The sequence below is a fragment of the Salvelinus sp. IW2-2015 genome, linkage group LG18, assembly GCF_002910315.2.
Source record: "Salvelinus sp. IW2-2015 linkage group LG18, ASM291031v2, whole genome shotgun sequence".
Classification (NCBI taxonomy): domain Eukaryota; kingdom Metazoa; phylum Chordata; class Actinopteri; order Salmoniformes; family Salmonidae; genus Salvelinus; species Salvelinus sp. IW2-2015.
The window spans coordinates 49,480,005-49,624,183 of NC_036858.1; the positions used below are offsets into that span (position 1 = coordinate 49,480,005).

General features: G+C 42.9%; 4 protein-coding genes across 8 annotated transcripts in view; 3 read left to right on the plus strand and 1 right to left on the minus strand.

Moving 5' to 3' along the window:
* Nucleotides 1-11,675: 11,675 nt before the first annotated feature.
* anxa11a (annexin A11a) lies at nt 11,676-37,732 on the minus strand. The gene is made up of 15 exons (XM_024008327.2): nt 37,580-37,732; nt 23,218-23,480; nt 22,598-22,686; nt 21,820-22,035; nt 21,455-21,542; nt 18,384-18,478; nt 17,747-17,860; nt 17,455-17,545; nt 17,246-17,325; nt 15,364-15,420; nt 15,075-15,168; nt 14,225-14,320; nt 12,711-12,769; nt 12,358-12,480; nt 11,676-12,209 (listed from the first exon to the last, which is right to left on the minus strand). The coding sequence occupies exons 2-15, from the start codon at nt 23,468-23,470 to the stop codon at nt 12,150-12,152; spliced, it is 1,515 nt and encodes a 504-aa protein (XP_023864095.1). The 5' UTR covers nt 23,471-23,480; nt 37,580-37,732; the 3' UTR covers nt 11,676-12,149.
* Nucleotides 37,733-52,868: 15,136 nt separating this feature from the next.
* On the plus strand, nt 52,869-85,472 carry washc2c (WASH complex subunit 2C). 3 transcript variants are annotated; one of them, XM_024007356.2, is made up of 32 exons: nt 52,869-53,008; nt 53,633-53,770; nt 54,044-54,208; nt 54,810-54,878; nt 54,995-55,168; nt 57,688-57,781; nt 63,036-63,097; nt 63,252-63,305; nt 63,612-63,704; nt 63,926-64,028; nt 65,445-65,510; nt 66,150-66,271; nt 66,458-66,530; nt 66,836-66,889; nt 67,173-67,364; nt 73,091-73,269; nt 73,509-73,610; nt 73,768-73,860; nt 74,063-74,164; nt 74,256-74,357; nt 76,352-76,521; nt 76,608-76,725; nt 77,099-77,344; nt 77,685-77,870; nt 77,959-78,090; nt 78,296-78,394; nt 78,504-78,587; nt 82,112-82,168; nt 82,721-82,936; nt 83,110-83,862; nt 84,144-84,306; nt 84,681-85,472. In XM_024007356.2, the coding sequence occupies exons 2-32, from the start codon at nt 53,633-53,635 to the stop codon at nt 84,827-84,829; spliced, it is 4,410 nt and encodes a 1,469-aa protein (XP_023863124.1). In that variant the 5' UTR covers nt 52,869-53,008; the 3' UTR covers nt 84,830-85,472. The 3 variants fall into 3 exon arrangements, with proteins under 3 accessions (XP_023863124.1, XP_023863129.1, XP_070304665.1); XM_024007361.2 differs by having other exon boundaries at nt 63,944-64,028; XM_070448564.1 differs by having other exon boundaries at nt 77,688-77,870; nt 78,507-78,587; nt 84,681-85,419.
* Nucleotides 85,473-86,058: 586 nt separating this feature from the next.
* On the plus strand, nt 86,059-111,307 carry zfand4 (zinc finger, AN1-type domain 4). 3 transcript variants are annotated; one of them, XM_024008178.2, is made up of 11 exons: nt 86,062-86,129; nt 86,502-86,600; nt 87,856-88,173; nt 95,998-96,073; nt 97,006-97,073; nt 97,336-97,525; nt 99,124-99,274; nt 99,598-100,866; nt 101,374-101,425; nt 106,920-107,037; nt 108,697-111,307. In XM_024008178.2, exons 3-11 carry the CDS (start codon nt 87,990-87,992, stop codon nt 108,830-108,832), a joined length of 2,244 nt encoding a protein of 747 aa, XP_023863946.1. In that variant the 5' UTR covers nt 86,062-86,129; nt 86,502-86,600; nt 87,856-87,989; the 3' UTR covers nt 108,833-111,307. The 3 variants fall into 3 exon arrangements, with proteins under 3 accessions (XP_023863947.1, XP_023863946.1, XP_023863945.1); XM_024008177.2 differs by lacking the exon at nt 86,062-86,129 and adding an exon at nt 86,136-86,319; XM_024008179.2 differs by lacking the exon at nt 86,502-86,600 and having other exon boundaries at nt 86,059-86,129.
* Nucleotides 111,308-134,009: 22,702 nt separating this feature from the next.
* marchf8 (membrane-associated ring finger (C3HC4) 8) overlaps nt 134,010-144,179 on the plus strand; it is a 137,408-nt gene continuing 127,238 nt past the window's right edge. Inside the window, 1 exon segment of the mRNA XM_070448565.1 lies at nt 134,010-134,372. The gene's annotated coding sequence lies outside the window, so the exon portion shown is untranslated.

Below are 144,179 nucleotides of genomic sequence, written 5' to 3' on the forward strand. Positions count from 1 at the left end.
TATTTCACTTATAATTCACTGTATCACAATTCCAGTGGGTCAGAAGTTTGCATACACTAAGTTGACTGTGCCTTTATACAGCTTGGAAAATTCCAGAAAATGATGTCATGGCTTTAGAAGCTTCTGATAGGCTAATTGACATAATTTCAGTCAATTGGAGGTGTACCTGTGGATGTATTTCAAGGCCTACCTTCAAACTCAGTGCCTCTTTGCTTGACATCATGGGAAAATCAAAAGAAATCAGCCAAGACTTCAGAAAAATAATTGTAGACCTCCACAAATCTGGTTCATCCTCGGGAGCAATTTCCAAATGCCTGAAGGTACACGTTCATTCTGTACCAACAATAGTACGCAAGTATAAACACCATGGGACCACGAGCCGATCATACCACTCAGGAAGGAGACGCCTTCTGTCTCCTAGAGTATGAACGTACTTTGGTGTGAAAAGTGTAATCAATCCCAGAACAACAGCAAAGGACCTGTGAAGATGCTGGAGGAAACAGGTACAAAAGTATCTATATCCACAGTAAAAGAGTCCTATATCGACTATAACCTGAAAAGGCCAATCAGCAAGAGAGAAGCACTGCTCCAAAACCGCCATAAAAAGCCAGACTACGGTTTGCAACTGCACATGGGACCAAGATTTTACTTTTGAGAAATGTCTTCTGGTCTGATGAAAGAAAAATATAACTGTTTTGGCCATAATGACCATGGTTATGTTTGGAGGAAAAAGGGGGTAGCTTGCAAGCCGAAGAACACATAACCAACCGTGAAGCACGGGGGTGGCAGCATCATGTTGTGGGGGTGCTTTGCTGCAGAGGGACTGGTGCACTTCACAAAAGCAAATAGCATCATGAGGCAGGAAAATGTGGATATATTGAAGCAATATCTCAAGACATCAGTCAGGAAGTTAAAGCTTGTTGCAAATGGGTTTTCCAAATGGACAATGACCTCATGCATACTTCCAAAGTTGTGGCAAAATGGCTTAAGGACAACAAAGTCAAGGTATTGGAGTGGCCATCACAAAGCCCTGACCTCAATCCTATAGAAAATTTGTTGGCAGAACTGAAAAAGCGTGTGCGAGCAAGGAGGCCTACAAACCTGACAGTTACACCAGCTCTGTCAAGAGGAATGGGCCAAAATTCACCCAACTTATTGTGGGAAGCTTGTGGAAGGCAACCTGTAACGTTTGACCAAAGTTAAACATTTTAAAAGCAATGCTACCAAATACTAATTGAGTGTATGTAAACTTCAGACCCACTGGGAATGTGATGAAAGAAATAAAAGCTGAAATAAATCATTCTCTCTACTATTATTTGGACATTTCACTTTCTTAAAATAAAGTGGTGATCGTAACTGACCTAACACAGGGAATTTTTACTCGGATTAAATGTCAGGAATTGTGAAAACTTAGTTTAAATGTATCTGGCTAAGGTGTATGTAAACTTCCGACTTCAACTGCAGATACAATTAGTATTGTTTAAAAAAAATWWAAAWAAAGTTTTGTGAAGGGAACAAACCTAAACTAAGCAAAAAAGAAACATCCTCTCACTGTCAACTGTGTTTATTTTCAGCAAACTTAACGTGTAAATATTTGTATGAACATAAGATTCAACAACTGAGACACAAACTAAACAAGTTCCACAGACATGTGACTAACAGAAATGAAATAATGTGTCCCTGAACAAAGGGGGGGTCAAAATCAAAAGTAACAGTCAGTATCTGTTGTGGCCACCAGCTGCATTAAGTACTGCAGTGCATTTCCTGCTCATGGACCACACCAGATTTGCCAGTTCTTGCTGTGAGATGTTACCCCACTCTTCCACCAAGGCACCTGCAAGTTCCCAGATATTTCTGGGGGGAATGACCCTAGCCCTCACTCTTCAATCAAACAGGTCCCAGACATGCTCAATGGAATTTAGATCCGGGCTCTTTGCTGGCCATGGCAGAACACTGATATTCATTTCTTGCAGGAAATCACGCACAGAACGAGCAGTATGGCTGGTGGAATTGTCATGCTGGACAGGGTCATGTCAGGATGAGCCTGCAGGAAGGGTACCACATGAGGGAGGAGGATGTCTTCCCTGTAACGCACAGCGTTGAGATTGCCTGCAATGACAACAAGCTCAGTCTGATGATGCTGTGACACACCGCCCCAGACCATGACGGACCCTCCACCTCCAAATCGATCCTGCTCCAGAGTACAGGCCTCGGTGTAACGATCATTCCTTCGACGATAAACGCGAATCCGACCATCACCCTTGCGACGGTGGGTTTGTGACCATAGGCGACGTTGTTGCCGGTGATGTATGGTGAGGACCTGCCTTACAACAGGCCTACAAGCCCTCAGTACAGCCTCTCTCAGCATATTGTGGACAGTCTGAGCACTGATGGAGGGATTGTGCGTTTCTGGTGTAACTCGGGCAGTTGTTGTTGCCATCCTGTACCTGTCCCGCAGGTGTGACGTTCAGATGTACCGATCCTATGCAGGTGTTGTTACACGTGGTCTGCCACTGCGAGGACGATCAGCTGTCCGTCCTGTCTCCCTGTAGCGCTGTCTTAGGCGTCTCACAGTTCCAACATTGCAATTTTTTGCCCTGGCCACATCTGCAGTCCTCATGCCTCCTTGCAGCATGCCTAAGGCACATTCACGCAGGTGAGCAGGGACCCTGGGCATCTTTCTTTTGGTGTTTTTCAGAGTCAGTAGAAAGGCCACTTTAGTGTCTTAAGTTTCATAACTGTGACCTTAATTGCCTACCGTCTGTAAGCTGTTAGTGTCTTAACGACCGTTCCACAGGTGCATGTTCATTAATTGTTTATGGTTCATTGAACAAAGCATGGAAACAGGGTTTAAACCCTTACAATGAAGATCTGTGAAGTTATTTGGATTTTACGAATTATCTTTGAAAGACAGGGCCCTGAAAAAGGGACATTTCTTTTTTTGCTGAGTTTATATTTTCTCAATTCCTGATGTAACACCAACCCTTGTTTATTGCTTTGTATTCAGCTAAAGTCTTCAGAAATGGTCTAAAATACATTTTTGCGCAGCAATATGTCTTTCCTTGCACTTCCAACACAGCTTATCCATTTATTTATCGCCCTCCAGGTTCCCTTGGAGAGTTCATCAATGAGCTTGACGCCCTGATAAGTTCCTTTCCTGAGATGGCTCACCTCTCACAGTTCTGGGTGACTTAACCTCCCCACGTCTACCTTTGACTCATTCCTCTCTGCCTCCTTCTTTCCACTCCTCTCCTCTTTTGACCTCACCCTCTCACCTTCCCCCCCTACTCACAAGGCAGGCAATACGCTTGACCTCATCTTTACTAGATGCTGTTCTTCCACTAATCTCATTGCAACTCCCCTCCAAGTCTCCGACCACTACCTTGTATCCTTTTCCCTCTCGCTCTCACCAACACTCCCACACTGCCCCTACTCGGATGGTATCGCGCCGTCCCAACCTTCGCTCTCTTCTCCCCCGCTACTCTCTCCTCTTCCATCCTACATCTCTTCCCTCTGCTCAAACCTTCCCAACCTATCTCCTGATTCTGCCTCCTCAACCCTCCTCTCCTCCCTTTCTGCATCCTTTGACTCTCTATGTCCCCTATCCTCCAGGCCGGCTCGGTCCTCCCCTCTGCTCCGTGGCTCGACGACTCATTGCGAGCTCACAGAACAGGGCTCGGGCAGCCGAGCGGAAATGGAGGAAAACTCGCCTCCCTGCGGACCTGGCATCCTTTCACTCCCTCCTCTCTACATTCTCCTCTTCTGTCTCTGCTGCTAAAGCCAATTTCTACCACTCTAAATTCCAAGCATCTGCCTCTAACCCTAGGAAGCTCTTTGCCACCTTCTCCTCCCTCCTGAATCCTCCTCCCCCTCCTCCCCCCTCCTCCCCTCTCTGCTGATGACTTCGTCAACCATTTTGAAAAGAAGGTCGACGACATCCGATCCTCGTTTGCTAAGTCAAACGACCCGCTGGTTCTGCTCACACTGCCCTACCCTGTGCTTGACCTCTTTCTCCCCTCTCTCTCCAGATGAAATCTCGCGTCTTGTGACGGCGGCCGCCCAACAACCTGCCCGCTTGACCCTATCCCCTCCTCTCTTCTCCAGACCATTCCGGAGACCTTCTCCCTTACCTCACCTCGCTCATCAACTCATCCTTGACCGCTGGCTACGTCCCTTCCGTCTTCAAGAGAGCGAGAGTTGCACCCCTTCTGAAAAAACCTACACTCGATCCCTCCGATGTCAACAACTACAGACCAGTATCCCTTCTTTCTTTTCTCTCCAAAACTCTTGAACGTGCCGTCCTTGGCCAGCTCTCCTGCTATCTCTCTCAGAATGACCTTCTTGATCCAAATCAGTCAGGTTTCAAGACTAGTCATTCAACTGAGACTGCTCTTCTCTGTGTCACGGGGCGCTCCGCACTGCTAAAGCTAACTCTCTCTCCTCTGCTCTCATCCTTCTAGACCTATCGGCTGCCTTTGATACTGTGAACCATCAGATCCTCCTCTCCACCCTCTCCGAGCTGGGCATCTCCGGCGCGGCCCACGCTTGGATTGCGTCCTACCTGACAGTCGCTCCTACCAGGTGGCGTTGCGAGAATCTGTCTCCGCACCACGTGCTCTCACCACTGGTGTCCCCCAGGGCTCTGTTCTAGGCCCTCTCCTATTCTCGCTATACACCAAGTCACTTGGCTCTGTCATATCCTCACATGGTCTCTCCTATCATTGCTATGCAGACGACACACAATTAATCTTCTCCTTTCCCCCTCTGATAACCAGGTGGTGAATCGCATCTCTGCATGTCTGGCAGACATATCAGTGTGGATGACGGATCACCACCTCAAGCTGAACCTCGGCAAGACGGAGCTGCTCTTCCTCCCGGGGAAGGACTGCCCGTTCCATGATCTCGCCATCACGGTTGACAACTCCATTGTGTCCTCCTCCCAGAGTGCTAAGAACCTTGGCGTGATCCTGGACAACACCCTGTCGTTCTCAACTAACATCAAGGCGGTGACCCGTTCCTGTAGGTTCATGCTCTACAACATTCGCAGAGTACGACCCTGCCTCACGCAGGAAGCGGCGCAGGTCCTAATCCAGGCACTTGTCATCTCCCGTCTGGATTACTGCAACTCGCTGTTGGCTGGGCTCCCTGCCTGTGCCATTAAACCCCTACAACTCATCCAGAACGCCGCAGCCCGTCTGGTGTTCAACTTTCCCAAGTTCTCTCACGTCACCCCGCTCCTCCGCTCTCTCCACTGGCTTCCAGTTGAAGCTCGCATCCGTTACAAGACCATGGTGCTTGCCTACGGAGCTGTGAGGGGAACGGCACCTCCGTACCTTCAGGCTCTGATCAGGCCCTACACCCAAACAGGGCACTGCGTTCATCCACCTCTGGCCTGCTCGCCTCCCTACCTCTGAGGAAGTACAGTTCCCGCTCAGCCCAGTCAAAACTGTTCGCTGCTCTGGCACCCCAATGGTGGAACAAACTCCCTCACGACGCCAGGTCAGCGGAGTCAATCACCACCTTCCGGAGACACCTGAAACCCCACCTCTTTAAGGAATACCTAGGATAGGATAAAGTAATCCTTCTAAACCCCCCCCCCCCCCCCCTTAAAAGAGTTAGATGCACTATTGTAAAGTGGTTGTTCCACTGGATATCATAAGGTGAATGCACCAATTTGTAAGTCGCTCTGGATAAGAGCGTCTGCTAAATGACTTAAATGTAAATGTAAATGTAAATGTAATGTAAATGTATTTTGTGACCATATTACTTGCAACACTACAATAAGAGTTGAGAGGTTGGCTACTTTTTCCATTCACTTCACATCACATCCTCTACTTCTGAGGCACTCCAACGGAGAAGCATATGAGTGTCTTCCATTCCCTAATGCTATGAATAACTTCTGTATCATGGCCATCAGATACATCTTAGGTTTTAAGAATTCAGAGAATCCCTAGAATGCCCTGGAAGTCAAATAAATAGAAGATTCTAAGAACTCTGTGGATTTGTAAGAAATTCTAGAATGGATGCCCTGGCTTTCTCCTTGCCATGTATGGATTGTTGCTGGGCTGATGGTGTCTGTGTATGGAAGGTCATGTTAGCCTTCATTGACTGCACACTTTTACAGATATTCCGCAGGGCTGAAAATATTCAGCTAAGACCCTGGCTACTCAATCTAAATATATCACCAGATTTCCCTGTATAAGTTTCTAAAAAATGCTTAAAATCTGTTTCTCAGTAAGTGGTTTTAGGAATAATGCTGCACTACTCACACACAAATTCTGATTGCAGTAGAAAATATCAGTCTGTAAAAATAGACAGGATTAGTTATGAACAGATGCCTGAGGTTCTTTTCCAGCTACAGGGACAAAAAATCATCCCAAAACAATCAACTTCACAGGGATAATGCTTTTGTGACTGGCTGTGTGACTAATACCTATATATTTACATGGTAGTTAGTGTATATAGGAAGATAAAGTGTACGTACAATGTAGTTACACATTTTGGCTTTTTATCAACCGCTAATACAAACATGGTCTCTCAGTGAGCACGGTCTGTGAACTGCACTGAGCTACAAGGCATTATTGCCATCTAGGGGCCAGAATGAAAATAACATGTATGGCAGGTAAATATTGTATCATAAACATAATTCTAATCATATATGCACCAAATTAACATTGATCACATGTATTAACTATTGGCCTCTTGATTATGCCTGAACTCCAGTCCCAGTGTCTTCTGTATTGGAGCAGAGTTTATTGACCAGTGTGAAGAAAAGGGTCAAGGGAAATGTCATTTTTTAAATTCACATTTATCATATCAAGCACCACCAACACATGTGAAAAGGGCAGTGTTTCCGATGACATCCGGTGTATCATATGATTTTAATCAACTAAGACCTTTGGCTACTTTTGTCTACTCATAGTTGATTAATAAAATCATGTGATGCACACCAGATGATGGCATCGTAAACACTTCTCCTCATTGATCTTTTTGACTACAAAAGAGAGGAACATGCCTTTTTCAAATATATTGATGTTGGGGTGCTCCTGGAGATGATGAATATGAATTTGAAAAATCATGTAATGTCCCTTCAAATGTGTGGGGTGAGTCATCCCTGAACAGGAGAATGATTTATCATGTGGAAGATAGTCAGTGGTAACGTCTGCAGGACCAGACCCCAGCCCAGTGGATAGAACCCTCATTAATAAAAACATACTCAGGTACAGCCTATGGATGAATTATGTGATGGCTTATGTGACCCCCCCCCTCCCCCCCTCTGCTACTTGGAACCCTACTAATCCACGACTGGTCTATCGACGTCACCGCATGAGGAGGCAAAAACAGTCTTTCCTCCATCGCGACGTCCCTCTAAGGCCCTTCTGCTAGCTTGCTAGCCCCGGCCTGCTAACTGCTAGCTTGCTAGCCCCGGCCTGCTAACTGTCTGAATCGCCGTGTCCCCAGCCAGCCCAACCACTCACTGGACCCATACGATCACTTGGCTACGCATGCCTCTCCCTAACATCAATATGCCTTGTCCATTACTGTCCTGGTTAGTGATTACTGTCTTATTTCACTGTAGAGCCTCTAGCCCTGCTCAATATGCCTTAAACAACAATGTTGTTCCACCTCCCACATATGCGATGACATCACCTGGTTTAAACATCTCTAGAGACTATATCTCTCTCATCATTACTCAATGCCTAGGTTTACCTCCAATGCACTCTCTTTCTACCATTCCTTTGTCTGTACATTATGCCTTGAATCTATGCTATCGTGCCCAGAAATCTGCTCCTTTTACTATCTGTTCCGAACGTGCTAGACGGCCAGTTCGTATAGCATTTAGCCGTACCCTTATCCTACTTCTCCTCTGTTCCTCTGGTGATGTAGAGGTTAATCCAGGACCTGCAGTGCCTAGCTCCACTCCTACTCCCCAGGTGCTCTCATTTGTTGACTTCTGTAACTGTAAAAGCCTTGGTTTCATGCATGTTAACATTAGAAGCCTACTCCCTAAGTTTGCTTTATTCACTGCTTTAGCACACTCTGCCAACCCGGATGTCTTAGCCGTGTCTGAATCCTGGCTTAGGAAAACCACCAAAACCCCTAAAATTTCCATCCCTAACTATAACATTTTCTGCCAAGATAGAACTGCCAAAGGGGGCGGTGTTGCAATCTACTTCAGAGATAGAGCTCTGCAGGCTGTCTTACTATCCAGGTCTGTACCCAAACAATTCGAGCTTCTACTTCTAAAAATGCAACTTTCCAGAAACAAGTCTCTCACCACTGCTGCTTGCTATAGACCACCCACTGCCCCCAGCTGTGCCCTGGACACCATATGTGAATTGATTGCCCCCCATCTATCTTCTGAGCTCGTGCTGCTAGGTGACCTAAACTGTGACATGCTTAACACCCCGGCCATCCTACAATCTAAGCTTGATGCTCTCAACCTCACACAAATTATCAATGAACCTACCAGGTACAACCCCAAATCCGTAAACATGGGCACCCTCATAGATATTATCCAAACCAACTCACCCTCCAAATACACCTCTGCTGTTTTCAACCAAGATCTCAGTGATCACTGCCTCATTGCCTGCATCCGTAATGGGTCTGCGGTCAAATGATCACCCCTCATCACTGTCAAACGCGCCCTAAAACACTTCAGCGAACAGGCCATTCTAATCGACCTGGCCGGGGTATCCTGGAATGACATTGACCTCATCCCGTCAGTAGAGGATGCCTGGTTATTCTTTAAAAGTGCCTTCCTCACCATCTTAAATAAGCATGCTCCATTCAAAAAATGTAGAACCAGGAATAGATATAGCCCTTGGTTCACTCCAGACCTGTCTGCCCTTGACCAGCACAAAAACATTGTGTGGCGTTCTGCATTAGCATTGAATAGCCCCCGTGATATGCAACTTTTCAGGGAAGTTAGGAACCAATATACACAGGCAGTTAGGAAAGCTAAGGCTAGCTTTTTCAAACAGAAATGTGCATCCTGTAGTACTAACTCAAAAAAGTTCTGGGACACTGTAAAGTCCATGGAGAATAAGAGCACCTCCTCCCAGCTGCCCACTGCACTGAGGCTAGGAAACACTGTCACCACCGATAAATCCACGATAATTGAGCATTTCAATAAGCATTTTTCTACAGCTGGCCATGCTTTCCAACTGGCTACCCATACCCCGGTCAACAGCCCTGCACCCCCCACAGCAACCCGCCCAATCCCCCACCATTTCTCCTTCACCCAAATTCAGATAGCTGATGTTCTGAAAGAGCTGCAAAATCTGGACCCCTACAAATCAGCCAGGCTAGACAATCTGGACCCTCTCTTTCTAAAATTATCTGCCGAAATTGTTGCAACCCCTATTACTAGCCTGTTCAACCTCTCTTTCGTATCGTCTGAGATTCCCAAAGATTGGAAAGCTGCCGCGGTCATCCCCCTCTTCAAAGGGGGAGACACTCTAGACCCAAACTGCTACAGACCTATATCTATCCTACCCTGCCTTTCTAAGGTCTTCGAAAGCCAAGTTAACAAACAGATTACCGACCATTTCGAATCCCACCGTACCTTCTCCGCTATGCAATCTGGTTTCATAGCTGGTCATGGGTGCACCTCAGCCACGCTCAAGGTCCTAAATGATATCATAACTGCCATCAATAAGAGACATTACTGTGCAGCCGTATTCATCGACCTGGCCAAGGCTTTCGACTCCGTCAATCACCACATTCTTATCGGCAGACTCAACAGCCTTGGTTTCTCAAATGACTGCCTTGCCTGATTCACCAACTACTTCTCTGACAGAGTTCAGTGTGTCAAATCGGAGGGCCTGTTGTCCGGACCTCTGGCAGTCTCTATGAGGGTGCCACAGGGTTCAATTTTCGGGCCGACTCTCTTCTCTGTATACATCAATGATGTCGCTCTTGCTGCTGGTGATTCTCTGATCCACCTCTACGCAGACGACACCATTCTGTATACTCCTGGCCCTTCTTTGGACACTGTGCTAACTAACCTCCAGACGAGCTTCAATGCATACAACTCTCCTTCCGCGGCCTCCAACTGCTCTTAAATGCAAGTAAAACTAAATGCATGCTCTTCAACCGATCACTGCCCACACCTGCTCGCCCGCCCAGCATCACTACTCTGGACGGTTCTGACTTAGAATATGGGACAACTACAAATACCTAGGTGTCTGGTTAGACTGTAAACTCTCCTTCCAGACTCACATTAAGCATCTCCAATCCAAAATTAAATCTAGAATCGGCTTCCTATTTCGCAACAAAGCATCCTTCACTCATGCTGCCAAATATACCCTCGTAAAACTGACCATCCTACCGATCCTCGACTTCGGCGATGTCATTTACAAAATAGCCCCCAACACTCTACTCAACAAATTGGATGCAGTCCATCACAGTGCCATCCGTTTTGTCACCAAAGCCCCATATACTACCCACCACTGCGACCTGTACTCTCTCGTTGGCTGGCCCTCACTTCATACTCGTCGCCAAACCCACTGGCTCCAGGTCATCTACAAATCTCTGATAGGTAAGGCCCCGCCTTATCTCAGCTCACTGGTCACCATAGCAGCACCCACCCGTAGCACGCGCTCCAGCAGATATATCTCTCTAGTAACCCCGAAAGCCAATTCCTCCTTTGGCCGCCTTTCCTTCCAGTTCTCTGCTGCCAATGACTGGAACGAATTGCAAAAATCACTGAAGCTGGAGACTCATATCTCCCTCACTAGCTTTAGGCACCAGCTGTCTGAGCAGCTCACAGATCACTGCACCTGTACATAGCCCATCTGAAAATAGCCCATCCAACTACCTCATCCCCAAACTCATTTATTTATTTATCTTGCTCCTTTGCACCCCTGTATCTCTACTTGCAAATTCATCTTCTGCACATCAATCACTCTAGGGTCTAATTGGTATATTGTAATTACTTCGCCACCATGGACTATTTATTGTCTTACCTCCCTTTTCTTACCTCATTTACACACACTGTATATAGATTTTCTTCAACTGTATTATTGACTGTATGTTTTGTTTATTCCATGTGTAACTGTGTTGTTGTATGTGTCGAACTGCTTTGCTTTATTCTTGGCCAGGTCACAGTTGTAAATGAGAACTTGTTCTCAACTTGCCTACCTGGCTAAATAAAGGTGAAATATATATTTTTTTAAATAAATATGACTTGTCTACAAAATCATATTGCTGTGACTGCTTTCAAATAAAGGTTATTGCAACTGGCACGGTTTTCTCCTTTGCTCACTGACTCCACAAATAACAGGCCAAGAACATCAGCCATTTGTTGAAAATGTCAGGGGCCTTGGGTCAGAAACAGGAAATAGTGCTCTTCCTTACCTCAAGACTAAAACACAGTATGATGCAACACAACATTAGCATGGATGAAATCCTCAGTAGGGGAAACAACAGCGGTTTTTCTCAACATTTATTTTCAGATGTAATATTAAATCAGAGCACCGTTACTGAAATGTGATGCAATGAGATTTTAGTTAGAAGTTAGATTGACAGATATGCTCAAAGAGATTGTAGCAAACAGCAGACAAAAAAACACAATGATAGTGTACACACACACCATATAAACACAAATATAAACTGAACATTTTGGTACTTTAGCTGCTAAGTATTCTGACTTCAGAGTCATGTATTTAACATTTTTCAACTAAACCAATTACTACTTAGTTAACTTTTACAATTACATATGCATAATATTGGCACAGGCTTGTTAAAATAAAATATATTGATTTAAATTCCAATTCTAATCTAATCAAAGTTGCACGTTGCACCTTTAGGGCATTTTTACCCTGACTAAGTTATAATATCCAGCACTGATATTACACTTATGGAAAAACATGTACTTTCTTGCTCATACAAAATATAGAAAAGGAACAGCTTTTATGATTGGAGGTTCTCATATCATAACATGTGCTAAAAGTTGCATTGAAGAAAATGGATGGCATGGCATGCTGTATTGCTGACTGTGGTGCATGCATAGATAGATAGATAGGAATATATATATATATATATATATATATTACTATTATAGGCTAGTCAGTAAATGGGTATATATGTAAACATTGGAGATATAGTGTGGGGGACGTCCTGTAAAGAAAGCTGACATGGTTCCTCTAGTCGCTCCCTCCACACAGCTTTAACAGCAGTTTCTTATAGTCCCCTGAAGTGTCTCCCTGTCATAGACAACAACAAACACATCAACAAACTAGTCCAGAACATCATACTAGAATGCCTAACCTGCTCTATAGCAGTAGCATTACTGGAGGTACTGGTGTGTGTATGTGTGTTTGAATTTGTGTAGTGATGAGGAGAGATACTTACAGAGATGTCTGTGTAGAGCGACTTGCCATATGTCTTGGCGTATTCCTGACGGATATCCAACATGTCCACCTCAGAACGGGTCACCATTATCCGAATCAGGGTTTTGTCCTTGGTCCCGGCCCCCTGAGAAAACACGCACACGCTGGACCTTAGCACTTATTTAAAGAGTACAGTTATCAGAAGCAATTACTGTAATAACAATGTAATTTCATTGGTACTGGGAAAGTGAAAATGTAGTGAGTGTAAACAGTGTTCACTTATCAGTCGTGGACAGTTTTGTTGTTCTGTATGTCCAGTATGTTGTAATCAGTCCAGACAGACAGACATACAGACAGAAACGAGGCGTGTCTTACCTTCATGGCCTTGTAAAGTCTCTCTGCAAAGTAAGCGGGTGTGTTCTTAATACACTTGACTGGAACACGGAGAGAGCAGAGGGTTAGAATTAACATTAGTAGGCGGGCGCTAGTCTTCGGAGGGAGAGACTGATAACATGGCCCAGTCTGTTTGTGCTACAATGCCAACTCCTAGTCAGTCATTGTCATGCCAAATGTTTAGCTTGAAAATGAAAGCTATTGAGTTTGCAAGAGCACAAACAGACTTGAGACACGGTGACTGATACCGTGTGTTGAAGGAAACTCTCAAAAACAAACAAAGCTAACGGTTAAAAATAATATGAAGGGATAAAAGTGAAAAGATTGTCAAGTCATATCTGAAACTGGAACTTGAAAATACTCTGAGTGTACAAAACATAACAAATATTGAGTTGCACCATCCCCTTTTGCCCGCAGAACAGTCTCAATTCGTCAGGGCATGGACTCTACAAGGTGTCGAAAGTGTTCCACTGGGCTGCTGGCCCATGTTGACACCAATGTTTCCAACAGTTGTGTCAAATTGGTTGGATGGCCTTTGGGTGGTGGACTATTCTTGATACACACGGGAAACTGTTAAGCGTGAAAAACCCAGCAGTGTTGCAGTTCTTGACACAAATTGATGTGCCTGGCACCTACTACCATACCCCTTTCAAAAGCCCTTAAATATTCCATCTTGGACATTTACCCTCTGAAGGGCACACATACACAATCCATGTCTCAATTGTCTCAAGGCCTAAAAATCCTTCTTTAACCTGTCTCCTCCCCTTCATCAAAACTGATTGAAGTGGATTTAACAGGAGACATCAATAAGGGATCACAGCTTTYACCTGGATTCACCTGGTCAGTCTATATCATGGAAAGAGTACATAATGTTTTGTATACTCAGTGTATATGAAAATATACGAATGTAGTTTGATAAACACAGTCAGAAGCGTGAAATACATTTTTAAACATCACATCAACATGACTTCTGTACGGACAAACATCATGCATAATGGAACAAGCAAACAACACATCATTACTATGAAGTGTGTATGGAGAGTGAGCATCTCTTGATACAAGGTCAGAGAACAACAACGATGTCATCCAGTCAAAATAATCTAAAAGCATGTTACTGTACCATTAACCGGAGCAACGATAGCCAAGTGAAGGAAAACAACAACAATTACTCATTCAGACAGCAACAGTGTGACAACTCACATATTGTTATAGCATCTTCTATAACATATTTTCACAATAAGAATGAGTAAGCTATGGGTGTTAACACATTCGGCTTAAAAAGAAATTCCCAGCTACTGTTAAGTCAAACCCCATACAGTAATTGGGTGGAACAATTGTTCAAGGTTTTATTGGGTAATCCCCTACACATACATCTGGGTATTCCACTCTGTGTGTGTGTTGTTATGGGTGTGACATAGAGTGTTAGTATGTGTTTGCGTAGAGACGTGTAGGTGTGACCTGCATGGGTGTGTGTTCACCAAAAGGTGTCCTCTTACCCACGGCCACCATTCCACTCTCCAGGTCTCCAGACATTTCTCTGTCGATGCTCTTCTCTAGATCTCTGCCACACATCTGCTGATACTCATGGAACACTGCACATATGCACGCACACGGGCACACACACACACACACACACACACACGGATAAGGTAGTGGCAAAAGCTATGAATCAAGATGAGTGGACAGCACCAGACGACTGATATTTCATATACACTCAGTGGCCATCTAGTACCGGGTCAGACCACTTTTGCCTCCAGAACAGCCTGAATTCCTTTTTTGTAGCTGATAGGAACGCAGTGTGGTCGTCTGCTGCAATAGCCCATCCGTGACAGGGATTGACGAGTTGTGCGTTCTGCACACCACTGTTGTACTGCACCGTTATTTGCCTGTTTGTGGCCAGCGTGCTAGCTTGCACGATTCTTGACATTCTCCTTCGACCTCTCATCAACAAGCTGTTTTCGCCCACAGGACTTCCGCTGACTGGATGTTTTTTGTTTGTCGCACAGTTCTCTGTCAACCCTAGACACTGTCGTGCGTGAAAAGCCCAGGAGGGCAGCCGTTTCTGAGATACTGGAACCGGTGCGCCTGACACTGAAGACCATACTACGCTCAAAGTCGTTTAGGTCACTAGTTATGCCCATTCTACCGTAGATTCGAACAGTAACTGAATGCTTCGATGCCTGTCTGCCTGCTTGCTTTATATAGCAAGCCACGGCCACGTTACTCACCGTCTGAAGGAGTGAACCATATTCGTGAACGGGTGGTGTACCTAATAAACTGGCAGTGTACATTTAATTGATATTTGACTTCTGTTGTCACAGTACCATTGCTCTACCCTGTAGTTACCTGCTCTGAGGTGGGGTTTGCTCCTGGCGCACAGGATGGCATTGAACTTGGACTCATCTGTTCCCACCTTGTTCTCTCCAGCAGCATACAGGGCCTGGACAGAGGGCACACAATACACACAGGCATCTTTCAATGAGTAGGTAGAGATTTAAAATATGCCGTGTAGGGTCCTGAGTTTTTCCTGCTCAAATTTAATGAAAAACACCTGTCCCTAAGTATGTTGAAGACACAATACAGTATGTAAATTAGACAACACAAGGTTCATTATAGATAAGAAATGGCAATTTACCTGGGCATCTTGTTTGGCTACAGAGATGTCCACTGTCTCTCTTTCATCTCGATTACCCTGAGAGCACAAACACAACACATAATCAGGGCCGGCTGCAGGCATAGGCAACATAAGCGAACGCTTAGGGACCCCGACTGGAACTGCTGAGAGTTAGAATGGTAGAATACTCAACGTGCAAGTTAGACATTTGGTTGTGCATCAGCAGTTTTTCTCTTGTTTTTTCAGTCACAGACAGTCACTCAATTAACCATGTCAGCTAAAAATGAGGTTAGTAAATTAGTCCAGCCAGTTATCTAAACCTTGTAGTGTTAATGGCTGAATACTGATCGAGCACGCAGGCCCCTGACCTCCAGGGGGCCCCATTGATTTTGTTAGTCACTCTCACTCAGATATCACTAACATGGCATAAGTTATGGCAAAATGTGTAGAATTGCAGGAAATTTGCTTTAAAACTTCAAAAAGGTATCTCTGCCTCATGGCACAATGAGTAGAATTGTATGGAATTTGTTACAAAACCGCACAAATGTATCTCTGAATTGCATGAGTAGAATTGCATGAAATGTGTTATAAAATTGCAAAAAGACCTCTCCGCCCCATGGCAAAATATGTATAACCTGAGAAAGCTTGCATTAAAACTGCAACATTTTCTCTACACCCCATGGCAAAATGTTTAGAGTTGCAGGAAATGTACTTTAAAATAGCATTTTTCTCTCTGCCGTCAAGAGAGGGGCACTCAATTATTTTGCCCGCTTGGTGGGGGGCCCCACAAGGAGACACGTTCTGTCTCCTAGAGATGAACGTACCTTGGTGCGAAAAGTGCAAATCAATCCCAGAACAACAGCAAAGGACCTTGTGAAGATGCTGGAGGAAACAGGTACAAAAATATCTATATCCACAGTACAACGAGTCCTATATCGACATATCCTGAAAGGCTGCTCAGCAAGGAAGAAGCCACTGCTCCAAAACCGCCATAAAAATTCCAGACTACAGTTTGCAACTGCACTTTGGGACAAAGATCTTACTTTTTGGAGAAATCTCCTCTGGTCTGATGAAATAAAAATAGAACTGTTTGCCATAATGACCATGGTTATGTTTGGAGGATTAAGGGGGAGGCTTGCAAGCCGAAGTACAGCATCATGTTGTGGGGGTGCTTTGCTGCAGGAGGGACTGGTGCACTTCACAAAACAGATAGCATCATGAGGTAGGAAAATTATGTGGATATATTGAAGCAACATCTCAAGACATCAGTCAGGAAGTTAAAGCTTGGTCGCAAATGGGTCTTCCAAATGGACAATGACCCCAAGCATACTTCCAAAGTTGTGGAAAATGGTTTAAGGACAACAAAGTCAAGGTATTGGAGTGGCCATCACAAAGCCCTGACCTCATCCTATAGAAAATTTGTGGGCAGAACTGAAAAAGCGTGTGCGAGCAAGAAGGCCTACAAACCTGACTCAGTTACACCAGCTCTGTCAGGAGGAATGGGCCAAAATTCACCCAACTTATTGTGGGAAGCTTGTGGAAGGCTACCCGAAACATTTGACCCAAGTTAAACAATTTAAAGGCAATGCTACCAAATACTAATTGAGTGTATGTAAACTTCTGACCCACTGGGAATGTGATGAAAGAAATAAAAGCTGAAATAAATAACTCTACTATTTTCATTTCACATTCTCATTTCACATTCTTAAAATAAAAGTGGTGATCCTAACTGACCTAAGACAGGGAATTTTTTACTAGGATTCAATGTCAGGAATTGTGAAAAACTGAGTTTAAAAGTATTTGGCTAAGGTGTATGTAAACCTCTGACTTCAACTGTATGTACTGTATGTATATGTATTTCTAATGTATACATTATTCTACATCTATGGGACATAGGCTGTACCTGGGCCAGAGAGATGAGGAGTCTACGGAAGTGTCCTGAGGTGTCCCCACTAATGGCATCTTCCAGTGACTTCTTATTCTCTGAAATAACACACACAGCTTTCTTACACAGCACAGTACAGAGCAGTACACTTCTCATATTTATTTCAAAGGTTTTTACCTCAACGCTATCTGTAGTCCCTGTAGTGTGTGTCTACCTGAGGAACTTACCTGTTTTGTAGACCATGCTGATCTCTCTGATCTCCGCGTTGGAGCGAGAGGACAGGATCTCTATCAGACAAGCCTCGTCTGTCCCTGCACCCTGTCAGAACATACAGTAGAGAACAGTTGGTAGGTTTACGACATGAGTATTACTATTTCTCTGTTCATTAAACTAGTTTAGCTAGTTGTGTCAAACACAAAACAAAAACATTCCACTTGTTTGCACGTACGAACGCAAACACACACACACACGCTAAGAGAGAATATCCATGTCAGTGATTATAAAAACCCTTTCACAAACCTTAATGGCATCTTTGAGTTCGTATGCATCAAGCTGGGCTGGGGTCTTCAACATGGCCAGCACCAGCTTCTCAAAGTTCCCTGACAGCTCTGACTTCAGATCCTTAACCAGATCCTAGGAAGGTAAGGGGATACAAGCTTGGTATAATTCAATGCTAACCAAGTAATTCTTGAGTTGGGCTGGTGCTCAGCGGTGCAGAGAACAAGCACTTTCACTGTTCTATAACTTGAATATCGGCACCGTCATTTTCTGTACTGCTTGAGTACTGGCACCTCTTTTAGAATATTGGCTGTAAAATATGATAAGTAACGGCAAATATATAGAAAGAGTACCGGCACCCAAAATGAGTGGCGGGACCTACTTCAGTCCACTTCAAGCATTAATGCTATCTGTGTTCAACTGCTGTGCCATGTGTGTTCCGGGTACTGCTATAATGGGGTCTGAGGGAATCAAGTCCTCCAGCTACGTCGTTTACTGGCAGAACCATCAGCTGCTGTTAGATATACCCTCTGACCCTCCCTGAGCCTCACTTATACAGATCATTGTATGATGCTGTAACACTCATTATATTCATTTGTTCCATAATAACTCAACTTAGATAAATAAGGTATCACGTTTTTAAATGTAACTGTATTACCTTTCCGTAGGAAGTTTTGAAGGCCGCGAGCATGGGAACACGCTGTATGTTTGAGCGACTCCCTAGCAGGTCTATGATGGCCTGTTCATCAGTACCTGTAGAACAAGTTCCCTGTCAGAACACATATTCAAAACTGCCCATCCATTTCCCTTCATGAGTTTATACATTATTTTTTTTACTAGTATAGCTCAGCAAATATCATTACCAGGTCTTCATACATAATTAAGTCATTCAAAGATTGAGGCTCAATGATAGAARGCAATGTAATTGCTAGTGTTGAATTTACCTATCCTTTCCTTTCAGATCTACACAAGTGCGTATTGTATAAGGTTACTGACAAGGGGTTGTTTCTGGACAGGGCCTATTCTCTCGTGACATCTGGCCATTAAGCATGTAATATTTGTTTCTGGTTCCAAGATTAGATAGGGCTTAATGTATGCTCGGCCCTTATTTATGTGCTCTGACACCTGGAGTTGTTAGACAGGAGACAATGCCAGAGGACTAGTCAGCCCTTCCCCCCTCCGAGGGGCCAAAATGTTTCTCTCTGTTACAGTATTCAGAAGACTGACTATTGAATGTGATTGAATAATACTATAGTATCCATGTTTGGTATATATCTGAAACGTGTTCACTGAGGATAACTCTGATGCTAATTATGTGCATGTATGATCTCTGTGGTTATTTGTATCTGTACAGGGAGAAATCTGAATTACTATATGGAAAAAGGTTTTATGGTCCTCTCAGGAATTCTGTCATATTTACACTGGTCTCATCCCCCACAGAAGCATTTAAATGCTGTGACACCCTGCGGAGATTGGGCCTTGGTGGTCAGGTTACACTGTAAACTATGTATCGTTTGATTGATCAAAGGTGATTGGTTCTGGGTTGAAAGGAAACACCTTCAGATGTTATAAATGAAATTAAATGCCTTTGTTCTGTCTCTTATCCTGTATCCAGTCCATGGAGGAAGGTTGTATGATCAATTCTCATTTCCTCAGCTTCTAGGCCTCTGGCTAGTAAGCATCTCCTTGTCCATGCTTTGCCTTGTAAGTTAACCTTAGAATCTACACTACCGGTCAAAAGTTTTAGAACACCTACTCATTCAAGGGCTTTTATTTATTTTTAATATTTTCTACATTGTAGAATAATAGTGAAGACATCAAAACTATGAAATAACACATATGGAATCATGTAGTAACCGAAAGTGTTAAACAAATCAAAATATATTTTATATTTGAGATTTTTCAAATAGCCACCCTTTGCCTTGATGACAGTTTGCACGCTCTTGGCATTCTCTCAATCAGCTTCATGAGATAGTCACCTGGAATGCTTTTCAATTAACAGGTGTGCCTCCTTAAAAGTTAATTTGTGGAATTTCTTTTCTTTTTAATGCGTTTGAGCCAATCAGTTGTGTTGTGACAAGGTAGGGGGGTATACAGAAAATAGCCCTGGTAATAATAAAAGACCAAGTCCATATTATGGCAAGAACAGGTCAAATAAGCAAAGAGAAACAACAGTCCATCATTACTTTAAAACACGAAGGTCAGTCAACACGGAAAACTTAAAGAACTTTGAAAGTTCCTTCAAGTGCAGTCGTATAAACCATCAAGCGCTATGATGTCTCTCATGAGGACCGCCACAGGAATGGAAGACCCAGAGTTATCTCTGCTGCAGAGTATCATTTCATTAGAGTTACCTGCCTCAGAAATTGCAGCCCAAATAAATGCTTCACAGAGTTCAAGTAACAGACATCTCAACATCAACTGTTCAGAGGAGACTGCGTGAATCAGGCCTTCATGGTCGAATTGCTTCAAAGAAACCACTACTAAAGGACACCAATATGAAGAAGAGACTTGCTTGGGCCAAGAAATACGAGCAATGGACATTAGACCAGCGGAAATGTGTCCTTTGGTCTGGAGTCCAAATTGGAGATTTTTGGTTCCAACCGCTGTGTCTTTGTGAGACGCGGTGTGGGTGAACGGATGATCTCTGCATGTGTATTTCCCACCGTAAAGCATGAAGGAGGAGGTGATATGGTGTGGGGGTGCTTTTCTGGTGACACTGTCTGTGATTTATTTAGAATTCAAGGCATACTTAACCAGCATGGCTACCACAGCATTCTGCAGCGATACGCCATCCCATCTGGTTTGGGCTTAGTGGGACTATCATTTGTTTTTCAACAGGACAATAACCCAACACACTGTGGGCTGTGTTAGAGCTATTTTACCAAGAAGGAGAGTGATGGAGTGCTGCATCAGATGACCTGGCCTCCACAATCCCCCGACCTCAACCAAATTTAGATGGTTTGGGATGAGTTGGACCTCAGAGTGAAGGAAAAGCAGCCAACAAGTGCTCAGCATATGTGGGAACTCCTTCAAGACTGTTGGAAAAGCATTCCAGGTGAAGCTGGTTGAGAGAATCCCAAGATTGTGCAAAGCTGTCAAGGCAAAGGGTGGCTATTTAAAAAAAATTGAATAGAAAATATATTTTGATTTGCTTAACACTGTTTTAGTTACTACATGATTCCATATGTGTTATTTCATAGTTTTGATGTCTTCACTATTATTCTACAATGTAGTAAATAGTAAAAAATAAAGAAAAACCTTTGAATGAGTAGCTTCCCATGACCATTCCTTAGTCAGCTAAACGCATTATACTCGATTGCACATGGTTTAACTATAGTATTTTGCATATGGCTAATTATCTTTATGATTCAGATAAACATTTTATTGGCCAATTGCTTAGTCTTATTACGAGTCGCATGTGAGGTATTTATAATATCATACACACTGTATATACAAATGTCAAATATTGCTGGCCAGTACACTAACTCAATCACTGGACCAATGTATAAAAGGTTAGGGGCTGTTTCTGGACAGGGTCTAACTCACTCACTAGACTCCAGTATAAGGGGCTAGGGGTTGTTTCTGGACAGGGTCTAACTCACTCACTAGACTCCAGNCAGTATAAGGGGCTAGGGGTTGTTTCTGGACAGGGTCTAACTCACTCACTAGACTCCAGTATAAAGGGCTAGGGGTTGTTTCTGGACAGGGTCTATTTAACCAACTCACCAAAGCCCTTCATGGCTTTCCTCAGAACCTCCACATCTCTCAGTGGGTCTGCTCCCGGATGATCCTTGATGCTTCCCCGGAATCCTCTCTGAAAGAAAAGGGAATTAATCCGGAATGTAACCTGATTGCTTTACACTGTCAGTGTTATTTACCAGTAAAAATCCTGGCAAAATCTCTTATAATTGACATCTCAAGAAGAGTAAGAAAAAAATAGAAGCCCAATCAATATTAGTGCAGAACATTTAGGTATTCAGTTTAAACCCTTGGATAAAGTATGGACCCTTAACCAGATGTATGCCTGTCCTAAAATGGTATTTTGAAGGACTATTGTCACAATAGGGTTAAATCTTCCCAGTGTATCTTACATTGATGGCAGGAGAGACTGGAATGGCTCCACCTCCAGGCATGGACGGGTTGGGCGACGGGGCTTGAGGGTACACTGGCATGGGCTGATTAGGTGCTGGTCCTCCTCCGTAACCAGGCATGGAGGGGTTGGGTGAGGGTGCCCGTGGGTAGCCAGGCATGGGCTGGCCTGGATAGCCCATGCCTGGGCCTTGAGGCTGGGGCATCTGTCCTCCTGGCTGGGGGTACATACCATAGGGCTGTTGGTTAGGGGGCTGGGGGGCAGGGTGGGGGTATCCACCAGAGGTGAACATGGCTGCGGAGATCGGGTTGGCATGTGATTGGAGCAGAAGTGGGCATCCAATAAAATGTGCAGGAAGCTGATTGGTTTCAATTAATCTGCAACCAAAGCTGTTATACATCAATTATGTATTATAGATGTTGATTAAACATCTGCTTTTGTTTTTTTAATAAAGAGAAAATAAAAGGCAATGCAAAAAAGAAATGATACAAAACATGGAGTTTTGAAGGATTACAACAGTGAAAGAGAAGGTTGCAGCAAATTATTATGTTTTTGAAGCACTATCTGAGCTAACAAACATACGCTACATTATTTTAGTCATGCGAGAGAGACTATTAAGGAAGGTTAACAAGAAAGCTGCAACATAGATAGATATGAGAAAAAGATGACCTGGGTAAAAAGTCTTATCGGTCAATAATTGGGTTGTGATTTCCATTATTGGCTGTGCAATTAATGGGGGGGGGGGGGGGGGTTGTACTGTATTTTCATGCCAGACTTACCATGGCTGGGAGATTGCCTGCGTTGAATCCAGGGTTGGACAGATTATCAAGACCAAAGGTGGGGAAACCAGCACCACCTCCCCAACTATCTGTAACAGATGACATAGATGGGCATGCCACTAAACTGTTTATGGCAAATCACTGACAAATTGCTATGTACTATTACTACTGTTTTACAACAGTTTGGACAGTTTTGCTTTGATGTTGTGGTTGTATATGATTGTAGTCAACCAATCAAGTAATTGATTAATCAATCAATCAATACATCCTTCAATCAGCTGTTACCAGAAACCAAAGGATAATTGTTCTGTTTTAAATAGAAATAGAAAGTGCTTAAACTTCATACTAGAGAAGTTTTAACAAATATCTGGTATTGCTGCTAGGGCAGAGAGGTAAAGAAATGGGTCAGTATTAAATTGGCTTTGGACTAGCAATAAACACACTTGCCAATTCTAGTCAGCAGAGTGATACTCAGGGCACACAGAATGGGAGTACTATGTCAGTCACAAGTTGGTCTGTGAGTGTTGTCTCAGCACAGCGGAGGTTGTTAGGAGAATAAAACATATAAAACATGCTGCATGTGCATATATTAGGCATGATCTGTTGTCCTGAGGCCTTACCTGCTGGGGGTATGGCTGGGTACCCTCCAGCTCCAGGCTGTGGTGGATAGCCACCTGCTTGAGGGGGATAGCCACCTGCCTGGGGTGGGTAACCTCCTGCCTGGGGTGGATAACCTCCTGCCTGGGGTGGATARCCWCCTGCYTGGGGTGGATAACCTCCGGCTTGGGGTGGGTAACCTCCGGCTTGGGGTGGGTAACCTCCTRCCTGGGGTGGATAGCCTCCGGCTTGAGCGGGGTATCCTGGATAACTCATGGTTTATGGTCTGAAATAAGGAAAAATATCTAAATATAAGGCCTATTTTTTATATGTAAATGCATTCTGTTTGGAGTTTTTCTGTTCCGGGTTAGGTTATGATGACAGGAAAATGCAGTGGGCCACTCCCCTCTCCATGGAGTTTAGCTGGGGAGAAGAAACATGGCTAAATTCCTCAGGATGACCCATTAAGCAGGAACGAATCGTGGTTTCCTTGGCTGCGCTTGTGTTTGAATTTGCCACAAACATAATGCTTTGTATTCAGGACTTAAAGTAAATTTCTTTGCCACATATTTGCAGTTTTACTTTAGTTCCTTATTGCAAACAGGATACATGTTTTGGTATATTTTTTATTCTGTACAGGCTTCCTTCTTTTCACTCTGTCATTTAGGTTAGTATTGTGAGTAATTACAATGTTGTAAAAAAAAAAAATGTTTATCCCCTTTTCTCCCCAATTTTCGTGGTATCCAATCGCTAGTAATTACTATCTTGTCTCATCGCTACAACTCCGTACGGGCTCGGGAGAGACAAAGGTCGAAAGCCACGCGTCCTCCGAAGCGCAACCCAACCAAGCCGCACTGCTTCTTAACACAGGGCGCCTCCAACCCGAAGCCAGCCGCACCAATGTGTCGGAAGAAACACCGTGCACCTGGCCCGCTTGGTTAGCGCGCACTGCGCCCGGCCCGCCACAGGAGTCGCTGGAGCGCGATGAGACAAGGATATCCCTACGGCCAAACCCTCCCTAACCCGGACGACGCTAGCCCAATTGTGCGTCGCCCCACGGACCTCCCGGTCGCGGCCGGCTGCGACAGAGCCTGGGCGCGAACCCAGAGACTCTGGTGGCGCAGCTAGCACTAGAACCACTGCGCCACCCGGGAGGCTCAATGTTGTTAATTTGTCCTCAGTTTTCTCCTATCACAGCCATTGAACTCTGCAACTGTTTTAAAGTCACCATTGGCCTCATGGTGAAATTCCTGAGCGGTTTCCTTCGTCTCCAGCAACTGAGTTAGGATGGACGCCTGTATCTTTGTAGTGACTGGGTGTATTGACACACCATCCAAAGTGTAATTATTAACTTCATGCTCAAAGGGATATTCAATGTCTGCTTTTTTTTTGTTTTTACCCATCTACCAATAGGTGCCCTTCTTTGAGAGGCATTGGAAACCCTCCCTCATCTTTGTGGTTAAATCTGTGTTTGAAATTCACTGCTCGACTGAGGGACCTTACAGATAATTGTAAGGGGGGGTGGTCTGGGGGATTTACCCCAGAATATTTTAGATACATTTTTCCTACAATTCTACACTGTTTAACAGTGGGAATCCATTTTTATGAAGAGAACACAACAATTTAAATAAATTACACTATATATACAGGGTATGTGGACACCCCTTCAAATGAGTGGATTCGGCTATTTCAGTCACACCCGTTGCTGACAGGTGTTTAAAATCGAGCACACAGCCATGCAATCTCCATAGACAAACATTGGCAGTAAAATGGCCTTACTGAAGAGCTCAGTGACTTCCCACCTTTCCAACAAGTCAGTTCGTAAAATGTGTGCCCTGCTAGAGCTGCCCCAGTCAACTGTAAGTGCTGTTATCATGAAGTGGAAACGTCTAGGAGCAACAACAGCTCAGCTGCAAAGTGGTAGGCCACACAAGCTTGGTTGTTGAAGCGTTGGTTATACATTTATTGCATCTGAGCTCCTAGAATGTGCGGCTCTCCTTTTCTTTTTCAAGTGTTCTACTCCGCTAGCCAGCACCTCGCATAAACTGGTGTGCATTTCTTTCGTCTCCAGGACACACRAGCTCACAGAACGGGACAGTCGAGTGCTGAAGCGTCTGTCCTCAGTTGCAACACTCACTACAGAGTTCCAAACAGACTCTGGAAACAACATCAGCACAAGAACTGTTCATCGGGAGCTTCATAAAATTGGTTGCCATGGCTGAGCAGCCATGGCAAGAGTCAGCTGGAGGGGTGTAAAGCTCGCTGACATTGGACTCTGGAGCAGTGGAAACACCTTCTCTGGAGTGATGAATCRCGCTTCACCATCTGGCAGTCCGACGGACAAATCTGGGTTTGGAGGATGCCAGTAGAACGCTACCTGCCCCARTGCATAGTGCCAACTGTGAAGTTTGGTGGAGGAGGAATAATGGTCTGGGGCTWTTTTTCATGGTTCAGGCTAGGCCCCTAAGTTCCAGTGAAGGGAAATCTTAACACTACAGCATACAATAACATTCTGGACGATTCTGTGCTTCCAACTTTGTAGCAACAGTTTGGGTTAGGCCCTTTCCCATTTCAGCATGACAATGTCCCCATGCACAATGCAAGGTCCATACAAAAATTATTTGTCAACAATTGGCTCAGCTTCTTCTGGGTTAGGGKAGGGTTTGGCCCSCCGGGATGTCCTTGTCCCATCGCGCTTCAGCAACTCCTTGTGGCATGCCGGGCGCATATAAGCTGACTTCCGTCGCCAGCTGTACGGTATTTCCTCTGACAYATTGGTGCGGCTGACTTCTGGGTTAAGCGAGCAGTGTGTCAAGAAGCAGTGCGGTTTGGCAGGGTCGTGTTTCGGAGGATGCATGGCTCTCGACCTTCGCCTTTCCCGAGTCCGTACGGCAGTCGCAGCGATGGGACGAGACTGTAACTACCAATTGGATATCACAACAACAACAAAWAATAATTAATAAATGATTTGTTGAGATTACTGTGGAAGAACTTGACTGGCCTGTACAGAGCCCGGACCTCAACCCTGGCTGAATGTAACAAAGTCCCGCGAGCAATGTTACAATATCTAGAGGAAAGCCTTCCCAGAAGTGTGGAGGCTGTTATAGCAGCAAGGGGGGACCAACTCCACATTAATGCCCATGTTTTTGGAATGAGATGTTCAACAAGAAGGTGTCCACATACTTTTGGTCATGTTGAAAACGTGTTTTGATGATGAGATGACTAATCTATTCCCTTCCCTGAAAATCCCACCCCCATTAATTAATTGACAGGTCTAAAACCYTACCAACCCTGTCACAAACATACCACCCCGTTCCCTGAAAATCCCACCCATCGTGATCAATTGACCAGTCTGAAACCCTRCTGACTCTGTGACTCTCACAAATATCCTGCCCTTGCCCTGACAGTCCCACCAACAGTGATCAATTGACAGGCCAAACTGTTAAGAATGTGGCCAGGATAACGCATGACAATGAGGAAATTAAATTGGAAATGTGAGGAATAATATTGTTTTACCCAATAAGGATTTGAATTGTGTACTTGGTAGGTTAAAAAGCATTGTTAAATTGCACATTAAGTTTTCATATTCTTTCTATCACAAATAATGCTATCACAATTACAAATGTGAACTTTGATAGTGGTTCACACCAGTTACAAATGTGAACTGTCAACTTGAAAATGCAAACTGRAGCATTWAAATTTGGTCTTTGATTATGTTCACATAAAAATAATATAATGTATTATTATKATTATTGCACATGCTCTGCGGTTTTGAGGCCGGTTGAACGTACTGCCAAATTCTCTAAAATGACATTGAACGCGGCTTATGGTGGATAAATGAACATTAAATTCTCTGGCAACAGCTCTGGCGGACAATCCTGCAGTCAGCATGCCCATTTAACTAAGTCAGTTAAGAACAAATTCTTATTTACAATGACGGCCTACAGGGGAACAGTGGGTTAATTGCCTTGTTCAGGGGCAGAACGACATATTTTTTACCTTGTCAGCTCGGGGATTCAATCCAACAACCTTCCAGTTACTGGCCCAACGCTCTAACCACTAGGATACCTGCCGCCCCAGATTGCATGCTCCCTCAAAACTTGAGACATCTGTGGCATTGTGACAAAACTGCACATTTTGAGTGGCCTTTTATTGTCCCCAGCACAAGGGGCACCTGTGTAATGATAATGTTTAATCAGCTTCTTGATATGTCACACCTGACAGGTGGATGGATTATTTTGGCAAAGAAGATGTAACGATTGTCGTCTGGMGAAGGAGAGGAGGACCAAGGTGCAGCGTGGTAAGTGGTCATATTTTTTWATAAAATACGAAAACACTTGACAAACAACAAAAAYGACAAATGAACAGTCCTGAAAGGTTAAACAAAACACTAAACAGGAAATAACCACCCACAAACAAAAGTGGGAAAACAGGCKACCTAAATATGGCTCCCAATCAGAGACAACGATAGACAGCTGCCTCTGATTGGGAACCACACCAGGCCAAACACACARAAACAGAAAACCTAGACCTACAACATAGAATACCCAGACATAGAATACCCACMCACATCACACCCTGACCAAACTAAAAATAGAAACATACAAAGCAATCTACGATCAGGGCATGACAGAAGAAATGCTCAATAACAGAGATGTTAACAAACTTGTGCACAAAATTTGAGAGACATTTCTGAGATCTTTTATTTCAGCTCATGAAACATGGGACCAACACTTTACATGTTGCCTTTAGATTTTTGTTCAGTGTATATTGCCAAGTTATCATTAGCCTACTCATTGTGTAACTATTACTACTTGTATTAACGTAATTTTACTTTTCTATAATTCTCTATTTCTTTCTCCCTGCATTGTTGGGAACGGACGAAAGTAAGCATTTCACTGTTAGTCCACACCTGTTGTTTACAAAGCATAAACAGGAATACAATTTGATTTGTAACCGCGATTCGGCCATGGTGCACTGCTGAGCTCGCATATGGGGCTCAGCCAGGACCATTACCTTTGTAACTGCATAAAAACATTTTACCAATGTGATTTAACCGATTGAAGTTGGAAAATAGACGGCAAGAAATGCCGTATGGTGTTAAATGCCTGTAAACCGCTTGTGGAGGAAAATTACACTTTTATACTTTTTAAATATACCACAACGTTGTTGAATAGTAGTTTCTGATTGGCTAGAAGGGAATTCAATAATGGACATTAAAACCAGATAACGGGACAGTTGGAAAAGTTATCGGGACACCTTGCAATCATGAAGCAATATGCGCCTACACATACATGCAGACCTTACTTGCACATACATGCATACCTTACTTGCTACAACGTTATAGAAAGCTAAACCAACAACTACACAAGCTGAAATTATATACATTGTAAACGCCGGTCCAACGAGGAACAAAAACGTATCGATTTGTTTTTGCAGAGACCATCGATTGATGACCTAACGTGGTGAGTGATGAACATGAATGTCTCTGGTCCCTCAAGTGATGAACATGAATGTCTCTGGTCCCTCAAGTGATGAACATGAATGTCTCTGGTCCCTCAAGTGGCTCTATGCTGTCAAATCCTTCCACATGTTTCTAGTTTGACCAGCTGTTTTCAGGAACGGGCGTCCTCCATTATTTCCAAGGCAATGTACAGAACGTCGGCGTTTATGCCTTACATTTCATATTGCTTCTAGGCTAGCATTTGATTTCCAACAGTGATGGTTTGTATAAACTTTGCTCTCTGCCTGTCTGACCTCGGAAACAATATTTCACTTTTGAAATTCGATCTCGCCCCAGTAACGTTACAGAGAATGCTGTGCCCGAACGAGATAAACTTTTCTGATTCAGGTGAAATCATGCAACAATATTATCATATATGCAATTGAATGTAAATAAAAACCWATGAAAACAGACAAAAATTGAGCGTTTACTGCCTTTCCAGCTGTAGAGTTTGTAACTTTAGTTGGCTAAGTGAGAAGACGTTAGCCAGCCTGCTGCATAGCAACCAGTGATTTTGCACAGATTAAAGTATTATTATATTTTTGTCCACAGATGGAAGGATGAAATAGTATAGATTTGCAGCCAACATTGCATAACGCATTACAGGCATCACAAGCATAGCTATGTAAATTATGTGACAGTGGAGCTTTTGTGATTGGACAGTAAGCATTCTGGCGATTGACAGAAAGCAGGACGCACTACAGGCATTACAAGCATAGTTATGTAAATTAAGWGACTTTTGCATTCTAGGCATTGTTCTTGACCCTGATTCAAACGGGCTATTTTGGCACAGTGTTTCAGAGGCTATAAGTCGGTGCTACCCCTGCTCCGGAGCTGGGCCAGCTAACCCTGGGTTGGTGCTAGCCCACTTTAGAATGTGCAAGTGTGAACACTCGCTTAACCCCGGGCTAAAATMTCCCTTTGGCAATGGAGGCTCTTAGCCCTTGGCTGGTAAAGTGTGAACACGCCTTGAATTTGCTCGTGGTGCACACAGTTCAAATTATATGTAACACCAYTGGACCAACACCATAGGACATGAAACAATTATAMAMATTTAACAGCAGCACAACAAAATAYATAATTGTATTTTGCAGTTGCCGTTTCAATTTAAACACCAGTGGTGCATCTAGTGATTTCTAACTGCACTGAACCAAATCAGTGGTGCACTGGAGCAAAGCAAAACTTTGAGTGGGCAAAAACATTAATCTTGAGGTGACTGGGGAGTGGGTGCAAAATACAATCTGTTGATTGTTATATCATATATAAAATTCACATATCTATTTTAATACAGACTAGCTCAAAACATTGCTAATAATTGAAAATGACAAATTACCCAATGGAYCATGATCATTTTCTGGTAAAAAATGTGGAATGCCAGAAMATACGTTTGCACCCCTATTTTGAAAGTGKGGTGTTTGCTGCATTGCTCAGACACCTACAGTGGCAATAAAAAGTATGTGAACCCTTTGGAATTATCTGGATTTCTGCATAAATTGGTCATAAAATTAGATCTGTTCTTCATCTAAGTCACAACAACTGACAAACACAGTCTGTTAGAACTAATAGACGGACGAACGCAAATTGATGAGGTTGAAGAGGTGAGCATAAAGTGTGTCAGGACATTCGCGTGGTGGGTGGAAAATAGCTATGTGAACCCCAAGCTAATGACTTTCCAAAGATAATTTGGAGTCAGGAGTCGAGCTACCTGGAGTACAACATTGTTAGACGAGAATTGGAGATGTTTGGTTAGAGCTGCTCTGCCCTATAAAGGACCTCGACAAAAGTGGTGGAGTTGTGTCTTCTATGTCAGGAAAAGGCGATGGTGCCTCAGTGGTGCACGATGCGTGAACTGAATATAGTTGCCAGAAGACCGCAAGATCGAGAGGTTGTTGATTGTCATAAATGCTGGAAAGGTTACACAGTATCTCTTAAAGCCTTGATGTTCATCATCCATCAGTAAGACAATATGTCTATAAATGAGAAGTTCACGCCACTGTTGTTATCTGTCCTTACGGAGGGCTTTCCTGCAGAAGCACTGCAAGAAACAGAAGAATGCTCAAATGAGGTTATAAGAACTCCTAGAGTGCAGCTAAAGACTACAAAAGTCCCTTGGAACAGTGCTAAACATCTCTGTACGAGTCTATGATACGTAAAACCTAAACAAGAATGTGGTTGCCAGTGGAGGAAACCAGACGAAAGAAGCCACTGCTGGTCGCAAAAAAAAACATTGCTCACGTGTTAGAGTTCGCAAAATGACATTCCTAAGCATGTTCCCGACAGCGTAGCTGGGCAAATATTCTGTGACGAAGATTGAAACTAAGGTTGGTTTTGTTTGGAAGAGAACAAACAAAAGCGTGTGAGGAAAAAAAGCACACACACCACAACCTACAAAGACTATCCAACTGTAAAAGTTACTGGTGAAGAGGGGCTCATGGTTGGGCTGCTTTGCTGCCAAGGGCCTGAAGCTTGCTATCATCTGACAGAAAACGATATTCCCCAAGTTTTTATCAAGACATTTTGCAGGAGAATGTGTATTAGTAGTATGGTGTCACTAATTGAAGCTCAAGAAGTTGGGTATGAACAGGGACATGACCCAAGAACAACAGAATTAAATGAACAACAGAATGTGTTACACAGAAGAAAATATGCCTTGCTGGGTGGGCCCAATCAGAGTCTGAACTCAACCCGATTGGCAGCATGCTGGGCCATAGACCTCAAGGATAAGTGGTTCACACCAGCATCCAGAATATTGCTGAAGCGGTGAAAAGTTCTGTGGAATGGTTTCACGAATTCCCCTTCCTAAGAAGGGCTTTATAAATACATTTGATTTGATTTAAAGTTATAGAATGTTCAGAYAGTCATATCTGTACTACACCATACATTTATGTCTGTCAGATAGAATARGGAATCATGTCAGCTCTATTCATTCTATTTCATGTCACTGACTACACCCAAGGTGTGCCAACATAAAAAGCACAWTCAGTACAAAGTTCAGCAGGGGTGTCAAACTAATTTTATAGTATAATATTTATGGATTTAAGGACTACATAACTGTTATTACACCGTCACCCATTTMATCTACATTCTTAGAAAAAAAGTGCTATCTATAACAAAAAGGGTATTTTGGCTGTTCCCATAGGAGAACCTTTTAATTAACCCCTTTTGGGTTCCATGTAGAACCCTTTCCACAGAGGGTTCTACATGAAACCCAAAAGAGTTCAACTTGGACCCAAAAAGGGTTCTACCAGGAACCAAAAAGGGTTCTCCTATGGGGACAGTCACAGAACCATTTTTGTCTAGGAGTGTACCGTACACACACAAGTCTTAGACCACAGCCTAAAATGAAACTAAGAGAGAAAGCCAAAGTCCAAACACCAAAGACTCAAGAAATCAACCATACTTCTCATTTATCTAACCTATCTACAACTAATACTAATTTCAACACATTAATACTAATTTCAATGCATTTCTCTTTCTCCTATCAGTGGCCTGAGGCCTATAGATTTCAAGTAAACAAGCACCAGTGTAATACAGGAGTGAAATTGTGACACAAAGACATCAACATAAGAAACCAAAGCATTTGACCAGGACACAAGCTCAGCATACTCACCAAAGCCCATAGGCTATTAACATCCTGTATAATAATCAAACCACAAATCAATATGGCAAATACAGCCTAAATTAAGAAACAGGCTACCAACTGGAACACAATCGCTCTGATACATTAGAATGAAATGTGGCACCTTTCTATTGATCAAACGTAAGGAACGTTACACAWGTATACAGATCGGTGTATAAATAGAAGTAGCCATATGGGATCCATATGTGTAAGGCCCTGTAAAGCACACAAATGTTTGCTGGACGAATGGGAGTAGGTCTTGTGCTGAAGTGTGTGGGCATATTCCTCATGTTCAATATAGAGGTTGACCGATTTAAATCRGCATGGCCGATTTAATTAGGGCCGATTTCAAGTTTTCATAACAAATCGGTAATCGGCCTTTTTGGATGCCGATTACATTGCAATCCACGAGGAGACTGCGTGACAGGCTGACCACCTGTTACGCGAGTGCAGCATCAAAAGGGCCTTGTGGCTGCAAGGAGCCAAGGTAAGTTGCTCGCTAGCATTAAACTTATCTTATAAAAAAACGATCAATCTAAACATAATAACTACACATGGTTGATGATAYTACTAGGTTAACTWGCTTGTTCTGCGTTGCATATAATCAATGCGTTGCCTTTTAATTTATCATCGAATCACAGCCTACTTCAAGTTGATGATCAAAAGCGCATTTGCAAAAAAAGCACAATCGTTGCAAACAAGTACCTAACCATAAACATCAATACCTTTCTTAAAATCAATTCACAAGGATATTTTTTTTAAACCCTTATATGTAGTTAAAATTAATTCATGTTAGCAGGCAATATTAACTCGGGAAATTGTGTCACTTCTCTTGCGTTCAGTGCAAGCAGAGTCAGGGTATATGCAGGAGTTTGGGCCGCCTGGCTCGTTGCGAAATGTTGAAAGTCMATTTATTCCTAACAAAGACCGTAATGAATTTGCCAGAATTTAACATAATTATGACATAACATTGAAGGTTGTGCAATGTAACAGCAATATTTAGACTTAGGGTTTCCACCCGTTCTATAAAATACGGAACGGTTCTGTATTTCACTGAAAGAATAAACTTTGTGTTTTCGAAATTATAGTTTCCGGATTTGACCATATTAATGACCAAAGGCTCGTATTTCTGTGTGTTTATTATAATTAAGTATATGATTTGATATTTGATAGAGCAAGTCCTGGACTGGAGCGGTGAGGCAGCAGCAGGCTCGTAAGCATTCATTCAAACAGCAGCTCTTAGCAATGCTGGGATGCACAGCGCTTTTTTATGACTTCAAGCCTATCAATCCGAGATTAGGCGGCAATACTAAAGTGCCGATAAATAACATCCAATAGTCAAAGGTATATGAATACAAATGGTTAGAGATAAAATTCCTATACTTCCTATATACTACACCTAAAACTTCTTCAACTGGATATTGAAGACTCATGTTAAAGTAACACCAGCTTTCATATGGCCAGCTTTCCACCTGGCTACCTACCCGGTCAACAGCACTGCACCCCCACAGCAACTCGCCCAAGCTTCCCATTTCTTTTCCCCAAATCCAGTCAGCTGATTTTTGAAGAGCTGAAAATTCTGGACCCTACAAATCAGCGGCTAGACATCGTGACCTTTCTTTAAAATTATCTGCCGAATTGTTGCAACCCCTGCTTACTAGCTGTTCAATCCCTCTTTCGGTGTCGTCTGAGATTCCCAAGATTGGAAGCAGCTCAGTCATCCCCCTCCAAGGGTTTACACTTTGACCCAAACTGCTAAGACCTATATCTAATCTACCTGCCTTTCTGATGATCTTCGAAAGCCAATGTCACAAACAGATTACCGCACCATTTCGAATCACGTCCTTCTCCGCTATGCATTGGTTTCAGAGCTGGTCTGGCTGCCTCAGCCACGTCAAGGTCCTAAGATATCCTACACCGCCTATCATAAGAAACAATATCTGTGCAGCCGTATTCATTGACTGGCCAAGGCTTTCGACTCTGTCAATCACTTCACACTCTATCGGCAGACTCAACAGCCTTGGTTTTTCAAATGATCGCCTCGCGTGGTTCACGCAACTACTTCTCTGATAGAGTTCAGTGTTATCAAATCGGAGGGCCTGTTGTCCGGGCCTCTGGCAGTCTCTATGGGGGTGCCACAGGGTTCAATTCTTGGACCGATCTCTTCTCTGTAATACATCAATGATGTCGCTCTGCGTGGCTGAGTCTCTGAATCCCACTCTAAGACGCGACGAGCACTTCTGTATACTTCGGCCCTTCTTTGACACTGTGTTAACTAACCTCCAGACGAGCTTCAATGCATACAACTACCTTCCGGGCCTCAATTGCTCTTAAATACAAGTAAAACTAAATGCATGCTCTTCACCGATCCGCTGCCTGCACCTGCCGCCCGTCCAACCATACTATCTGGACGGTTCTTGACAGCTTGAATAGTTGTCACTACTACTTAAGTCCTGGTTAGACTGTAAACTCTCTTCCAGACTCACATCAAACATCTCCAATCCAAAGTTAACTCTGAATCGCTTCCTATTCGCAACAAGCATCCTTCACTATGTGCCAACATACCTTGTAAATGACATCTACCGATCCTCAACTTCGGCGATGTCATTTTACAAATATAGCTCCAATACCCCTACTCAACAGATTGCATGCGTCTATCCGTGCCATCCGTTTTGTCACCAAAGCCCCATATACTACCCACACTGCACCGTGTACGCTCTCGTTGGCTGGCCCTCGCTCATACTCGTGCGCCAACGACTGGCTCCAGGTCATCTACAAGACCCTGCTAGGTAAGTCCCCCCTTATCTCAGCTCGCGTCCACGATGAGCACCCACCCGTAGCCGCGCTCAGCAGTATATCTCTCTGGTCACCCCCAAAACCAATTCTTCCTTTGGCCGCCTCTCCTTCCAGTTCTCTGCTGCCAATGACTGGAATGACTACAAAAATCTCTTTAACTGGAAAACACTTATCTCCCTCACTAGCTTTAAGCACCAGCTGTCAGAGCAGCTCACAGATTACTGCACCTGTACATAGCCCATCTATAATTTAGCCCAAACAACTACCTCTCCTCCTACTGTATTTATTTATCTTGCTTCTTTGCACCCCAGTATTTCTACATGCACATTCATCTTCTGCACATTCTACCATTCCAGTGTTTAATTGCTATATTGTAATTACTTTGCCACCATGGCCTATTTATTGCCTTACCTACCTTATCCTACCTCATTTGCACATGCTGTATATAGACTTTTTCTACTGTATTATTGATTGTATGTTTGATTATTCCAGGTGTGTTGTTGTATGTGTCGAACTGCTTTGCTTTATCTTGGCCAGGTTGCAGTTGCAAATAAGAACTTGTTCTCAACTAGCCTACCTGGTTAAATAAAGGTTAAATAAAAATGTTTAAAAACTACCTTTCAACATGGTATAAATAAGAGAATAGCCTAGGCCGGCGCTTATAATAAAGCTTTGGGAATAGCCTATGTAACAGTATAGCTTCCGTCCTTCTCTTAGCCCCTACCTGAGCTTAAACCAGGAACCCTCTACACACATCGACGACAGTCACCCTCGAAGCACCGTTACCCTTAGCCCCACAAAAGCCGCCGAGCAAGGGAAACAACTACTTCAAGGTCTCAGAGCGAGTGACGTMACCAATTGAAACGTTATTAGCGCGCACCCCGCTAACTAGCTAGCCATATCACACCGGTTACATTCACCCCCCTTTTGACCTCCTCCTTTTCCGCAGCAACCAGTRATCCGGGTCAACAGCATCAAYGTAACATTATAGCTCTCGCCCCTACCTGGGCAATGGGTAACGATGCTTCAAAGGTGACTGTTGTCTATGTGTGCAGAGGGACCCTGGTTCGAGCCCAGGTTGGGGCGAGWAGAGGGACGGAAGTGAAACTGTTACACCTACACTGCACTGTGACCGAATGACAGCAACTCAAGATAGACTGAAGCAAAATAGTGTTTATATTTTATAAGTCAATACCGAAACCATGCGAAAATAAAGTTACACCACTAGACTTTTTATGCATAAAGTAGCCAGGTTAACTTTATTTCACACTTTAAGTTGTAATTTTGCTACATTGTCAAGGTTCCGCACTAGGCCTACTAACGTAAACTCACCCCATTCCGTACAAATGTCYGCAACCGCTACATTCAAACGAGGCTACAAAGAAAACTAATGGGACTGTAGCGACTGTGTTGACTTCAAAATCGGGGGTGTGAACTAGGTTTCTATTCAAGCGTTGATCGACATGGTAATGGCTCTATAGTATTGGAGAAAAGTTGAAAAAACGGACCCTCCGTTACATCGTGACGTGTCATGTCGTAACGTACAGTACGCATAAAGCAACTATTTCTGTCTACAATCTCTCTCCACCAGGTGTAGCACTTCTCTCATCGTTTAAAAACAAGAAATGGACAGTGACTGGGGTAAGAGGGATACCTAGTAATTTTTTGCGTCATCATTGCATGCGATCATCATTCTCAAAGCCGCTGTTTACTTCTAAGATCACTTTAGCACCGCCCTAAAAACCCAATTCAAATTCAACACAAACCTTCAAATAGGTATGTAATGACACATTATATAAACTCTTTATAGTGTTTTATTTACATTTTAGAGGCGATAAGGTGATAAGTTGGACAGATCGAGTGAAAAAAAGCAATTTTCCCACACAACATCTCTCCTTCTCACTATCACGCATTAGTTTCGCTTTCCCACCCGCCATTTTTAAAAAGACCTGACGGGGCTCATTGCCTGCTTGAATTATGCAGAAACGGGCAGCGTTTAGGTCATGTAATTGATAATGTTGGARAGGGGAGAAATTGTGCTTTACAATGGTATTGACATTACAGTTGATCTGGAAGTATTACGTTTTTGGGGCGCTAAAATAAGGGCAATTGTACGGACCAAGGCGATGTACGAGTTTACGTGAGTTTACGTTAATCGGAAGAAGAAAAGCAAATTTACCGAAGCTGCCTGTCGTTGTCAGGCAAATTACTCAAACATACATTTCAAGTTCTATAACTAACCATAGGCCTAGCCTACTTTATCATGTTCTCAGTGCAATGAGACATTTTGTTATATTGTGTATAGCCTTCGCGCAAGAAGGCTCGCTAGTAGAGAAATTAATGTATCCAAGCGATGTGTCAAAAACCCKAAAAATGTATTATGCACTATCGCTACTGGAAACGATTGATATATTATAGCTAGTTCAGCTTCGATTTAAGCAAAACATGCATTTAGTTTGTCACTTACTTTTGGTTTGCTAGACGTCTCTTCCTGCCCGCGCTGGTCTATCTTTCAAGCTCAGTCCCTGTATGTATATAACGAAGGTGGGTGGGACTCCTCATACTTTCCAACGCAGTCTCTCATTAATTACTGCACAGTGGTAACACTGGTGCACTATTGAATGTACAAACGTATGACAGTGACGTGTTAGGTGAATCATCGAGATAGGGAAAAAGTGACAAATGATGACACATTTGCTCAGTCATATGCATATGATGCAATGAGAGGCCACCAGAGAAGAGACGCCGCCTCTAGCAAGAGGGTTGACAAACATGTCGAGTAGTTTTGATATCGCGTGTTTGTCTTCAGTTTTTGCTAGAATTTGACTACGATAGCTTCTTGTCAKGGCCGGAAATTAATCTCTTTAATTTCTACCAGACACTTTTTAAAAAATCTGCCACTTATGAAATCTGTTATACGCTTTATAWTTGTAAACACGGAGTCAGTGGTAGGCTACTTGACATTATAAATATGGTACATATTGTGTAACCTTAATCCATGATTATTCTTAAAGTATAATAATATTAATAGGTTATTCTTCTATCTGCCATGGTGGCAAGTGACCGGAAATGTTTGCCTGCCACATCTAACATTTACCCTATATTTTGCAAGTGTTAATTTCATTCCCTGTTCTAGCTAATAGATAGAATATTTATTTWGAAAATATTAAACCTAGTCTATGTATCCCACTGGGTTTAGAGTGCTTATTTACAGTAGAGAATAGTCTGATAAACACTTTAAGGCACAGGGAGTTTAAAATGTTTCTGAAAGCATCCCAAATGASTGTATTTGCTTTTCCAGATCCTTACCAAATAATCTCATGAACTAATMATCTAWATTCATATTCAACTAATCACCTGCAGATGAGCCTGGTGTGGTGGAGGTTTCTGAGGAGCCAGGTCCTATTTCAAAGACCYTCCATRATGCCCAAACACAGCGGTCAGACCCAGCAATGGAGGACCACAMCTACTCCAAAGGACCTATCATTACATGTGGCATGACGACTGCACCAGCCCGAGAGGTCMCCGTTTGTTACAAATGTTACATTGAAAGATGCAGACTGTTTGCTGAACACAGGGATTCCACTACTAGAATTCAACACTCGTGTCTTGCTTACAAGTTTTTGCCCCCACATCATCAACGATRCCAGTTGTAGACCAAATTCTGTTGACACTAATGAAACTTAGACAGAACTTTGTTGTAGCTGATTAAGCAAGACTCTTCAAAAGGTCACCCGGTCAGTTCTGTAAAATCATGAAATTCTGGATAGATGTCATTGCTAAGCACACAAAGGATATCATTCCATGGCTGCCTTGTGAGACAAAGGCTACTAAGCCACAAGTTTTTCAGGAACATGACTGCGCAGAAAGTGTTTTGCAGAAGGCTTAAAATCTGGACTCAAGAACTGAATCTTAGTCACTACTATAACATGMGCTGAGAGTCAGAAAGCAAGTTCAGGGGGGGAGTGTTTGAATAAAATAAACAGACCATAATGCAAACCAAGAACAACACACAGACAAGAAACAGAAACAATGACAGCTGGTGAAGAAACCAAATGGATTGACATATATAGGGCAGGTAATCAAGGAAGTGATGGAGTCCAGGTGATTCTGACGACGCGCATGTGCGCCTAACGATGGTGACAGGTGTGCGCCATAACGAGCGGCCTGGTGACCTAGAGGGAGGGAGCACACATGGCAACTACTATGCCAGTAATGCTGTAAAATATATTGTTGCAACTGCTCCATCAGGAATGGTTGTGTTCATTTTAGAGGCTTATGGTGGGAAATGTAGCGATAGGTTCATAACACAGAACTCAGGGTTTCTCGACCATTTGCGTGCTGGAGATGAGGTGATGGGGGACCGTGGCTTCACAATTAGGGACTTGCTAGAGGAACGTAATGTACGCTTGGTCTTACAARCATTTACACGGAAGCAATGCCAGTTGACAAATGAGCAGGTTACTCGCGCACGACGCATTGTTAATGTCCGAAATTCAAGTGCAACGAGCAATAAGGCGTCTTACGGTGTACAAGATTCTCTCACAAACTGTGCCTATTAGTTTGGTCCCTAAATTTGCCAACATACTTAAAATTTGTGCAGCTCTTGTAAATCTGAGAGGAGAGCTTATTTCTAGCAAATAGACACAATGTCTAACACAATCAACATGACAAACATGCACTGATCATTTATGTATTACAAAAATGTACATCACTTTATTCCTATTAATGAACTGCAAAGTATCAGCATTTGTAACATTCTCTTATTCCAACTGTTASCTGTATTTGTTTTATATCATTGTTTTGTCAGCTCACACAACTGCCTGTACCAACTTGCCTATATTAACTGGTTCTGTCCTATGAAAAATAAACTGGTGAGAGATCATTACACTGTGTTTGTGTAGGTATATCTCTTAATAAATRAATWATCTAATATATTAGTATCTTATGTATCATTTAATATATATATTTATTAAAACAGTACTTCTTGAAGTAAGTCCACGCTCAAACTAATTGAATTGTGTATGCTCAGCATATTCAATCTACTGCTCACCCCCATTTACTTAAAGAGATCAGGTACTTTGGGCAGAGATGTATCTTCTTTTCAGCCAACCGAGGTAGCATGTGTAAAAAGTAGAACTTCTGCAGCTGTTGCACATGTGCAACTGTGTAGTCTTTATCAAATGGAATGTACACTTCTATGTGCTTGCTTGGTGTCCAGACAACCAGCTTGCAGCTCTGTAGGCCCAGGCACATCATGGTCACTTGTGTCTGAAAGAAGGAATAAAGCACATTGCCACACAATTCTGATTAGTATGAGTTTACAATACAATGTTCAATACTTGTAATAATACAGCTAATCATCTATTTTCTTAAACATTTTTACCCACCTGAAGGTAGTATCCATTTTTTCCATTGGGACGAATTAGGTACTGTCCACCATCCAAGCTTTTGATGTCACCATTTGGCCGACTCAGAAATTCTGTAAGAGATGTGGAACTCTTGAAGGGGCACTTGATCTCAAGGAGCTGTGTTGCATCAAGGATCCTATCTGGGCTGGCTCCCAACCAAGGATGGGCAGGGTGCACCACCAGGCCTCTGTTCTCCACAACATGCCCTCTGCTCTCCAGGAGTGTGATGACATTGACCTCATTTTCTTTGCCATGCTTTGTTGCTGTATTGCYAGTGAAGGTTGGGTACAAATGCTCATATACACATTTTTGGGGGATCTGGTGTTTCGTTTGGGGTTCTCGTTTTGCTGTGCTGGCTGTTAGACACAGCCTCCAAGCATCATGCCATAGCTGTGAAGCACTTTGGGTCTTGGTTTCCTTCATCAATGTAACTGCTTGTACGGGGGATAATTTGATGTAGGCCTCATAAAACATTGTGCACTTCCTACAGGTTAGTGTTGTGCTGTGCTCAGTATGACAGTGTGTTCGTGTAGGCTGAATCATGTTGGCGTGGCCCTGCTTTGCTGCTGTTGTCTACATCTGCAACTTAGCTGAAGAAGACCATTTGATCCAAACCTCTATTTGAGTACCYGTTGTTCTGCACTTTCATGTCATTTTTGGTCGTTACTTTCCTGACCTTCCACAGAATTGCTGCAGCATGACTACAAGAGCGTCCTGGCCCTGCAATACATGAGCAACCCACTGTCTGTATGACACCTGTCGTTGATGCGAGTACCCACGCCTTGTGATGAGATGTGCGCAGGCTTTGACTCGGCTCTATGTCTGCTTTTAGGTAGACAAGGTCGTCTCCAGCATCCTTCAATAACACACAACCGACTTTGTTACTGTGTAGATATTAGTACGCCTCCGAACTTTTTAAGTTGCTCATCACCTTACCATCGCAAGCTACGGATTCAACAAAGTAAGTAAATATGCTAGCGTACGTGATACGAGKTCACCTCATCACGTCACCTTCCCAACCAACCATCAATTACGGAGGGTAAAGGTAGGCTAATGTTACCCTTCTTGATCTCCGTCRGGTTGTGTTCCCACATCATTATTAGTTTGGCAAGCTGTTCATGAATGAATGAAGAAACCATTTGTTTACTTCGAGCCGGAAATAATRCCCATAATTCGCGCAAGGCATCATGGGACACGGGAAACTCGGATAAGCAGATGACCGGCCCCTAGTAACATCCCTAGCAACCTATCAGGACACAGGTCAGGGAGAGTTTGAGAGGCAGATTTATGGTACACCTAGACACTCAGGCTCTGGTTATGGGGGATGGGATTGGAGTGTGCAGCTCAGGGTTGTGAGGTGATTATAACAGTCACTGGCAGGGAATTTGTAACAATAGCATTGTGAATTATTTTGTTTAAACTACTCTGGAATAGGCCTATTTCATTCACAGTGGAATTGGAGATCTACTATAGACTACAGCGTAGCCTAGAAGACAATTTAAAGGTAGACTCAGCAAAATGATGTTGCCATGAGCAGCACYGCAGATATTGCGATAAGCGAGATGCAAGACTTCGCTCCCACACTGTCACACACAGTATCTGCACATGTGCATGGGTTCGCTTAGAGCGTGGTAGGTACGGGTCCAAAACAATGAGAGAGTTTAGACTCGCGCTTCAACGCTCTTAGTTGTTTTGGAAATTGACCCACTATGCTGTTTATTTTGAGCCCCTACGTCAGTCATATCGCTGAGTCTACCTTTAATAATGACAAACAATTTATCAAACAGAATTTTGTTACAAAAAAAATAGGACCGGTTGTACTATTTAATGGTTTTGATATGATTTATTTCAGAAATTCTGACATAGATAAAGATGTAGTATATTTAATTCAACTGCTAATAATACTAGGTAAATTTCATATTCACAAATGCAAATGGTCTAATTCAAAACSTAACTTTCTTCATATAATGAAGAAATAAATKAATTTAAACAATATGGCACTACTTTAATTAAAATGAAAAACAAAAACGCAATTAAAACTTGTATTATTAATGAATATGATTTGTTTGTTTAGGATTCCTTGAAAGGTAAATAGTTTGTATGTATGCTTGTTTGCATGTGACTATTCCTCTTTTGTTTGTTGATATTTGTTAATAAAAAATAAATAAWTTTGTTAATAAAAAAACATAACACAATGAAGAATTTGTTCAGTAAATGTGTAAGTGTAGGTTATTATGCTGATTATTCAGGTTATTCTCAGCTGGTTATTTAGAATAGGCCAGGTCAGCTTTTATTTTATGAAAAGAAAGCTTTGTGTTTATTTTGTGTTTATTACAAAAGTATTACATAGGTTATACATGAGGCATACCATCAGGCTTATATTGGCGAACACATTGGGAGGGTTTAAGACATATCCACATAACAGATAATTTTACAGAGATATCCTATGTCTGCGCTTAAGGACTGCCTATTTGATTCAACCACAGGTTTTTAATGGGGTTCAAGTCCAGAGACAGATGGCATTGTGAATTGTGATTTTGTGGTCAATTAACATTTACTTTTTGATGTGTGCTTGGGGTTATTGTCTTGCTGGAAGATCCTTGCGGCCAAGTTTCAACCTCCTGGAAGAGGCAATCAGGTTTTTGGCAAAAATGTGCTTGTACTGGGAAAAGTTAATGATGCCATTGACCTTGATAAGTGCCCAGGACCAATGGAAGCAAAATAGCCCCTTTAACATCAAAGATCCACCACCATATTTTGCAGTAGGTTGGGGTCATTTCTGAATATGCATCCTTCTTTCGACGCCAAACCCACAGGTGTGCGTGGCCAAAGAGCTCTATTTTTGTGTCATCTGATTATCTGTTAGTCATCTAGTTCCGGAGTTCCAAATAGCAGCAGCAGCTGAAAAGATGAGCTCCTACAAATATTGAAATTAAATGTTTTTTTAGAGTAAAGTAACATCGAAAAAAATCAAAAGAAAACTGCAACTGAATAGGAGACCAAAAGCAGCAAACAAAGAAGAAAGGCTTTTGAAAAAGTAACATTTTTTCATAAAATTATACCGTTTTCTTAGCTAGCTAAGTTGTTTACCTGTTGCTAGGCAGTTGCTAGGGACATTGCTGGAAGAAGCTAGTAGCTAACAAGGAGTGTCTAGTTGGCAGAAGAGAAGAAGGGACAAAGAAGGGACAAAGTGGGACAAAATAAGGACAGGGGAAAGGGGACATTAAGGTGAAGCAGTCCTTAAAGACACAAAGACAATATATAAGAACACACACTTCTATTGCCTCTCCCTCTACGATACGCACTTCCGGGTTGGAGCGAGTAGTTGCATTCCGCTTTGCTCCACAGGTAGTATTACATTTCATTTCATTACAGTACAACAGTTTGATTTGTTTGATCTTAGCTGGCTACATAGCCGTCTTTGTATCCAAGATAATTGTGTAGTCTAGAGTATTGTCGAGGTTACCTAGCCAGTTAGAGGTTACCTAGCCAGATACACTTTCAAACAAAGTCAACAACGCAGCCACTGCTAGCTAGCCTATTTCACCAGCCAGCAGTACTATATCATTTTAGTCAATAAGATTTTTGCAACGTAAGCTTAACTTTCTGAACATTCGAGACGTGTAGTCCCACTTGTCATTCCAATCCTTTGCATTAGCGTAGCCTCTTCTGTAGCTGTCAACTATGTGTCTGTCTATCCCTGTTCTCTCCTCTCTGGCACAGACCATACAAACGCTTCACACCGCGTGGCCGCTGCTACTCTAACCTGGTGGTCCGCAGCGCGCACGACCACGTGGAGTTCCAGGTCTCAGGCAGCCTCTGGAACTGCGATCTGCGGCCAACAAGGCAGAGTTCATCTCAGCCTATGCTTCCTTCCAGTCCCTCGACTTCTTGGCACTGACGGAAACATGGATTACACTGATAACACTGCTATCCTACTGCTCTCTCCTCGTCTGCCCACGTGTTCTCGCACACCCGAGAGCTTCTGGTCAGCGGGGTGGTGGCACTGGGATCCTCATTCTCCCAAGTGGACATTCTCTCTTTCTCCCTGACCCATCTGTCTATCGCCTCCTTTGAATTCCATGCTGTCACAGTTACCAGCCCTTTCAAGCTTAACATCCTTATCATTTATCGCCCTGCGGTTCCCTTGGAGAGTTCATCAATGAGCTTGACGCCCTGATAAGTTCCTTTCCTGAGGATGGCTTACCTCTCACAGTTCTGGGTGACTTTAACCTCCCCACGTCTACCTTTGACTCATTCCTCTCTGCCTCCTTCTTTCCACTCTCTCTCTTTTGACCTCACCCCTCTCACTTCCCCCTTACTCACAAGGCGGCAATACGCTTGACCTCATCTTTACTAGATGCTGTTCTTCCATCTAATCTCATTGCAACTCCCTCCAAGTCTCCGACCACTACCTTGTATCCTTTTCCCTCTCGCTCTCATCCACATTTCCACACTGCCCCTACTCGGATGGTATCGCGCCGTCCCCCTTCGCTCTCTTCTCCCCCGCTACTCTCTCCTCTTCCACCTATCATCCTCTTCCCTCTGCTCAAACCTTCTCCAACCTATCTCCTGATTCTGCCTCCTCAACCCTCCTCTCCTCCTTTTCCTGCATCCTTTGACTCTCTATGTCCCCTATCTCAGGCCGGCTCGGTCCTCCCCTCCTGCTCCGTGGCTCGACGACTCATTGCGGCTCACAGAACCAGGGCTCCGGGCAGCCGAGCGGAAATGGAGGAAAACTCGCCTCCCTGCGGACCTGGCATCCTTTCACTCCTCCTCTCTAATCTCCTTTCTGTCTCTGCTTTGCCTAAAGCCAATTTCTACCACTCTAAATTCCAAGCATCTGCTCTAACCCTAGGAAGCCTTTTGCCACCTTCTCCTCCCTCCTGAATCCTCCTCCCCTCCTCCCCCCTCCTCCCTCTCTGCTGATGACTTCGTCAACCATTTTGAAAGAGGTCGACGACATCCGATCCTCGTTTGCTAAGTCAAACGACACGCTGGTTCTGCTCACACTGCCCTACCCTGTGCTTTGACCCTTTTCTCCCCTCTCTCTCCAGATGAAATCTCGCGTCTTGTGACGGCCGGCGCCAACAACCTGCCCGCTTGACCTATCCCCTCCTCTCTTCTCCAGACCATTTCCGGAAGCCTTTCCCTTAACCTCACTCGCTCATAACTCATCCTTGACCGCTGGCTACGTCCTTCCGTCTTCAAGAGAGCGAGAGTTGCACCCCTTCTGAAAAAACCTACACTCGATCCCTCCGATGTCAACAACTACAGACCAGTATCCCTTCTTTTTTTTCTTCCAAAACTCTTGAACGTGCCGTCCTTGGCCAGCTCTCCTGCTATCTCTCTCAGAATGACCTTCTTGATCCAAATCAGTCAGGTTTCAAGACTAGTCATTCAACTGAGACTGCTCTTCTCTGTGTCACGGAGGCGCTCCGCACTGCTAAAGCTAACTCTCTCTCCTCTGCTCTCATCCTTCTAGACCTATCGGCTGCCTTTGATACTGTGAACCATCAGATCCTCCTCTCCACCCTCTCCGAGCTGGGCATTCTCGGCGCGGCCCACGCTTGGATTGCGTCCTACCTGACAGGTCGCTCCTACCAGGTGGCGTGGCGAGAATCTGTCTCCGCACCACGTGCTCTCACCACTGGTGTCCCCCAGGGCTCTGTTCTAGGCCTCTCCTATTCTCGCTATACACCAAGTCACTTGGCTCTGTCATATCCTCACATGGTCTCTCCTATCATTGCTATGCAGACGACACACAATTAATCTTCTCCTTTCCCCCCTCTGATACCAGGTGGTGAATCGCATCTCTGCATGTCTGGCAGACATATCAGTGTGGATGACGGATCACACCTCAAGCTGAACCTCGGCAAGACAGAGCTGTCTTTTCCTCCCGGGGAAGGACTTCCCGTTCCATGATCTCGCCATCACGGTTGACAACTCCATTGTGTCCTCCTCCCAGAGTGCTAAGAACCTTGGCGTGATCCTGGACAACACCCTGTCGTTCTCAACTACATCAAGGCGGTGACCCGTTCCTGTAGGTTCATGCTCTACAACATTCGCAGAGTACGACCCTGCCTCACGCAGGAAGCGGCGCAGGTCCTAATCCAGGCACTTGTCATCTCCCGTCTGGATTACTGCAACTCGCTGTTGGCTGGGCTCCCTGCCTGTGCCATTAAACCCTACAACTCATCCAGAACGCCGCAGCCCGTCTGGTGTTCAACTTTCCCAAGTTCTCTCACGTCACCCGCTCCTCCGCTCTCTCCACTGGCTTCCAGTTGAAGCTCGCATCCGTTACAAGACCATGGTGCTTGCCTACGGAGCTGTGAGGGGAACGGCACTCCGTACCTTCAGGCTCTGATCAGGCCCTAACCCCAAACAAGGGCACTGCGTTCATCCACCTCTGGCCTGCTCGCCTCCCTACCTCTGAGGAAGTACAGTTCCTCGCCGCACAGTCAAACTGTTCGCTGCTCTGGCACCCCAATGGTGGAACAACTCCCTCACGACGCCAGGTCAGCGGAGTCAATCACCACCTTCCGGAGACACCTGAAACCACCTCTTTAAGGAATACCTAGGTAGGATAAAGTAATCCTTCTAACCCCCCCCCCCCCCCCCCTTAAAAGAGTTGATGCACTATTGTAAAGTGGTTGTTCCACTGGATATCATAAGGTGAATGCACCAATTTGTAAGTCGCTCTGGATAAGAGCGTCTGCTAAATGACTTAAATGTAAAATGATGAATGTAACATCTCGACCACATGTGCCGGGTTCCATTTCAAGTGCCAATGCCGTTCAGCAAACTCCAGGCGTTTACATTTGTTGGATGACATGAAAATAAAGCTCTTTGGCCATGCACACCAGTATGGGGCTATTTTGCTTCCACGAGTCTTGGGGCCCTTGTTAAGGTCAACTACGTCAATAATTTTACCCAGTACCAGGATATCAATGTTAATTTTGACAACAATAACTATGCCAGAAAATATTTTTATGACTATGATTTATTTGTATTTATTTTTTGACCTTTATTTATGATAAAGGCTAAACTCTGATAACAAGACAAGGTGCCTTGGGGAAAAAAATATAACTATTACAAATTACTTTTCATTTTAGTCAACGAAAATGTGACGAGACGAGAATTCCACGTGAGACTATTGGACATTTAATTTGGCATGAACCTCCTTTTCATCTGTTTTGTTCATGCATGCAGAATATTTCATGCAATCCTCTCATTGGCAGAATTGACATCTTTCAGGCGGTCACTTCAGTCACCCCTCAATCTTTTGAACTGATGCGAAGCCAGGGCACTTCACTTACTAATAGGATATTCCTGCAATACAATAACCYCAAGCACACATCAAAACCCACAAAGAAATGGTTAATTGACGAMAATTGTTTTTTTTTGCAATGGCCATCTCAGTCTTTGTACTTGAACCCCATTGAAAACCTGTGGGTTGAATTGAAGAGGGCAGTCCACAAGCGCAGACAAAAGATATCAAGGATCTGAAAATATTCTGTATGGAGGAATGGTCAAAGATCCTTCCCAATGTGTTATCTAATCTCATAAAACATTTTAGAAAAAGGCTCAGTGCCGTTATCCTCACAAAGGGAGGGTGCCCAAGTATCGAAAACAGTGGTGCCAATAATTTTGACCCCTAGCTTGTTGAGAATTGTTTTCATTAATTGTTAAATAAACAATTTTTCTTTCAAATAATGTCATTTTACATTTTTGGGGAGCATACAATTAGGTCAGTATTTGTTTTATTTATTTTATACGGTCTTTTTTGTTCATCTTTATCAAGGGTGGCAATAACTTTGGTTGTGACTGTACGTTATCCACTGAGCTATACATAAAATGAAATCAAATTCTGAAAATATACCTATAGGGGACCACATCAGAGGCATACTTACTTGGTTTTGATCAGTTCAATTGCTGTTTTAAAGCTAAATGAATGTAATTCTACATATTTTGCCATGGGGCAGAGAGGGAAATGTGCAGTTTTATAGCTAAGGGAGCGGTCGAAATGTACACAATTGTTACCCGGAGGAAAATGGTGGAGGGTCATGCTTTTTCAATTTCAGTCAGGGGGAGGGAATATCATTTTTTAATTTAGTCCAGGGGAGGGTAATGTAATCGATGAAATGTCATATTGCTCAGTGTTTGAGAATTAGTTGCTTATTATATCTCGATGTGTGACCAATGCTGCCCCTCATCCCTGACTCTCTGCTGGGCATACAATATCAAGTGCGCCTAGTGTGGTCTCAATCAAATGATCAATAGCCTATACTATAGGCCTAGGCTCTATGAAGATCATGCTCGGAGAAGCACAGGGCAAAGTTATATTTCTAAGAAAATGTACTTTCCTGAGTTTTTGTACTGCTGGGATAGTGTAAAACTAGGATATACTGCATTACACACTGCAATGAATAGTCAATCTCAATCATGAGCCCTGGCTAGCCCTGCCCTTACTAATGTAGGCCTAAAGCCTTTTGTGCTGCCTAACCAATGGCTGTGCTGTGTAAGGTGGCACTTCAGGAAGTGAGTCAAAGGCTTCTTCCAAAATATATTTTTTACTTGTACAAAAAAATCAGTCAGGAACAAGCCAGATAGTCTAAAAATCATTTAGGCTATATTATTATTATTTCAAGGCCATAGCCTGYCATTTAAGAAATAAATTGTGAAGCATTTGTGTCACGCCACAGGCTGGCAGGAGCGCTCAGCATTTCAACAACACATCAATAGCATTTATGCATTTATTTTTAATGCTTTTATTTAACCTTTATTTAACTAGGCAACATGCCTATACATTTTGCCTTCAGGCTGTATAAAATGAAATGTAAAAAAACAACAACATTTTATTAAATACTGAAGCAAAAAATCCTTATTAGGCTATACAGTCATTTTAAAATGCCTTTGAAATCACTTTTAGAAAAACAAGTTTGGCCAGTCTGTTTTGAGGATCATGTGATGAGCCTTGTTTGTTCATTTAGCCTAGCAGATGATCTTATATCCCCATGCCCACAGTCAACACAAATCTATTTTGTAAGAACAATATCATGGAATAAAATAGAATAAATTTGAGAATTATAGTTTCCCAAATGAAAAAAAGTACAAGTGCATATAGGCCTACTGTCACGCCCTGACCGTAGAGATCCTTTTTATGTCTCTATTTTGGTTGGTCAGGGCGTTAGTTTGGGTGGGCATTCTATGTCTGGTGTTCTATGTTGTCCTTGTTTTGTATTTCTATGTGTTTGGCCTGGTATGGTTCCCAATCAGAGGCAGCTGTCTATCGTTGTCTCTGATTGAGAACCATACTTAGGTAGCCTGTTCCCACCTGTGTTTGTGGGTGGTTGTTTTCTRTTTTGTGTGTATTCCTTACAGGACTGTTTCGTTTCGTTCTCGCGCTTTGTTGTATTTTGTTCATTCAGTGTTCAGTTTATTTAATAACATTAAATATGAACACTTACCACGCTGCACCTTGGTCTTCTCCTTCTCCCGACGACGTTCGTTACACCTACCTGATGATATGCAGCTGCTGTTGTAAAAAATGAATGGCATTTTCTCGAATTCATTGATGATCAGATACTTCAGTTGTAACTGGTTCTGTTGCGCTCAATTTTTACAGTTGATAGACAACTTTAGCACTGTTCCAAACCAAGACTATCCTCTTTTGACTAACCGAAAGACTATCACTTGTGCTCATTACACAGGTGCACCATGTGCTGGGGACAATAAAAGACCACTCTAAAATATGCAGTTTTGTCACACAACACAATGCCACAGAGGTCTCAAGTTTTGAGGGAGCATGCAATTGGCATGCTGACTGCAGGAATGTCCACCAGAGCTGTTGCCAGAGAATTGAATGTTAATTTCTCTATCATAAGCCACCTCCAACGTCACTTTATAGAATTTGGCAGTACGTCCAACCGGCCTCACAACAGTAGACCATGTGTAACCACACCAGCCCAGGACCTCCACATCTGTCTTCTTCCCCTGTGGACTTGTCTGAGACCAGCCACCCGGGCAGCTGATGAAACTGTGGGTTTGCACAACCGAATAATTTCTTCACAAACTGTCAGAAACTGTCTCAGGGAAGCTCACTTGTGTGCTCGTCGTCCTCACCAGGTTCTTGATCTGACTGCAGTTCGGCATTGTCACCGACTTCAGTGAGCAAATGCTCATTTTCGATGGCCACTGGCACACTGGAGAAGTGTCCTCTGATCATCGTTGTCAGTGATCACCGTTGTGTCGTCGGAAAACTTAAAGATTGTGTTGGAGTCGTGCGTTGGCTACGCAGTCATGGGTGAACAGAGAGTACAGGATCGGACTAAGCACGCACCCCTGAGTGGCCCCCGTGTTGAGGATCAGCATGGCAGATGTGTTGTTGCCTAACCTTACCACCTGGGGGTGTGTTTCAAATAAGGGCTGTGTTTTGTGTAGGCTTACCCTGGTGTGACATTTTGATAACCATGTAAATCTCTCTTGGACAAGGTAACTTTTATCATTATATTCAGCTCTATTTACTCTCAGATTCAAAAATGCTAATTAGAGTCAAAGTAGACATCATGCAAAACTACAAATCCCTGCTGACACCTTTGCTAACAGATATTGTGTCAATTTAAAATGTGAACAAGACAGTTCACATTATTGTCAATTTACAGAAACGGAGTCAATTTATTAATTACTATATTTAAATAACATTAGATAGTTAATCCAAAGATTCTTAACTTTGCCTCGATTCGGCAGTCGTGTCCAGATCATCATGGCATTTGAATATTGTATATGGGCTACTAACAGCTTCCTACACTTAGTTTTATTTTCTTACAGTATACATATCTCCCCGGCATATTACATAATTTATGCAGTAGCATACAATATATTTTTGGACTCACCTTGTTGTGCTGTGTTCACTTTTTTTTGTTGTTCTTACTTTTACACCTTTTTCTCTCCAATTTTGTGGTATCCAATTGGTAGTTACAGTCTTGTCTCATCGCTGCAACTCCCGTACAAACTCGGGAGAGGCGAAGGTCGAGAGCCGTGTGTCCTCCGAAACACAACCCAGCCAATGTGTCGGGGGAAACACCGTACACCTGGCGACCGTGTCAGCGTGCATTGTGCCCGGTACGCCACAGGAGTCACTGGAGCGCGATGAGACAAGAACATTCCTGCCGGCCAAACCCTGCCCTAACCTAGACGAYGCTCGACCAATTGTGCTCCGCCCCATGTGTCTCCCAGTCGCGTCAGAGGCTGGACGCAAACCAGGATCTCTAGTGGCACAGTTAGACCACTGCGCCACTCGGGAGGCCCCGTGTTGTGCTCACTTGAACAGGAAGGTGGCACGGTGGTCCTTCGTGGGCAAATTCTGTCATCAAACTGTCATCAAAGTCTGGCATTCTCTGGATTTATGGTGCTTTCAAGACAACTGGGAACTCGGAAACAAACAAGGTTGAATCATAATGTCAGTGATCTTCAGGTCGGAGCTCTAGAAAGAGGCCCTAGTTCCTGACTTGGAATTCCGAGTTGGATGACCTTCAAAACGTATTTTCCCAGTCGGAGCTGGGATTTCCCAAGTCTGAGATTTCCCAATTCCGAGTTTCCAGTTGTTTTGTACGCAGAAGAAGTCATGCTGGATTGACAGCATGACCAATGTTGAATGTTTCTCCTTTTAATCTTGAAAAAGAGACCCTTAAACCCAGACTTGGACCACACACGCACTCCACTGAATAGCAGGATAGTGATTGTTTTGCAATGCTTGCAGTTAGCCACTGATTCCTTCCAAACCACTCATTGTTGAATTTGCGATTTCCAATTTATTGTGTAATGTCCAATGGCTCTATAATTTATCTTCATATGACAAGGATTGAAAATTATTTGCCAGTAGATTATCGACTTGATTCATAATGATGACTGCTGACTTGCTAGCTAAGATTTTGAAAGTGTGTATGTTGACATGATCAGTCCAATCAAAGCTAGGTAGATATAACGTGATTTGACGTCATTTTATCTGTGGCCAATGACCTTGAGCCTTCTTGGATTATTATATATWTTTTTTTACAGTGCACTGCTAGCTATGAATTCTATCTGATGGTGTTTGCATGTTTAGGTAAAAAGACAAATAATGTCCCGTTCGGAACACTGACAAGTAGAGAGCTTTTTTTGTTCAATCTGATTGGGTGGGCTTGGCTCCCCGGTGGGTGACCCAGGCCCACCCGTGCCTACGTGGCTGTTGTGTATTATTTACATCCACCATAATGTATTGATCACGTTAGAGAATGTTATGCGGTATTGCGTTGGTGTTGCCCCGCCACATTAGTCAGGTGACTGCGGTCAGCTGATTGTCTCCAGACAGACAGAACATGGCCGACCTGTCAGAAGCCCAATGAGGAAACGGTCGAGTTTAGCATAATCGATTCTCTTTTCACGTCGTTTGGTTTGGGCTCATATTTTACTATCGTGGACAACATTTGCCAACAGTAACTAAGGTGAGTTTAATAAGAAGATCCATGTAAGTGCGAGAGTAGGCTCTCAATTAATCACTGCCTAGCTAACGTTAGCTAGCTAACTGTTAGCTCGTGTGATAACACATATAGAAGGGTTTATACATATCTTTGACTTTAACAAGCCAGTCTCAGGCGGTACATAAACATTCACTCAACTATCTAACTAGCATTCCAAAGAACATTTTGCGAAAGCTTGTGACTTCCAAATGAAACCTTGCACTGCTGTGTTCGTAGTTTGCTAACTAGCTAATCTGGATTGCATGCAAGAAAGAGGCCGGTGGTGGCARCTCATTTACCTCGCATTTGCCAATGCATGCCTGTCGCTTATAAATTATAATTTGGGGTTATTTTCGACAGATCAGGGATGTAATCTATTCATTACGTCTTGCAACGGAAACCGTTTATCGTTTAAGAACCGAACGAAACGGGGAAGGACCTAACTGAATTTATCCAATAGAAACTTTAGTTTTCCGTTTGGAGTAAACCGTTTCCAACAGGCGAAACTTTTTGCAACAGAATCGGTTTTTGCAATTGCCACGCTGAACCCCCGTTTGAAATGTTTTCTCCTGTTTWTTACCATTGAACAAGCCCCACATATTGTTTCAGATGAGCGGGTTGCCGGATGGCATGGCGAATGTCCCCAGCCAGAGCAACCACGCGGATGGCCAGGTGTGGGAGAGACCCTGGACACTGGAAGAAATGCGACAGACCAGCGCCAACTGGTCCCTGGCTGCAGACTCAGGGGTAGGCTAATTGGCATTTGTTTATGGCCTTCATTTAGGCTAGTATCTCCTGAGTTATTATTCAGTCTCTGATTACCTGCCTGTTTTGTCTGCATTCAGCAATGTGTAATCCTCTTAATCTACATATTATGGGTAGAGGAATCACACAGCATTGTAAACATAATCTCTTCCATGCGAATGCATTACTAACTATTTATCTTAGGGCCGAGCTTGTGGACAATCAGATACACTATTGAATAGATTAAGATGAAACTGATGTTGGCCTCCTCCACAGCTCTTCCTGTTCCTGCAAGACTTCTCCCAGAGAATGCTGTCGAAGACTCATGAGATAGAGAAGCAGCTGGATGGACTGATCAGGGACACAAAGGCCACAGACTGCTGCCTGCATACCGTCTTCAACGACTTCCTCATGCTTTCCAACACACAGTTCATTGAAAACGTATGTTGTGGTGTGAACAGGAAATACCATGGTTGTGTTCGTTAGATAATTTTAACGGAAGAAAATGGACTGAAACAGAGAGTCTTGTCATGGGACCGTGTTCACAAAGCTTCTGAGTAGGAGTACTGATCTAGGATCAGTTTAGCTTTTTAGTTCATAATGATTAAGGGTAATTTGACAGATCCAAGATCAGCACTCCTACTCAAAGATGCTTTGTTACAGATTTTTTTTTWAATTTCGTTAATTTTACTATGGTGTGCCTAAATGAACACGACCCATATCTTGTTCCTCTGTTGAGCTAGGTGCCCCTCTTCTTTAGATGATGGTTGTGCTGTGTTTGACATTTTCCAGACCTTTTGAAATTTAACAAGCTTTTAACCTAATTAAGAAAATATTAATCGTGTTACATGGTAAAGAAAATGTGAAAGTCATCCCCCTGGGACTATGAGGAACTGAGTCCTCTTGTATTTAATCACGTGGTTACTGATGGTGGCTCCGCTGTTTGCTGACTATATCACAGAGGGTGTTATGTTTGATAGATTCTAACTCATTATTGTATTGATTGTGTGATGTTACTGATCTTTGTATTTGTTTACCTCAGAGAGTGTATGATGAGGAGGTGGAGGAGCCAGTGCCAAAGGCTGAGACCTTGGAGAGACAACCTGAACTGGTAAATAATCTACCTGTTCCTTCTATGTCGTATGTCGTTTTTTGTGATGTCACAGGTCTACACATAACATCTTAATTTCCTCCCTCGGGTTAATGTTAAATTCAATTCCCCCTCAGGAGAAGACTCGTGAGCAGAAGGAAGCTGAGCTTATCCCTAAGGTCCAGGAAGCAGTGAACTTCGGTCTGAGGGTGCTAGACTCTGCCTTTGAACAATTGGACATCAAAGCAGGAAACTCTGACTCAGAGGACGAGGAGGCCACAGACAGAGTGGAGCCAATACTAGAGCCCAAGGTGAGGGTGGAATCATCTGGAAACATACAGGATTACAGATGAAATTCAAGTTACTTATGCCTGCAGATATCATGTTAGGATTAATACTAGGGGTGTAATACGTGTATTCGTACCAAACCGTTTGGTACAGGGACCTTGGTTCAGTCCTCACTGTGAACCCGAATTAATACTTAAAAAAAGACCTAGGCCTACCTATTCCTTCCCTACCTAACCTATGCCTATGCTATGTTGTATGCCTCTTGAGTAAATCTGAGCTGAAAAAAAGTCACGCTATTCTGTTAAAACAACTAGTCTATGGGCACGTTGTAATCAAAATGAATGTCTTAATTGGCCCATGTCCTTTTGTGAGGCACAGCCGGAAACTTGTTCTGTATGATGGCTAATGGTGGGGTTGACAAAACAGGAGGATTCTCCATCGTTTCCAGTTTGGGAACGTTCTGGCCTTCCAGTAGATTACAACGGCGATGGACAGAGAGTCTGTCGCCACAGCTCAACGAGAATGGTCTATGTAGCTGCCATCACCTCAAACATGTTGACACATTTATGCGAACTTCAACCCAGTATTCCTACCACCGGAGCAAAATAACAACACAACTTTGTCTTCCCTCTGTGTTCAAGCAGCTGATTCTGACCTGTCCAAAGAAATTACAAGGGCGATTAGGTATGTTTATTTCCATGAATATGYGGCCATTCTCGGTGGTTGAGAAGAATAGGGGGTTGTAACACCTCGTGAAAGTGCTCGAGCCACATTACGAACTTCCAGCTCTTACACCCATTTCATCAAACAGGTAGTACCCACTCTATATAAGAAAGCTAAAGCAGAAGTTGTCAAAGAATTGGCCAATGCACCCAGTGTAACGCTTACTACAGATGGATGGACCTCCAGGGCTACAGAGAGCTACTTAACAGTGACAGCCTCCTGACGCCAGAGTGGGAAATGAGAAGGACCGTGCTACAGATACACCCCCTTTATGAGAGTCACACAAGTGTGCAGTTTTCTCTTTGTTAGAAAACATTATAGCATAGGCCTATACAATGTCTGAGCCATGTTTACATATGGGTTTCACACACATATTGCACTTTATTTTAGTGTTGTTGATGAGCAATCGTGTGTTTACAGTTAAGAAAATACAACGTGTGGTATTCCTGATTTGTGCTCTTATAAGCATTATAAACTGGGTGGTTTGAGCCCTGAGTGCTGATTGGCTGACAGTGGTATATCAGACCGTATACCACATGTATGACAAAACATTTCTTGTTACTGCTCTAATTACATTGGTAACCAGTTYATAATAGCAATAATGCACCTCAGGGATTTGTGTTATATGACCAATATACCACAGCTCGAGTTTAAGAACAGCCCTTAGCAGTGGTATGTTGGCTATATACCACACCCCCTGGTGCCTTATTGCTTAATTATATGACTCATAATCATACTTTTGGCCATTTAGTGTATGTTAACACCGCTTCAAATTAGTGGATTCGGCTACACCCTTTGCTGACAGGTGTATGAAACCGAGCACACAGCCATGCATTCTCCATAGACAAACATTGGCTCGTACTGAAGAGCTCAGTGCCTTTCAACGTGACACCGTCATAGGATGCCACCTTTCCAACTAGTCAGTTCGTAAAATTTCTGCACTGCTAGAGCTGCCCCAGTTAACTGTAAGTGCTGTTATTGTGAAGTTGAAACGTCTAGGAGCACCATGCGCAATGCCAAGCGTTGGCTGGAGTGGTATAAAGCTCGCCGCCATTGGATTTTGGAGCAGTCAACCCGTTCTCTGAAGTGATAAATCTGGCATTCCAACTGACGAATTTAGGTTTGGCGGATGCCAGGACAACGCTACCTGCTGCAATGCTTAGTGCCAACTGTAAAGTTCGGTGGAGGAGGAATAATGGTCTGGGGCTGTTTTTCATGGTTCGGGCTAGGCCCTTCAGTTCCAGTGAAGGGAAATCTTAAYGCTACAGCAATGTTCCAACATGTAGCGGAAAGCCTTCCTAGAAGAGTGGAGGCTGTTGAAGCAGCAAAGGGGGACTAACTCCATATCAATGCCCATGAATTTGGAATGAGATGTTCTTGGCCATGTAGTGTATATGTAATCAGGAATACCAATACTTTGTATTTTCGTAAGTCAACAAAAATTAACTACAGTAACTGTTGGCATTTCCGAAACCGAATCAATCCGTGTCCCCAAAACTGCAATAYGTACCGAAACTGTGGGTTTGGTTAACAGTTACACCCCTAATTAATACCTATCCAGTACATCTAAGGGAGGATTGGCACTCCTCTGAGTCTGGTTCCTCTCAAGTTTTCTTCCCTGGCTAATCTTTCCTTGCCACTCTGCTTCTGATTTCTCTTTTGGGTCTAGGTCGTAATAACTACTTTGTGACAATTGTTGATGTAAAAGGGGTGTTTTTGAGTAACATTTGAATGGTTCTGCCCGTGTTGACCAATGTTATCTCTGTCTGCTTTCTCCCCCCTCTTTCTTTCTCCAACCCACCTCTCGCTGTGTCTGTAGGACCTGTATGTGGACAGGCCGTTACCGTATCTTATTGGCTCACAACTTTTTATGGAGCAAGACGACGTAGGACTGGGAGACCTTTCCAGTGAAGGTAGGTCACTTCAACTCTGTTCTTAATATACTATTTCTACTGAAAGAAAGTCTGTATTTTCTTAGCATGTGTTTATATTGTTAGTGTTCAATACTCTCTTCCAAGCATAGTGTTTCTTGTGTAACATTAATGTTTCTCATGTGTTTTTTTGTAATGAAAAGAAATCTCTGCACACTCCGGATCAATGCACAATTTTCTATTTATTTAGGCTGCGCTTTTGGTCGTCAGACCTTCATCAGAGCATACAAAACACATGACAGAGACCACATATAGGCAACGTGCGTCAATGCAATGAGCAAAACCTGTGTACGCAAACGCCAGGAGGCACATCAGTAATCAGTTATCTCAGGAAAAGTCTGACTTCGAGACAGTTTATATTTTTTCGTTTCAGTATATTTTTGACAATTCCTTTTTTTTTTATGTGTTTTTTCATAATGCATAAACACTTAATACACATTTCTTTTTTCTTCTTTTTTTTTAAGACCAGGAAAAGCCTCAGGCTAAAAAAAGTAATAAATGACAGGAACCACATAAAGCCAGGGGTTAGGGGGAAACATATTAAATAATGGCCCTCATGTCAWAATCATCAGTAAGCCTTGATGGATGTGTTTGAGTCCAAAAGAGTTCCCTTTTGCACCGCGTTTTCTCAGTGTTCAAGTCACATTTTATTTGTTACATGATTTGTTAACAACAGGTGTAGACTAACAGTGAAGTGCTTACTTGCCAACATTGCAGAGAGAAATAATAGAAAGTAAAACATATAATACATACACAATGAGTAATGATAACTTGACTATATAGTGACAGATATTAAACAATAGCAGCAGCATATGTGATGAGAAAAAAAAAGGTAAATGCAGCTAGTCTGGGTAGCTATTTGGTTAACTATTTAACTAACTATTTAGCAGTCTTATGGCWTGAGGGTAAAAGCTGTTCAGGGTCCTGTTGGTTCCAGACTTGGTGCACTGGTGCCGCTTGCCGTGCTGTAGCAGAGAGAACAGTCTATGACAAGGGTGGCTGGAGTCTTCAACAATTGTTAGGGTCTTCCTCTGACACTGCCTGGTATAGAGGTCCTGGATGGCAGGGAGCTCGGCCCCAGTAATGTACTAGGCTGTATGCACTACCCTCTGTTGGAGGGCAGTACTCAGATTTCCATACCGTGCCTGTGCCATCCTGGGATATACAGTAATAACAGTAGTGCACACAAGGGGCTCACTTTTATTTTGCAAWGGTAAAAATATTAAATATATATACTTACCAGAATGCTCACAAAAGTACTACGGAACCACCATAGTGGATGCTAGGTAAATGCTAACGAGCGCATACAATCATTCACTACTAAGACAGACAATCCAGCTAATGGAAGTATCTCAAAACGCAGTTTGCAGCATGCACAAAACAAATATTAGACAGCAGGGATCTTAATCCAGGAAGATTGATTTTGCAAGCTAATGTTAGTCACTTAGCTAACATGAAAGTTTTTTTTCTGGTTGTGCAGCTATAGACTTATCTGAGGGCCCCTGCCAAATATTTTCAGCCTCATGAAGGGGAAGAGGTGTTGTCATGCCCTCTTCACTACATTGTTGGTGTGTGTCGACCATGATAGACCCTTAGTTATGTGCACACTGAGGWACTTGAAGCTCTCGACCCGCTCCACTACAGCCTCGTAGATGTGAATCCGTTTGCTGTAGTCCACGATCAGCTTCTTTGTCTTGCTGATATTGAGGGAGAGGTTGTTGTTCTGGCACCACACCGTCGTTGGTGATCAGGCCTACCACCGGTGTGTCGTCTACAAACTTAAGGATGGTGTTGGAGTCGTGCATGTGCAAATCAATCGTGGGTGAACAGGGAGTACAGGAGGGGACTAAGCACGCACCCCTGAGGGTCAGAGTGGCGGATGTGTTGCTGCCTACCCACCACCTGGGGGCGGCCGTCAGGAAGTCAAGGATCCAGTTGCAGAGGGATGTGTCCAGTCCTAGGGTCCTTAGTTAATTGAGCTTGGAGGGCACAATGGTGTTGACTACAGCTCAGCATTCAATGAACAGCTTTTTACATAGGTGTTCCTCTTTTCCAAGTGGGAGAGGGCAGTGTGTGATGCAATCTCTATTGCACTATCTGTGCGTCTATTGTGGCAGTATGCGAATTGGAGTGGGTCCAGGGTGTCTAGGATGATGGTATTGATTTGAGCCATGACCAGCCTTTCAAAGCATTTCATGGCTACAGATGTGAGTGCTACGGGACAATAGTCATTTAGGGAGGTTACTTTTGTACCTTTGCTCAAGAACACTATGGTAGTCTGCTTGAAACATGTACAGTTGAAGTCAGAAGTTTACATACACCTTAGACAATTGCATTTAAACTCAGTTTTTCACAATTCCTGACATTTAATCCTAGTTCAAATTACCTGTCTTAGGTCAGTTACATCACCACTTTATTTTAAGAATGTGAAATGTCAGAATAATAGTAGAGAGAATCATTTATATCAGCTTTTATTTCTTTCATCACATTCCCAGTTGGTCAAAGTTTACATACACTCAATTAGTATTCGGTAGCATTGCCTTTAAATTGTTTAACTTGGGTCAAACGTTTCAGGGAGCCTTCCACAAGCTTCCCACAACAAGTTGGGTGAATTTTGGCCCATTCCTCCTGACAGAGCTGGTGTAACTGAGTAAGGCTTGTAGTCCTCCTAGCTCACACACGCTTTTTCAGTTCTGCCCACAAATKTTCTATAGGGTTGAGGTCAGGACTTTGTGATGGGCACTCCAATACCTTGACTTTGTTGTCCTTAAGCCATTTTGCCACAACTTTGGAAGTATGCTTGGGGTCATTGTCCATTTGGAAGACCCATTTGCGACCAAGCTTTAACTTCCTGACTGATGTCTTGAGATGTTGCTTCAATATATCCACATCATTTTCCTCCCTCATGATGTCATCTATTTTGTGAAGTGCACCTGTCCCAACCGGCAGCAAAGCACCCCCACGGCATGATGCCCCACGGCATGATGCTGCCACCCCGTGCTTCACGGTTGGGATGGTGTTCTTCAGCTTGCAAGCCTCCCCCTTTTTCCTCCAAACATAACAATGGTCATTATGGCCAAACAGTTATATTTTTCTTTCATCAGACCAGAAGACATTTCTCCAAAAAGTAAAATCTTTGTCCCCATGTGCAGTTGCAAACCGTAGTCTTGCTTTTTTATGGTGGTTTTGGAGCAGTGGCTTCTCCCTTGCTGTGCGGCCTTTCAGGTTGTCGATATAGGACTCGTTTTACTGTGGTTATAGATACTTTTGTACCTGTTTCCTCCAGCATCTTCACAAGGTCCTTTGCTGTTGTCCTGGGATTGATTTGCACTTTTCGCACCAAGGTACATTCATCTCTAGGAGACAGAACGCGTCTCCTTCTTGGTATGATGGCTGTGTGGTCCCATGGTGTTTATACTTGCGTACTATTGTTTGTACAGATGAATGTGGTACCTTCAGGCATTTGGAAATTACTCCCAAGGATGAACCAGACTTGTGGAGGTCTACAATTTTTTGTCTGAGGTCTTGGCTGATTTCTTTTGATTTTCCCATGATGTCAAGCAAAGAGGCACTGAGTTTGAAGGTAGGCCTTGAAATACATCCACAAGTACACCTCCAATTGAGTCAAATTATGTCAATTAGCCTATCAGGAGCTTCTAAAACCATGTCTTAATTTTCTGGATTTTCCCAAGCTGTTTAAAGGCACAGTCAACTTAGTGTATGCAAACTTCTGACCCACTGGAATTGTGATACAGTGAATTATAAGTGAAATAATCTGTCTGTAAACAATTGTTGGAAAAATGAATTGTCTTGCACAAAGTAGATGTCCTAACCAACTTGCCAAAACTATAGTTTGTTAACAAGAAATTTGTGGAGTGGTTGTAAAAGGATTTTTAATGTCTCCAACTTAAGTGTATGTGAACTTCCAACTTCAACTGTACATCAGACATGAGTCAGGGAGAAATAAAAAAATATATATCAGTGAAGCCACTTGCCAGCTGGTCAGCGAATGCTCTGAGTACACGTCCTGGTAATCCATATGGTCCTGCGGCCTTGTGAATGTTAACTTGTTTAACGGTCTTACCTACATTGGCTTGATCACAAAGTCGCCCGGAACAGCTGGTGCTCTCATGCATGGTTCAGTGTTGCTTTCCTCGAAGTGAGCATAGAAAGCATTTATCTCGTCACGTAGGTTTGCGTAACTGGGCAGCTCGTGGGTGTGTTTCCCTGTAATCCACATTCGACGAGCGTCAGAGCCGGTCTTAGTCCTGTATTGATGCTTTTCCTGTTTGATGGTTCGTTGAAGGCATAGTGGGGTTTCTTATAAGCATGCAAATTAGCGCTGCCACTATCAAGGAGCAGGAAACTATCTTCTCTGGGTGGAAGTTAAACTTTTTTTAATACCCTGAAAACGTAAAGGCACTGAACATTTTGTTCAAGTGGCAGGCAACAGGGTAATTGTCATCATTACGCCTTATGGTGCTCTTATGCTCACTAATTCTTTTCTTAAAGGGATACTTCAGGATTTTGGCAATGAAGCCCTTTGTCTACTTTCTCAGAGTCAGATGAACTCGTCAATAAAAAATGTATGGCCATATCACATGGGCAACGTAAGATGCAATTAACATTCATAGTGTTACATGAAATAAAGCCTTTAACTTTAAAACTTTTACCAGACCGAGGGTGTCTAAAGTCAGAGCTTTTTACTTTACTTTGTGCGCAATTGCCACAGGGATGATTGCCATTTCTGAGAGGCGCAAGGAGGGTTTGTTTGGAGCCAGAGTTAATGCTTGCTTTAGCAAGTTTTTATTGCTGAAGTTTGAACATTGTTTATAAACATAAAGAGGGAATTTTTTTAAATAGTTGACTCAGGGTAGGATCAGATGTAAGTAGATGCCAGTGCTGCATCACTTAATGTTTGATCATATATGCTTTAGGGGTAAATGTTGTTCTACATGTAACAAAGCAGTTCTCACACTTTTGCCCAGCAACTCTTGGCACAGTTTGGAGAGTGCATCACAATACGCTTCCTCCACTTCCTCGGAAGCAGGGGTTGGAAATGAAATTGCATTATTTATTTTTTCCGTTCGACATGTCCGAGCAGTAAAATAAAGTTCTGAACCGGTTCAAACCCCCCCAAAAGTACTGTTTTTTTTATCGTTGGGAAGAGTAACCTCTGTCGAAGAACCTCTGTCATGTATTTTTTGTGAAACTGTTGTGTTTTTTTACTATACAGAAATATCAATCGACAGCGATCGGGACAGTGTTATCGACAGCGAAGATGGCAAAGATGCTGATGTAAGACTTTTTTTCTCTACTCATCCAGAAAGAAACAATGTTTTTCAGAGAGTGAAGTTGGCATAATTTTTTATCTTAATCCAAACGAGGTAAAAATACAGAAAATTCTATTTGATTCAGATAATTGTATTATCCCTGTGGTGTTTGTGAACAGCAGTCAGACGAAGACTTTGACCAGGACGAGGAGGGGCCAAGCAGCATTAAGAAGGTGAGGACAATTTCACTCTTGACTGTCAGGGTCAACGTTCAAACCCAGAGTTGGTGGATATCTTTGTGAACAATTCTGACAAGGGATGATTAGGGTATTTTCCAATTTAATCAAAGACGAAACAACAGAAAAGTGTGTGATTGATTGAATCCTACCTACTCTGGACACTGGCCATAAGAATGCTATTGTTTATGGTGACGATGGTAATGATGACATTTTAGTCATTTAGAAGACGCTCTTATCTTAGTCAGGAATGTAAATGCAATTTGCAACAGCGTGGATGACATTGAATGATTTCCTCTGCAGAAGTCGTCCATGTTGAGTGATGACGACGAGGGGGAAGAATCAGACATATTCGGAGAATCGGACAAAGATGACGACGACGATGAGTGCATAACGGTATGCTTGTGATTTAATGTTTTCCTGCTGGATAATGATACTAACATTATTACAAACAGGTCATTTATTAAATATTACTACCTTTATTTATCCAGTTAAGTCAACATTGCTAATACTTTATATGTATGACTTAAGTGAATATAACATGTTAGTTAATAGCATGTTTACATGTCCCCTTGCATGAATATTAAATGTTCTATTCCACCTCTCTTTTACGTAAGTCTTTGTGTCACATTCAGAACACAGGACCATCATCCTTTGCTGATGAGCTGGCCGCCAGAATCAAAGGGGAACCTATCAGCAAGCCGGAGGGAGATCGCACATGTAAGTTGACTTGATATAACCTGCATGGCTGCAGGAAGATGTTTAGGGGTGGGGTTGCAGAGAGATTGTTTTCCCTGTGCTGCTGACTACTATTTTTGTCTGATCATACAGGAGTAATAAAGGTCCAATGCGCACATTTTTTAAATATTTTTATAATAAATTATGATTTCAGGGGGTACTTCCCGGAGCTATGATGACCTGTATTGCAAACTGTTCAACACTGAAGTTGGGCGGTATTCAGATTTTCATACCATTTCTGTACCATACCGGGGCATACAATATTACCGAATGTAACATATCTTAAATGTATTTTATTTAGAATTTTAACGCACAAAACAATTTAGGCAACAAGAGGGGATTGAAAGTCTCTGCTGTAACCAATAAGCTTCATCTTGACATATAGCCGCTTAGCTAGCAAGCCAAATGCATAGCTGGAGCCCTGAGCTGGATATCATTTATTTGACACATCTTAGATTTCCTTTAGTTCTACTTTCTTATAGATTAAAGCAATGGCGTATATGCCGCCCTCCTCCTATACCCGCAAAGTAGAATTTGAATGATTTTAGGGGCAAGGCCATCTGCCAGGGCACCAAGGCCATCTGCCAGGGCTATAGAGACTCTACCTGTTGGAAAATTGTATTTTGACCTGTCCTGTTTTAGGGTATGGTGTGTTAACATGTTAATTCATATTCACATCGAAGCACATTGCTATTTGATAGGGAGCCAGAGGCTGTAGASACTCTACTTGTTGGAAAAATGACGGCGCTTTGGTGGAGTGCCGCTGCGTCTCTCCAACAGCAGCATTGGAGAGGCGCGCTGGGCATGGACAAGATAGATATTGTGCACCCCTGTCTTCGTCAAAGTGGGTGCGTCTTGGTCAGTTTAGCTCGGAAAATACTGCCCTTGTCAATCTGCCGCTCTAATCCTGCCTGATGRGCGGGCCGGYCCTGCACACACTCCCTGTTTCTGTATGATCTTCTCTACTAGCCTGGGTACCAGTGTGTTTCTGCTATAGATAACTTATTGCCTTGCCCAACCTGTTTCCTTTTTATGTCAGATGGTCCAGCACCATGCTCAGACAATTGCTTAAATTTTTGCTGTAATTCTCAATTCATGCTGAAAATACAGGATAAAATCTTGCTATGTTATGTGATTGCGCAAAACACCAGGCCCTAATTTGTCTACAGAAACTGTTTGGCACTTGAAGAAAAATCTGCCTAAAGTCAATCATCTTWCCTCCCTGTTTGAATCGTATCATCACTGTTTGCTCCATATAGACTTGAAGATATGTTTTCAGTGTATGTAGGCCATACATCAAATGTGATGCGAATTACAAGAGTACATAGATGTTTCACTTCATATTATTGTTCTGCATGTGCATGCTCATGTTTCCTTTCCCATGTCACCTCTATGAAGCGTTATCGTCTGCCTCTAAGAAGAAGAGTCAAACAAAGAAAGAGCCCAAGCCTGAGAGGCCACAGGGTAGGACATTCATTCACTCACTTATGTAAAGGAGGGTTTCCGTTACTTTGCGTCGTGAACAAGCACCTAATCTCACACTCTATGCATCCAATTACACTGAGTATACCAAACATTAGGAACACTTTCCTAATATTGCGTTTCACCCCCCCCCATTGCCCTCATTCATCGTGGCATGGACTCTACAAGGTGACAAAAGCGTTCCACAGGGGTGCTGGCTCATGTTGACTCCAATGCCTGGTACCAACTGGCATACCCTGTTCAAAGGCACTTAAATCCTTTGTCTTGCCCATTCACCCTCTGAATGGCTTAAAAATCCTTCTTTAACCTGTTTCCTCCCTTTCATCTATACTGATTAATTAATTGGATTTAACTAGTGACATAAGGGATCATAGCTTTCATCTGGATACACCTGTTTAGTCTGTCATGGAAAGAGCAGGTGTTCTGAATGTTTGTACACTCCGTGTATGTGGTCCCTGCTAACACTTCAGTCAGAATAACATCAGTGGAGGTAGTCTCGCTTCAAAGTAACTGAATTAGATATAATTTTATAAGTAATTTTATAATAAAATGACATTCCATTTATTTGTATTTATTTGTATGTTTCTTGTAGACACAAGACCTGATTCTTTGTTGTTGTAGCTATTGAAGATGACAGTGAGGAGTTGTTTGGGCCGCCGAAGATGGAGGACGAGGACTTCTCTCCGTTCGGAGGGAAAGGAGGCCTCTTCAGCGGAGGGAGAGGACTGTTTGATGAYGATGAAGTATGCTAACCTGAATGCCTTTTTGTATCTTCCATATCTTAATTTTTAAATGTGACTTACCAATTGTAATTTCATTTAATATGATAGAACAAAATCTATCTTGCTTGTTAAAGGCTCCCAAAGAGTATTTTTTAAATTTGTTTTGTCTGAATCCATAGCAGACCTAATGATATGTTTGTTGTCCAGGGAGATCTGTTCTCTGATGCACCTGAACAGCCTGTAGCAGAGGAGAAGACCAGGAACACAGCTCACGCCACAGGTAATAATGGCCCTACAACTAACCGTTGAAACACCAAGGCCGCTTTTGTTTAGGGCACTTTGTAGCAAAATGTTTTGTAAACGAACATTTCTTGTTGGGGAAGTTCAAATAGTAGCTTCCCCTTTCTCTCAGTTTGGGCATGTTATTAATTGAGAATGTTGTTAATTTTGTACAATGACTGACTGGTCACGGTTTCTAATTTAGTTGTCGTGGGTTACCGTGTACATTTTTAGATGCTTTTTCCTGGACAGTATTGAGACTTGGACCTGTTTACAGAACTTGTGTTTCTCTTATTTTTCTGCCAGAACCTGTCAAGTCTGCTAAGAAGATTCCTTCAGTGGCTGTGTCAATATTCCCAGGTAACAGAAACATGCCCCAAGAACAGCAAAGGCGACATTGATTATAAGATAGTAATAACTGTAGGACACTTTTGGGGGGCTTGAGGACATAATGCCTCTACAGATTCACTCTTACCCTTTTGAAATGGAATTGGAATTTATTCAGTGGAATGGAATTTGTTAAAATCAAGCTAAATACTGCTACATAACATGACTACACACAGTTGACTACATGTTGACAATTCTGTAATGGTATTGAGAAGATCATCCTCTGAGTCTGTCCTGTCCTCCTCTTTTCCCATAGAGAACAGCCTGTTTGGCATTCCCAATAACCCTGCTTCAGTGGAGGGCAGAGAGAACGGCAGTCTATCCAAATCCAACAAGACCCAGACATCAGCCCCTAGAAAGACCTCTTTAGGGGGAGGAGGAGGGGGGCTGTTCGATGACGATGAAGAGGATGACTTCTTCACTGGCAAAAGCCTTAAGTCCAGCTCAGGTAGGCTACTGTTTGACTGACTTAAATCAACGATTGTAAAATATCAGTAAGAATCGCAAGTACATAATTTACTCTTAGGCATGTGAATCTCAAGTTAAGAGTCAGCCTATTTTCACCCTATTTTCATTCATGCAATGAGTTTCACATCTAACATTTTGCCTCACTACATTTACATTTGAGTCATTTAGCAGACGCTCTTATCCAGAGCAACTTAGTTAGTGCATTCGTCTTAAGATAGGTATGTGGGACAACCACATATCTCAGTCATAGTAAGTACATTTTTCCTCAAAGTAGCTATCAACAAAGTCAGAGCTAGTAAGGAGGAAAAAAGTGAAGTGCGAGTGTTAGTTCACAAAAGGCCTTTGGGAGGGACCAGAGGTGGCAGAATGGAGTACTCTGGTTGGGGTGTAGGTTTTGAGCATAGCGAGCTTTGAATGGAAGCCAGTGGAGTGTGCGGAGGAGGGGAGTGACATGGGAGAACTTGAGAAGGTTGAACACCAGGCGTGCTACAGAATTCTGGATCATTTGTAGGGGTTTGATGGCATAAGCAGGGATCCCAGCCAACAACGAATTGCAGTAGTCCAGACAGGAGATGACATGTGCCTGGATTAGGACCTGCGCCGCTTCCTGTGTGAGGTAGGGTCGTACATTACAGATGTTGTAGAGCATGAACCTGCAGGAGTGAGTCACTGCTTTGATGTTTGCAGAGAACCGTGGGGTTGTCAACAGTGATGGAGAGGTCTTGGAGTGGGCAGGCCTTCCCTGGATAGAAGAGCAGCTCTGTCTTGTTGAGCTTGAGGTAGTGGGTAGAGAGCCAAGATGGGATATCTGCCAGGCACACAGATGTGTCACCACCTGGGTGTCAGAAGGAGGGGGAAAGACAAAAGTAGTTGAGTGTCACCCACATAGCAATGATAGGAGAGACCATGTAAGGATATGATGGTGCCGAGTGACTTGGTGTATAGAGAGAGGAGGAGAGAGCCTTGATCTGAGCCCTGGGGGACACCAGTAGTGAGAGTACGTGGTGCAGAAACACATCCTCTCCACGTCACCTGATAGGAACGGCCTGGCAGGTGGGAAGCAATCCACGAGTGTGCCGAGTCTGAGACACCCAGCCCTGAGGGTGGAGAGGAGGATATGATAGTTCAGTGTCAAAGACAGTGGATAGATCTAGGAGGATGAGAACAGAGGAGAGGGTCAGCTTTGGGAGTGCGGAGAGCCTCTGTGACACAGAGGAGCGCAGTCTCTGAGTGACCCGTCTTGAAGCCTGACTGGTTAGGGTCAAGAAGATCGTTCTGAGAGAGATAGCGAGAGAGTTGGTCAGAGACAGCACGCTCAAGTGTTTTTGAAAGAAAAGTAAGAAGTGATATCGATCTGTAGTTTTTGATAAGTGTTGGTTTCTTGAGTGGATCGACTCTTGACATTTTGAAGTCAGAGGGGACGCAGCCAGTGGTCAGGGATCAGGGAAGTTAGGAATGGGAGAAGGTCTCCAGAGATGGTCTGGAGGAGGGGATGGGGTCAAGCGGGCAGGTTCTTGGGCAGCCAGACAGATTAGTAGGCTAACAGTCTCTAGTAAAGATGAGGTCAAGAGTATTGCCTGCCTTGAGTGGCAGGGGACTGGGAAATGGTGAGATCAAAAGAGCCAAGTAGGGGAAAGAAATGAATTGATGGCAGACATCGGGAGGTAGAAGTCACTTAGTACGAAAAGCGGTTAGCAATTGTCAGGAAATGTGCTTATCACAATGTTAAACTCAATGAGGAACTCACAATGTTAAGCTTGAGTGGACAAGTGACAGTGACCGCATGGAATTCACATGAGGAGCTAGACAACTGAGTCAGGGAGGGCTACTTATTTGTGGAGATTCTCTTTTCTGTCTCGGACTATGACAGAACACGTAGGCAGAGAGGAGCTGGAGTAGCAGTGTTCGCTGGGGTGATCCATGTCTCCGTCATGGCCAAAACGTTTAGGGACTGAAGAGCAGCATAGACTGAGATGAACTCAGCGTTCTTGACCACAGATCGGCAGTTCCAAACGCTGAGACCAAGAATTCTACATAGGTTGTGAGTGCAGTGTACACCAAATTTAGAAAGGTTGCAAGCAAGGGGTGGGGAGCATCTGTAAAAAGCCTACAGGGAGAGGAGCGAGCAGGTATAGAAAACACGCACAAAGTTGAAAAAACCTACAAAATAGCTAAATTTGATTATCTTTAAATATACTGAACAAAAATATAAACACAACATGTAAAGTCGTGATCCCGTTTCATGAGCTGAAAAAAAAGATCCCAGAAATGTTCCATACGCACAAAAAGCTTACTGTATTTCTGTAAAATGTGCACAGATTGGTTTACATCCCTGTTAGTGAGCATTTCTCCTTTGACAAGATAATCGATCCACCTGACAGGTGTGGAATATCAAGAAGCTGATTTAAACCGCATGATCATTACACAGGTGCACCTTGTGCTGGGGACAAAAGGCCACTCAAATGTGCACTTTTGTCACAAGACAATGCAACAAATGTCTCAAGTTTTGAGAGCATGCGATTGGCATGCTGACTGCAAGAATGTCCACCCGAGCTGTTGCCACAGAATAACATTTTCATTTCTCTACCATAAGCAGCCTCCAACATCATTTAACCTCTCTAGGGTATGTGGGACGGTAACGTCCCACCTCTTCAACAGCCAGTGAAACTGCAGGGCGCCAAATTCAAAACAACAGAAATCCCGTCATWAAAATTCCTCAAACATACATGTATTTTACACCATTTTAAAGATACACTTGTTGTAAATCCAGCCACAGTGTCCGATTTCAAAAAGGCTTTACGACGAAAGCAAACCAAACAATTATGTTAGGTGAGTGCCTATTCACAGAATAACATCCATTTTTCCAGCCAAAGAGAGGATTCACAAAAAGCAGAAATATAGATAAAATGAATCACTAACCTTTGATGATCTTCATCAGATGACACTCATAGGACTTCATGTTACACAATACATGTATGTTTTGTTAGGTAAAGTTCATATTTATATCCAAAAATCTGAGTTTACATTGGCGCCTTACGTTCAGAAGTCACAAAACATCCTTTGATTTTGCAGAGAGCCACATCAATTTACAGGAATACTCATAATAAACATTGCCAAAAAAGATACAACAGTTATGCATGGAATTTTAGATGCACTTCTCCTTAATGCAACCGCTGTGTCAGATTTCAAAAAAGCTTTACGAAAAAAGCAAACCATGCAATAATCTGAGTCGGCGCTCAGAGCCCAATCAAGACACAAATATAGCCGCCATATTATGCAGTCAACAGAAGTCAGAAGTAACATTATAAACATTCACTTACCTTTGATGATCTTCATCAGAATGCACGCCCAGGAGTCCCAGTTCCACAATAAATGTTTGTTTTGTTCGATAATGTCCATTTATGTCCAAATTCCTCCTTGTTGTTCTAGCGTTCAGTACACTTTCCAAACTCACGACGCGCGGGCAGGTCCAGCGTAAAGTACAGACGAAAAGTTAGTTATATTACAGTCCGTAAAAACATGACAAACGAAGTATTGAATCAATCTTTAGGATGTTTTTAACATAATTCTTCAATAATGTTCCAACCGGTGTATTCCTGTGTCTTCAGAATTGCGATGGAACAGAGCTCGCTCTCACGTGAGAGACTCAATCCTCTCTCCTTCGGCCCCAATAAACAGTAGAGGCATCAGACAAGGTTCTAACGACTGTTGACATCTAGTGGAAGCCTTAGGAAGTGCAACATTACCAATATCCCACTGTATCTTCAATAGGAGCCGAGTTGAAAATCGACCAACCTCAGATTTCCCACTTCCTGGTTGGATTTTTTCTCAGGTTTTTGCCTGCCTGATGAGTTCTGTTATACTCACAGACATCATTCAAACAGTTTTAGAAACTTCAGAGTGTGTTCTATCCAAATCTACTAATAATATGCATATTCTAGCTTTTATGGCTTTGTAGCAGGCTATTTACTCTGGGCATGCTTTTCACAAGGACGTGAAAATACTGCCCCATACCCCAAAGAAGTAAAGACAATTTGGCAGTAGGTTCAACCGGCCCTATAACTTCAGCCCACTTGTAACCACTCCAGCCCAGGACCTCCACGTCTGGCTTCTTCACATGTGGGATTGTCTGAGACCAGCCACACGTGCAGCTGAAACTGTGGGTTTGCACAAACTCTCAGAAACCGTCTCAGGGAAGCTTAACTGCGTGCTCATCATCCTCACCATGGTCTTGACCAGATGGCAGTTCGGCGTCGTAACCGACTTCAATGGGAAAATGCTCACCTTCGATGGCCACTGGTACGCTGGARAAGTGTGCTCTTCACGGATGAATCACAGTTCCAACTATAATGGGCAGATGGTAGACAGCGCGCATGACGTTGTGTGTGCGAGCGGTTTGCGGATATCAACCTTGTGAACAGAGTGCCCCATGGTGGGGTTATGGTATGGGCAGGCATAAGCTATGGACACCGAACACAATTGCATTTTGTCTTTGGCAAGTTGAATGCACAGATATACCGTGATGAGATCCTGAGGCCCATTGTCGTGCCATTCATCCGCCGCTATCACCTCATGTTTCAGCATGATAATGCATGGCCCCATGTCACAAGGATCTGTACACAATTCCTGGAAGCTGAAAATGTGCCAGTTCTTTAATGGCCTGCATACTCACCAGATTTGTCACCAATTGAGCATGTTTGGGATTCTCTGGATCAACGTGTATGACTGTGTTCCAGTTCTACCAATATCCAGCAACTTTGCACAGCCATTGGAATAAGACGGACAACATTCCATAGACCACAATCAACAGCCTGATCAAATCTATGCGAAGATATCCACGCTGCTTGTGGTCAAACCAGATACTGACTGACTGTTTTTTTTCCCAGTCATGTGAAATCCATAGATTAGGGCCTAATTTATTTATTTTAATTGACTGATTTCCTTATGAACTGTAACTCAGTAAAATCTTTGAAATTGTTGCATGTTGTTTTTTTTATTTTTGTTCAGTATAAATATGGTTCTGCAAAGTATGCATCCTTTTCAGGCTCGTAGCTGTCCGATTCAGACATGTTTTGATTGAATGATTTTGGGTGGTGTAGAGCTTGAATGCTGTGTCTGCACTGCGCTTGCCTCAAGAACCATAATTTGTAGGTGTGACTACGCGAAAACAGGAAGTAAGCACAATTGAAGTTATACACATTTATGCTCGTAATAGTGAAAATAGCTAAGTGTTTTGATATTGATATGCATGTATAGCCCACAAGACGTGAGATGGCTGTAGAGTTTCTTGTGGGGACGTATTGAAGCACGTTATTTTGGTGAGTCTGGCCACTAATACTACTATATGGCTAATGCAAGCAACTAAGCCAGCCAGAGAAATCTCAGGAATGAACTCAGACCAAACCAACTGTCTGGATGATGCTTCAAAACTAAAAGTAAGTGGAAATCTAAACTGAAATATCCCTTTAATAGTGGTTGGTGTCAACAATCAGCTGCAAGTTGTCAGCAGTTCACAAACCTAGTAGGCTACTGAGAAGACAGACCGCACTTAAAGCAGATGGCCCTAGCTAGCAAAAAGACAGTACTAGAACAGTTTAAGACCAAAATTATACTTATCACTCCTGGAGATATCAGGAGTCATCTAGCTATAGATTGAAGCACTAAAACTGTATTCAGCGCAAGCACTAATGTGTTACCTGTGTCCAGCTGGACAGAAGAAATCCAAGCAAAAGAAGACAGTGGATCTGTTTGGAGGAGATGATGAAGATGAGGATGGTGACATCTTTAGTGAGAGCTCTGTCGCCCCGCCCACTCTACAGAGCAGGAAGGAGGTGGTGGTGGAGAAGGAGGAGGAAGAAGAGGTGAAACAGGCTCCTCAGAAAAAGGTGAATATACACACGTGTACATTGTGTTTCCATATTAACAAGTGTTGATTGACTCATGATTTTAGAGTGATTACAATAATGGATTTAGGGCACTTGGTTATCATGATTATAAGTTTCTTACTTACAGTAGTGTTGATGAGTTGTGCTGTTGATGATTTTTGGTTTTGGTAATGAATTATGCTGATGGTTGTTGGTAATAGTGATGAGTTGTGGTAATGATGGTTGTGTGTTGTGTTTAGATGCCAGCAGGAGGCGTCTCCATGTTTGGTCCTGGTACCAAGAGCCTACTAACTGAGGCACTGAAGAAACGACAGCCCTCCACCAGCGAAGAGTCAGAGGAGGTGGGACTCCTCTTTCATCTACCCATCTCTCTCATCCATCTCTTTATCTATATTTATCTATCTACAATCTCTCTCTCTTATCTCCCTCACTCTTTCTTCCTAACTCTCTCTTTGTTTCTCTTGCGCTACTTTTCTTCCCCCATGTTGTTCATTACAGAACGGCCCTCCTCCAGACGTGGTGAAAACCCCTACTAAGCAGACAGAAAAACCCCAGGCGGAGAGTCTGTTCTCTGACGATGAGGACTCACAGGTGTGCTTCTTTTTTTTTAACACTCATTCTCAAGTATGCATCCATTTCCTGAAGGTTGTTGATGGAGGTACTTCTCATACTTATCAATTACATCAATATCTACATGAGCCGTACAATTAATGCTTAGAACGTTAGGTTGATCATGAAGCATGGTCTTGTTTTACAGATGTAACTTCACCTTTCTCTGTCCCTGTCTTTCTAGATATTTCAAATCATCCCTAAGAGTCAGTCTAAACCTGAACCCACAACCCAGAGCAAATCCAGCAAAGCTCCTCTGTCCATCTTCGATGACGAGGAGGAAGAAGTGAGAAAATGAGCCTGACCTATTTCGGTCCCAAAAATATTATAATTTGTAACTGCGTCTTCATATCTAACCCCTTTCTTGCATCATGCAGGATCTGTTTGCGTCTGCGAAGAAGTCTAAACCAAGCCAAGCTAAAGCCGCCACTCCAAAAGTCAAGAAGCCTGTCTCTAGCTCCCTCTTCAGTGATGACGAGGTAATGGGAGGGAAGGGAACCTTGCTACATAATCTTCAGCCTGTCAGAAAATAACCCTTAGCCCCCTCCTTTAGCCACTACCCCTTTGGTATTCACAGATCTGAAATACCTGGAGAGGTAAGCAATATGGTGATGGCTCTGCCATCCAATGGGCTTAGGACCGCTTCAGATAGGGCTTGAAAACTGTTACGGACTACAAAGGGAAACCCAGACGCGAGCTGCCCAGTGACGCGAGCTTACCAGATGAGCTAAATGCCTTTTATGCTCGCTTCGAGGCGAGCAACACTGAAGCATGCACGAGAGCACCAGCTGTTCTGGATGACTGTGTGATAATGCTCTCGGTAGCTGATGTGAACAAAACCTTTAAACAGGTCAACATTCACAAAGCCGCTGGGCCAGACGGATTACCAGGACGTGTACTCAAAGCATGCGCGGACCAACTGTCAGGTGTCTTCACTGACATTTTCAACCTCTCCCTGACCGAGTCTGTAATACCTACATGTTTCAAGCAGACCACCATAGTCCCTGTGCCCAAGGAAGAGAAGGTAACCTGCTTAAATGATTACCGCCCCGTGGCACTCACGTCGGTAGCCATGAAATGCTTTGAAAGGCTGGTCATGGCTCACATCAACAGCATCCTCCCAGACACGCTAGACCCACTCCAATTCTCTGTGACTAAACACCTCCCTCCTCAACTGGGTCCTGGACTCCCTAAYGGGCTGCCCCCCAGGTGGTAAGGATGGGTAACAACACGTCTGCCACGCTGATCCTTAACACTGGGGCCCCTCAGGGGTGTGTACTTAGTCCCCCCCTGTATTCCCTGTTCACCCACGACTGTGTGGCCAAACACGACTCCAACATCATCAAGTTTGCTGACGACACAACAGTGGTAGGCCTGATCACCGACAACAATGAGACGGCCAATAGGGAGGAGGTCTAAAAACTGGCAGTGTGGTGCCAGGACGACTTCTCCCTCAATGTGAGCAAGACAAAGGAGCTGATCGTGGACTACAGGAAAAGGAGGGCCAAACAGGCCCCCATTAACATCGACGGGGCTGTCGTGGAGCAGGTCGAGAGTTTCAAGTTCCTTGGGGTCCACATCACCAACGAACTATCATGGTCGAAACATACCAAGACAGTCGTGAAGAGGGCACGACAAAACCTTTATCCTCTCAGGAAACTAAAAAGATTTGGCATTGGTCCTGAGATCCTCAAACGGTTCTACAGCTGCACCATCGGGCGCATCCTGACCGGTTGCATCACCGCCTGGTATGGCAACTGCTCGGCATCTGACCGTAAGGTGCTACAGAGGGTAGTGCGAACGGCCCAGTACATCACTGAGGCCAAGCTTACTGCCATCCAGGACCTATGTAATAGGAGGTGTCAGAGGAAAGCCCATAACATTGTCAGACTCCAGTCACCCAAGTTATAGACTGTTTTCTCTGCTACCGCACGGCAAGCGGTACCGGAAGGACCAAAAGGACGGAAGGACCAAAAGGCTCCTCAACAGCTTCTACCCCCAAGCCATTAGACTGCTGAAGACTCATCAAATCGCCACCTTACAATTTACATATTCACTGTTTTGTTTGTTACCTATGCATAGTCACTTTGCCCCCACCTACATGTAGAGATTACCTCAACTAGCCTGTACCCCCACACACTGACTCGGTACCGGCGCCCCCTGCATATAGCCTCGTAATGTTATTCTTATTGTGTTACTTTCTATTATTACTTATTTTAATCTACTTGGTAAATATTTTGTTCTTTAACTGCACTGTTGGTTAAGGGCTTGTAAGTAAGCATTTCATGGTGAAGTCTACACTTGTTGTATTCGGCGCATGTGACAAAGTTTGATTTAATATAGCTTACACCCATCCTATTCCTACAAATCTGCAGACACCAGAAAGGTAGATTTTGAACCAGGCTTACTTGTGAAGGTTGTTTCTATTACTTCAACATATCTATTTAACCCTTTTGTATTCTTTCTGTATTAGGACCAGTGGATGGGCTCCAAGCCTAGTGCTGGTAAGACAGAGGGTAAGACTGGAGGGATGAAGTCCAGTACTAGTGCCCCATCTAGTCTACCCAGTGTCAAAGCAGTTCCTAAAGACAGCCTGTTCGATGAGGATGATGATGATCTCTTTGCTGCTACCAAGGAGTCGAGGTAAACGTCATAGCAATAGTAGACAAAAATACTCAATCTGTAGTATGACGTCTTAGTGTGGTGTAAATGTCTGTGTGTTGGTGCAGTCAGAAGAAGCACCAGAGAGTGTCTCTCCTGTTTGAAGATGAGGATGATGAAGATAAGGGATCCCTCTTCGGCTTCAAAACAAACGTCAACAACAGCTCTACTACAGCTGACCCTGAAGTAAGACTGGTTTACAGATTATGTCTGTCCACAGCCTATTTCCTATGTAGTGCACTATATAGTGAATAGGGTGCCATTTGGGCATGTATGAATAACCTATAGGTGAAAAGCCTTCAAGGCAACAATGGAATTGTTAAAAAAGATAATACTTCATAGATGTCTAGGCTCTTGTCTATTATTTTAAAACAATATATTATTGAATGAATATCGTTGTCGTAAGGAAGTACTGTTTTGACGTACTGTTCATATAAATATACTGTATGTGTGGTAACATCCCTGCATTGATAGCTATGTCTGTAATCAATGCTATTTCAGTCCTTTACCCCCCAGCTCATACCCTTTTCTCCTGTGCCCTTATTATCGTGTTCTCTAGGCACCTGTTGTAGCCTCCCCAGCCCCCTCTCTGCTCCAGATAGACAAACCAGAGGTGAAGGCACCACCTCCTCCCCTAGTGGAGGAGAAACCTACAGAGGAGGAGAGGGTAACGAAATACAAGAGTCCTGAGGTGCCATCCCTGTCCTCTCCACTAGAGGGCAGTGAGAGTAAGAAGAAGCCAGTAGGGGCCGTCAGTCTGTTTGGAGGGATCAACGTGCTGGGAGACAGACTGGCAGCAGCCAAGGTGAGATGCTACATAAGACTTGGGTAGAAATTCCCCCAAGCTCAGATCTAGGATCAGCTAAACTGACCCAATCCTAACCATAACCTAGTTTTGGCCATTTGGGACCTTTCTAAATTAATCTTTCTGTGATTTCTCACATTATCTCTCCTCGTCTCTTTCTCAAAACCCATTGGACAATAAAGACCTGAGGTGAGGGACCTTGGACTTTTTCCTCCAATATAGTTGAGAAAGAGGCAAAGAGAGAGGAAGGTGAATTGAGATTGAGCCCTGCTCCTATGCCTGTGAGTGTGAGGTGCTGTACTCACTTTGACGTCTTTCTGTCTTCCTGTGCCTAAACAAGCAGACTAAGAGCCCATTGGACGACCCGGATGGTGATGACTTCCTGTCTGAGGGCCCTTCTCCCATGGAGAAGGAGGCCAAAACAAAGAAGAACACCCTCAGTCTGTTTGATGATGTGGAAGAGGAGGGTGACTGGACTGCCCCTATCTCCATACCGACCAAACCTGTTGCCAAAAACACACTAAAGGTTTAAATTATTTTATTCATACTACTGACAATTCCTGTGTGTGTGTGTGTGTGTGTGTGTGTCTGTAAATCCTGTGTCTGTTTGTTAGCCTGCGGAGGAGCGTCCTCGTACCAAGAGTAGTACCGGGGTGTTCCAGGATGAGGAACTGCTCTTCAGTCAGACTCAGCAGAGAGACAACGACCCTGACGTTGACATCTTCGCCACACCTGACAAGTCTATGGTGAGTTCTAGGGACAGTAGGCTTAGTGAGAGGATATAAGTGTTAGTATTGGGCTAGAGCAAGACACCTGCACTCACCAGGATCAGGGTGGATGTCTTGTATTGCATCAGCACATTGACGCACGTACTACTTGCTACCCCTTTGAGTGATAAATCAATTGTACGAATGATAGTAGTGATGATAAAATGCTGTGTTCCTGTCTCAGAGCTCCAGGCCTAGCTCAGTGAAGTCAGCAGCTCCAACGCTGTTTGGTGATGATGAAGATGACCTCTTCAGCTCTGTCAAGCACAAAGCTCCTCCTCCGGTACCCTATTCTAAATCACCTCAATCAATACAATATGAATACAACTTGATGACTTTACCGGGGACTGTACATCCTCAGTCCTTGTCCTTTCTTTGACCTGCATCCTCAGAAGGTATCAGAGAAGCCCAGTAAACCCACTAAAGACAAGCCATCCTCAAAACCTGCTGTCACAGCACCAGTCACAGAGAGTGAGGTAAGGCTGATTAAACTACGAGTCTTAGTCTATACAGAATATGTGATTGCCCATGTGCTTATGATTAAAGGGTTAAAGGGTGTCCGAGGAGGCTGGTGGAAGGAGTTATAGGAGAATAGGCTCATTGTAATGGCTTAAATGGAACACATCAAAGATACGGAAACCACGTTTGACTTCGTTCCATTGATTCCATTCCAACCGTTACAATGCGCCTGTCCAAAATAACTCCTCCCACCCGCCGCCTCTGGAGTACGTACAGTACCAGTCAAAAATTGACACATCTACTCATTCAAGTTTTTATTTTTACTATTTTATACATTGTATAATAATAGTTAAGACTTATCATGTAGTAACCAAAACAAGTGTTAAATAAATCAAAATATATTTGATATTCTTCAAAGTAGCCAACTATTGCCTTGACAGCTTTCCACACTCTTGGCATTCTCTCAACCAGCTTTGAGGTAGTCACATGGAATGCATTTCAATTAACTGGTGTGCCTTGCTAAAAGTTAATTTGTAGAATTTCTTTCCTTGTTGTGACAAGGTAGGGGTGGTATACAGAAGCTAGCCCTATTTGGTAAAAGACATGAGCTGTGTTCGAATACTCATACTCCCAATCATATTTTACGTCACKAATAGGAAGTATACACACGGAGGACACTATTTCTGTGAAAAAGGCGAGAATCTGTCTCACTTGTTCTTTTGAATGTAAATTGGTCAGAATTTTGGGAAAACTTAGCAAAATACTTATTTACCATTATGAACACAACCTAATGTTTTTGACATGAAATATATAATATGCTACTATTGCAATGATAACAAGACCACTAAAATGATTGATAAAAAAAATAGCAAAATACTTCATACACAAACAAAAATTCCCAACTTCTATACCAAAATTACACCTTTTTTTGATTGAATTTAACAATTTTATTAAAACATTAACCCTAGTGAACAATACCAAGATTAACATTTTCCTAAATCTGTGATTACAAGTGCACTAGAATTGTTTATTTTTTTATACTTTTTGTTTGTTCCAGTATTTTTTCGTTAATACCTGCGTTCTGTTTTGTATGATGTAAGAATGTAAATTGTTGATCTGTATTTTGAATTAAAAATCGAATTAAATAAAATGTATTAAAAAAAGAAGGATAAAAGGACACTATTTCCGTACTTTAGGGCCCATAATGCAATTCTTCAGGAATGGGCGTGGCTTCACATGGTTTTTTGATTTGAAGATAATGGTGGAAAATATGCAGTCTATGTCCAACGAGATCGGATAGAAATTCATTGCTAATTATGACAAATGTTGAGCAATGTAATAAAGTTATGACTTTTCAAATAGGTTACCTTACACGTTATGTTGGCTGACAATTTGTTAGCTACGCTGTCCTTATGAACCACATAGCATATTATTACAGCAGTATGTACCGGTATGTTAGTTGGCTACTTATAAATTAAATTTGCCAGTATATTAACTATAGGCTATCTAACTACCCAACGTTTAGTGACTTGATTTTTCCCGTCATTCTTAGCATAGCTAAATTGTATCGTCGTAGTGCGTTCTCAATGGACATTCGGGTGTTTTTGTAAATTCGCTCTGGCTATCCATTCCGATTTCAGAGCACTCGTTTTAGTGTACCAGAGCGCAGAATAATTCATTTACGAGCACTCAACACCCGTTGAATATGCCGTTGTCAGTAAACGTTGACAAAAAAGCGTAAATCAGTTGTTTCCAGCAGCACAGTTAGTCACCAACGCTCTGGATAACATGAAAACTGCCTAACCAACTCTGCTCGGACGAGTAAAATGGTCAGAGTCGTTTCATTTGTGTCTGGAAGCCAACGTTAGCTTGGGTGCTTGACTGCCGTTGTACGGCCAGAACGCTCAAATCAATCCGACTCCTCGGCCCAAGCGTCCAGTGTACTCTCCGAGAGCGAACCCGTCTTCATTTACAAACGGACAATCTGATAACGCTCTGAATTATGAGCACACTCTGGCACTCCAGATTGAATTTAAGAACACACCCGAAGTCGTAAAATGTCTAACTAGTCATTTGTTATGCTAACTAGCTAGCAAGAGGTTGCATAGCAACAGCATCAACTTCCGGTAGACAGGCCAAGATTTAGTACGCTCAACTGTAAGGATACGGTTCGGTTAAAGTATACTAAAATTAACTAATAGTATGGTATATACTCATTAAGTATACAGTATGTTAGTATGGGTATTCAAACACAGCTCAAGTCTATATTATGTCAAGAACAGCTTAAATAAGAAAAGAGAAACGACAGTCCATTATTACTTTAAGACATGAAGGTCAGTTAATCCGGAAAATGTCAAGAGCTTTGAAAGTTTCTTCAAGTGCAGTCGCAAAAACCATCAAGTGCTATGATGAAACTGGCTCTCATGAGGACCGCCACAGTAAAGGAAGAGCCAGAGTTCTCTGTTTCAGAGGATAAGTTCATTAGAGTTACCAGCCTCAGAAATTGCAGCCCAAATAAATGCTTCAGAGTTCAAGTAACAGAGGACTGTTCAGAGGAGACTGCATGAATCAGGCCTTCATGGTTGGATTGCTGCAAAGAAACCACTATTAAAGGACACGAAGAAGAGACTTGCTTGAGCCAAGAAAAACGAGCAATGGACATTAGACTGGTGGATATCTGTCCTTTGGTCTGATGAGTCCAAATGTGAGATTTTTGGTTCTAACCGCCGTGTCTGCGTCTGAGACGCAGAGTAGATGAACGGATAATCTTCGCATGTGTGGTTCCCACCGTGAAGCATGGAGGAGGTGGTGTGATGGCGCTTTGCTGGTGACACTGTGATTTATTTTGAATTCAAGGCATACTTAACCAGCATGGCTAACACAGCATTCTGCAGCGATACGCTATTCCATCTGGTTTGCGCTTAGTTGGAAAATCATTTGTTTTTCAACAGGACAATGACMCAACACACCTCCAGGCTGTGCAAGGGCTATTTGACCAAGAAGGAGCATGATGGAGTGCTGCATCAGATGACCTGGCCTCCACAATCCCCCGACCTCAACCCAATTGAGATGGTTTGGGATGTGTTGGACCACCGAGTGAAGGAAAAGCAGCCAAGAAGTGCTCAGCATATGTGGGAACGCCTTCAAGACTGTTGGAAAAGCATTCCAGGTGAAGCTGGTTGAGAGAATGCCAAGAGTGTTCGAAGCTGTCATAAAGGCAAAGGGTGGCTACTTTGAAGAATCTCAAATATATTTGATTTAACACTTTTTTTGGTTACTACATGATTCCATATGTTCTTTTTGTTTTGTTTTAATGTCTTAACTATTATTCTACAATGTAAAAATGAACAAAAACCCTTGAATGAGTAGGTATCCAAACTTTTGACTGGTATTGTTGCCTTACATTTTTTCTGAATTTGAAGGATATCTGTGGACAGTTATGTTCTCTCCTCTCAGTTGATAGTTATTATACTGTTACATTGCTTTTGGAGATACTCTTGTCTAGATTACTTAACATGATCTATGTCATTCAACTGCACAGAAGCCGACACCAAGCCCTGTAAAATCTAAAGAGCCTTCACGGATTGGAAAACTCCAAGTAATCTTCTGAAATGTTAAATCAGTCTTTTTATTATTCAATATTTTACTCTTTCTTTAATCTTTCTGAATGAGCTTTCATTCTCCCAACATGTTTTCTGCCAGTCATCTTTGAACCTCCGCCTTTGACGTGAAACATATCGTCTTTTCTTTTCCACTGCTGGCTTAAAAGCTAAACTGAGACCGTGTGACTGTCAAATTGATTCTCACAAGGTTTTGTTTTTTATCGTCAAACTGAAAGTGAATGCTCAGCCTTTATTCTTCCTGAAACCTCATGAATAGATGTTATTCCTACTTCTACATTTTATTACTTTCTTTATCTTTATTATTGGTCTCACTTCCTCTGTTTTGTCTACTGCTTGGTTCTGATGATCATGAGGGACTGCAAAAACAAAATTACTTGTAAATCCAATTGAGGACCAATCCAAATTATAAACATTTGCATGTGTATTCACTGTACTGTGCTCTGATTACAAAACCCTATCTTATAAAGGCCTTTAGTTGGTATGAAATTGGGTCAACACTTGTGAACAAATCTGTTCCTCACTCTCAGGCCAACCTGGTGATCAACCYTGCTGCCCTCCTGCCCGACGCGTTCTCACGGATCCCAGGGGGGGTCAGTGTACTCCCAGGCTTGAGCCCCAGTCCCAGCTCCTCAGGCCCCAGCCCCAGTGCTAGCCTCAGTTCGGCAGGGACCAAGCCCCCCAGCAACAGAGGGGTTAGCTTCGAGAACCCGGTCCAGGTGTCCACGCTACAGAGTGCGAACAAGGTGGGTCAGGGGTCTGGCACTGGGGTAGGGTGGACATAATGGAACAGGGTGAGGGAAACATGGAACACCTACATTTGATCCTTATATTATAGAAATGTAATGTATAAAGCTCTAACCTTGTAACTTCCTAAATAAGCCCCTGTTGTGACTCCATGTGTCTTCTTTTCCTGTAGGGTCGAGCTAAAGGCTCCATCCGCCGCAGGCCCCAGACCAGGGCAGCACGGCAGACGTCAGCTCAGAGATCTGTGGAGCAGAGAGACGAGAACCAGGGAGAGGACCAGGCCGGACCCAGCCCAACCTTGCCTAGCCCAGCACTATCTAACCCAACCCAGCCTAGCCCGGGACTACCTAACCTAACTCTGCCTAGGTCTAGTCTACCTAACCAAGCCCCAACCTCTGCCTTACCCTCCTCCTTACCTGCTTCCTTACCCTCCAAACCGCTGCTCACCGATTTCTCTGTCAGACCGTCAGTGCTTACACTACCAGTGTCAAACACCCCTCTAAAGAAAGACTCTTCTAAGGGTAGCAAGGTGAAGGTGCTGCCTTCTCTTGACGAGGATGACCTGTTTGGGTCCGACAGCCTCTTTGGGTCTACCCCAGGTCCCAACCCCACCATCCCCTCACCCATACTCACCACTCCACCCCCCAATCCCACAACAAAGACTACAGAGGGTAAAGTGACATCAAAGAATGAGAGTGAGAAGGAGAAAGAGACGACCCCTCAGTCCCTCTTTGACGACCCCATGGGTGACCTGTTCAAGAAGGTAAAGCCGAGGTCAGCTAAGAAGGCCAAGGCATCTTCCTTCCTGGAGGAGGAGGATGAAGAGGATATCTTCGGGCTAGGAAAGAGCTCCACTCCCACTACTGCTGGTGGTAAAGACTCTAAGGCTGGGAGCAACTCTACTCCCAAGCAGGACATCTTCCAGGTATTGGTCATGATGATCAATTGTGTCAGTCAATTGAACAGTCAGTCTGTTTATGATTTCAGTTTAAATTAATTTTGCAGCCTGGAATTTACGAACTTTTCATTGTAATAGTGTAAATGCAGTTGGTCTGTCACAGAGCGTGCTGAGTCAGCACGTCTGTTTATCCAACAGTCACGATCTCTGCAACAGGAGGTAGAGGGAAATCAATATATTCCTTGGAAAGTGTGTGTGCATGCGTCTGTCTGCTTCTTGTCTGAATATGTCTGTTACTGTTATCACAGGATGAAGCAATGACTCCACCCAAAAAGCACAAAGAGAAATCCTTGGATGCCAGTCTGTTTGATGACAACGTTGACATCTTTGCTGATATGACGTCCACTTCAAAACCAAAAGAGAAGAAGTCCAAGAAGGTGGAGACTAAATCAATATTTGATGATGATATGGGTGAGTATTTGCAGAGCACATATTTCAGAATATCTAGAACTTGCATTGTTGTTCCTCAACTGTTTCAACATGTATGTTGAAATTCACCACACACACGCACAGACAAATACAGGTATGTGTGCATACCACAGGAGGTTGGTGGCAGCTTAATTGGGGAGGACAGGTTTGTGGTAATGACTGGAGCAGAATCGGTGGAATGGTATGTGTTTGATGCCATCCCATTCACTCCTTTCCAGCCATTATTATGAGCCATCCTCCCCTCAGCAGCCTCCAATGGTGCACACACAAAAACAAACACACATACAGTCTTACAATGCCATTGCCACCAGGTTGAACTGAAACATTTACAGTACTGTCCATGCTTCTCTCCACAGATGACATCTTCTCTCCCAGCACTGTGAAGCCAGTGCCCAAGCAGCCTCCATCCAAGTCCAAGAAGAACCCTCCCTCCCAGGACACCAGTGCAGCGGACGACTCGGGCAACATCTTTGACGACCCTCTCAACGCTCTGGGCGGGAACTGAACCGTGGACCGTTCCTGAGGAGCTAAAACTTTGTGTGTATCCCAAATGGCACCTTATTCCCTAGATAGTTCAGTGCACTATGTGGGGTTATAAGGTGCCATTTGGTGTCCTAATTGTACAATTGTGCCGAATAACATGTTGTTTTGGAGGACTGAAAAAAGGGTTGGAGATATTAAAACTGTTCATATAGAGACTATTTATATAAAAACAATTGATTGATTGACAACCTCAGACGGAAATTAAAACACAGCAAGAAATGTTGAAGGGGAGGATTCTGATATACACTTCACATCTTCATCTATGATTGATAACAGACAAAGTAACAGTTATTAAATGCTATTTGTCTTTATTTAATATCCATGATAGCAGCACTTTATAAGCATATTCTTAGCTGTCATTAGACCAGCTGATAATAAATAAATAGTAAATGATTTATAAATATAGTTGGAGAGCTCTGTGTTTAAGTTTTGGGCTGTGCCATATCATAGTTATGAAGTCATTGTTAACTGACTGACTTTCCTAGCAACAACAAGCAAATGTTTTTGTTTTTCAATTAATATGAAATTGTTAAATTTGTCAATTTGCCTGTGATGACTGACATTTCAGTTTTTTAAACTAAAATGATATTTTATGAAATTTGAAATGTGTGTTGTAAGTTTGTTTCAAAGATCTGCAGCACTGCTTTAAAGCCTTTTGTTAAGATCATGAGTAGTGGAATTATGAATGCAGCCGAAATAAGGAAGATGGCCTGAAAGAGGAACAGGGCTGTTCTTAGCACCTCTGTGTGACAATAGATTTACATGGTTCCTTCCCTTTAATTAAAATTCAACTTCTGTGCTTTAAGGATGGACTTCACTGCCATGTCATGACTGCTAATTGACTTTAAATGTTGATTGACTGCACTGATACATTTTAAAGAGGATTCTCCATCATTGATATAGGAGCCTACATTTTATAAAAAGTAAAAGATATATTTTGATCCATTCATCACTGATGGGATTTTATGATTGCTTAATTATAATTTGTACACTTTTAAATCAACTTATTCAAGTGTAGTACAAAGACAACCATTATTACACAAATKAAAGGTTAGTGTGTTAGGCTATCAGTATTTTTTTAATAACTCGCTMCGAAGCCAGTGTTCTTTTTCTAGGAGAAATGGTCAATCACTGTGACCGAACAATGTGTACTCCTCATTGGTTCACCTACAGAGAGAGAACACGTTACGTCATGGTGTCTTTGTTGTCAATCAAGAGAAGTCACAATGGGCTGGTCAGGAGCCGCTGTTTTTTTTCGACAGGTGAGATGAGTTGAGTTCAGTAAAATCCCAAGTGTTACCGATCTACCACTGTTCATGGGCAATAGGGATAGCTTTCCACTGTCATTTTAAAACACGGAGATAAGTAGAACCGTTTCATTATAATCTAGAATGCCGAATCTGAAAAGGAGAGTACGCGTAGCAGCTTGCAGCAGCCATCGACCCAAGCAAGGTAGCCATTGTTTGGGTTGCTAAAGTGGTTAGCTAGCTAGCTAACGCTAGTGAGCTAACTGGTTCTGGCTACCTAGTCACAACCTATGTAGTTAGGTATACGAAATAGTTAGCTAGATAATATATGCATTTGCTTTGTTAATAACGTTACTATCTATATTTGTACTATTGTTCTATGTCCAGCTAGTTAAAGACGGAGTGGTTCTAGTCTTGGGACGCCAGCCAGTTGTTCATTGGTATACTCTTGCCAGCTATAGGGACCCTCTCTTGGATGCTCTTACGGTGAGTAAAATAAAATAAAAAGGGGGTTCTGGTGAGACAGAAAATATTCCTTTCTGTTCAGGTATTAGTTATCTAGCTGCATCCTTTGTCTAGTATTTGCTAAGTGTAGCCACCTTTCTCTCTAGTAAGCGCTGATCGGAAAGATCAAGACTCTTTGTTTTTCACGATTGACACAAATTATATATAGGTTCAAATGTTTTAATGTAAAACTGGGTTGATGGCTAGGTAGCTGGCTAGTCAGTATTTTTTTACTCAAACCAGATTCAGCTCACTTCACATCGCACACCACCTGTCGTGTTGAGGTTTTCTTTCTTAGCAGAGATCAAAGCCTAATGGTCATAGTGTAGGCCCTTAACATTGGGAATACAGTAGCCGATTTTCTCATTTGTGGTGTTGAGAAATTCAGCTAGGGATACAGTAGACTTGGTCTTTACAGTGTTTGTGTGAAAATAATTTAATCTGCTTGAAACCACAACAAATACATAAATCCCATCTCTAGTAGTTCACTAAACATATTTCCAATCTCACCACATCTCATGTCGTTCCGATTATCAATCAGCCCACAACTTTACATTTGCATGCTTTTAAAATTAAATATTAATGCAGTCACATAACATACAGGTTAACTGTCAAGAGGCCTCCAGTCCCCTATGCCTGCATGGAGTTGTCTGTGTTTGATACCATACACTCCTCCTGATGGCATTACATAGGCTAACAGCTGGTCAGCTTCAGCTAGCTAGACTATACTGCAGCCAAGAGCTGTGGCCTGGGCCTTGTGGCCTGCTAAATGTTTTATGAAGGCACTTATGAACTCTTACACTTGTCTCTTAAATTCTGTATTTTTTTAATTTTTTTTACTATTGCTCTCTAATTGTATAGGCCAGGTCTAAAGTGACAGTTGGTGGCATTTCAGTGTGTGAAGATTTTAATACGCACTTCTTCCAAATTAAAGGAATGCTTTGCGTTCTGCTCACTAGTGTTAGCAGAGGGGGTTAGGCTTCCTTGCACATTGTAGGCCATAGTTGTTTCATATTGATAGTTGTTTGTGTTGTCAGGGAAGTAAAGGTCTCCTTACCTACCAGGTGCATGTCAACTCAACTCCCCCTTTCCAACTCCCCTCAGCATAGCTGTTTTTTTGGGGTCAACTGTTATGCCTCACGGTGTCAGTGTATGAGGAACAAACATAGATGACCTTAGACTCGGAAGAAAGGGCAAGGTACTGAGCCATCACTCTCTCGCCCTCTCTCTCCCTCAGAGCTTTGGGCTTCCTGCATGATGTGTAACCGTGGTGACAACAGAGAGCACCCACACCCATCCCTCTCTCCCTTCCCCTGGGCTGCTGCCCCTCCCACACCCCCCTCACCCTAAAGCAGTCCTAACCACACAAAGATGGCGGACAGGAAGGAGCCACCAATCTATAATGATGACAGCGTGGGGGCCTTCCAGTACAAGTTGCCGTTCTACGAGACCATGGAGCTGTTCATTGAAACGTTGACTGGGACCTGCTTCGAGCTGCGCGTCTCGCCATTTGAGACAGTCATCTCTGTCAAGGCCAAGATCCAGAGGCTGGAAGGTATGGTACATAACAGCAGTCACTCTTACTGACCTAGCGTGTAGGTGTCTATACAGCTTCCCCTAACATTACTTAAGCAGGACCGGCTCCACTTCAAAATATGAAATAATCTTTGAGTGTTGGTCTATCTATGAGTAATCAAAAGCTCAGACTCATACAAATGTATTCTATTGCAAATAATGGCTTTTCTGTTTTAGTAGTGCTGGAAAAAGAAATATCCTCACAGCATCTGAAACTCCCCATCTCCCTGCTCATCCGTTAAGCAAAGATTAAGGATCTGTGTAGTTGATTTTCCACACACACATTAACCATTTACGCTTGTGGGAATTGGCCTATATTGATAGGGCTAAATTGAAATATATATATATTTATTAGAGATTGACCGATTATGATTTTTCAACGCCGATACCGATTATTGGAGGACCAAAAAAGCCGATACCGATTAATCGGACGATTTCTTTAAATATTTTTTTATATATATATATTTTTTTGTAATAATGACAATTACAACAATACTGAATGAACAATGAACACTTTTATTTTAACTTAATATAATACATCAATAAAATCAATTTAGTCTCAAATAAATAATGAAACATGTTCAATTTGGTTTAAATAATGCAAAAACAAAGTGTTGGAGAAGAAAGTAAAGTGCAATATGTGCCATGTAAAAAAAGCTGCCGTTTAAGTTCCTTGCTCAGAAACTGAGAACATATGAAAGCTGGTGGTTCCTTTTAACATGAGTCTTCAATATTCCCCGGTAAGAAGTTTTAGTTTGTAGTTATTATAGGACTATTTCTCTCTATACCATTTGTATTTCATATTCCTTTTGACTATTGGATGTTCTAATAGGTACTTTAGTATTGCCAGCCTAATCTCGGGAGTTGATAGGCTTGAAGTCATACACCTGTCTCTTATACACATCTAGATGTGTATAAGAGACAGGTTTGAATGAATGCTTACGAGCCTGCTGCTGCCTACCACCGCTCAGTCAGACTGCTCTATCAAATCATAGACTTAATTTTAATAACACACAGAAATATGAGCCGTAGGTCATTAATATGGTCAAATCCGGAAACTGTCATTTCAAAAACACGTTTATTCTTTCAGTGAAATACGGAACAGTTCCGTATTTTATCTAACGGGTGGCATCCATAAGTCTAAATATTGCTGTTACATCGTACAACCTTCAATGTTATGTCATAATTATGTAAAATTCTGGCAAATTAGTTCGCAATGAGCCAGGCGGCCCAAACTGTTGCATATACCCTGACTCTGTGTGCAATGAACGCAAGAGAAGTGACACAATTTCCCTAGTTTAATATTGCCTGCTAACATGAATTTATTTTAACTAAATATGCAGGTTTAAAAATATATACTTCTGTATATTGATGGCTTGCTTGTGTGACATGACATCAGTGGTATTTATTATAATTTACAGCATTTCCTTCACTCAGACAAAACATTTGCAAAAGTTGCCTAATTACTGGGAGGGATGGGGGCAACTTCTTGTCGCATGTGGTGCTCAAGTTCAGAACGGCTGTCAGTCAAAACCCATACAGAGCTGTGTTACAGAATGGCGCTGCAGGGAATAGCAGCCTTTTTACGGTCTCCTGAAGAATTGTGGCATTTTGTGTTTTTGTAGTTTTTTTTTTATAGCTGATCTTAACTTTTTTTGTAAATAATGTTTCTGCCATTGTTTCCTATGACCAAAAAGAGCTTCTGGACATCAGAACAGCGATCACTAACCTTGATTTGGATGACGATTTATACTTCAATGAGTCTGCGGCGAAGGACATATTGCTAATCATGGACCAGGCCCAAATCTCGACACTCGTGCAGAATACCTGATCGTTCTATTGTCGAACGTGCAATCACTGGAGGATAAACTGGACGAACTCCGTTCAAGTCTATCCTAACAATGTGATCTGAAGAACTTTAATATCCTATGTTTCTGAATGACTGATTGGCGCTGGAGGAGATGGCTGCCGTTTTACGGGCTCTTAACCAATTGTGCTATTGTGTGTGTGTTTTTGCATTATTTGTAACTTATTTTGTACATCATGTTTCTGCTCCAATCTATTATGACCGAAAATAGCTTCTGGATATCAGGACAGCAATTACTCACCTCGTACTGGACAAAGATTTTTTTCTTCAACGAGTCGGACGCAAAGGATTTACTTCAAACACCTGACAAGGCCAACATCCCAGTCATTCGCATGAGAAAGAGACAGAGATATCGGAGACGTAGGTCGGGGTGCCTTGTAAGGATCTGACGGCGACTGGGTCATCTGCCTCTACCATCAGTCCTATTAGCCAACGTACAATCATTGGATAATAAAATAGACGAGCTACGATCACATATCCTACCAACGGGACATTAAAAGCTGTAATATCTTATGTTACACCAAGTCGTGGCTGAACGACAACATGGATAACATACAGCTGGCAGGGTTTATGCTGCATCGGCAAGATAGGACAGCTGCCTCCGGTAAGACAAGGGGTGGCAGTCTGTGTATGTTTGTAAACAACAGCTGGTGCACGAAATCTAATATTAATGAAGTCTCAAGGTTTTGTTCACCTGAGGTAGAGTATCGCATGATAAACTATAGACTACACTATTTACCAGGAGTGTTTCATCTATATTTTTTGTAGCTGACTATTTACCACCACAAACCGATGCTAGCACTAAGTCCAAACTCAATGAGCTGTAAAAGACTCATCCAGAGGCGGCGCTCCTAGTAGCCGGGAACTTTAATGCTGGGAAACTTAAATTCGTTTCACATCATTTCTACCAGCATGTTCCATGTGCAACCAGAGGGGAAAAAAACTCTAGACCACGTTTACTCCACACACAGAGACGCGTACAAAGCTCTCCCTCGCCCTCCATTTGGCGAATCTGACCATAATTCTATCCTCCTGACTCCTACTTACAAGCAAAAATTAAAACAGGAAGCACCAGTGACTCAGTCAATAAGAAAGTGGTCAGATGACGCTAAGCTACAGGACTGTTTTTATAGCACAGACTGGAATATGTTCTGGGATTCTTCCAATAGCATTGAGGAGTACACCAGTTACTGGCTTCATCAATAAGTGTGTTGATGACGTCGTCCCCACAGTGACTGTACGTACATATCCCAACCAGAAGCCATGGACTACAGGCAATATCCGCCCTGAGCTAAAGGCTAGAGCTGCCGCTTTCAAGGAGCGGGACTCTAACCTGGAAGCTTATAAGAAATCCCGCTATGCCCTCAGACGAACCATCAAACAGGCAAAGCTTCAACACAGGATTAAGATTGAATCGTACTACACTGGCTCCGACGCTCGTCGGATGTGGCAGGGCAACTATTGCAGACGACAAAGGGAAGCACAGCCGTGAGCTGCCCAGTGACGCAAGCCTACCAGACGAGCTAAATGCCTAGTAAAAAACTAGTATTCAGACCCTTTACTCAGTATTTTGTTGAAGCACCTTTGGCAGCAAATACAGCCTTGAGTCTTCTTGGGTATGACGCTACAAGCTTGGCACACCTGTATTTGGGGAGTTTCTCCCATTCTTCTCTGCAGATCCTCTCAAGCTCTGTCAGGTTGGATGGGGAGGATCGCTGCACAGCTATTTTCAGGTCTCTCCAGAGATGTTTGATCGGTTTCGGGCTCGGGCTCTGGCTGGGCCACTCAAAGACATGCAGAAACTCTTCCCAAAGCCACTCCTGCCCTGTCTTGGTTATGTGTTTAGGGTCATTGTTCTGTTGGAAGGTGAAGCTTCGCCCCAGTCTGAGTTCCTGAGCACTCTGGAGCAGGTTCATCAAGGATCTCTCTGTACTTTGCTCCATTCATCTTTCTCTCGATACTGACTAGTCTCCGAGTCCCTGCCGTTGTAAAACAACCCCACAGCATGATTCTGCCACCATGCTTCACCGTAGGGATGGTGCAAGGTTTCCTCCAGACGTGACACTTGGCATTCAGGCTAAAGAGTTCAATCTTGGTTTCATCAGACCAGAGAATCTTGTTTCTCATGGTCAGAGTCCTTTTAGGGGCCTTTTGGCAAACTCAATTTTTTTGCTACCCTTCCCCTGATCTGTGCCTCGACACAATCCTGTCTCGGAGCTCTACGGACAATTCCTTCGACCTCATGGCTTGGTTTTTGCTCTGACATGCACTGTCAACTGCGGTACCTTATATAGAGAATGCTGTGGTAGCCATGCTGGTTAAGTGTTTCTTGAATTCTAAATAAATCACAGATCGTGTCACCAGCAAAGCACCATCACACCACCTCCTCCATGCTTCATGGTGGGAACCACACATGCGTAGATCATCCTTTCATCTACTCTGCATCTCAACGACACAGCGGTTGGAACCAAAAATCTCAAATTTGCCAAAGGACTCATTTTCTACCGGTTTAATGTCCATTGCTCGAGTTTCTTGGCCCAAGCAAGTCTCTTCTTATTGGTGTCCTTTTAGTAGTGGTTTCTTTGCAGCAATTCGACCATGAAGGCCTGATTTTCACCCAGTCTCCTCTGAACAGTTGACGTGTCTGTTACTTGAACTCTGTGAAGCATTTATTTATTTCTGGGGCTGGTAACTCTAATGAACGTATGCTCTGCAGCAGAGGTAACTCTGGGTCTTCCTTTCCTGTGGCGGTCCTCATGAGAGCCATTTTCATCATAGTGCTTGATGGTTTTTGCGACTGCACTTGTAGAAACTTTAAAAGTTCTTGAAATTTTCCGGATTAACTGACTTTCATGTCTTAGTAATGATGGACTGTTGTTTCTCTTTGCTTATTTGACCTGTTCTTGCCATAATATGGACTTGGTATTTTACCAAATAGGGCTGTCTTCTGTATACCACCCCTACCATGTCACAACACAACTGATTGGCTCAAACGCATTAAGAAGGAAAGAAATTCCACAAATTAACTTTTTACAAAGCACACCTGTTAATTGAAATGCATTCCAGGTGACTACCTCATGAAGCTGGTTGAGAGAATGCCAAGAGTGTGCAAAGTTGTCATCAAGGCAAAAGGTGGCTAATTTGAAGAATCTCAAATATTTTTTTGGGGGGGGTGTTATTACATGATTCCATGTGTTTTTTCATAGTTTTGATGTCTTCTATTATTCTACAATGTAGAAAATTGTAAAAAGAAAGAAAAACCCTTGAATGAGTAGGTGTGTCCAAACTTTTGACTGGTACCGTACTTTGTTTGAAACCTGAAAGTTTTAATACATAAAATGAGGTATGTCTTACCTTGCTTCAAAGTAGCCTATTAGAGCTCCTCTTTTTCAAAATTTCTCAGATAATTTCTTGTCACATGAAACCGCTTGTATGTTCAGTGCCCTTTTGACAATGGCGTTTTCCTGCTAATTGCATTATGGAACGAACATTCACGCGTAGCCCACTGCCTTGTGTGCATTGCTGCATTTATAATTTGAAGAAATAATAGTTAACCAACATTTTATACTGAACGTTCTGTTGCATCAGACTCAATGCTTCTTTATTTTTATTTCTTTTGGGGGGGGGGTCTATCGTCTGACTTCCACAACTGTCCCAGAGTCTGCTTGGAGTAGGCTATTTGTTTCTCAACAAATTGACTAATAGAATAGGTAGCCTAAACTTTTCTACTATAGTAGATTGACAGGCAAGTGATTTTGCTGTGCGCTACTTGTCTTGATGGCTGAGGAAAAGTATATGTGAACAGTTTTTCTAACAAGTCCAAAGTGCACATCAGAATTTGTTAAGAAGGAGCGCACATCGTTGCATCCTGGACTTGCATGTTCTGTTCATGTGAATGACCATATATAGCGGCTCCCGAGTTGCACAGCTGTCTAAGGCACTGCGTCTCAGTGCTAGAGGTGTCACTACAGACACCCTGGTTCGAATGCAGTCTGTATCACAACTGGACGTGATTGGGAGTCCCATAGGGCAGCGCACAATTGACACAGCGTCGTCCGGGTTTGGCCGTCATTGTAAATAAGAATTTGTTCTTAACTGACTTGCCTAGTTAAATAAAGATAAATTGTATCATGGTCTTCAGTGTAGTTTGCATTTTGCCCTGCATCGGTGTGTTGTAGCATGCTATGTCCTGTAGGGGGTATGAGTCATCTTCCTGGTCTGTAATAGTGGTGATTGTGTTTCTGCTGGGCAGAGTTTCACCGAGCCTGGCTGTCTGCTGGAGCGGAACTTCGACTGTCTGTCTGAAACTAACCTCTCAACAAATAAGCAGAAAATGTGTTTCCCCTGCAAACAACTCATCTGAGCCTGTATTCATAAAGCGTCTCAGAGTATGAGGTCAGTTTTGCCTTTTAGGTTATAATGAATAATATTATATAGATTGGGGGGGGGGGCTGATTCTAGATTAGCACTCCTACTTTGTGAATTTTTGTCATTTAGCAGATGCTCTTATCCAGAGCGTTTTACAGGATTAATTAGGGTTAAGTGCCTTGCTCAAGGGCACATCGACAGATTTTCACCTTGTTAGCTCGGGGATTGGAACCAATGATTTATATATACACACTAGATGACTGATAGGGGGTGCTGTGTTGAAACTTCCGCTCCATCTTTAAGGTATCTGACCAACAGATCCATATTTCTATTCCTAGTCATGTGAAATCCATAGTCGGCCCTTATTTATTTAAATTGACTGATTTCTTTGTATGAACTGAAACGCAGTAAAATCTTTGAAAATGTTGCATTTATATTTTGGTTTCACTTTAATTTCCTGTCCGTTTTACATGCAAAGCTTCATATTTTGTTTTTATTTACAAATAGGACACTTTTTATGCAGGGCATCTGTTGACCAGCATCACATTCTGTTTCTATTTCTTTGTTGTTTTTTCTTTACATATAGAAACCTTTTTTATGCATGGCATATCTGTTGAGAACGAATCCCTATAATCAACTGCAGCACCTCCGGGGACTTAAACTCATCAAATATAGTTGCAAAGTTCGCTTTCAGTTTATGTAAAAACTCTGACATCACGGGAGTGAGTGATCTGTACTGATGACTATTGTTGCGCAATGGGGGGTTTTGTTTGGGCTCAAATCCCTGGAGAAAATAACTTATTTTGAAAAGATGTCTGTTTTTCAATTATGTCACTGTTTTTATCGCTCCCCTGTGGTCCTAAATGAAGTCCATTCAATTGATTGAAGATGACTCTAAAAAACAAACCTCTGATACGATCTCCTCACCCAATTTCGCTAGTTATGTGTTGGTTGCTCTTCTCTGTGATTGCCAACACAAGAAAGCCATCTCCTCCCTAAGCTCACACAGGCTGCTCTCTTGAGTGCATTTTTACCCTTGCTTAGCCACTGAACATCATTATGTAAAAGTAGATCATGATGCTCAGCAGACTACGAAACAAGGAATATTGCAGGCTGATCAAATAAAGTTTATAATGGCCATAACGGAGTCCATGTTGTTTTTTAGCTTGCCTCTGAGTTAAGCACAAAGCACGCTCTGTGTATCAGGCAGCGTAGTGATCTCATCTGCGGTGGAAGTGCCGATAGGTGGGCGGACAGACCCTGTACCACTGTTAGCAGCTATGATTGATTGTAACTGTTATGTTAGGTGGTATTGATTGACAGCACTTAATGGGCAGGACTACAGGAAAGCAGATTCTCCCATTGGAAAATATTGAATGTGGGCTCCTGTTGGCACTGAACATTGGATTTTTGCTGATGTGTAAATGTTCAGAATTGATCAAAGCGCCATTCTAAATTGATAAACCGGCCGGATCTGGCCTGTGGGCCGCCAGTTGAATAGCCCTGGTCTAGACGATCCTATTCGCCAATCAGGGCTGTGTATGTAAATGTATTTAAATCTCTCTGCAGGTATCCCCGTTGCCCAGCAACACCTGATCTGGAACAACTTGGAGCTGGAGGATGAATACTGTCTGCATGACTACAGGTGAGTTTACCAATGTTGTTCATTTTGAACCAAACTGACTGAATCGTTCATTTTTGTTTTCCGTTGCAAAGCATGTTAAAATGTTTCTTGCTCCGTGCCGTAATGAACACGACCCTGTTCACAACTGTTTTTAAAAAAAATTGTTGAATGGGTTGTGATGGGAATGGGAACCCATTTTCATATACAGCAATGCCCTGTAAATGAACCATCGACTTTGATCTTGTAATTTATGTTTAATTGAAATGAGTGTAGTGGGTAACTTGTAGAGGGCTATTTGCTTAGAAAGTAATTCCCCTTGTAGTAAATACATTATTTCCCTGAACCCTTAGCTAAATCTACATCTTTGGTTGATTGATATAAGACAGACAGTCACGTATTGAAAGTGTTTGGAGAGCTAGCCTATCCCAGTAGTGAGTCCTCAGTTTTATTAGATACAGACCCGGTCTACAGGTTGCAGATGGTGGTTGCGTCATGAACGCTTGTCACTTAATTTTCCACATGATCTGTCCCCGGTGAGATTTAGTTAGGTCTGAGGATCAACAAAACATCCTTTGAAGTCTTAGAAATGGAGGGTGCGAGGGGTTGGATTTGCATAGAACTGACGTTCTGCTAGAATTCCAGCAGAATTCCCAGACATGTGCATAAGTTCATCTGGAGTGCAGACTGACGGAGGAAGGATGTTTGTTCCAGAATGATTATCGTTTGCCTGGTCTGTGTTTCCAGGGTCGTGTTCATTAGGCACCAAACAGAAGAAAACTGAAAACGGGGAGTCATTGTTTTTTTCCCGCTGCGTGTAGTAATGAACATGACCCATGCATGAACGATCCAGCTAGCTGTAAGGCAAAGCAAYACGATGGTAGCTTAACCTTACAAAGGACTTGGGACAGTTTCTACCAACCATCATTGCTGACATTTATCTTGTTTGTCTGCAGTATTGCTGAGGGCTGTACACTGAAGCTGGTCCTGGCCATGAGAGGAGGACCCATCAACACCAGGAGAGGTATGTTGAGATGGGTTTGGATTTCTCGGCGTTCACTGCTGTACACCCATAAGTATTCACACAGATTAAATTCACCTATTTGTGGCTGTTTTAGTCCTGTAACCTCTGTAGCAACATGTTGAGATGAACCCAGTGAGTCCAAACAGTCTCTCACCCTCATGTCTATGAAAGACTCAGTGATTGGTTGATTCTCTCTCTTGTACAGTGTCCATGAAAGACTTTGTTGTTGATTGATTGACTGACCGGTTTCTCTCTCCCTCAGTGTCTGTGGAGGACCCATTGAAGGATATGGCAGAGCTGATGGAGGGAGGCAGGGAGGAGGGCTGGGAGAAGAGTATGCCTAGCAACAAGCAGGTCACCTTCCTGGTGTACCGAGAGGGAGACCAGCTCAACTTCTTCCGGGTCGTCGACCGAGGGGACGGAACTCTGACCCCTGTCTCAGAATCATTCAGGTGAATACAGGCCACTCCAGATAAGTGCACTTCGAAGTGCAATAAAAATGTTCCAGTCCCAAWTCAACTACATTGTTTTTAAAGCACTTTCCACTCAGACACTGTACACATTTTAGATCAGTGCGCTTTATTTGGGTAGGTGGCAAAATGACACACTATACACATATATACATACACACAAAAGTATGTGGACACCCCATTCAAATGACCCTATTATGCTATTTCAGCCACACGGGTGTATAAAATCGAGCACACCGCCATGCAATCTCCATAGACAAACATYAGCAGTAGAATGGCCTGTACTGAAGAGATCAGTGGATTTCAATGTGGCACTGTTATAGGATGCCACCTTTCCAACAAGGGAGTTTGTCAAATTTCTGCCCCGCTAATCTGTAAGTGCTGTTATTGTGAAGTGGAAATGTTTTGGAGCAACGGTGGCTCTACCGTGAAGTGGTAGGCCACACAAGCTCACAGAACTGGGCCGCTGAAGTGCGTAGCACGTAACAAAAAAATGATGTCCTCGGTTGCAACACTCCCTACCGAGTTCCAAATTGCCTTTGGAAGAAACGTCAGCACAAGAACTGTTCGTTAGGAGCTTCATGAAATRGGTTTCCATGGCCGAGCAGCCGCACACTAGCCAAAGATCACCATGCGCAATGCCAAGTGTCSGCTGGAGTGGTGCAAAGCTCACTGCCATTGCACTCTGGAGCAGTGGAAACACATTCTCTGGAGTGATGAATCACGCTTCACAATCTGGCAGTCAGACGGACGAATCTGGGGTTGGCTGATGACAAGAGAACAMTACCTGCCTTGAATGCATTGTGCCAACTGTAAAGTTCAGTAGAGGAGGAATAGTGGTCGGGGGCTGTTTTTCATGKTTCGAGCTAGGCCCCTTAGTTCCAGTGAAGGCAAGTCTTTAAGCTATGGCATACAATGACATTCTAATTCTGTGCTTCCAACTTTGTGTGAACAGGTTGGGGAAGAACCTTTCCTGTTTCATCATGACAATGCCMCYGTGYACAAAGTGAGATCCATACAGAAATGTTTCATCGAGATTGATGTGGACGAACTTGACTGACCTGCACAGAGCCCTGGCCTTAACCCCATCGATCACCTTTRGAATGAATTGTAACGCTGACTGAGAGCCAGGCCTTATCGCCCAACCTCACTAAGGCTCTGGTGGCTGAATGGAAGCGAGTCTCTGCAGCAATGTTYCAACATCTAGGGGAAAGCCTTCCCAAAATAGTGGAGGCTGTTAGTTAGCAGCAAAGGGGGGTCCAACTTCTTATCAGTACCCATGATTTTGGAATGAGATGTTCGATGAGCAGGTGTCCACATACTTTTGGTCATGTCGTGTAGTTCCCATACACATAGAGTCTATAAAATAGACCAGGTTTATATTCTTCCTCAATATCACTGGTCAAGGTCAGCATGGGTGAACGTGTGTCATCATTCTGAACTGAAGCAGTTTAGGACAGGACAGTTTAGAACAGGATGTCTGTTATTCTGATTGTGTCGAGCTGTTGATCTCTCCCTCGTAAAAAGCCTGTCCATGTGTGATCTTTGTTTATATGTCTGTGTGTGTGTGTGTGTTCCAGTGGTGGCTCGGTGTACAACATGTTCTCTGAGGAGGAGGACAACGACAGTGAGGGCTTGCCTTTGGTCCAGCCAACCCTGGAAAACTGTATCACCATGAACAAGATGAAGCTGCTCAAAGCCAAGATGGAGGACATGAACATCAACAAGAAGGTAGACAGATTTGACTTCCTAATTCTTTCCATAGGATATAATTCATTTCTAGCCATTAACACGGTTAGCAAGGAAGTAAAAATACATCTTTATTGTCCAAAGCATTTTATTGGCAAAGTGCCTAACAGCATCATAAACCTAAAACTTCAAAATGCAAGCCCACTTGTGAMAATGCCTCAATGTGTGACTCAATGATTTACCAATAAACTTGCATCTTAAGTAACTACTCATTATCTAATCAAAATGAGTGATTCTCTTCCTCGCCTTGCTCAAATTGAAGCCCTCAAACACACTGTATGACTCTTTCTGTCTCCACCCCCCAGCCTAAGAAGTCTGCCAAGTTGGAACCTCTTCCCCCCGTCGGTCCCCGGCCCTGCAGCAGCTCTCTGGACCCCTCTGGACCCCGACACCACCGCCTCTTCCGCGTCCTGCCCGAGATCAACCAATCCCATCATTCCACCTCACACTTACCTCCAATCAGGGACCAGGGATCCACAACTCCCTCCCCTCCCGCTACTGCCTCCGCCTCCACCCACCTGTCAAGCAGCGGCCGAGCTCTGCCCTATTTCTCTTCCTCGTCCTGTTACATGCTCCAGGAGGAGGAGCCATGGCAGTCCATCCCCAAGTCGATCAGACCCCCTCCCAAAGTGTCCCGGTTGGAGATCGGCAGCACCAGGCTCATGAGGGACTGTGTGTACCCGCAGCTCCCCGTGCTCTCCAGCAGGGGTCAGGTTGGTGGGGCCACGGAGCTGCCTGACCCCAGAAGAGAGKCACTGGGCCTGGGGTTGCTGGAGGAGGCGGTGGGCCTGCTGGAGCCCACACCGCCTAGAGCTTTATACGGAGGAGACCTGCTCTCAGATCCCCTCAGCCTGGATATCTCTTCCCAGCCAGAGATGGATCTGGGTGGGTTGGATGGGCTAGGAGCCCTGGGGGTTGGAGCAGAGCTCCAGCTCCCTTCCACCCCCTCTCTGCTCTCCCAAGCTGTGGGGATGAACTCTTTAAACAACTGGGCAATGGGTGGTTCTGATAGGCTAGCCTGGAAAGGGGAGAGGACACCTTTACTTGGCAACACCCTTCATCATATTCCCGACTCTCCTTCCTCATCATCCTCCCCCTCAAGTAGACCAAGACTACCACAACCCTTTGAGTTTTCCGGCTCAGCAACGTCACCCCTACGACCCAATCTCCACTCCTCCTCCCACCCCACCACTCTTCTCGCCCCTCCTCCTCCTGCTAGCCCCTCCTCTCCTCCTCAAGGCTCTCGTTTGCGAGGCATCAATGTGGACTCCCCAGGCAAGTGGCCGGAGGTGATCAGTAAAAGCGAGGCGCGTGGCATCACCAAGCTGGCCAACCAGGCCTGTATGGAGCCTCTCGGGTCCCTCCGCAACACAGAGCTCCTGGCCTCCCTGTCCTCCTCCAGGTCCCTAGGCAGCAGCAGGGGAGTCCTASAACCGAGCCTGGGACTCGGGTTGGGGCTTCCCGCTGTTGGGGCCTCCGGGCTTGGCACGCTAGGCTCCACGGCTCTCTCCCTCCCAGCCAACATCCAGCTACTCCAGGAGGACCTGATACGAAGAGCAGCCACCTCCTACATGGTAAGTAGTAAGGACAGACTATTGAGATACTACAACCCAGCTAAGATGGAAAATGGGCACTATCCTCAAATGAGGACTCAGTGATGAACTGCCTAAATAGGAATAAGCAACTCAAAGAAGCACAGTGATAGTGCATTTGTGTTGTATTGTGATGTACTGTACTGTTGTACACTGTATAGTTTTTGCATAGCCTGAAATCCATAACCTGTTTTTCAAACATTCCCCTCCTTGTACTCTGTCATTGCCAAACAATGTTTAGCATGACCAGGAGTTTTAAGGAGTGGAACGATCACTAAACAGACTGGTAACCAGACTGTTTTGTGCGGTGTTGATAGAGCCCCACAAATACCCATTCCCTGTAAAACCTAGCGGTCAAACAGGGAAATGGTTCCAATTGTTTTTCCACCATTCATTTTTCCCTTAGGGGATTTTAGAAACACTTAAAATAAGGGCTGTGTTTCGTGGTACTCTATTGACCTTGTCTGAAACCTCTTGTCATCGTTTCAGTCAACCAACAGCCTGGGATCAGCTGGAGGCTCCAGTTCAATAAGAAGACTAGGTGAGTGGGACAACCCTAAAAACCCAGGGACCTGGGTCTGGTCAAAAGTAGTCTTGAGTTGTGAACTAGGAAATAGCATGCCATTTCAAATGCAAGCCCCAATCAAAAGTAGTGTGCTATATACTAGGGAATAGCATGCCATTTCAAATGCAAGCCCCAATCAAAAGTAGTGTGCTATATACTAGGGAATAGCATGCATTTCAAATGCAAGCCCCAATCAAAAGTAGTGTGCTATATACTAGGGAATAGCATGCCATTTCAAATGCAAGCCCAATCAAAAGTAGTGTGCTAATACTAGGGAATAGCATGCCATTTCAAATGCAAGCCCAATCAAAAGTAGTGCGCTATATACTAGGGAATAGCATGCCATTTCAAATGCAAGCCCAATCAAAAAGTAGTTGCGCTATATACTAGGAATAGCATGCCATTTCAAATGCAAGCCCAATCAAAAGTAGTGTGCTATATACTAGGGAATAGCATGCCATTTCAAATGCAAGCCCCAATCAAAAGTAGTGCGCTATATACTAGGGAATAGCAATGCCATTTTAAATGCAAGCCCCAATCAAAAGTAGTGCGCTATATACTAGGGAATAGCATGCCATTTCAAATGCAGGCCCCAATCAAAAAAGTAGTGCGCTATATACTAGGGAATAGCATGCCATTTCAAATGCAAGCCCCAATCAAAAGTAGTGAGCTATATACTAGGGAATAGGGTGCCATTTCAAAAGCAGAACAAGTCTTTAATATATGTTTTTTGTCCTTTCATCCTATTAAGAAAATAAGAATTGAGTAATGAGTCATTCTCAGATCCTCATCTCATTGAATCCAAGAGGGAATGTGATGAATTTATGAAAATTCCAAATATAATCAAAATTCCCCCAGGTTGGTGGTTCTATTTATACCTTGTTTATTGAGATGAAGAAAGCTGCTTGTTGCTGGTGCGTTTTCCACCCAAATCTTTGTGAAAGCAACATTATTATGCTAGTAGCCTAGCACCGAGCCTGTTGTCTGCAGCATTAGMCTGCCCTGCAGATTGTTGCCTTTGTGTCTCTGGCCTGATGAGGCAGGGTGGGCTGTCACCAACACACACTGCCACGGAGCGAAGACACACACACACACACTGTCAGAAAGAGACGGAACAGTTCTCTGACAGACTTAGGGGTAGAGGCAGACTGAGGCCWCATACACAAATTGACGCATGGACAGACACCACACTCACACATGAACACAGTAACAAAATAGCTCACTGACCTAGGGTTAGTGCCAGTAAGGGCACACACACCACACATACAGCAAGTACACACACACACATATTATGTGAAAGCAGCCAATGCATGTTATATGAGCGTTGCACGGCAATGGCATTCAGTATTAATATGATACAGCTGCAGAATGAGCACCATCAACAGGAGAGGAGATTTATGTTCATGTTTACACACACACACAATAACCCATACACACCACACAATGAGCCATACACACACACACAATAACTCATACACACCACACAATGAGCCATACACACACACAATAACCCATACACACCACACAATGAGCCATACACACACACAATAACCCATACACACCACACAATGAGCCAAGGACAGCAGAACGTGTTTGGCTACATTGCAGTCGAACTTCACTGATCACTAATCTACAAATTACCTTGCATCCCAAATAACTACTCATTATGTAATCAAGATTAGCTATTATGTGTCTCGCCTTGCTCAAACTGATTCCCTTCAAACAGCTCGTCTTAGTGTGGATGGCCTTTTGAGTATGTTCTGTAGCAGTATATCAGAGCAGATTAGTGAGGAGGACACAACTCAACACCCAATCTCATGGCCCAATGCCTGGGTMGGAGGTTCTACTGTCTGCTGTGTCACACTAACCTCCCTTTTTATATCAGTCCTGTTACGCCTAGCCTTCATCCCTATTATCTGTCTGTCGTTGTCGGTCTCTGTCGTTGCCTGTCGCTCTGTCTCTCGGTCGGTCGGCCGTTCTCTGCCTGTCTGCCGGCCGGTCTCTGTTTGTCGGTAACAGTAAACATTACACTCACAACATTTKCGAWKGAATAAAGAKATTACAAATGTCATGATGTACAAAAGGGAAAATAAATATAGGTTGTATTTACAATGGTGTTTGTTCTTCACTGGTTGCCCTTTTCTTGTGTCAACAGGTCACATCTTGCTGCTGTGGTATTTCACCCAATGGATATGGGAGTTTATCAAAATTGGATTTGTTTTCAAATCCAGTGTGTCTCTGTAATCTGAGGGAAATATGTGTCTCTCATATGGTCATACATTTGGCAGGAGGTTAGGAAGTGCAGCTCAGTTTCCACCTCATTTTGTGGGAGGTGTGCACATAGGCAGACCTGGCACTCAAGAGAAGACAGGCTTTCTCAATAGCAAGGCTATGCTCACTGAGTCTGTACATAGTCAAAGATGTCCTTAATTTTGGATCAGTCACAGTGGTCAGGTATTCTGCCGCTGTGTACTCTCTGTTTAGGGCCAAATAGCATTATACTGTAGTTTGCTCAGTTTTTTTGTCAATCTTTCCAATGTGTCAAGTAATTATCTTTTGGTTTTCTCATGATTTGGTTGGGTCTAATTGTGTTGCTGTCCTGGGGCTCTGTGGGGTGTGTTTGTGAAAAGAGCCCCAGGACCAGCTTGCTTAGGGGGCTCTTCTTTGGGTTCATTTCGCTGTAGGTGATGGCTTTCTTATGGAAGATTTCAGAATTGCTTTCTTTTAGGTGGTTGTAGAAATTATCGMCTCTTTTCCGGATTTTGATAGTTAGCAGGTATCAGACTATTTCTGCTCTGCATGCATTATTTGGTGTTTTACGTTTTACACAGAGTAGTCTACAGTACTACTGCCAAGAGATGAGCTACAGGTGTACCTACCATAGGAGTCCCCTCGAAGTCTACCATTGACTATGTACATACACAACGTCCGACAGAGCTGCAGGAGTTGTGACCTGTTTTTGTTGGTTATGTTGTCATAGTTGTGTCTAGGGGGGAATATGGGGGAGGGAATGCTGTCACCTCCAGGTATGCATTTGTCCCCCTGTGTGCTGAGGATGTCGGGTTCTTGTCCAATTCTGGCATGTAGGTCGCCACAGACTAGTACATGTCCCTGAGCCTGGAAATGGTTGATCTCCCTCTCTAGGATGGAGAAGCTGTCTTCATTAAAGTATGAGGATTCTACTGGGGGGATATAGGTAGCACATATTAATTTCTAGCAAGATGTAAAATGTTCCTGTTTTGACTAATAGAGTGGGGTTAGGTCTGCTGTAAACCAAATTAGCATACCGCCTGAGTCTCTTCCCTGTTTCACACCTGGTAGATTGGTAGATGGGACTACCAGATCTCTGTAACCTAGAGGGCAATGAGTGGGTCCGTCTCCCCTATACCATGTTTCTTGTAGGATGACAATGTCAGTATTTCCAGTTTCTTTTGAAGTCTGGGTTCCTGCTCTTTAGGCCAAAGGCAGATGACCTCAGACCTTGTATATTCCAGGATGAGAAGGCTTTGTGTTCCATAGTGTCTAGTGTTGTTTTTGTGTGGTTTAGGCCCGGACCATCACAGTAACGTGAGCAGAGCATCTGATACATAGCTCTTACGTTGCAGGATGGGGCTTGGGCGGATGTAATAGTGGAGGTTGGGCCTGTTGCTCTGCTCACGGCCTGAGCATACATCTTGCTGTCATGTTTAGGTCCTTGCCGCGGGGGGCATGGGGTGGGCAGAAGGGGTATAGGTCTGATATGGGGGGACCTATATAGGGTGTGTTCAGAGTTTGTTTCGGGTGGTCTCCGCTGGTTGGGTGTGTGGCTGGTGAAGCTGTGGTCTGGGTGTAGGTCCTCTTGGCGTGGGTTCTCTTGGTGCAGGTCCTTCAGGAGGGGGTCTTGCAGGTCTGGGAGGGTGTCTCGCTGGTCTGGGAGGGGTGTCCATTTCTATGTTGCTCCTGTGTGAGTTGCTGGGGATGTCCTCCGCCTTGTGGAGGTGGACCTGGTCGTAAAGGCGCTTCAAGTCCAGGGTGGAGTGGTGGGCCAGGTATACATTAGGTTTTGAGGCACAGTCTTATGAAATACTTGCTATATGGTAGCAGGGTGAAAGTATTTGTGGTAGCAGGGTGGAGATAACCACTTGTGCGTTGGAGAAAGTGGAAGAAGCTTTTTTAATCACTCCCACGAGTGCTGTTGCCACCCTTTCCTGCTGGGCCCTCGGGTCATTTTTTAAAATGTAACTAGACAAGTCAGTTAAGAACACATTCTTATTTACAATGACAGCCTACCCCGGCCAAACCCTAACCCGGATGACGCTGGGCCGATTGTGCTCTCCCAATCACAGATGMTTGTGATACAGCCTGGAATCGAACCAGGGTTTGTAGTGAAGCCTCTAGCACTGAGATCCAGTGCCTTAGACCGCAGCGCCACTCGGGTGCCTGTGTGAATTATGATGTGGCTGGGGAGCTCCAGGGCATGCCTAGTGTTTGGGCACCAGAGTTTAGCCACTTTGTGTTTGGGAAAAAGTTTATCCTCTTGAATGTAATTGCCATTTGAGTCAATGAGGAGCACAATCTCTGGCTTTTGTGTGTGTAGGGGTGTTGTCAGGAGTGCGATCGGGGGTGCTGACAGGAGGGCTGTTGGGAGGGAGTGGAGTCTTGGGTTGGTGGGTCCTGTGTTGTCTGTCCCATTGTGGTTCGGTGGTGTTGTGCTGGTCTGTTTTGTGGGTTTGTTCTGTCTGGATTGTGTGGACTAGCTCTGAGCTCCACCATGTCTCTCTCCAGCTCTGTGAACTCTCTTTTTCTGTTTCTCTCTCTCTGTCCATCTCTCTCTGTCTGCTGTTTGTTTTTCTTGCTCACTCTTGCTGTCTCTTCCCCCCCTCCCCCTTCTCTCTCTTTGTCCTGTTACCCTTGCCCAGGAACCTTATCTCCACGCCTCGTAAACTGAACAAGGTTGCATCCACGGATGTGATTGTCTTGGGCAGAGAGTGACTTGTGTTGGAATAGTTATGAGCTGGAAAAGAGAACAGTGTTTTCACAGCTTGTGAACGAGTGCGAAATATGTGTTTGGCGGGGAAAAAACTATGTTTAACAATGTATATAATTAAATATTTCCACACTGGGGATATCCTTCAGTTATTATTTCCATATATTTTTTTTTAAACAAGTTTTAGTGTCTAAGCTACTAATAATAGGAAAATAACAATTTCCATGCGATGTGAGTAGTCTAAGATGTGATCACAATTCCCTCACCAGACCCAATCGATACATTTCTTTTAATAGTCTCTTCGTTTACATGTTGCCTTAGTAATAGTTAGGTAACTAAACATAATTTTGTGTTGATACACCAGGCCTGACTGACTGCTCCTGATATGTTTTTTAGTTTTATTCAGTGTTCTTGGCTTACTATATTATTTAGTTTACTCAAAGTAAACCAGAACTTCTTTCCTCAAAGTAGAACACAACTATATTGTGTTACTATCTCTACCAGGCACCCCGACATATCACCTGCCTCCAGTCAAGGTCCCGCTGAGCAGGAAGAAGAAGAGCTCTAAACACTGCTTCCTCTGTGGCAAGAAGACTGGTCTCGCCACCAGCTACGAGTGCAGGTACATCTCTCAATCCCTCCATCATTCTCTCCCTCCCTCCATCACTCGCTCACACTCCATCTTCCATTCCTCCTATTTGTCAAAAAGCCTGCCCTCAGCTACCAGCTAGGAATTCAAGGTAGGAAAAAACACTTGTCTGTGCCAGCTCTCTCCCTCTCCTCACCCTCTCTCTCCCACTCCCTACCAGCCTCTTTCTCCCCCCTTACTCCCTCCCTCATTACTCATTCTAATTCAATATGGTCTGTTTTATGTGTGTATCTTTACTACTGCTAGGTATGCCTAGACTATGCCAGGAGTTTTTCCTGTCCAGTAGTGTTCATGTCATCAACAGCACGATATTGCATGCTCCCTCACCAGTCACCACCACAACCCCAGTATCAAGTATCACAACGTCCCCTGTCATTGCTAAGGGCACACAGTGTGTGCTGGAACTGTGTAATCTCTCATCATAACACTATAACAGTCTAATGTTGGAGTCAAACTGTGTTCAAAAGATTGAAATTGTGATTGGTTAGTGCTGAGTAATCTAACTGTGATAAGTGTTCCACTTGGTGTGTGTGTCTCAATAGTCTATCTTTAGTAGGTTTCTTGTAAAACAGCAGCAAATCAACTCCAAGTTATTGTAATTTGCCAAATCTATTCCAAAGTATTCCCGCAAATAATAGAGATATGTGATTGTAGACAAATGTATGCTAGGTTTGAAATTATGTTTTAGTCAAATATTATARATGTTTGGGCTTCTTGCGATCAGTTTTTAGTCTGCAAATGATTTGTAATTATGTTCCGGCCCCCTGACCATCCGCTCAAGAAAGAATCTTCCCGCGGCTGGATCTCTGATCCCTGGTCTATATTCTCTCCCTTATCTGAAAACAGATTTCAGTCACAGTTAAAGCAATGTGGAGTGGGSCTTTTATTTTATTTTTTTAACCTTTATTTAACTAGGCAAGTCAGTTAAGAACAAATTCTTATTAACAATGACGGTCAAACCTGGACGATGCTGGGCCAATTGTGCGCCGCCCTATGGGACTCCCAATCACGGCCGGATGTGATGCAGCCTGGATTCAAACCAGGGACTGCAGAGATGCACTGAGATGCAGTGCCTTAGACCACTCTACCACTCGGGAGGCCGGAGTCCAGTTTTTCTACACAAGTGGATTGTTATCTCTATTTCAGTTCCTCTGGGATAGAGAAGGGTTAGAGCTATTAAAAAAAAAAGTTAGAGATAAGTGTCCACAAGAATCTCTAGATAAGGTGTTTCAGTACTGGGCTCGTAATTGACAATGTGTCAACTGAGATGTAATCCATTTTGTAATTGATTGAAAATGCAGACAACACATCAAGGTATTGATGATGTTTAGAAGGACCCTTTACCAGCCAGATTCCAAATGGCCACAAAAGACATGGGTTTCTAATCATTTTGTGTTGCTCAGTTGGTAAGAGCACAGCACTAGCAAGGCTAAAGTTGTGGGTTCAATTCATGCTGTGACCTCCTAAACACCCCCAAAAAATGTAAATATGCTGTCATTGTACTGTATTTAAAAAGGTATGCTCTCATTGTACTGTATTTAAAAAGGTATGCACTCATTGTACTGTAAGTCACTTTGGATAACAGTCCGAGTGGCATATATAAATAGGGCTGTTGTGTTCCTGTTTTCTCAGGTGTGGTAGCAACTTCTGCGCCACCCACCGCTACGCAGAGACTCACGACTGCACGTACAACTACAAGAGTGCCGGACGCCGCTTCCTCCAGGAAACTAACCCCATRGTCAACGCTCCCAAGCTGCCCAAGATCTGAGCCCCTCCCCCTGTCCCCCCCTCTATCCCTGCCCTCCTCCTTCCTCGATTTACCTGAATGATTAAAATCAAAAAGGAAGGAAGGATCTTGATCACCATTGTGTGCTTTTTAATCACCAAGTTTGACTTAATGACATCGAAATGCCAAGTGTGAACAAAACAGAGAACAGAGGATATTAGCACACAAACTCTATTAGCTAGCTATCGCCTCTGCTCCGGACAATGTGAACAAACTGTTGATCCACTTTCTTCGTATATTGTAAGCTTGATCTTTTCCTTAGCAAAAAAGTATTGCATGTACTATACATAGATGCTTTTTTAAAGCAGAAGATGTCAGTTTATTTCATGTTTTAACGGAACAGAAGTGCACGTCTCCAAGCGTAAACGTTATCTGTATTTTTTTGTCAGATTTGTTTGTTTCTTAAAATAGGACTGCAGATCACGTTTTCATGCGACAAGTCTTTGAGAGATGCACTTTAGAATTATCATATTTATATACCAATGTTTGACTTTGTTTGTTTTTTTGTAGGCTCTTGCAGTTCTGTGTTTGTCGTTTTAATGAAGTGTTTTTATGTTGTCTTACWGTCAATCATGTTTTTGTATTCAAAACCCTTGAATTATTCCACATTTTGTTGTTACAGCCATCTACACACAATACCCCATATTGACAAAGTGAAAACCTGTTTTCAGACATTTTTGCACKTTTATTGAAAATGAAATACAGAAATATCTCATTTACTTAAGTATTCACACCCCTGAGTCAATAGATGTTAGAATCACCTTTGGCAGCGATTACAGCTGTAAGTCTCTTAAGAGCTTTGCACACCTGGATTGTACAATATTTGCCCATTATTCTTTTAAGAATTCTTCCAGCTCTGTCAAATTTGGTTGTTGATTATTGCTAGACAACCATTTTCAGGTCTTGCCATAGATTATTAAGTAGATTTAAGCCTTGTGTTTTAGGTTATTGTTGTGCTGAAGGGGGAATTAATCTTCCAGTATCTGTTGGAAAGCAGACTGAACCAGATTTTGCCTACCCTTAGCTCCATTTAGTAAATGTTTTTATCCTGATAAACTCCCCAGGCCTTAACGATTACAAGCATAACCATAACATYATGCAACCACCACTATTCTTGAAAATATGGAGAGGTAATCAGTAATGTGTTGCGTTGGATTTGCCCCAAATCTAACGCTTTGTATTCAGGACAATGTTAATTGCTTTGCCACATGTTTTGCAGTATTACTTTAGTGCCTTGTTGCAAACAGGATGCATGTTTTGAAATATTTTTATTCTGTACAGTATTCCTTCTTTGCACTCAGCAAATAGGTTAGTATTGTAGAGGAACTACAATGTTGATACATCCTCCGTTTTTTCCCCCCCGATCACAGCCATTAAACTGTGTAACTGTTTTAAAGTCACCATTGTACTCATGGTGAAATCCTTTGCGGTTTCCTTCCTCTCCAGTGACTGGGTGTATTGACACATCCAAAGTGTAATTTACTTCACCATGCTCAAAGGGATATTCAATATCTGCTTTTTTWWATTTTTACTTATCTACGGTAGCTGAAAAACTCTAGGGCAGCAGTTTTCCAATATGGCTGCCTACCAGCTCCATGGGCCAAATTAAGAGCGGTTTCACATGGCCAAAAGATATAAAGCCCAGTTATGTACCAATAGGTGCCTCTTTGCCAGGCATTGGAAAACCTCCCTGGTCTTTGTGGTTGAATCTTTGTTTGAAGGTCTCTGCTCGACTGAGGGACCTTACAYWTAWRTGTATGTGTGTGTGGTACAGAGATGAGGTAGTCATTCAACAATCATGTTAAACAATGTTATTGCACACAGAGTGAATTCATGCAGTTTYTGACTTAAGCACAGTTTTACTCCTGAACTTATTTAGGCTTGCCGTAACAAAGGGGTTGAATACTTAATGACTCAAGATATTTCAGCTTATAATTTTATATTAATTTGTAAAAATGTCTAAAAACATAATTCCAATTTGACATTATGGAGTATTGTGTGTAGGCGAGTGACAAACAAATCTCAATTGAATCCATTTTAAATTCAGACTGTAACACAACAAAATGTGTAGAAAGTCAAGTGGTGTGAATACTTTGAAGGCACTCACCACTTCTTCTATGGGCACATGCATTCTGGCATCAATGTTACAACGCATCTTTTACTAAATGATCTAATACTGAACACTCCCCGTTGATGATAAACTATAAAATMGATTACTTTCATGTTAATTCAAGGTCAGCTTTGACATAAGTATGCAAATAGCATGTCAAACATGCTGTATGGTAGCAGGGGAAGGGCATATATAATTTMGGTTTATGGTTGCCATACATTTTTTATTTATTTTGTATTTTAAATTGCACAGCTGTTGCAAAAGCTTTTAGTTACTATATTGGATGGGCTGGAATAATCTAACATATGGCTGTGATAACTTGTTTGAATGAATAGTAAAAAAAATAATAATAATAATAAAAATAAAAAAGTGATTACAAGAACTGGTCATTGGTCTGTGTAAAGAGAATCTGTGAAATGACTGGAATGTGGACYCAGCCATTACAGGTTCAGCAGTTGTCATTGTACTTGGATGTAGCTTAAAGGTCCAATGCAGCAGTTTTATTTCAATATCAAATCATTTCTGGCTAACAATTAAGTACCTTAGAGTGATTGTTTTAAATTAAAATGATCAAAAAGAAACCAAAATGGTTTCTTAGCAAAGGGCAATTTCTCAAGCAAGAATTTTGCTAAGACTGTCTGAGTGGGGAGGGGGAAACTGAAAATGTGCTGTTATTGGCTTAGAGGTTTGGAACTCTTTCTTATTGGTCTATTATATAATTTACCACCAGGTGATAAAGGTCAGGTCAGGCCAAAACGCCATCCCATCAAAACAGGCTGAAATTTAATGCGGCCTCTTCAAATAGATCTTACACTAAAAGGCCATTATCATTTTCASAGTATTTTTCCAACCTCATATTGTGGAAATATAATTTTTAATTACACAGGAAAATCTAGTTTTTGAATGCATTGGGCATTTAAAATAAGCTATAATTTTGCTTGACAACAGCATGTGAATTCTGGCATCATCCATATCTGCTGTGTTTGCGCAGTTGGTATATCATGGCACTTGCAAAGCCAGGAATTTGGGTTCAATTCCCAGGGCCAKKCAAAATGTCTGCTAAATGTCATATATTACTTACTATACCTCCATTTCACTACTTAGCATACCTCATTCCCTCAGCCTAATTGTATCAACATGTCTTGTAATAAAAAAAAATGTCCCTGTCTGCTGTTTGAGAGCCTCCAACAATCCATGGCCTAATTTTGTTCCTCAAGCACTACAGTACTGAATGGACCTCTCCTCCACGTGCCACAATTCTTAACAATGTCCCTTGGAACATTCTGGAGAAGTGAGAGGATGACTGCGTCTGAAATTGACTCTCAGATATTATTCTAGTTCACTAGCTACTAGGTGACCAACTCGGTGACCTTGTGGTTAGTGTCTGCTTTGAGATTGGAAGGTTTGGGGTTCGATCCCCGGTTGAGTCACACCAAAGACTGTAAAAATGGGACCTGATGCCTTTGCTTGGTACTCAGCATTTGGGAGATGGCTTGGGGCTAAGCCCCTGTGACAGACTAGCAGCCTGTCTAGGGGGTGTACATGTACATCAATCTGCCTCATGCTACAGAAACAGGAGATAGGGCAGGAGCCTATGAGATGTTCTGGCTCGGACAAGGCTTACTTAGTCAAGGCTTACTTACTAGCTACTAGGGCTCTGGTCAAAATATGTGCACGGTAGGGTACAGGGGGTTGGGCTCTGGTCAAATGTAGTGCGCTATACTAGTAGTGGTAGTACTGTAGTAGAACCTACACTGAACAAAAATATAAACACATGTAAAGTGTTGGTTTCATGAGCTGAAATACAAAATCCCAGAAATTGTCCATATGCACAAAAACATTTCTCTAAAATGTTGTGTAGAAATTTGTTTACATCCCCCTTAGTGAGCGTTTCTCCTTTGCCAAGATAATCCATCCACCTGACAGGTGTGGCATACCAAGAAGCTGATTAAACAGCATGATAATTACACAGGTGCACCTTGTGCTGGGGACAATAAAAGGCCACTATAATGTGCAGTTTTGTCACACAAGTTTTGGCGAAGTTTGGAATTGTCATGCTGACTGCTGGAATGTCCACCAGAGCTGTTGCCAGATAATTTAATGTTAATTTAATGCCTCCAACGTCATTTTAGAGTATTTCGCAGTACGTCCAACCGGCCTCACAACTGCAGACTGTGTATGGCGTTGTGTGGGCGAGTGGTTTGCTGATGTCAACGTTGTGAACAGAGTGCCCCATTGTGGCGGTGGGTTTAGGGTATGTGCAGGCATAAGCTATGGACAATGAACACAATTGTATTTTATCGATGGCAATTTGAACAGGAGGAAGGGGCAGACAGGAGGTGAGCATATTACAGCACCCCTTGATATGGAGATGGAGCTTCTTAAAGGGTTCACCCTGTCAATGAAACAATGTCAAAGGCTAAAGCTGTATTCTCAGACCCAATACTGTTGTGCCTGATTCACACTATAGCGCCAAACTGAGCTGTACTAGACTGGCCTGGTTCTGCATCCACCATTGAATGACATCATAATCCAAGGTTGGTTATGCGTTTACCATCTAATCATTGAGGGTTTGGGAGGGATAGTTAATCCTAGATCTATGGTTATGGGACATTTTTATTCAAAGTGTAATTAGCCACAACTCATTCAGGAAATTGATTTAGATAGTTTCCTGAATAAGTTGTCTGAGTAGAGATACAGTGGCTGGGAAACAGATTTCTGCACTCAGATTCTCTCATTACAGGGTATAGATCTTATCTGCGGATATAAGAACTCTGTTATACACTCTTGACCTCAACAACTTGTCATAGCAGTGTGTGTGTCTGTGAGAGAAATATAATCAAGCCGGTCTTAGGCAAGGGAAAAGGAAAGGATCCGTTAACCACTCACATCTTATAACGTGCTATCGTTACAAAATCAGTATTCCATTACCATGGAAAAGGTAGAACACTGCTCCAAATCTCACTCGTGGGAAAATTAGGAAAAGATCTGATGTCTCAATAAATGGATTCACATGGTTGGTCCAACCACACACACACACACTCCCCAGATGCAGACCATGGCCAGGCAGTCTGTTTCTAATAGTGCCAGAACAGCCCAGATGGTTGGACGGTACTGCTCAGGGCTGATCCTCCCAGTCTGGACTAAAGGCTTGGCTCTTGGGTTGCGTCTCAAATGAAAGCCTATTTCCTACTTCGAACACACTTTTGACCAGAGCCTATAGTCCCCAGTAAAAAGTAGTGCACCATAAAGGGAACCATCCTTGGTCTCTGGTTGATACTCCTCTAAAATATGTCCAACCTCCAGCGCAATGGTTTGTGACCGAAATGTGATATTCGTGGTAACGATAGGTTAGATCGATAGGAAGACAATAGATAGGTTACCAAAGTAAATTATGTCATTTAAGTGAGCTTTGTTTTGAATATTTTCATATTGATTATTATCATGAGTTTCTATGCTGTATTGTGTACGTGTGCTGCAGGGTTCATTTGCAAAGGCAATTCATATCAGTAAGCCAGGAACGGGCTCACAAGGCTGCTATTCCAACCAATCAGATAAAGGAGGAGAAATTCTCAATCGATTGAAATCCAGTTGAAGTTGAGTTATCTGTTGAGGATGTACCACGGTATACAGCAAAACATTTGTTATGTGAGTGTGTACTCTACTTCATTTTATGTTCATTTTGAAAAGCAGGGCACTGTCTCTCATATTTGTTACATTCTAACAGACAGTTAGCTACACTTTAAAAAAAATGTCCTGTAATGTTCACAGTAAATTACTGTATAATCAACAGTAACATACTGTATAAACTGAATACAGTAGATTACCGTAAATTACATTGCATTGTGGGTAAAAAATACTACATAAAACACTAGCAGTTCACTTACTGTATTTGTGAATATTCAAACTAGAATGCCATACAAAAAGCACACGGGCAACAAAATCAAAGCACATCCTCTGAAGCAAGAGAAAAAATATTATAAATGTAATATTTTATTACAATAGATTACAGTACCAGTAATGGTACCATCACTGGATTACAGTAACAGCAAACACCATATAACATATTTTTTCCCCGTAACTTACTGGCAGCCAAGTTACTGTAAAACAACAATAGATTTTTGGGAATTGTTTTTAATATKTGTGTTTTTGATTTATTGTATGCTACCAAAAGATAAATAACATGCATGTTTCTAAACTAATCCAGTTAGTTAGAWTTTTTGCACCTGTWACTGAAAGGGTTGTTCCAGGGACTTGATGTGTAAGTAGTCACCTCACAATGTTCCRTACCCTAACAGTCATTCTAAATGCAGGTTGCGGGTGAATAAATTCCAACTATTGGATATCCTAACTCTGGCTGGATTTCAATAGGAATTACATATCACTTTGCAAGTCAGCATAATGTGACTTGCAGGTAGGGTTGCAAAATTCTGATAACTTTTCCAAAATTCCCAGGTTTTCTGTGAAAACATCTGGTAATTTTGGGAAAGTTACTGGAATTTTCAAACCCTACTTGCAGGCCTGATGTGGACTGTAAACATGTTTCAAGCCACTGTATTAGGGTAAAATTCGGCCCTCAAAATAYGGCCTTATGGAATACATATTGTATTGAGTTAAATAATGTAATTTTAATGATAACATATTCGCTTAGGATCTCACTTGGTGAAGGCCACAGGACTGAACATGGATGAATGCAACAACCGTGTCTTTAAATTATAATTTTTTTAATCACCTTGATTTAACCAGGTAGGCCAGTTGAGAACAAGTTCTCATTTACAACTGCGACCTGGCCAAGATAAAGCAAATCAGTGTGACACAAATAACAACACAGAGTTACACATGAATTAAACAAACGTACAGTCAATAACACAATAGAAAAGTCCATATACAGTGTGTGCAAATGAAGTAAGATTAGGGAGGTAAGGCAATAAATAGGCCGTAGTGGCGAAATAATTACAATTTCGCAAATAAACACTGGAGTGATAGATGTGCAGAAGATGAATGTGCAAGTAGAGATACTGGGGTGCAAAGGAGCAAATAAAAAAWAWAAWWAWAATAATAATAAATAACAATATGGGGATGAGGTAGTTGGATGGGCTCTTTACAGATGGGCTATGTACAGGTGCAATGATCTGTAAGCTTCTCTGATAGCTGATGCTTAAAGTTAGTGAGGGAGATATGAGTCTCCAGCTTCAGTTGATTTTTGCAATTCGTTCCAGTCATTGGCAGCAGAGAACTGGAAGGAAAGCGGCCAAAGGAGGATTGGCTTGGGGGTGACCAGTAAATATACCTGCTGGAGCACATGCTACGGGTGGGTGCTGCTATGGTGACCAGTGAGCTGAGATAAGGCGGGGCTTTACCTAGCAAAGACTTATAGATGACTTGGAGCCAGTGGGTTTGGCGACGAATATGAAGCGAGGGCCAGCCAACGAGAGCATATAGGTCGCAGTGTGGGTAGTATATGGGGCATTGGTGACAAAATGGATGGCACTGTGATAGACTGCATCCATTTGCTGAGTAGAGTGTTGGAGGCTATTTTGTAAATTACATCGCCGAAGTCAAGGATCGGTAGGATAGTCAGTGTTCGAGGGTATGTTTGGCAGCATGAGTGAAGGATGCTTTGTTTGCGAAATAGGAAGCCGATTCTAGATATAATTTTGGATTGGAGATGCTTAATATGAGTCTGGAAGGGAGGTTTACAGTCTAACCAGAGACCTAGGTATTTGTAGTTGTCCACATATCTAAGTCAGAACCGTCCAGAGTAGTGATGCTGGGCGGGCAAGGTGCGGGCAGCGATCGGTTAAGAGCATGCATTTAGTTTTACTTGCATTTAAGAGCAGTTGGAGGCCACGGAAGGAGAGTTGTATGGCATTGAAGCTCATTCGGAGGTTAGTTAGCACAGTGTCCAAAGAAGGGCCAGAAGTATACAGAATGTGTCGTCTGCGTAGAGGTGGATCAGAGAATCACCAGCCGCAAGAGCGACATCATTGATGTTTCCAGAGAAAAGAGTCGGCCCAAGAATTGAACCCTGTGGCACCCCATAGAGACTGCCAGAGGTCCGGACAACAGGCCTCCGATTTGACACACTGAACTCTATCTGAGAAGTAGTTGGCCTGGTATGGTTCCCAATCAGAGGCAGCTGTCTATCGTATTCTCTGATTGGGGATCATATTTAGGCAGCCTTTTCCCACCTGTTGTATCTTGTTTTTGTGTAGTGCCTGTGAACACTGCATTTACTTCACGTTTGTTTGTTCTGTATTGTTTTTGGTGAGTTTCATTTTATTAAAACATGTGGAACTCTACGCACGCTCGCCTTGGTCCATTTCTAACAACGATCGTGACATAAATCATGTTTTTTGTGTGTTTTTTTGTGTGAACGCCTGGGAACTTTTCTATATAATACGTGAGAGGTAATATTTCGATTCGTTTTACACAATGGTATCAATTTCAAAGCGTTTCTCGAGTTTCATCCTTCTGCCATCGGAGTCGCAGTTTCTCATTTCTCCAGTTTATGTGCATACCTATCTATGGGTCAAAGTCCATACATTCTCCCGTCAAGTTTGTTTTTCATAAATCCCAAAGTTTGCTTAGAAAGTGGCGTACGGCTTCTTTTGTACCTACGCAACATTTATAAATGAGCCCACTGGAAAGGAGAAGTGGATCACAAGTGCATTCACTTTACTGGAAACAAACTGCCTMGGCTGTCGAGAAGCAGTGACTTGGATCTGTGAGTTCTCCCCTTGCCTCCTCTTGTCCTTTTCTCTCATTGTTTCCTCTCCTCATCTTGTCTTCTTGTCTCCTCTGCTTGTCTCCTTCTTTTGTCTCCTCTTCTTGTCTACTCTCCTTCATCCACACTGATGTGAAAGATCTGGACAATTCTGTTGTACCTACATTTTGGCCCAGGTTTTCTGCGCAACTCGAGATCATGTTAGCCCACTGAGCTAAAGCCAAGGGTTCATCTCTGAGTGGGAGCTAACACAAGCAGCACAATGTTCAGGTGTGGGACAAAGGTTACTCACCATCCCAGCATAGTTCACAGAACCAGCTCCTCTAGAGCAGGAGGAAAGTAAGGTGCTCATTGTGGTGGACCTCAGACACAGGGGCCTTTAGAAGACATCAACAGTTACAGTGGACCACAGTCTCAAATCCTTCCTTCACTCACACATATGCAAGCAAGCGCCACACACACATCTCATCTCCTGTCCCTGCCTAAGATCCTTCTCCTGTATGCAGAGCTTAACTCTGGCCAGGGACTTGAAAAGGGTATCCCTATTTCTCCGCTCCTTTCCCCTCCATAAGAGAACATTGTGGAGGTGACATTACCTTATTGATTATGATTGGGCAAAAAACATTTATCAGATGGTTATAAGACATTATAAAGGGGTTATGCATGCTCACAAGAAGTCTTATAATGTATTATCTGCATTATAATTCCTTATACCTGCAGGCTTTCAGTYAATTGTTATCAATTGGTGTTACTCTTTTTGTTATTGTTGAGTAGAATTCTGTAATTATATCATTGKACTTTCAAATTCCCTCCAACTTTGGGAAGAAAATGTAACAATAGCAGCCCAAAATGATTCTTCATTGTAGTATATTGATCATACATCTCAAAAGACAAGCAAGTCTATTCCAGGAAAAAAAGCAATAAATGCAATGTTCGACATCAAGTAAATAGCCGGCTAAATGAAGTCAATAGAATCGACAAGTGTTCCCAGGTTTGGCAAGGCGAGGCAGAGAGGAGTGCTTGACTGGAGTAGGCCACAGACGGCCATGATTGATTTAACTGGTCTAAGTGCCGAAGGACAAAATACTGTCAATGAGTCTCCATTAACGTCAGAAAAACTATTTTGCACTTTGTGTTATGATTTATGTACCATCCCCAGAGTCCCCTGTTGGTGTCCTGTGCCTGAGAAACGCAGTGTTTATTTACTGACGCACTTACAGGAAATTGTTTGATTTGACTTTCTGTTTCTGAATTGTTCAGCCTTCTGTTTCTGACGGTTCCACTCCACTGACTATGATGGAACACACCAAGGCAGTAAAAGCTGTATTCATTTCCATTAATGGTGGGTCTGAGATTAATAATGACACTTGGATAATGTAGCAGAGACACATTTAGGTGTGTGTGTGCGTGCGTGCCACACTGGTATAATGTGTCTCTGTGGAATGAATGTAGGGTGGAAAGGGGGGGGGGGTCATGCACAAGATGATCAAGCACAACCCGTCTGACAGGTTTATCCTGGTAGGTGGATTTACATTTTATTTATTTTTCTTTGTCATCCCTCTTTAATTCCATCTCAATTTCAATTTAAGGGGCTTTATTGGCATGGCAAACATATGTTTACATTGCCAAAGCAAGAGAAATATGTAATAACCATAAATTAAATAAACAATAAAAAATTAACAGTAAACCCTCACAAAAGTTCAAAAATAAAAAATACATTATAAAAGTCATTATGTCTATATACAGTGTTGTAATGATGTGCAAATAGTTAAAGGGAAAATAAACAAACATAAATATAGGTTGTATTTACAATGGTGTTTGTTCTCCACTGGTTGCCCTTTTCTTGTAGCAACAGGTCACAAATCTTTCTGCTGTGATTGCACACTGTGGTATTTCACCCAATAGATATGGGAGTTTATCAAACTTGGATTTGTTTTCAAATTCTTTGTGGGTCTGTGTAATCTGAGGGAAATATGTGTCTCTAATATGGTCATACATTTGGCAGGAGGTTAGGAAGTACAGCTCAGTTTCCACCTCATTTTGTGGGTAGTGTGCACATAGCCTGTCTTCTCTTGAGTGCCAGGTCTGCCTTCAGCAGCCTTTCTCAATAGCAAGGCTATGCTCACTGAGTCTGTACATAGTCAAATATTTCCTTAATTGTGGGTCGGTCATAGTGGTCAGGTATTCTGCCGCTGTGTACTCTCTGTTTAGGGCCAAATAGCATTATACTGTAGTTTGCTCTGTTTTTTTGTCTCACTGAGTCTGTACATAGTCAAATATTTCCTTAATTGTGGGTCGGTCACAGTGGTCAGGTATTCTGCCGCTGTGTGCTCTCTGTTTAGGGCCAACCATTTTTGGGGGGTCAATTCTTTCCAATGTGTCAAGATATTATATTTGAGTTTTCTCATGATTTGGTTGGGTCTAATTATGTTGCTGTCCTGTGACTCTGTGGGGTCTGTTTGTGTTTGTGAAAAGAGCCCCAGGACCAGCTTGCTTAGGAGGCTCTTCTTCTGGTTCATTTCGCTGTAGGTGATGGCTTTGTTATGGAAGGTTTGTGAATCGCTTCCTTTTAGGTGGTTGTAGAATTTAACAGCTCTTTTCTAGATTTTGATAATTAGCGGGTTTCGGCCTAATTCTGCTCTGCATGCATTATTTGGGGTTTTACGTTGTAAACTGAGGATATTTTTGCAGAATTCTGCAAAATGAGTCTCAAAATGAGTCTCCATTTGGTGTTTGTCCTATTTTGTGAATTCTTGGTTGGTGAGCAGACCCCAGACCTCAAAATCATAAAGGGCAATGGGTTCTATAACTGATTTAAGTATTTTTAGCCAGATACTAATTGGCATGTCGAATTTTATGTTCCTTTTGATGGCATAGAAGGCCCTTCTTGTCTCTCAGATCGTTCACAGCTTTGTGGAAGTTACCTGGCCGAGGTATGTATAGTTTTTTGTGTGCTCTAGGGCAACGGTGTCTAGYTGGAATTTTGTATTCGTGGTCCTGGCAACTGGACCTTTTTTGGAACATTGTTATTTTTGTCTTACTGAAATTTACTGTCAGGGTCCAGGTCTGACAGAATCTGTGCAGAAGATCTAGGTGCTGCTGTAGGCCCTCCTTGGTTTGGGACAGAAGCACCAGATCATCAGCAAACAGTAGACATTTGACTTCAGATTCTACTAGGGTGAGGCCAGGTGCTGCAGACTGTTCTAGTGCCCTCGCCAATTCGTTGATATATATGTTGAAGAGGGTGGGGATTGGGTTGCATCCCTGTCTCACCCCCCGGCCCCGTGGAAAGAAATGTGTGTGTTTTTTGCCCATTTTAACCGCACACTTGTTGTTTGTGTACATGTATTTTATAATGTCGTATGTTTTTCCCCCAACACCACTTTCCATCAATTTGTATGGCAGACCCTCATGCCAAATTGAGTCGAAAGCTTTTTTGAAATCAACAAAGCATGAGGAGACTTTGCCTTTGTTTTGGATTGTTTGTTTGTTTGTTTGTCAATTACGGTGTGCAGGATGAATACGTGATCTGTCGTGTGATAATTTGGTAAGAAGCCAATTTGACATTTGCTCAGTACATTGTTTTCACTGAGGAAATGTTTCCCCACATCTCCAGATTCCTACCACAAGCTCTGAACCTTTTCACCTGGATCATCGCAGCTAGCTAGCTGCTATCCGAGTGCCTACTCCTGACTAACGTCTCTGTCCCGAAGCAAGCACCAATTAGCCTGGAGCTAGCCTATGCTCGGCCCATCTCCCAGCTAGCTGAAGAGGTCCATCAGCCACTCCTTGGGCTACAATACCTATTTTGCCAATTGGCCTGGACCCCTTTTACTGCCGATACGGAACCCCGCCGATCCTTCACAACTGGTCTACCAACGTAATCCACCCGAGGGGGTTTTCAACAGGCTCCTCCGTCGTGACGTACCCCGAATGCCCATCTGCTAGCCTGCTAGCAGCGGCCTGCTAGCTGTCTAGAGCATATCGGACTGTTAGCTGAAGAGGTCCATCAGCCAATTTTCTTGGGCTACAATACTTATTTTGCCAATTGGCATGGACTATTTTACTACACGGAGCCCTGACGATCCATCACGACTGATCTGCTAACGTAACCGCCCGAGGGGGCTACAACTGACTCTTCCGTCGCGACATCCCCCTAAGGCCCTTCTGCTAGCCTGCTATCCCCGGCCTGCTAGCTGTCTGAATCGCTGCGTCTCCAGCCCACCTAGCTACTCACTAGACTCCATGATCACTCGGCTACGCATGCCTCTCCCTAATGTCAATATTCCTTGTCCATTGCTGTTTTGGTAAGTGATTATTGTCTTATTTCACTGTAGAGCTTCCAGCCCTGCTCAATATGCCTTAGCTAACCCTTCTGTTCCCCCTCCTACACATGCGGTGACCTCACCTGGTTTAAATGGTGTCTCTAGAGGCAATACCTCTCTCATCGTCACTCACTGCCTAGGTTTACATTGTATTTACATCCTACCATACCTTTGTCTGTACATTATGCCTTGAGTCTATTCTTCTGTGCCCAGAAACCTGCTTCTTTTACTCTCTGTTCCGAACGCACTAGACGGCCAGTTCTTATAGCCTTTAGCCGTACCATTATCCTACTCGTCCTCTGTTCCTCTGGTGATGTAGAGGTTAATCCAGGCCCTGCAGTGCCTAGCTCCACTCCCATTCCCCAGGCGCTCTCATTGGTTGACTTCTGTAACCATAAAAGCCTTGGTTTCACGCATGTTAACATTAGAAGCCTCCTCCCTAAGTTTATTTTATTCACTGCTTTAGCACACTCTGCCAACCCGGATGTCCTAGCCGTGTCTGAATCTTTGCTTAGGAAGACCACCAAAAACCCTGACATTTCCATGCCTAACTATAACATTTTCCGACAAGATATAACTGCCAAAGGGGACGGACTTGCAATCTACTGCAGAGATAGCCTGCAGAGTTCTGTCATATTATCCAGGTCTGTGCCCAAACAATTTGAGCTTCTACTTTTAAAAATCCACCTTTCCAGAAACAAGTCTCTCACTGTTGCCGCTTGCTATAGACCACCTTCTGCCCCCAGCTGTGCCCTGGACACCATATGTGAATTAATTGCCCCCCATCTACCGTCAGAACTCGTACTGTTAGGTGACCTAAACTGGGACGTGCTTAACACCCCGGACGTCCTACAATCTAAGCTAGATGCCCTCAATCTCACACAAATGATCAATGAACCTACCAGGTACAACCCCCAAATCCGTAAACACAGGCACCCTCATAGATATCATCCTAACCAACCTGCCCTCCAAATACACCTCTGCTGTCTTCAACCAGGATCTCAGCGATCACTTCCTCATTGCCTGCGTCCATAATCGGTCTGCGGTCAAACGTCCGTCACTGTCAAACGCTCCCTAAAACACTTCAGCGAGCAGGCCTTTCTATTTGACCTGGCCCGGGTATCCTGGAAGGATATTGACCTCATTCCGTCAGTAGAGGATGCCTGGTTATTCTTTAAAAGTGCTTTCCTCACCATTTTAAATAAGCATGCCCCATTCAAAAAATGTAGAGCCAGGAACAGATATAGCCCTTGGTTCACTCCAGACCTGACTGCCCCTTACCAGCACAAAAACATCCTGTGACGTACTGCATTAGCATCGAATAGCCCCCGCGATATGCAACTTTTCAGGGAAGTTAGGAACCAATATACACAGGCAGTTAGGAAAGCAAAGGCTAGCTTTTTCAAACAGAAATTTGCATCCTGTAGCACAAACTCCAAAAAGTTCTGGGACACTGTAGAATACTGGAGAATAAGAGAACCTCCTCCCAGCTGCCCACTGCACTGAGGCTAGGAAACACTGTCACCACCAATAAATCCACTATAATTGAGAATTTCAATAAGCATTTTTCTACGGCTGGCCATACTTTCCACCTGGCTATCCTACCCCGTCAGCAGCCCTGCACCCCACCAACAACTTGCCCAAGCCTCCCCCATTTCCTTCACCCAAATTCAGATAGCTGATGTTCTGAAAGAGCTGCAAAATCCGGACCCCTACAAATCAGCCAGGCTAGACAATCTGACCCTCTTTTCTAAAATTATCCGCCGCAATTGTTGCAACCCCTATTACTAGCCTGTTCAACCTCTCTTTCGTATCGTCTGAGATTCCCAAAGATTGGAAAGCTTCCGCGGTCATCCCCCTCTTCAAAGGGGAGACACCCTCGACCCAAACTGTTACAGACCTATATCTATCCTACCCTGCCTTCTAAGGTCTTCGAAAGCCAAGTTAACAAACAGATCACCGACCATTTTGAATCCCACCGTACCTTCTCCGCTATGCAATCTGGTTTCAGAGCTGGTCATGGGTGGACCTCAGCCACGCTCAAGGCCTAAATTATATCATAACCACCATCGATAAGAGACAATACTGTGCAGCTGTATTCATCAACCTGGCCAAGGTTTTCGACTCTGTCAATCACACATCTCTTATCGGCAGAATCAACAACCTTGGTTTCTCAAATGACTGCCTCGCCTGGTTCACAACTACTTCTCAGACAGAGTTCAGTGTGTCAAATCGGAGGGCCTGTTGTCCGGACTTCTGGCAGTCTCTATGGGGGCGCCACAGGTTCCATTCACAGGGTTCAATTGATCCACCTCTACGCAGACGACACCATTCTGTATACTCAATCAATCAATCAGTTTATTTTATAAAGCCCTTCGTACATCAGCTAATCTCCGAAGTGCTGTACAGACACGCAGCCTAAAAACCCACCAAGCAAAAGCAATGCAGGTGTAGAAGCACGGTGGCTAGGAAAAACTCCCTAGAAAGGCCAAAACCTAGGAAAAACCTAGAGAGGAACCAGGCTATGAGGGTGGCCAGTCCTTTCTGGCTGTGCTGGGTGGAGATTATAACAGAACTATGCCAAGATGTTCAAAATGTTCAAAGTGACAAGCATGGTCAAATAATAATCATGAATAATTTTCAGTTGGCTTTTCATAGCCGATCATCAGAGTTGAAAATAGCAGGTCCGGGACAGGTGGCGGTTCCATAACCGCGAGGCAGAACAGCTGAAACTGAGATAGCAGCAAGGCCAGGTGGACTGGGGACAGCAAGGAGCCATCAGCCCGGCAGCCCGACGCACGGTCCCAGGGCTCAGGTCCTCCGAGAGAGAGAAAGAGAAGAGAAGGAGAGAATTAGAGAGAGCCAAGATTTTCAAAAGTTCATAAATGACAAGCATGGTCAAATAATAATCAGGAATAAATGTCAGTTGGCTTTTCATAGCCGATCATTAAGAATTGAAAACAACAGGTCTGGGACAGGTAGGGGTTCCATAACCGCAGGCAGAACAGTTGAAACTGGAATAGCAGCAGGGCCAGGCGGACTGGGGACAGCAAGGAGTCATCATGCCCGGTAGTCCTGACGTATGGTCCTAGGGCTCCGTCCTCCGAGAGAGAGAAAGAAAGAGAGAAGGAGAGAATTAGAGAGAGCCAAGATTTTCAAAATTTCAAAATGACAAGCATTGTCAAATAATAATCAGGAATAAAAGTCAGTTGGCTTTCATAGCCGATCATTAAGAGTTGAACAGGTAGGGTTCCATAACAGCAGGCAGACAGTTAAACAACAAGCGCAAGGCCAGGTGGACTGGGACACAAGGAGTATCATGCCGGTTTGCCGTGACGTATGGTCCTAGGGCTCAGGTTCTCCGAGAGAGAGAAAGAAAAGAGAGAACGAGAGAATTAGAGAGAGCATACTTAAATTCACACAGGACACTGGATAAGATAGGAGAAGTACTCCAGGTATAACCAACTGACCCTAGCCCCCGACACATAAACTACTGCAGCATAAATACTGGAGGCTGAGACAGGAGGGGTATACTTCTGGCCCTTCTTAGGGCACTGTGTTAACTAACTTCCAGACGAGCTTCAATTGCCATACAACTCTCCTTCCGGCCTCAACTGCTCTTAAATGCAATAAACTAAATGCTGCTCTTTCAACACCGATCGCTGCCCGCACTGCCCGCCCGTCCAGCATCACTACTCTGGATGGTTCTGACTTAGAATAGTGGACAACTACAAACACAGCTGTGTCTGTTTAGATTGTAAACCTCCTCCAGACTCATATTAAGTATCTCCAATCCAAAATTAAATTTAGAATCGGCTTCCTATTTCGCAACAAAGCATCCTTACTCATGCTGCCAAACATACACTCAAACTGACTATCCTACCGATCCTTGACTTCGGCGATGTGATTTACAAAATAGCCTCCAACACTCTACTTCAGCAAATTGGATGCAGTCTATCACAGTGCCATCCGTTTTGTCACCAAGCCCATATACTACCGCCACTGCGACCTGTATGCTCTCGTTGGCTGGCCTTCGCTTCATATTCGTTGCAAACCCATGGCTCCAGGTACCTATAAGTCTTTGCTAGGTAAAGCCCGCCTTATCTCAGCTCACTGGTCACCATAGCAACACCCACCCATTGCACGCGCTCCAGCAGGTATATTCATTGGTCACCCCACAGCCAATCCTCCTTTGCCCGCCTTCCTTCCAGTTCTCTGCTGCCAATGACTGGAACGAATTGCAAAAATCACTGAAGCTGGAGACTCCAATCTACCTCCTCTATGAACATTTGAGCCCCATGTCAGAGCAGCTCACATCTCACTGTGAAATGTAAATCAGCCCCATCCCTCATTATTTATATTATTTTATATTTTTATTATTTTTTTTACTTTGTGTTCGCACTCTGTATTTGACCAGATTCTTGCAATCTTTCATCATCTTCTAGATTATTCATGTTTAGCTAAATTGTATTCATATTGACATATGGCCTCTATTTATATTCCTATACACTCTTTTTACTTCGTTTACACACTGTTATAGACACAATTTGTGTTATTGACTGTATGTTGTTATTCCATGTGTAACTCTGTGTTGTTGTTTGTGTCGCACTGCTTTGCTTTATCTTGGCCAGGTCGCCAGTTGTAAATGAGAATTTATTCTCAACTGGCCTACCTGGTTAAATAAAGGTGAAAAAAAATAGAATATAAAAATTATAGAAGGGACAGTGCAGTTGTGGGACCTGGGTGTGTTCATTGCTGGGGGTGACATTCCTCATCTGCAGCACAGTTTTGAAGAGGTGTGATCGACTACTTCCGGCGCCGACGAGATGGCCGCCTCGCTTCGCGTTCCTTGGAAAATATGCAGTATTTTGTTTTTTTATGTGTTATTTCTTACATCGGTACCCCAGGTGATCTTAGGTTTCATTACATACAGTCGGTAGGAACTACTGAATATACGATTAACGTCACTCACCATCGTTCCTACCAGGAATATGACTTTCTCGAAACGGATCCAGTGTTTTGCCTTCCACCCAATAACAATGGATCTGATCCCAGCGGCGACCCTACGCGACGCCGTAAAAGGGGCAAACGTAGCGGTCTCCTGGTCAGGTCTTCGGAGACGCACATCGCGCTCCACTCCCTAGCATACTACTCGCCAATGTCCAGTCTCTTGACAATAAGGTTGATGAAATCCGAGCACGGGTAACATTCCAGAGAGACATCAGGGATTGCAACGTGCTCTGCTTCACGGAAACATGGCTAACTCAAGAGGCGCTAACGGAGTCGGTGCAGCCAGCTGGTTTCTTAACGCATCGCGCCGACAGAAACAAACATCTTTCTGGTAAGAAGAGGGCGGGGGGGTATGCCTTATGATTAACGAGGACGTGGTGTGATCATCATAACAACACACAGGAACTCAAGTCATTCTGTTTCCCTGATCTAGAACTCCTCACAATCAAATGTCGACCGCATTATCTACCAAGGGAATTCTCTTCGATCATAATCACAGCCGTATATATTCCCCCCCAAGCAGACACAATCGATGGCCCTGAACGAACTTTATCTGACTCTTTGTAAACTGGAAACACACACCCTGAGGCTGCATTCATCGTAGCTGGGATTTTAACAAGGCTAATCTAAAACAAAACTCCCTAAATTCTATCAGCATATCGATGTGCTACCAGGGCTGGTAAAACCCTGGATCATTGTGTATACTAACTTCCGCGACGCATATAAGGCCCTCCCCGCCCTCCTTTCGGAAAAGCTGACCACGGCTCCATTTTGTTGATTCCAGCCTACAAACAGAAACTAAAACAACAAGCTCCCGCGCTCAGGTCTGTTCAACGCTGGTGGCCGACCAATCTGATTCCACGCTTCAAGACTTGCTTCGATCACGCGGATTGGAATATGTTCCGCATTGCGTCCAACAAACAACATTGAAGAAATATGCTGATTCGGTGAGCGAGTTCATTAGGAAGTGCATTGACGATGTCGTACCCACAGCAACGATTAAAAACTTCCCAAACCAGAAAACCGTGGATTGACGGCAGCATTCGCGTGAACTGAAAGCGCGAACCACTGCTTTTAACCAGGCAAGGTGACCGGAAACATGACCGAATACAAACAGTGTAGCTATTCTCTCCGCAAGGCAATCAAACAGGCTAAGTCCCAGTACAGAGACAAAATAGAGTCGCAATTCAACAGCTCAGACACAAGAGGTATGTGGCAGGGTCTACAGTCTATCACGGATTACAAAAAGAAAACCAGCCCGTCGCGGACCAGGATGTCTTGCTCCAGGACAGGCTAAATAACTTTTTTGCCCGCTTTGAGACAATACAGTGCCACTGACACGGCCCGCTACCAAACCTGCGGGCTCTCCTTCACTGCAGCCGAGGTGAGTAAAACATTTAAACGTGTTAACCCTCGCAAGGCTGCAGGCCCAGACGGCATTCCCAGCCGCGTCCTCAGAGCATGCGCAGACCACTGGCTGGTGTGTTTACGGACATATTCAATCAATCCTTATCCCAGTCTGCTGTTCCCACATGCTTCAAGAGGGCCACCATTGTTCCTGTTCCCAAGAAAGCTAAGGTAACTGAGCTAAACGACTACCGCCCCGTAGCACTCACTTCCGTCATCATGAAGTGCTTTGAGAGACTAGTCAAGGACCATATCACCTCCACCCTACCGGACACCCTAGACCCACTCCAATTTGCTTACCGACCCAATAGGTCCACAGACGACGCAATCGCAACCACACTGCACACTGCCCTAACCCATCTGGACAAGAGGAATACCTATGTGAGAATGCTGTTCATCGACTACAGCTCAGCATTTAACACCATAGTACCCTCCAAACTCGTCATCAAGCTCGAGACCCTGGGTCTCGACCCCGCCCTGTGCAACTGGGTCCTGGACTTCCTGACGGGCCGCCCCCAGGTGGTGAGGGTAGGTAACAACATCTCCACCCCGCTGATCCTCAACACTGGGGCCCACAAGGTGCGTTCTGAGCCTCTCCTGTACTCCCTGTTCACCCACGACTGCGTGGCCATGCACGCCTCCAACTCAATCATCAAGTTTGCGGATGACACTACAGTGGTAGGCTTGATTACCAACAACGACGAGACGGCCTACAGGGAAGATGAGGCCCTCGGAGTGTGGTGTCAGGAAAATAACCTCACACTCAACATCAAAAAAACAAGGAGATGATTGTGGACTCAGGAAACAGCAGAGGGAGCACCCCGCTATCCACATCGACGGGTCAGTAGTGGAGAAGGTGGAAAGTTTTAAGTTCCTCGGTGTACACATCACGGACAAACTGAATTGGTCCACCCACACAGACAGCGTTGTGAAGAAGGCGCAGCAGCGCCTCTTCAACCTCAGGAGGCTGAAGAAATTCGGCTTGTCACCAAAAGCACTCACAACTTCTACAGATGCACAATCGAGAGCATCCTGTCGGGCTGTATCACCGCCTGGTACGGCAACTGCTCCGCCCACAACCGTAAGGCTCTCCAGAGGGTAGTGAGGTCTGCACATCGCATCACCGGGGCACAACTACCTGCCCTCCAGGACACCTACACCACCCAATGTCACAGGAAGGCCATAAAGATCATCAAGGACAACAACCACCCAAGCCACTGCCTGTTCACCCCGCTATCATCCAGAAGGCGAGGTCAGTACAGGTGCATCAAAGCAGGGACCGAGAGACTGAAAAACAGCTTCTATCTCAAGGCCATCAGACTGTTAAACAGCCACCACTACATTTAGCGGCCGCTGCCAACATACTGACTCAACTCCAGCCACTTTAAAAATGGGAATTTGATGGAAATTATATAAAAATGTACCACTAGCCACTTTTAACAATGCCACTTAATATAATGTTTACATACCCTACATTACCCATCTCATATGTATAGTTATATACTGTACTCTATATCATCTACTGCATCTTGCCATCTTTATGTAATACATGTACACTAGCCACTTTAAACTATGCCACTTTATGTTTACATACCCTACAGTACTCATCTCATATGTATATACCGTACTCTATACCATCTACTGCATCTTGCCTATGCCGTTCTGTACCATCACTCATTCATATATCTTTATGTACATATTCTTTATCCCTTTACACTTGTGTGTATAAGTAGTAGTTGTGGAATTGTTAGGTTAGATGACTTGTTGTTATTACTGCATTGTCGGAACTAGAAGCACAAGCATTTCGCTTCACCTCGCATTAACATCTGCTAACCATGTGTATGTGACTAATAAAATTTGATTTGATTTGATTTGATTTGATCAGACTCACTAAGAATGGGGAGTCGACCACTGCACCACATCTCCCGGGTGGCGCAGTGGTCTAGGGCACTGCATCACAGTGCTAGCTGCGCCACCAGAGTCTCTGGTTCACGCCCAGGCTGGGCTGGGTTCGCGCCCAGGCTCTGTCGCAGCCGGCCGCAACCGGGAGATCAGTGGGGCGACGCACAATTGGCATAGCGTCGTGAGGGTTAGGGAGGGTTTGGCCGGTAGGGAGGGTTTGGCCGGTAGGGATATCCTTGTCTCAGTATGTAAAAAAAAAAATAGTATGCACTCTACTGTAAGTCGCTCTGGATAAGAGCGTCTGCTAAATGACTAAAATCTAAATCTAATCTAAATCGTCACAGAGAGAGAGAGCTATTCCTGCTCTCTCTTTGATCCCGTAAAAGTCCTGCTGAAACTGCATGAGGATGCCCTGCCCCATTACTGTCCCAGACTTGTACACGTTGACAGAAGTTGTTTAAATTTCCTCAATGTCTAGTATTCTGAGTTTAGTTTCCACCCTGGGCCAATACCCTCTCTCTTGACATCGGGTAGTGTGCTCTTATAGCTCTGTGCCATGCCAGGGGATGGTCTGTGTGGGAAATTAAGTTGCTTCTGTTCCCCTCCTTGTAGCAGTCAGCAAATAGTGTCTCTGGATTGTCCTTGAGGAGCTTTTTAAAAAAAACGTATTCCTTGCAGTGTTATTTTTAATATCCACGGGGTACTGTATTGTAATGTCCTCTGGACAGGAATAAGCCATTGGMGCTTCAAAGGCCTCTGCATTTGGGTGGGGTGGGGGTTGGGAAACTCTCCTGCCATTGTTGGGCTCAATAGTTTTCACACATCTGACTTCACACTTCAGTACTAAATGAAGGTGCCACCAGGTCTGTTCTCTCCTAGCAGCTTGGTAGTTTAGTGTACTTATTTACTTAGCTTTATGTAACAAAATTACCTAGAGATGATTATCTTTTACTTTTTGGCTTCAGAAGTAGGTTCAGACTGAATATTACTCATTCAGTATTGTCTTGGATGGTATTTCCAGGTTCCGCTGTGTTTCTTCTGCAGGTTTTGGTTTGTTCTAAGTTTTTTCTTGATAGTCCTTGGTAGTAATAGTCCATTCAGGTAATTTTGTCCAAAATCAAGGTTTTAGATATGGAATTTTGATTTCGATTGAAGGTTTTAATGTTGAGGTTAGTATCCTGTATAAGTCCTTGCAAAAAAATGCGAGTTTATCTACATTTATCCAACTCTAATTCTATAATTTTTCAGAAGAACTCAGGAGCCCATGAGCTCTCTCTCCCTCTCTCTCTCTCTCTTTCTGTCTTTCTCTCTCTCTCTCTCTCGCTCTCTCTTGCAATAAGTCTATGGATTGAACTGCATTTCTGTCCTTGACAATCAGTGTTTTTTAATCATGCTCTCTCTCTTTTTCCCTCTCTTTCCGTCTCTATTCCCCTCTCTTTCTCTCGCTCTCTCTCTTGAACGTACGCAGACACTCCACACACACAAACTCACTCGTGGCCCAGACACACGCGTCCCTTTGGCACCCTCCCATCCCTGTGAGGTGCCCACACACTCCAGACACACACAGAGGCCCTGTTGTCCTGCTCCAGACCCCAGCCACACAGAGACAGACTGGGAATCATTAATCACACCAAACACAATGACAGGCCTCTCAGAGATGGAGCAGGAGCGCTCTGTCAACAGAGGGTAAATTGTTAGATTAGGGTGATTCACTCACTATTCAGTATAGCAACTCTATAAGACTTTAACGTGTAGGCCTATGGGTTTAGAATAAAAGTACAATTTTCAGGTTAGCCATAGTGTTTATTCAGTATTATATGTCTTAGAAGAAGAAACATAATGAATACATCATGGCTAGAGGAGACCGGGGCTTTTTACTCTTGTGTATTTCTCAGCACCAGTATATCTTACAAGACTCTTTCAATATTAGGAGAAAGACCAACGTCTTGGGTTGAAATGGGGACCGTTTTTAACCTCATATCTTATTATTCCAACATGGGGTTATAAGCCATCAAACACACTCTGTCAACTTGTGACCACCAGCCCCATCGCAGGGATTGGAAGTTATACAGTATGCTATTTGTTGTCACAACGTTTGCTAGTAGTTTATTCCTTTTGTAACAGGAAATGAAGCAATATAAGTCTTAGAAATAGCCTTTCTTTGATTGAACGATATTCCTAACAAAATTCAGCACTTTATGCCGTGAGAAGAACATATTACATTTTCAATACATTTGTGTGTGTTTGCACATGCATGTGTGCGTATGTGAGTGTGTGGCAGAAAAAATATGTGTGTGAGATAGAGGCAACGAAGGGAGCTTTTATAGTACAAGCCCAAAAGAGCTTGGGATTCATTATAATGGTGTGGATAGTGACTAACCCCACATTTCATGTGACAACCATACTAGGGAAGTAGGGTGCTGCTGAAAAAACAGAATTTTTAATTTGATTAATAATAAAAATCATAGCTTTTTTTWAAAACATATTTCTTCCCAAAAGTAGTGCGTGGGCAAAAATATATATAATCTTCCAACCACCCCCTGACAAAATATTCTCAGCAATGTGACAACCAACCTGTGAGACAACCAACCTTGGGTCTCCAATTGTCAGATGTATGTACATTTTAACAGTCAACTAAAATCCTAAATCATCCTCAACTTCCTAATTTTCATCATCATCATGCAAATATCTCAACATGAATATGACAAGCCCCTATCAACAGTGGTTTAATGCAGTTTCATGCCACACCCCTTAGCTAATCTCATGTTATTTTACCATTTTTGCCATGAGGCTGAGATTTTTTGTTGTTGCTGTTTTAGAGCTCGAGGATTCTTGAAAGACAGGACAATTTWWTTTTTTTTTAATCAAATGCAACTAACTGGATATATGTCAATTCGGTCAGACACCATAAAAGGCATTTAATTTTTACCATTATTGTCGAACAAGTGTTTAAAGGCCTCGATTGCTTAATGCGAACATTAGATTATTCAATTTTGTAATAAAAAATCTCCAAACTTATTTTTGTTTTGTTTTTATAGGTATATTAAATTCTCAGAGGCTAATTTAGTTTGCATTTTGGCATGTTTTTCTAGATTTAGAACATAAAACAACATTTATAAAGCAAACATTATCCCTTAGGTCTAGCACTGTAAATACTTCAATTGTTTTAACATATGTTGCAGAACAGTGATTACAATATAAACAAAACATTTATTTTAAGGGTTTAGTCATCAGTGACTGAGTTGACAAGCCACTGACAGAGTTGACAACAGATACTGAAAACAGACATTTTTTCCTGTAAAAAATAAAAGTTAATTACGAACATATGAAATAGAGGGAAAATGATTCATTTGAAAATCCCCAATAAACACATTCATCTGTCTGATGGAGTTGACATTGGATAAAAATCTGTCGGAGTTGACAAAAATGTTATTTTTCTTATTCAATCAAGTGGTATACACAGTAGCAGTTTAATATTTCCTCAGAGGCTTTATGACTTTAAAACCGAATTAAATTAATATTGTATTTTAATCCATCAGGCAGATGGAGTTGACAGTTTATGGTTGTGACCATGGTGATTCCAATTGTGTTTAAATCTATCAAAAGCAGAGAAAAGTAAGCCCCCCCCTTCTCTGACGTGCCAGCCTTACAGCCGTTTCTTCTACACGTCCTATTTTTTTCACTCAATTGTAACGCGGAAGTCAGTGAAGCATACTTATGCGGATGGGCGCTATGAAATATACTAAACATCATCACCATTTAGCCTGGGAGAAAGCGCCGGTGGGTGATCTTTTCTTGCTCTGCACCGTGTGTGCATTTTGAACGGGGGAAGTGAGCGTTTCATCGCCGCGGAGAACTTCGGAAAATGTAAATGTCTGGCTACATTGTAACTGCTGCGCCTTATATAAAAAAATATCACAGAGACGACGCATGTCTTGATGGAATAGCTGAGACTACGGATTGTGTGAATATCTGCATTTCACGATCACTGTAGCCTACATAAATACATAACTGACAGTATTTCTACAGCATAAAAATAAGGTGGGTGTGACATTAGCCTACTTCACAAATAGTATGTGCGATATGGACCCATAGCGAATCAGCTGCTTTATTCTGAATATATTTCATGTCAGCTAAGGCTAAATAGCCTAGGTGTAAATACAGTTTTGTCCGGTTGGCGAGTAGGTTTGCTGTTATTGATTTAATTTTGTTTGCACAATAATTCTGTCACATTCCTCTGCTCTTTGAGAATGCCACCACTGGGCTATTCTTCTTCCAGTGMTGGCATTAATTGTCCTTTATTTGTGATTATGTGAGATAATCAGATGGAATATTCTCGGATTGGCTACCCTAAATAATATTGCGCTGTTCTTCAATGTACCATCACATATTTACTGTATGGAAGCCCATTCCTGCTACCAAAACAAACAATAAGAAATATATCGATGTAAGTAAATATTTTGAGATACAGTACAGATAGGATATGTGGTGGGGTACAAATTGTTTTCCTGGGGCCCAGAGTTTGTCCTGATCTAGTAGGCTAACCAGATAAAACTCTGGATGCTAGTTGTATGGTACGACAATAATAAATCAGATGTAAAACAAACAGGTTTTATATGGACTATGATGGGACCAGATTTTTTTTCTAAGCAGGTAAATGTTTTTTTTTAAACTAGAAAAACTCCTGGCCCTAGGGATGATGAAACCCTTAAAACCATGTCAAACTACAGCAACCTTGTACTTGTTAAGATGGCGCTGGAGAAGAAGGCAGACGTTTTACGTTCCCCCAACCAATTGTGTTTTTTGTTTGTTTATTTGCGTTGTTTGTAACTTATTTTGTACATAATGTTGCCGCTTCCATCTCTTATGACCGAAAATAACTTCTGGGCATCAGGACTGCGATTACTCACCACAGACTGGCAGAATCCTTGTATTCCTTTATTGAGGCTGATGCGAACGATATACTGCTTTCTCGGGAACAGGCCCAGATCCCCGTGATTTGCGTGAAGAGGAGGTGGAGAAAAAGGGTACGGAAGGGCGGGCTGCCTTCTGAGAATTCGTAGGCGATTGAATAAACCCCCACTTCCTTCCAGTCTGCTAGCAAACGTGCAATCTTTGGACAATAAAATAGATGATTTATGTGGAAGATTAAACTACGAACGGGACATTCAAAACTGTAATATCTTATGCTTCACGGAGACGTGGCTGAATGACGGCACTATCAACATACAGATGGCTGGTTATACGCTGCACCGGCAGGATAGAACAGCGCGTCTGGTAAGACAAGGGGCGGCGGACTATGTATTTTTGTAAATAACTGCTGGTGCACGATATCTAAGGAAGTCTCAAGCTATTGCTTGCCTGAGGTAGAGTATCTAATGATAAACTGTAGACCACACTAGCTACCTAGAGTTTTCATCTGTATTTTTTGTAGCTGTTTACATACCACCACAGTCAGAGGCTGGCACTAAGACAGCATTGAATGAGCTGTATTCCGCCATAAGCAAACAAGAAAATGCACACCCAGAGGCGGCGCTCCTAGTAGCCGGGACTTTAATGTAGGGAAACTTAAATCTGTTTTACCAAATTTCTATCAGCATGTTAAATGTGCAACCAGAGGAATAAAAACTCTTGACCACCTTTACTCCACACACAAAAACACATATAAAGCTCTCCCCCGCCCTCCATTTGGCAAGTCTGACCATAATTCTTTCCTCCTGATTCCTGCTTACAAGCAAAAATCAAAGCAGGAAGCCCCAGTGACTAGATCAATAAAAAAAAGTGGTCAGATGAAGCAGATGCTAAGCTACAAGACTGTTTTGCTAGCACAGACTGGAATATGTTCCGGGATTCCTTCGATGCCATTGAGAAGTACACCACATCAGTCATTGGCTTCATCAATAATTGCATCGATCACGTTGTCCCCACAGTGACCGTACGTACATACCCCAACCAGAAGCCATGGATTACAGGCAACATCTGCACTGAGCTAAAGGCTAGACTCAAGGAGCGGGACTCTAACCCGGAAGCTTATAAGAAATCCCGCTATGTCCTCCGACGAACCATCAAATTGACAAAGCGTCAATACAGGACTAAGATCGAATCGTACTACACTGGCTCTGGTGCTCGTCGGATGTGGCAGGGCTTGCAAACCATTACAGACTACAAAGGGAAGCACAGCCAAGAGCTGCCCAGTTACACGAGCCTACCAGACAAGCTAAACTACTTCTATGCTCGCTTTGAGACAAGCAACACTGAAACATGCATGAGAGCACCAGCTGTTCTAGAAGACTGTGTGATCACGCTCCCCGCAGCCAATGTAAGACCTTTAAACAGGTCAACGCTCACAAGGCCGCAGGGCCAGACGGATTACCAGGACGTGTACTCCGAGCATGCACTGGACCAACTGGCAAGTGTCTTCACTGACTTTTTCAACCTCTCCCTGTCCAAGTCTGTAATACCAGCATATTTTAAGCATACCACCATAGTGTCTGTGCCCAAGAACACTAAGGTAACCTGCCTAAACGAACACCGACCCGTAGCACTCACGTCTGTAGCCATGAAGTGCTTCGAAAGGCTGGTAATGGCTCACATCAACACCATTATCCCAGAAACCCTAGACCCACTTCAATTTGCATACCGCCCCAACAGATCCACAGATGATGCAATCTCTATTGCACTCCACACTGCCCTTTCCCACCTGGACAAAAGGAACACCTATGAGAATGCTATTCATTGACTACAGCTCAGCGTTCAACACCATAGTGTCCTCAAAGCTCATCAATAAGCTAAGGATCCTGGGACTAAACACCTCCCTCTACAACTGGATCCTGAACTTCCTGATGGGCCGCCCCCAGGTGATAAGGATAGGTAACAGCACATCTGCCAAGCTGATCCTCAGCTGAGGTTCCCTCAGGGTTGCGTGCTCAGTCCCCTCTTGTACTCCCTGTTCACTCATGACTGCATGGACAGGTACGACTCCAACACCATCATTAAGTTTGCCGATGACACAACAGTGGTAGGCCTGATCACTACAACAACGAGACAGCCTTTAGGGAGGAGGTCTGAGACCTGGCCGTGTGGTGCCATGACAACATCCTCTCCCTCAAGACAGAGGAGATGATTATGGACTCCAGGAAAAAGAGGACCGAGCACTCCCCCATTTTCATCGACGGGGCTGCAGTGGAGCAGGTTGAGAGCTTCAAGTTCCTTGGTGTCCACATCACCAACAAACTAACATGGTCCAAACGCACCAAGACAGTTGTGAAGAGGTACAACAAATGTTCTAATAATTGCGCCAACAGTTGTTGCCTTCTCACCAAGCTGCTTGCCTATTGTCCTGTAGCCCATCCCAGCCTTGTGCAGGTCTACAATTTTATCCCTGATGTCCTTACACAGCTCTCTGGTCTTGGCCATTGTGGAGAGGTTGGAGTCTGTTTGATTGAGTGTGTGGACAGGTGTCTTTTATACAGGTAACGAGTTCAAACAGGTGCAGTTAATACAGGTAATGAGTGGAGAACAGAGAGGGCTTCTTAAGAAAAAACTAACAGGTCTGTGAGAGCCGGAATTCTTACTGGTTGGTAGGTGATCAAATACTTATGTCATGCATTAAAATGCAAATTAATTACTTAAAAATCATACAATGTGATTTTCTGGATTTTTAAATTACAGACCTCTACATGCTTTGTAAGTAGGAAAACCTGCAAAATCGGCAGTATACAAATACTTGTTCTCCCCACTGTACATATTACCTCAAATAACCTGTGCCCCCGCACATTGACTCTGTACCGTTATCCCCCCTGTATATATTCTCGCCATTGTTATTTTACTGCTGCTCTTTAATTACTTGTTACTTTTAGTTCTTATTCTTACATTTTTAAAAAACTGCATTGTTGGTTAGAGGCTCGTAAGTAAGCATTTCACTGTTGTATTCGGCGCATGTGACTACTAAAATTTGATTTGATAATTATATTTTAAAACTTAACTAACAGGGGGATGGGGGGTTCTTTACACAGACAAAGAGACAACAACTGTGATTGGACCATAGAACTAACAGGGCTGAGCTTGCTTTATTTGCAGAGTTGTATCCTGTAGGCCTTTGCATCTGTAATTAAAATGGAACTGGCACAGTATGTTATCACTATTGTGTTGATTGATTAATTCCAGTCAATCATTTTGGATTAAAAAGGCCTAGGGTAATTTCCGTGTAAAAGGACCCATGAGCACCAACATGTGAAGTTAATTAGAGCATATCAAATTGTGTCAAATGAAAGCTGAGTCTAGTTTTTTTTGTTGCAATACATTTTTCAAAAATGCTCCATCTGAGAAATTGGGAATAAGCAAAGTCTTTGATTTCTGGTCTAACAGATGGAAAGGGGGATTTAGATACATTCTTATAAGGTATTAGAAATACAACATAACACAATAATGTTGAACTAAAGAGCCCTGCCAACTAATATCAACACTTATATTTAGTTTTGGAGACATTTCTCTGCCTTCTGTATTTAAGAAACATTGACTTGTGACTTGAAATTCCGTTACCAAAAACTCATATATCTTTAAGATATACATGAGGAGGCAGGATAATGAAAGTTCACAGAAGTAACAAGGTAGTCCTATCAATTAGTTAGTGCTTTTATTGATATCAATTTTGTTTTTGAATTATTAAGTGATTAAAACTGGAAATTCCGTTATCAAACGGTATTTTCAGAAGGAAAGAAATCAGTAACTGCAATAGAATTGGGATCAAAGATAAATCATATTAGTCATACACCACAGTTGGGTTCCAAGTTTGAACAGCACAGTACAGTAAAGAACATGTAGTACAGTGTATAGTACAGTGAGTACGTGTATAGTACGTAGAGTACAGTGTATAGTACAGTAAAGTACAGTGTATAGTACAGTAAAAAAACAGTGTATAGTACAGTAAAGAACAGTGTATAGTACAGTAAAGTACAGTGTATAGTACAGTAAAGAACAGGTAGAGTACAGTAAATAACAGTGTATAGTACAGTAAATAACAGTGTATAGTACAGTAAATAACAGTGTATAGTACAGTAAATAACAGTGTAGAGTACAGTGTATAGTACAGTAGAGTACAGTGTATAGTACAGTAGAGTACAGTGTATAGTACAGCAGAGTGTATAGTACAGTAAATAACAGTGTATAGTAGAGTACAGTGTATAGTACAGTAAAGAACAGTGTATAGTACAGGTAAGAACAGTGTATAGTAGAGAACAGTGTACAGTAGAGTACAGTGTATAGTACAGTAGAGTACAGTGTACAGTAGAGTACAGTGATAGTGCATTGTATAGTACAGTAGAGTACATTGTATAGTACAGTAAATAACAGTGTATAGTACAGTAAATAACAGTGTAGAGTACAGTGGTATAGTACAGTAGAGTACAGTGTATAGTACAGTAGAGTACAGTGTATAGTAGTGTATAGTACAGCAGAGTGTATAGTACAGTAAATAACAGTTATAGTAGAGTACAGTGTATAGTACAGTAAAGAACAGTGTATAGTACAGGTAAGAACAGTGTATAGTAGAGAACAGTGTACAGTAGAGTACAGTGTATAGTACAGTAGAGTACAGTGTACAGTAGAGTACAGTGTATAGTACATTGTTATAGTACAGCAGAGTGTATAGTACAGTAAAGAACAGTGTATAGTACAGTAAAGAACAGTGGTATAGTACAGTAGAGTACAGTGCACAGTAGTGTACAGTGCCACAGTAGAGTACAGTGCACAGTAGAGTACAGTGACAGTAGTACAGTGACAGTAGAGTACAGTGCACAGTAGAGTACAGTGTAGAGTACAGTGTAGAGTACAGTAAATAACAGTGTAGAGTACAGTAAATAACAGTGTAGAGTACAGTACATAACAGTGTATTGTACAGTACAGTGTATAGTAGAATACAGTGTATAGTAGAGTACAGTGTATGGTACAGTAGAGTACAGTGTATGGTACAGTAGAGTACAGTGTATAGTAAATAACAGTGTATAGTACAGTGTATAGTAGAGTATAGTAGAGTACAGTGTATAGTAGAGTACAGTGTATAGTACAGTAAATAACAGTGTATAGTACAGAAATAACAGTGTATAGTACAGTAAATAACAGTGTATAATACAGTACAGTACAGTAGAGTACAGTGTATAGTACAGTGTATAGTACAGTGTATAGTACAGTATATAGTACAGAGTAGAGTACAGTAGAGTACAGTGTATGGTACAGTAGAGTACAGTGTATGGTACATAGAGTACAGTGTATAGTAGAGTACAGTGTATAGTACAGTAAATAACAGTGTATAGTACAGTAAAGAACAGTGTACAGTAGAGTACAGTGTATAGTACAGTAGTGTAGAGTACAGTGTATAGTAGAGTACAGTTTATAGTACAGTAAATAACAGTGTATAGTACAGTAAATAACAGTGTATAGTACAGTAAATAACTGTGTATAATACAGTACAGTGTACAGTATAGTACAGTAGAGTACAGTGTATAGTACAGTGTAGAGTAGAGTACAGTGTATGGTACAGTAGAGTACCGATAGTAGATACAGGTAGTACAGTAAATAACAGTGTATAGTACAGTAAAGAACAATGTATTGTACAGCACAGTGTACAGTAGAGTACAGTGTACATAAGTACAGTGTACAGTAGAGTGTCAGTAAGTGTAAGTACAGTGTAGAGTACAGTGTACAGTACAGTGTACAGTGTATAGTAGAGTACCGTGGATAATAGAATACAGTGTATAGTACAGGAAGTACAGTGTATAGTAGTTAATAACAGTGTATAGTGCAGTAAAGAACAGTGTATATTACAGTAGAGTACAGTAGAGTACAGTGTACAGTGTATAGTAGAGTACCATGGATAATAGAATACAGTGTACAGTAGAGTACAGTGTATAGTAGTTAATAAACAGTGTATAGTACAGTAAAGAACAGTGTATAGTACAGTAGAGTACAGTGTATAGTAGAGTGCAGTGTATAGTACAGTAGAGTACAGTGTATCGTACTGTACAGTGTATCGTACAGTAGAGTACAGTGTATCGTACACTAGAGTACAGTGTATCGTACAGTAAGAACAGTAGAGTACAGTACAGTAGAGAACAGTGTATAGTAGTTAATAACAGTGTATAGTACAGTAAGAACAGTGTATAGTAGAGTACAGTGTATAGTAGAGTACAGTGTATAGCAGAGTGCAGTGTATAGTAGAGTGCAGTGTATAGTACAGTAGAGTACAGTGTATCGTACAGTACAGTGTATCGTACAGTAGAGTACAATGTATTGTACAGTAGAGTACAGTGTATYGTACAGTAGAGTACAATGTATTGTACAGTAGAGTACAGTGTATTGTACAGTAGAGTAGAGTACAGTACAGTGTATAGTACACTAGAGTACAGTGTATAGTACACTAGAGTACAGTGTATAGTACACAAGAGTACAGTGTATAGTACAGTAGAGTACAGTGTATAGTACAGTAGAGTACTGTGTATAGTACAGTAGAGTACAATGTACAGTAGAGTACAGTGTATAGTACAGTAGAGAACAGTGTATAGTACAGTAGAGTACAGAGCACAGTAGAGTTGAGTACACTATATAATATTGTATTCTACTGTACTATACTCTACTGTTCTGTGCTCTATGGTACTCTACTAAGCTCTACACTACTTTGATGTCCAAACTTGTGAAACATAGACGTCTATGATTGGTTTGGTCTTGTTTAATGGCAGAGCTATTAAAATAATAGCCAGTGTGTAGAATAATACTCAAATATGCAAAGGAGGATTTTGCATATTTATACATTTTGTGTACCTATTCAGGATACATCACCATGAAGAGAATTGCATTCATATCCATCATTATGCATTTCTGGGGTGGGTATATTTTGTGGAACATTCCAACAGGAATCTGTTCCAAAAACGTTGTAAAGTACAAGGTTGCCAACAAACAACGCATGCAAAGTAGCACGATCAATTCAACAAGTTGACGAATAGGCATCAACTCACCACGTAGGTTATTCTTAATGTTTGTCCATCGGCTACCAGAGTGAGGACCGACATTTTCCGGAATAAATGTGGTGAGTGAAAAACTTTAATTAAATAGCCCATTCCCAACCTGGTATCTTATTCTGCCGCTATACAACTTTGTATGCGTTGTTTGTTGATAACCTTGTTATTTACGAAGTTTTTGTATCAGATTCCTGTTGGAACATTCCACAAATTATACCCACCCCATTTCTGTGTAGTACAGATCAGGGACCTATGATGAAATTATGTTACTGCAATTCCGGAACAAGGTGTAAATCCACTTCACTTACTGTAGTTCAATCAGCAAAAATATATATTTTTAAAGTCAGTGTGTCAAGTCATAGATGACAGAAAATGATTTCTGCAGACATCGTTGAATCTTAATTCGGAGCAGAAGTTAAGAGTTTTTTGAAAACGTGGACACAACTGTTAAGCGTGGTCCTTGTGCATAGAGTTGTATGGTTTTTTAAACTTGGAAATCAATGGTTTTTGTTTCCCATACATTTTAAATCATGAGTCAAATCAGTCTAAACAACTGTACTTTGTTCCTCTTTTCCAATGTTTTTTCAAAGTTTTTGTGCCAATATTTTTTTATTAAACCAAATCAAAAGTGCTGGGGGAAATGCCAGCTCGCCACACATTTGCTGGCAGCTCTGCTGTGCTAGTCTCTTCAACATGGATAGATGGGCATATCCACATAATGCAACAAATGAGGAAACATAACCTATATGTATGATATACTATCTCAAAAATATGATATTATTTAAATTGCTAATTACACATTTCAACAGTTTTAAATAGTATCGTCAAAAAAGAAAATATTGGTGGCGTGATTGTGATTACATACATATTGGTGTACATTAATAATAATTAGATACACCATAGGTCGGTGACCGATGAGAATTTACATTTCATTTTCATATTTTAATTGTCGTAACCAAATGTTCACAGACTGCGCGAGACACCTCTATTCTGCGCCGCTGCTGCGCGATAGCCAAGCCTACAAAAGCAAGGTTTGTTGAATTGTATCCTTACCTAGGTTTGTGCATAGTCTGTTATCATTATGCTGTGCATCTCTCTCTCTCTCTCTCTCTCTCTCTCTCTCTCTCTCTCTTGCTCTTGCTCTTGCTCTTGCTCTTGCTCTCTCTCTTTCTCTCTCTCTTTCTCTCTCTCTTTCTCTCTCTCCCCCCCTTTCTGTGTGTGTCCTTAAATCACCACAGCAGCTGTGGACTCATGTTTTTCTTTCCTCTTTATTTCATCATCACTTCATCATGATGGACGGTTGGATCCGTTTTACTTCATTTGCTGCCATTTCCCTGTCACCAATTAATTTACTGCTGTGCTTTGGACTTCATCAACCTCAATTGGAACCTTATTCTTATACCATTTTCCTCTCAGACTCCTATTTTAGATGGGTGTATGCATGCTTGTGTTTGAAGGCTATGCAGGGCCAGCCCTAGACTTTTGGGGGCCCTCAGCGAGATTTGGTTGGGGGACCCCCACACCTCACGGGCATGACATTTTAGTGGCCCCCTTCTTGATGGCGGAGAGAAACATTTTAATTTATTTAGTTTATTTCCGGCAATTCTACGTGTTTTGCCATGGGGAGTAGAGAACATGTTGCAGTTCTAAAGCAAGATTTCTGCAATTCTACATATTTTGCCATGGGGTGGTGAGAAGTTTAGCAATTTTATAACGTATTTCAGTCCATTCTTCTCATTTTGCCATCGGGTAGAGATATTTTTTCGTAGTTTTAAAGCTAATTTCCTGCAGTTCTACACATTTTGACTAGACTTATGCCATGTTAATGATATCTAAG